Below are 107,927 nucleotides of genomic sequence, written 5' to 3'. Positions count from 1 at the left end.
ACTATTAAAATTTCATGTTTACATTAACACAGTTTGTTATTAGATTTACTCTTCTTTTTTTAACATTTATTTAATATTTTATTTTATTTTGTTTTGTTTTTTTTTTAAGTAGGCTCAAGGCCCAGTGTGGGGCTTGAGTTCACGACCCCGAGATTAAGAGTCACATCTTCCAATGACTGAGCCAGCCAGGCATCCCAGCTTAGTTTTTTTAATGTCTGCATCTAGTACCTATCATTTTCAGTTGCCTATTATAAATATGCTCCTGTAAGCACGGCGGGTATTCTCACCATAAATAGGGGAGGAGATACTAAGAAAAATTAGGGAAGGAGCATTTTTAGAGGGAAAAAGGTAAATGTGGGAGAGTTAGAAGCCAGTTGATTCAGCAGAATTGGGTGCCTGCTCCTTGGACATTAATTGTGTATGTTTTAGCACATATGCAGTTGTGCTTGGGGGTATTTTTAATTTTCTTTTAAGTTGAAGATATTTTTAGTGCAGAAAAAAAAAACAAACCCACAGATGATAGGAAAACAATGTATCCAAAATTAAAGTTCATCATTTTTTTTAAATAAAGAAATACCCCTGAAAAGTTGAAGTCTCCTTTGGGTCCTCTGCAGTCACATAGGTAGGCTCTTAAGGACTCCAAGGAACAACAAGGTAACTTAGTTCAAGGCAGTTCACGTAAATGGTGATAAAGGAATGAGGAGTAGGTGTGATCTACGAAGGAAGATTTCAGTCTTTAATGCGCTGCTGTTTCTAACATATTTGCAACAATACTCTACATTTGCGCAATGCATTAGAGTTTGCAAAGTGCTTTTGTGGCCTATAGATTAGGGAGATGTGAGGTAAGCTTCAACGCAGGCTGCCCCACTCCCCAGGGGTGCTTATGGAATGAAGTAGCAGCAGCTACAGAGGGGGCTTCCTGAGCTGCACAGAAAGCAGTCTTCGGTCCAGTTAAGGAATATTTATCAGGTCACACTACTTCAGGCTCTCGTCCTATGAACATATGAACGTGATAAATGCCTTCTCCTTAGATCAGTGTGACTCAGGAACGGCTTTCAACAGGTCAAAGCTGAGAGCTCCAGCAAATCTACTGTTAACGGAAAATACTCTTGGAGCTATCAAGAGAGCAATGCAGGACATAGGGCTTCTCACAATAAAGACAGCAGCGCTTTCCAAAGTGCACACCTATCTGGAAGTTGCAGTGTCTGTGGAGGTGTGAAAGCAGGAACAGAGGCTGCATGCTAAGCCCACAATGCTGAGCTTCTCCAGGTGTTTCTTTTAATGTTGCCGAGTTACAGGCTGTTTGATGCTGACAACAAACATGGTGAAGAAAACACAGAAGAGACAACAAAGATGCAAGTTTTAGAAAGAAAGAGAAAGAAAGAGAGAAAGAGAAAGAAAGAGAAAGGAAGGAAGGAAGAAGGAAAGGAAGAAAGAAAGAAAGAAAGAAAGGAAAGAAAAGAAAGAAGAAAAGAAAGAAAGGAAAGAATGAAGGAAGGAAGAAAGGAAGAAAGAAAGTAGGTATTTTGGGGGATTAGTGTTAATAGGGGTACATGTACATATATATATGCATACTGACTCCAATTTCAACTTATTTAGAAGTTACCATTAGTATCTACAATGGAGAAGCATAGCTTCAAGCATATTTAAACACTTTTAACATAGGCTAGAGAAATAGAACCAAGTCATAAAAGAAAGCACAATATTTCTAATATATCTATGTACAAACACATGCATACATATCCATACAAACACACACATGTATATAATGCACACACAGACACACATATATATTTGTAAAATATAAATTTATGGATAAAGTGAAAAGATCATTAAGAAAAGATAAAAGAATTAGAACAGACCAGAAATGTCTGTAAGCTGTAATTTTTCTCGTTTTCACAAAAGTAACGGCTGGCTAGAACCAACACGGTGAACCTAATTAGTATCAGGACTACCCTTTGTGTGAGGTGTCCTGTTCCACCCTCATCCCTCCCCCATCACAGTTGGCTGCTCCCCTCTATGACCTAGAATACTTTCACTTTCAGTCTTTCTTAGTATCCGTCGCAATCATGATGTGTTGTCCTATGTGCTTCATTTGTCATCCTCCACTAGGCTTTGAAGTCCTTAGGACGAGGGCCGTGTTCCATTCATCTTCACATCTGTGGCAGCTAGTGCAGTATTTGGCCAGTAGACGTACCCTGTGTCCTCACGGAAACCTAGCCACTCTCTGTCTCCGACATCAGTTGTACTGTCAAAGCACCTTCTTCCTACCTTCCAGTCCAGTTCCCTCAGTGTGGTTCTCTTCTTTGTGCGGAGAATCAACATCTGTCCCATTACGTTCACAGGGGCTTGCTTTTACTTTCTTCTATAGAGGAAGAAAGGCCAAGTCTTTTCCACAAAGGCTGACACTAATTTTTCTTATGTGCTGTTTAAAAAGTAATAATAATAATAATAATAAGACTTTAGAGACCTAAGATTAAGTGCTGAAGTGGGAAAGCAGGGAACTTGATCTAGACAGGAGGCAGAGGTCTAGGAGCCCCTCATAGATGAGATTTAGGAAAGGAGAATGGGGGTAGGTCTTTTTTTTTTTTTTTTGTAAGATGTTATTTATTTATTTGAGAGAGTGAGAGAGAGAGAGAGAGAGAGAGCACGAGTGGGGTGAGGGGCAGAGAGAGAAGCCGACTCCTCGCTGAGCAGGGATCCCGAAGCAGGGCTTGATCCCAGAACTCCTAACTGACTAAGCCATCCAGGTGCCCCAGGGGGTAGGTTTTTTAAAGCCAAAACTCTTAAAACTTGTCTGTCCCATATTAACAAATTAAAAGGTTTGAGTCATGTTGTTTGGCTGGTGATATCTGCATTTGTTGTTGTGTACTTAGAGGGCTAATTAGGATGGTCTTCTTTGGAATACAGTATGCATTTGGGCTATTTTGGGATTATGGGATCCAGGTGCCTTGTGACCTGCGCAAGGGAGATTATGTCATCCACTTGGGTGTCAGCAGATGCCCTGGTTTCGGCAAGCTTGGTGGACTGGTCAGAGTTCAGCAGCACACACAATTACCCTGGGGTTTGAGGGTAGAGTTTCCACCTCTATTTCTGGCAGGGAGATCAAGCCCCAGCGCTTGTCACGTAAACTGTGTGTGACTCAGCACTTCAACAGTCCCTCTATGAGGTAAGGGAGAGGAATGAATATTCATTCAATGTCTATTATGTGGCAGGAACTGTAGTGCACTTAGAAACTTTATAAATGAGGGGCGCCTGGGTGGCTCAGTCGGTTAAGCGTCTGCCTTCAGCTCAGGTCATGATCCCGGGGTTCCGGGAGTCAAGCCCCACATTGGGCTCCCTGCTGGGTGGGGAGCCTGCTTCTCCCTCTCCCTCTGCCTCTGCGTGCCACTCCCCCTGCTTGTACTCCCTCTCTCCCTCTCTCTGTCAAATGAAAAATTAAAAAAATCTTAAAAAAAAGAAACTTTATAAATGGTAGCAAGTTGATATCACCACTTTATGTAGGATGCCATATAGCTATTGAGTGGTAAATCCAGGGTTCAAAGTCAGGTCTAGCCTGGCTTTAAAACTTTGGTTGATAGCCTCTGATGCCCTTTGACTACCTCAAATGGCCGCAGTGGCTCTCACAATACCAATGAAGTGCCGGGCAGTTGACTATAATATTAGGGGGCCAGATATCTATCCCATTGTGAACTTTTTCTAGGTTTTCTGGGTTTTGTGTTACTTTGCCAAGTGAAAGACTAGAAATTTAGAGCATCAACAGAACTGACCAGGGGCATAAGAACTCTCTAATCAGAAGGAAAGAAAAAGGCAAAACTGAGTGAAAACAAAGAAAGGTTGAGAGTATTTAGGGTATAAGAAACTAATGAATTAACCAGGTCTAGTGTTTTATTGTTTTTCTTTTTTAAGATTTTTTAATTTATTTGACAGAGAGACACAGCAAGAGAGGGAACACAAGCAGGGGGAGCGGGAGAGGGAGAAGCAGGCTTCCCACCGAGCAGGGAGCCCGATGTGGGGCTTGATCCCAGGACGCTGGGATCATGACCTGAGCTGAAGGCAGATGCTTAATGACTGAGCCACCCAGGCACCCCTGTTTTATTGGTTTTGATAGTGGAAAAGCAGTATGTAAAAACACATGATATGGAAAATGCCCTTTATGATAGAATTCACCAAAATTCAAATGAAGTCAGTCATCTGCAAGTGCTCTAAGAGCATAAAGCAACCCACAATTGTGAGAGATCCTTTGTGCAAGGAGAAACCTTTATTTATGTATTTTTTAAAGATTCTATTTATTTGAGAGAGAGGGCGTGCAAGCGCATGAGAGAACAAGCATGAGCGGGGTAAGGGGCAGAGGGAGAAGCAGGCTTCCCCTGAGCAGAGAGCCTGATGTGGGGCTCGATCCTAGGACTCAGGGATCATGATCAGAGCCAAAGGCAGACGCTTAAGCAACTGAGCCACCCAGGTGCCCCAAGGAGAAACCTTTATAGGAGAAACTTGAAACATCCTTATGTTTGCCTCTCCTTCAAGAACTAGAGCAGGTTTAACAGTTCCTCCTTGATGAAGAAACAACTCATGCTTCTTTTCTCAGTTTGGCAGGTAGAGAACGAAATTAACCTTGAGGAGAAGAAACTCTCTGGAACTATATGAGGTTCCATAACTGTATTCTGAACTGTGGTCAAGAAGGTTGGGTAGCACTTTTCAAACTATTTTTAGAAAAATACATAGTGAGAGTGATAAAGTTGTATAATCTAAATTAAACATTAATGGCATGCCTAGGGACTTTGTACCATGAAAATATTTTTTACTTAAAAAAATCAATTTTTATTTTATCTCTTATAAATATTCACTATCCTTCCACTAAATTTCTTCGTGCCCTGTCAAACCCTCCCCCCGCCAATTCTCATTCTTTTCCTCTCCAATCTTACATCTCTCACTGTACTTAGGAGAAATGTTTTTTTTTTGCTGTTCCTTCTCTGATTCTTTGAGGTGTCTGATCAAATACTTTTCTGAGTCTGAGTGCCCATTGTGCTTTCTTCCTTTTATTCTATGTGTCTCCTTGTTCCTTTATTCCTATCCCTACATCCTTAGAACTTCAAGTTCCCACTACAATTTCAAATATAGTATAGTTTTGCTGTTCCTTCTACAAGAGTTTAAATGCCTCTAATTACACTGTTTTCCCCATTCTTCCTCTCTTTTGCAATTTAGATGAAGCACAGCAGTACCATTTACTTGATTCTGCTCTCTGATTTGTCATGTCATGTTGATGGATTTCATTTTACATGAATCTTGCTTAAATGGTGTCCCAGCACCCCATCTGTATCTGAAAGAACTGCTTCACAGGCAAAGCAAAAGGGCCGCAGAGCTGTAGCCACAATGGGCTTTCCTATTCAATCAGTGCCAGGTTGCTATTCAACTCTTGGTTGGGAAATAAGTTTCAGTTCCATTTGCCTGAAAAGATCCCTTCTATTTAGTCAGATTGGCAAGGTCTTGTTTTCATCTGGACATGGTCACAAATGAAAATTACAATAACCATATTTCCATGGGTCTAGACTAGTATTCTCCAAATAAAGCGGGGTCTGTGCAACTTCCTTGGACAATTCTTGGACATCCTCATTCCTTCCTTCCTTCCTTCCTTTCTTCCTTCATTTATTTAGAGAGTGAGCCGAGGGGGAGGGGCAGAAGGCAAGGGAGAGAGAGAATCTTGAGTAGGCTCCATGCCCAGCACAGAGCCCAGTGCAGGGCTTGATCTCAGGACCCTGAGATCACAACCTGAGCCGAAATCAAGAGTTGGATGCTTAACCGACTGAGCCACCCAGGTGCTCCTTCTCCTTATGCGTGACAACCACCTGAGAAGTTGTGTTGAGAGAAGAGTAACACATGTATGTGGCAGGACAGTATTTTGAACATTAACTTACGTTTTCCTCTTTTCCCATCCATTCTTTCCATCTTTCCTGTTAGCCCTCTCCCTTCCCTGACACTCACCCTTTAGGCTACTAATTCTTTTTCTTTTTAAGATTATTTATTTATTTACTTGACAGAGACATAGAGAGAGAGCACAGATAGGCAGAGCGGCAGGCAGAGGGAGAGGGAGAAGCAGGCTTTCCGTGGAGCAGGGAGCCTGACGCAGGGCTCGATCCCAGCATCCTGGGATCCTGACCTGAGCTGAAGGCAGATGCTTAACGACTAAGCCACCCAGGTGACTCAGGCTACTAATTCTTTTGCCTTTATTGCCTCAAGAAAAGAATGGAAGCAAACACAGATTTTTGGGTTGTTTTTGTTTTTTGGTGTTTTTTTTTTAGTTAGAAAAATAGACTTTGAAACTCTAAGCAGGAAAGAGTTTAAGAGTCTGTGAAGGTAGAAGATTAAGCTTTTGAAATTTCAAGGCCAATGCCTTGAATGACTCAAGGCTTGGACTGTGTATATAATATGTCAGAGCCAGACTTTTCTGCCTTTTGAGACTAGCAAGGGTCTGGATCCAGGAGAGCCAGTGAGGAAGCCAGTGGTGGTTTCAGAGAAAGTGGTCTGTGATGTACACTTCCTGCCCGAGAGCAGAGGGAACATGAGCCTCCCAGGCTAAGGTAAAGGCAATGGGATCCCAGAGTTCCATCCCCCCGCCAATAAGGAGCAGAAAGCAGAAGGAATGACTGGGAGAGCCCCAGGGCCCCTGAGCCTGAGGCACCTCCCTAGCACAATTCTAGGGAGTGAGTGGGAAGTGGTGAGAGGAGACAATCCTGACTTAGCTGATGGCACATCTCTACCACTTGGTGGCATTTAAGGTCACATATAGGAAAAGAAAGTTAAACAGTTCTTGTATATTTATTTTCATGGCCTGCAATTCATACACACTACTCAGTGGGAACAGATCTCAGTTCAGGTCAGAAGTCTCTTGAAGCTGTGTGTGCCACTGGGCAGTTACTCGGCTTTTGGGAACCTTGGGTTCCTCATCATTAAAATGAGGATGTTCATATTAGTTGAATGTGAGCAACAGACATTTTTGTAGGTCAAAATTGTTAAAAATCAGCAATTTCCTGTGATTCAACCTAATACCTACTTCACAGGCATAAGAAAAAACTTAAATAGAATAATGATCTAGTACGATTGCTGGTGTTAAGTGCTTAACAAATATGTGATTTATAAAAAGAGATGTAAATAAAACCTTGTGATCTAATGGTCATAGCGTAATCTGAGCTTAAAATATCTGCTGCCTACTACACGGACTCTGAAATACCTATTAGTTCTCTTTGTTCTCCTTCGACCCTCCTGCCCTTCTTCCTCCCCTGCTCCCACTTCCCTGTTGCTTCTTCTCCTCCTTTTCCCCTTCCTTCTTCTAAAAGTCCAATTCTTATTCTCTTTCTTCTTTATACAGTTTAATTTTTTAAAGAGTTAATATGTCTTCATGGTTCAAACACCAGAAGAAATACAGTGAAACATCTCCCATCACATCACTGCCCTCCATCTATCTAGGGTATTATTTCTTGTATATTTTCCTGGTGGTAAACACATGTAAAGGTGAGCATTGTTGTGTGTATTAGAATTCTGAGATAGCTTTAAAAGTATCTGTATTTATATGTATAGGAACATATGTATGTATATATTGTATGCATGTTTTAGCTGTAGTCCAAGCCTATCATCTAATGAATAAGAAGCTGAGGCCCACAGAAATCCTGCCTTTTTGCCCAAAGTCACTCAGAGAATCAGTAGTAGGGCTCGAACATTAATTATACACCACTCTACAAGGTCTCACGTTACAAATATGAACCTTAAATGTAAATAACCTATTTTGTTAGACAAAGAGAGCCTTTTTTTTTTTTTTTCTTTTGACTTATGGGTCATGGAAGCCAGATTAAAGTACCTCACTATTCATGACTTCCATGTTTGGAAATTCTCCTACTCAATAAAAATTTTTTTGTAACCCCAAAATCAATACCCATGACACTTTCATGCTCATTCCCAGAAATGAACAGAGCGGCAAAATTTGAGTTGCTGACTGTGCATGTTCCCAGCTAAGGTCCAACAAGGGGATTCTTTGCCTTCTGATACTATAAATAAACATCCCTTTTGTGGTCTATCTACTGCTAATTTTTTGCATTTTTGTGCTTTTTGCGGATGATTTTGCTGCTTAAAATGGCCCCCAAGCAGAGTGCTGACGTGCTGCCTGCTGGTCCTAAGTGCAAGAAATCTGTGACGTGCTTGAAGGAGAAAACAGTTAGGCAAGCTTCATTCAGGCAGGAGTTACAGTGTTGCTGGCCATGAGTTTAATATTCATGAATCAGCAATGTATATTAAGGAATGTGCCTTTAAACAGAAGCACATATAAAATAAGATTATGTATTTGGTTGACAAAAATGTTGTGACCAGAGCCTCATAGGAACCTAACTCTGTATTTCCCTTAGGAGCAACGGCTCAGTACTTGCTAATTCCATGTTGGTGGAGACTATACAATATAGATCCTGTGAAAATTAAGAATCAGCTGCATATTAAAGCACAACACATAAAGCTTTCCTATCTTACTTTTTAGTTCTTAGTGTCAGTTTAAGTTTTTCTTAAATGTGATCAGTGTGCCATCATATCCCACATTTTTGAGCCTAAAAAAGATAAATTTTCCATCGCAGTACAAACATGGCTTTTAAATGCTAGAGGCAGAGGCATTATAGGAGCGCACCAACTTAAAAGAAAGCCACTGCTGCTTTGAGTGGTTCAAATATCTTGCCAATTTCATAGATCTTGTACCACTTATGAAATAAATAATGTGGCAGTAGCTGCCAAGTTTACAGTTCCTTCAGCAGTGTTTATGTTTTTTGTTAGTGTTAAAGAAGTTTACAGTAATCTTCAGTAAGAAATTATGAGGGCATATCATTCTCTCAACAACATGGAATCTAACCTTATTTTGCCAATAATAGAAAATGCTGTTCTTATACTAATTACAATGAAAACCAAGGGCTGCTTAGCAAGTTTTTACTTATAACCCCAAGCGTTGCTACCGTTCACATTACAGTGAAGCTGGGTATATCCTTGTGATTTGGTAAAAGGTACGTATTTCCAGAAGGGACAGCATATTAAACTTTATTGCTCTCTTATTGCTGCTTCATATCCTTTTGGACTGTTACACTTTATAAATAGACAAAGACAATTCTACTGAATTATACTTCAATGTGAATGAGTTTACCAAATGGGCTCCGGACCTAAATTCTACCAGAAGGCTGTGGTGGAAAGAAATGGGTAGGTGGGTGTGGGAAGAAAGTTTCAGCAAGAGACAATGAGCTAATCTGTGTAAATGACCAGTTAGAGGTTGAGCTGTGTTCCTCTCAACAAGATTTGCTGAAGTCTTAACCCCTAGTACCTCAGAATGTGACTTTTTTTATTTATAGGTAGGGTCTGTGCAGAGGTGATCGAGTTAAAATGAGATCATCAGGGTAAGCACTAATCCAAAATGACTGCTGTCCTGACAAGAGAGAAATTGGGGTAGAGACAGACACACACATGCAAGGAGAATGCTAGGAAGAGATCAGGATGATGCTTCTGAAAGCCAAGGAACATGGAAGATCGCCAGCAAACCACCAGAAGTGAGGAGAGAGACCTGGAACACATTCTTCCCCACAGCCCTCAGAAGGGAGCCACCCTGTCCACAGCTTGGTCTTGGACTTCCAGCCTCCAGAGCTGTGAGACAGGAAATTTCTGTTGTTTAAGTACATGTCCCCCTCCCCCTGGTTTGTGTACTTTGCTACAGCAGTCCCAGGAAACTAACACATGGCCCATCACTCCTTGGAGAATAAAACTAGTCCCTTATGGGGCTTCTAGTTTGGCTTCATCTCAACAAAACCAGAAACAGATTTGCTTGGGAGCTAGACCTGATGAACCAAATCCTGCTCAAGATCATGAAACCACTGCCTCAACCTTGCATGGAGCACAAAATCTGATTTCAAAACCTATCTCAAAGGATGGCTCACCCCCAGGCCCTTTAGGTCGCTGACAACTGTCTTAGACTCTCCTATCCAATGAAGCTTGACTGCCTTTGTGTCATGGGAAGTTCAAATTAATGCAGGGAAAGAGTGTCTGGGAAGAGCTGCAGGGGACTTTAGCAAGGTCTTCATTGTTATTTAACAGTAACGGTGTAAATGCATCTTGATTCCTACCCTGGGTGCTGATTACATCTTTCTTTCTTTTGTGCAAGCAACTCTATTTGGAACTATTTCAGGCTCAGCGTGGGCATGATTCTTTGTTCACTCTGCTCCATTCCCCACGGTTTCCCTATTGATGGGAGATTACTAATGAATGAAGATAAGAACTAAGTGAAAGTGGCTTTAAGAAAATTAAAGAACTGTTTCCATTGTGTTATATATTTTCAACAACACATTCATTAGTTATTTTATATCTCTGCTGGACATTTTGGGATGTGAGCCTTGCAGTACCTACATAAATTCTTCTGTGATGATAATTATTTTGTTCTTTGCCTAACCACTTTCCAGGTATTGTGACCTCAGGGTATGAGATGGGATCCAACCAGAAATCAGAGCCCAAGTGAGGTAGTTCAGTTGGGGGAATTTAACACCAAGAACTAGGTTCAAAGGTGTTGGAAGGATTGGAAAACCAAATTGGGGTAGGATGGGCACCCCAGCGAGTAGCCATAGCAGGAAGCCTCTCCTCTCCCTCCCTAGGGTCAACAGAGTCCTGGAGCCATTGATGCTGGCTGGACCTGGAATGGGAATCATAGAGAAGCAGCCACTGTGGGAGAAGCTCCCTGATTCAGAGAGGAGGAGAAATACCTTGGTTTCTCCTCTTCTTCTGCCAGTGCTCCTACTTTGTCTTTTTATCTTTCATTGTCCTAATTTCTTTGTGGCGTAGGCAAGTGAGCCGAGCAAATGGAGCTGGCAGGAACCAACTTCCTTCAATATAGCTAGAACAAGAGAAGAGCAAGGAACTAGCACACGCATATCGAAAATGCTAAGTTGAGAAGCATAAAACAATCTCCTGGAGATCAGGGGAAACAGGAAGTTACAGATTTTCACAATAATGAGGCTATATCAAGTACATTTATACACACTGGGAAATAACAAAGGGTTAATAGGCTTGGAGAGGTACAATTCAGTATGTAAAAATTTAGTACAAATACCCAGTTTGAAATGTAGGCATTAGAATCCAAAAAATACTTTTCTTTTCTTTTTTTTAAGATTTTATTTATTCATTTGAGAGAGAGAGAGAGAGACAGAGAGCACAAGCCATGGGAAGAAACAGAGAGAGAGGGAGAAGCAGACTCTCCGGCCAGCTGGGTACCCAACGTGGGGCTTGATCCCAGGACCTGGAGATCATGACCTGAGCTGAAGGCAGATGCCATCCAGGCCCCCCCCAAAAATACTTTTCTTAATTTTTGCTGATATTTTTGCTATTTTACATTTTTTGGTTATCTGAAGTTAATTCCCACATCTGCTTGGAAATTGCACTTTGAAATTGCTGATATTAACTTGCTTACTTGTCATTGCTTCTTCTCATGAGAGGAGATTATAAAGAAAAGTAACTATTTGAGTTTTCTGTCTATTTGAAACTCTGTAAGTAAGACGTTCCTGTCTAGGGGCGCCTGGGTGGCTCAGTCATTAAGCATCTGCCTTCGGCTCAAGTCATGATACCGGGGTCCTGGGGTCGAGCCCCACGTCCGGCTCCCTGCTCAGCAGGAAGCCTGCTTCTTCCTCTCCTACTCCCCCTGCTTCTGTTCCCTCTCTCGCTCTCTCTCTCTCTCTGTCAAAAGATAGATAAAATCTTTAAAAAAAAAAGATGTTCCTGTTTAGTACTCAGCGGGCACTTATCTGCAATAAGGAAGGCAAAAATAATAGGGAATAAACAAAAAAGGAATGATCTAATCAATGAACAGAATGAAAGCATATACTTTCAAGTTAGCCTTACATTTTCTGTCCTATTATTTATTTTGCATGGCAGTGACTCCTTGGGGTTTGAGCCTCTCTTATTTATTCCATGTAGCACTGTAAGAGAAAAAGACTGATACCTTAAAGTGATCTACTTCAAAATAATCTCTGTAGATCCATACGCACTTAAGTTGAATTGAAAATTACTCCGTCTTTAATTAATTAGCTTAAAAGTTTCAAAAAGTAATTTTTTTTATTAATCAAGCTCTTTTTGGTAGAATTTAAATATCTGTGGCAGATGCCTGGTTCACTAATTACACATGCATCTTGCAATAATTAATGTTTGGAAGAAAGCCCTGTATCTGGCATACTCTTATTCATCATAAAAATGTGCATTTTGGAAAGTAATAAAGGAAGCATGTAAAATTATAGAAACTTAAATTTATATAAACACACACACACACACACACACACACGAGGCCCTAAGACTATACAGATAAAATGAAGCTGCTGTAGCTGTAATTACCTAGGTAATTAATAAAATTCATTCACCTAGAAACATAAGCATCAAGTGGACACTAAGGTAGGCTCTGAGAACATATAGTCACATAATCCCTGGCTTCAGTTTATAAGTGAGAGAGAAAGCCTAAGTAGCTACTAGAGGGGCTGTGAGAAATGACTACTGGCAGGGATCCCACGTAGCATAAAGAAAGGAGGTATCCCTCAGTGAAGATCGTTAGCAAGTTTTCAAACTCAGATCCGAGGCTCTGGATCTTGGACAGCCCAGTCCCAAGCCTTGGCTTCCTGCCTGTGGCAAGCTCCAGCCTGGTCTCCCACCTTGAGCTAACATCACCCTGCTGTACACACAGTCACGCCTCCTGCTTGCCACTGACTTCCAGTTCTCAAGGGCACCCCTCATAAATTAGATTCCACCCCCATCCGCCCACACACACCACTTCCCACATCAAACAGATTGTTTAGTCCTGTGCATTACATTTCTCAGAAATATCTCTGAGTGTGTACCTCCTTTGCACCCCACGGCCTCGGCTGTAGTGTGGGTGCTAGCCATTTCTTGATTTGTTCTATCACAACGGTCTCCTATCAGGTGTCTCCATCTCCTGTTTTGACCTGCTGTACTGCAACTTTCCACTGGCAAGGGACTATCTTTCCAAAACATGTTGTTCTCTTTCCCAGTACCCTCTGGAGGATCCCCGTTGTCTACATACAGTAGTTCTGAAACTTGCGCTTATTCCAGAATCACACAGGGAACTTGCTTAAAACACAGATTCTTCCTTAACCCAAATTTCCAGAAGTGGTGCCTGGGCAATCTATCTCTTTAACAAGCTCTCCAGATGGCTCTTGGCTGTCAGCTGGGTCCTAGTTTGGGAACCAGGGTTTTGGAACTACAAGATCAAGTCCAAACTTAGCACACGAAATCATTCACATTGACTCTGACCCTGTATACAGCTTATACCACAAGCCGCAATTCTATCCCGTTTCTTAAACTCCCACAGTTCCTTTAAGCTTTTGTGTCACTGCACATGTCATTCTCTCCAGAATTGCCTGTCACCTGCTTTACCCTGGAAAGAATGCCCAACACCTTCTTTTTTGAAGCATTGCCTGGTCTCTCTGTGAGTTATGGGTCCTCCTCTGCTTCTAAAGTCCTGTACAAATCCCTTTTCACGGTGTCCTTTAACGTTTATTTGTCTGTTTCCCTACCTGCACTTTGACTTCTTCAAGGGGTGAGGCTGCGAATTACTCATCTCTTTAATCTTATGTCCAGCCCTGTTCCTGGTTCGTAACTGGCCCATAAGTAAATGAACGAATGGATAAATGAATGAGCAGAGTTCTGGTTACACTGTGATAAAAATTAACTATGTATGAGGCCATTACTCTTTATTAACTGAATAATTATATGCCTTCCACTGAAATACGATTAAGTGAAGTTAGCACAAGCTCATCAGCATTAGAGATGAAATGGAAACCAAAATAAACAAATGCTACTGCAAAAACATAATGATTGCTTTCCCAGTGCAGGATTGAGGGAATAATTAAGCATTTATTTATTTTATTTATTTTTTTTAAAGATTTTATTTATTTATTCGACAGATAGACAGCACAAGCAGGCAGAGTGGCAGGCAGAGGGAGAGGGAGAAGCAGGCTCTCCGCCGAGCAGGGAGCCGGACGTGGGGCTCAATCCCAGGCCCCTGGGATCATGACCTGAGCCGAAGGCAGCCACTTAACCGACTGAGCCACCCAGGCGCCCTATAATTAAACATTTAAATTAATATAATGTTTGGCACATGTCCGCCATCTTGATTTTTCATTTGCCTTTGTGTTCATTTGTAGACTGACAATATACACATATACATGCCATACTTTTTTTTTTTTTGCAAAATCAATATTTTTCAGTGTATTTACTTTTTTTTTTTCTGGTCTTTCAGTACCCTCTTCTAGAGGGCTGGTAGTATTTTTTTTTTTTTTTTTAATGAAAATACTATGAGCCCCCAATGACTAAGCAAGACATTAGCACTTAATCACATCAGTTTACAATTAAATTCAGTTACAAATTTAATAGACTTTGTTTTTGCTTGCCTTGTATTTATTACTTCTCTTTGGGTAATAAACACTTTTTCCCCTGTGTAACTACCCCTCCTCCACTTCCTATCCACGTGCTTCTTTTTGGTGGGGTTGGTAGGGAAGAGGTAAAGTATGTGACCCAGGCTTAGCCAACTAGTCACCAGGAAGGGGCCAGGAAGGACACCCAGTCCAAGCCAGCCAATGAGGGTTACTCCCCATTTCTTTGTTGGGGCCATTGAGAAAGATGTACTCTCTGTCCTGCTGTTGATAAACTGTTAGAACATAGGCCATTTTTGCCACTGTGTGAGTAAAGTTGCCTGAGAATGAAGCCAACACAGTGGCAGGCAAAGCCAAAATGAAGGAGAGGCAGATTCTGATATTTTTGAGCTTCGCATCCAGAGATGCCTGAACCCATATGCCTCTCAGAATTTACACTTATTTGAAATCCACTCATTCTAAAGAAAAAATTCCTTTTTATTTTTGAGCTGACTTGAGTTTGGCTTCTCTTATTTACTAAGTGTCTTGACCCACTGGAAATTATGCCAAGATTTTATAGCATTATTGAATTTGTTATATTTCACAAGAATTGTTTGGATTTTCTTTCTTTTTTTTTTAAGATTTTATTTATTTATTTGACAGAGAGAGAGAAAGCAGGGGGAGAGGGAGGAGCAGGCTCCCTGCTGAGCAGAGAGCCAGACATGGGGGCTCGATCTCAGGACCCTGGGATCAGAACCCGAGCCGAAGGCAGACACTTAACCAACTGAGCCACCCAGTCGCCCCGATTGTTTAGATTTTTCTATATAGCTTTTATCCTTTATGAATCTCTAAAGATATATTTAAGTAGAGGTACACTCTACTAGTTTGTTGTGAGATCTTAAATAAGTCACTTAATTCTGTGCTCCAGTTTCCTCATGTGCTAAACTGGGGAGGTATACCAAGGCTGTCATGTAAAATTATTATTCTATGAGAGAAACACCAACTCAGTGTTAGAGCAATTGACTACTATTTAAGGATCATAATTCCCTAGGCATAAATGCTGCAGTGGTACATGGTGTATGTCAAGGAGGGTTGGGGTTAGGGGGAGAAAGCACAAGGAGAAAGTTTGATAACTTCATTTTGGATAAACCCCAAACAGTTAAGTAATTTATTATTTTTCAGGTTGTCGCTATTAGGTTCTTCTATAATTAGTGGACTTGTTCCAGAAATGTGAGAACTGTCACAGGTTGTCAAATTTACCAAGGGATGAAAATAAATGTGTCTGAAAAAATGTATTCACAATTTAGTTTCTTCTCCTTAAACTGGAACCAAATGCGGTTTTAGATTGGAATAAGAAGCCCAGACATTTTTCACCCAAATATGTTTTCAAGAGCATTGCAATGACTGAGAGGCAAGCAGAAAAAAAAAAGCAATAAATATTTAAAAATCTGAGTTGCTCAAAAACTAGAACCAGTTTTAATAAAATAGCATAATATGTTAAGCTAAATGCAATGTACACATTGGCCACATTGTAATTTTAGAGAACTAAGAACGTACTTGTTTTTATCTTTCATTGAAAAAATAATCAAGGTACCATTTCCTGGAACATTTTCTTCTCTAATTGGCAAGCATACATATGTGACCTCCAGTTCATCTACACCTAACAAAAGTCACTGTAACCTACAACGTGTGTATGCTTTCCCTCTCAAATCTGTATTTTTTAGTTCTAGGTATTAATACTTAAATTAATGACTTGCTCCTAAGACAAATGGAACTTCCTCTGATTGGGTTATCCTAAAAGCTTTCTGTGATTATGTTGTGACATTTGCATTGGAGTTTCAGTCTGGCTAACTTCAGCGATTTTCCTCTTATCTTATTAGACCTTTTTAAATTACAAAATTAATGTGTATTCATTGTAACAAGACAGAAAATACAGAGTTAAAGGAAAAAGTTAATAACCTCCCCCTTCAATCTCATCCCTTTTTAGGTTTCCATTGTTTTCTATGCAACCTTCCATAACGTCTCTATGTTTATACCACATATAAGTATGTACAGTGGTCCCCCTCGATCCTTGGGTGATAAGTTCCAAGACTCCCAGTGGATTCCTGAAACCGTGGATAGTACTGATCCCTATATATGTTTGTCCTGTATGTACATGCCTACGATCAGGTTTAATTTATAAATTAGGCACAGTCAGAGGTTTACAATAACTAACAATAAAATAGAACAATTATAACAACATACTCTAATAAAAGTTATATGATTGTGGTCTCTCTTTTTCTCAAGATATCTTTTTTTTTAAGATTTTTTATTTATTTTTTGACAGAGAGAGACAGCAAGAAAGGGAACACAAGCAGGGGGAGTGGGAGAGGGAGAAGCAGGCCTCCCGCTGAGCAGGGAGCCTGATGTGGGGCTTGACCCCAGGACCCCGGGATCGTGATCTGAGCTGAAGGCAGACACCCAACGACTGAGCCACCCAGACGCCCCCCTCTCTCAAGATATCTCATTGCCCTTGTTGTGATGCTGTGAGGTTATAAAATGCTTACATAATGAGGTAAGTAGGGGAATGACACAGGTGTTTTGATGTAGTGTTAGGCTACGATTGACCTTTGAAGCTACCTCAGGTGCTTCATCTGCTTGCAGACCATGGCTGTCCCTGGGTACCTGAAACCATGGAAAGCAAGACGGAAAGGGGGGACTAACGTACATATACAGTAATGAGAGAAAAACTCTCTAAAGGCCTGTATATCAGGGAGGCCATTTTAGCTTTCATTCTAAGTCAACATGACTGTATATAAACTTCGTTCAAACCCAAAGCCTGATTTATGGCCCGCCATGCATGGATTGTACATCTGCTTTGTGAATGAGTAGCCCAATGGAAAACCCTCTTATCCTTGAGATGTCCATCAGTGCTCCCACTGCCTGCATTCCTTTACAACAAAATTCATGATTCCTCCCTGTATGTGAATCTATCATCTGTTGAGCTTTGACAAGATGTAAAACGTATTTAATTCTGGGGGCGCCTGGGTGTCTCAGATGGTTAAGCATCTGCCTTCAGCTCAGGTCATGATCCCAGGGTCCTGGGATTGAGCCCCAGATCGGGCTCCCTGCAGGGTGGGGAGCCTGCTTCTCCTTTTCTCTGCTACTCCTCCTGCTTGTGCTCTCATGTTCTGTCAAATGAATAAATAAAATCTTAAAAAAAAAAGTATTTAACTGTGTTAAAAACTGTTCATTCTCCGGAGCACTTTCTTCCTTGTGAACAGCGTGTTCCCCGGGCAGCTGTCCTAACTTGGGCTCATATTAAACTCTCCTTCTTACTTTTAGAGATTCTTAAAGGTTTGTTCATTTTGCATCAATAGGGCTTTCCTTCCTTTCTCCTTCTCTTATTCCCCTCCTTTTTGTATTTTTCCAAATATTAGATCACACTACAGATCAAAGGTCACAAACTGGTGGCCTACAGTCTAGATAGAGCAAAGAAAATGTTTTGTTTGCAAAATATTGGGGAAAATTTAATATGAAAAACTGGAAGATCTGGCTCCACATGCCTACATGGCAATGGTATTAGTGATGCTGCATGGGCTTTCCAATTTAACGTGGTCCTCTCCATTCCCTATTGCTCACCCACTAATCACCTGTAAGCATTTGAGTTTATATCCTTCTGAAATTAAGCCATACCAGTTGCTCAGTAACAACTTGCTTTTTGTATTTAGCATTGTATCATGGCATTATCAATCAGGATTAGATTCAGCTGCATATAAAAGAAATGCCAGATTATGGTGGCCTAACCACTAAGGGTTTATTTTTCTCTTACGTAAAATAAGTCTGAAGGTGGGTGGTCAAGGGCTAATATGGCACTTCAGGGCAATATGGGACCTGGGCTCCTTCCATTTTTTTCTGCTGCATTTTCCTTAGGACATGGCTTCTAGTCTCAAGGTCAGTTAATCATCCATAGCGGCTGAAGAGCTCCATGTACTTTATCCATGTTGTAGGCAGAAGAAAAGTGAAGGGAAAAAATTTGGTATTCTGAGTAAACCTTTCTTTTAAGTTATTTTCTAGAAACTCCACTCAACTACTTCTACTTATATCTCACTGGCCATAACTTGATTGCACTGCCACAACCAGCTGCAAATGAGATCGAGAAATGTCGCCTTTTGGCGGGCACACAGGCACCCGAGTAAAATCCAGGTATTGTTATTAAGGAGAAAACAAAAATATCAATCTCTGCTACATTTCCCTGCAGGTTATTACTGATATATGAAAGAGACTGTGAATGCCTCTTAAGACCCAAGCTCCCCTTCTTCTATGTTAAAAGAAACCTGAGATTTATCTGGTCAGAGAGGCACTTGAAGAATGTATTTCTAAATCTCCAAATATTAAAATAATTCTTTTTTTTTAGATTTTATTTATTTATTTGACAGAGACACAGCGAGAGAGGGAACACAAGCAGAGGGAGTGGGAGAGGGGGAAGCAGGCTTCCTGCGGAGCAGGGAGCCCGATGTGGGGCTTGAGCCCAGGACCCTGGGATCATGACCTGAGCCAAAGGCAGTCGCTTAACGACTGAACCACCCAGGCACCCCTAAAATAATTCTTCATGATCATAATCTTCTCTCTCTCCTGTTACAGTACTTTTATTTTTTTAGGGTTCACCAAAATGGGATTCCTAAGACTAATATATACTAATGCATAGAAATAAATGAACTGATATCGATAGCTAACTTTGTAGGAAGTAGGGCAATTCACATTCTCAGAAAACAGTGTACAGTGCATGTACATTTCTATACACTTATCAGCACTGGATATTTTTTCTCATTTTATTTTTTAAAAGGTTTTATTTATTTATATGAGAGAGAGACAGAGACAGAGAGCACTTGCACATGCACACAAGTGGGAGGGAAGGGGCAAAAGGAGAGGGAGAAGCAGACTTCCCGCTGAGCAGGGAGCCCGGGTTCAGGGTTCATCCCAGGACCCTGAGATCATGACCTGAGCCGAAGGCACCCGCCTAACTGAGTGAGCCACCCAGGTGCCCCTTTTATCTCATTTTAAATGTTGTGAATGATGGGTTAAAAAGGGTATCATTGTTTAATTTGTATTTCCCTTACTACCAGCAATGAAAAGCCTCTTTTTCTGTGTCAGTTGCCCATTTTAATTATCCTTCTCCTCTGTAGGGAGTTTGTGTTAATGGTCTTTGCCAATGTTTCTGTTGGATTATTTGCACTTTTTAAAATTCTTTTTAACTCTTAGAATATTAACTTTTATTATATTTAATATAAATATTTTTTTAATCTATAATTTCTAAAAAAACCTTAGTCAATGACAATCCAACTGTTTATGTAACCAAATCTTTCTTATTTATTTATTTTTCATTTTTTATTATTATGTTAATCACCAGACATTTTTTTTTAAGATTTTATTTATTTATTTGACAGAGAGAGAGACAGCGAGAGAGGGAACACAAGCAGGGGGAGTGGGAGAGGGAGAAGCAGGCTTCCCGCTGAGCAGGGAGCCCGATGCGGGGCTCGATCCCAGGACCCTGGGATCATGACTTGAGCCAAAGGCAGACGCTTAATGACTGAGCCACCCAGATGCCCCCCAAATCTTTCCATTAATGGCTATGGGTCTCTAATTAAGAAAGTCTCCCCCACTTTGAGATTATACAAGTATTTTCCTAAATTTTCTTCCAATATATTTAAAGTCTTAGTTTTGTTATTCAACTCATTCATTCAATTGATATTTATTGTGCACTTATTATGAGCCAGTTCCTTTTCAAATTTTAGAGGGCATGTTTTCTAGTTGGGAGAGATAGATAATAAGCAAATAAATCAATATATAAGTAAGGCATTTCACTAGCAAATTAAAACATGGTGACATGGGGGAGTGAGACAGTCTCCTTCAGAATGGGTGGTCAGGAAAGACTGTCCTGAGTAAGTAAGATTTAAATGGATTCTGCAATAACTAATGATTAGGGCAGAAGTCCAAGGAAAAGATGCAGGTAGAAATGGCCTCGGTGTGTGTGAAGAAGAGCAAGAAGGCTGATGTGGCTAACTCATGAGGGACAGGAGAAGTTGGAAAGGGAGGCAGGCACCAGAATACGACAGGCTTAGCAGACTACAATGAGGAATATGGATTTTACTCTATACTGAAGATTTGTAGTCCATCTGGAACTTGTGTTTATATGTAATATGATGTGTGTGGGTGGGTGGCAGTTGGGAGTCTAACCTGTATTTTCTTTCATATTGATTTACATGTTAAATATTCATTTTTTATAGCAGTGAGGGGAACTAGACAGTGATAGATCCCACAGCATCTCACCTCATTTCAAACACCGTACAGATATTATTACTATACGAAATATATTTTCAATTGAAATTAAGCATATAATGAGTATAACATTTTTTTATCCCAGGGATGTGGCCATTGAGTAAAATCATTCCAGAACTTCTTTTTAGAAGTCACGGGCAGCAGCAGCTGAAAAGTCACTTATGAAAACCAGTTTTATTACTTTATAGTCACACAAAGCTGTTGATCAAAAAACATAGCTCTTGTTAATCAGCCATTTTATTCACTGGACTTGGGCTCTGAAAAAAATGACTTTAGACCAATTCCAAAAATCAAATCTACCCACAAAAGGCCAAGATTTGCCACCAACAGAGACATTTAAGAGAATGTGCCATGGGCTCTGAAGGCAAGTCTGTAAGAGACCTCCTAAAAGTATTCTGCACAATGGTAGTATGAAAAGGGTAAACACATAGGCCCCAAGATAACTTCTGAGGAGGACACACTTCTGAATGTTTAAGTCTGTATGTTTAGGTATTAAGTAAAAGAGTCATTACTTTATAATTAAACCACAGTCCTCGATCTGTCCATAAGATCATTCTATAACTTATGCTTCCTTAAAACTCAAGCTTTACAACAACTCCATAGGTTAGCTATTTCTGCAAAACAGATGACAATAGATTAATTTAAAGAATTCACACTCAACACTCTTTTTTAAAGAGTTTATTTATTTATTTATTTGAGAGAGCGAGCGAGCGCATGAGCAGGAGGGTCAGAGGGAGAGGGAGAGAGAATCTCAAGCAGACTCCGTGTTGAGCGTTGAGCTGGACAAAGGCTTGATCTCATGACCCTGAGATCATGACCTGAGCCAAAACCAAGAGTCGTCTGACTCTTAACCAACTGAGCTACCCAGGCTCCCCCACCCTCAAGTCTCTTGATTCTAAGGTCAGTGCTGTCTCTACACACTAAGTTAGTTGACTAAGATCGCACAACTGGAGTAGGGAGAAGCCAAGGTTCACAGCCACTCCCTCTAACCACTAGACTGCATGGACAGCTTGACCATTTATCTATCTGCCCTTAATCAATACTCTCTGTGGAACTGATTGGTCTGCTAATTTGCAAATAGTCATTCCTATAGAAATTATGTTGATTTAAAAATAATAATAACATTTCCCATTTTAAAATAATGGAGATTGAGGGATATATGAATTTCTTGGACATTTAAAATCCAGAGACATTTGCTAAATTGGCCTTAAAGCACAAATAACCTAGGAAATCTCACAGTAACTGGTAACTAGCACAAATTAAACAATGCTGTGGCATTACAACTAAAAAGCCCTGAAAAGAGTTGGGCTTTGGTCTGGGTCCTGTTCCCTAGTTTCTCTAAGATACTGGGAATGTCACTCACATTCTCTGGGCTTCTATATCACTTAGTATTCTTAAATTTGATGTAAGTAATGAAAGCAGTTGGTAGTCAACTTAAGCAAAAGGGGCTTTCTTGGGAGGATATTACAAGACTCACAAATGCTTGAAATGTTGGGGACCAGGCTTAGAAAGTGACAAGCACCTAGTTGATCTGAACTAAAAGGAAATTGGGGTGCTATTAGGGAAGAATGGATATGGGGCAGTCAAGCAAACCCCACTCATCCACCACTGCTTTCCTTTTCATGTCTAACAAGATCATCTTTGTGAGCTCTTCTAGCTCTGACATCCTCTGCTTCTCTGTATTTGGAAGAGGAAGGGTACGTATGCAAACAGGGTGGTCAGACAAGCTCTGGCTAGATGTGCATCTGAAGGCTGCGTGCTCCTGAGGAAGGCTGAACCACAGCAGCACTACAGAGGTTCACCAATTTTGGCAGTAGGAAGTAGGAGGGGTCTTAAGCAAGCAAAGTGTTTGGGTAGACAAATTATGAGAAACAAGCACAAATGATTTTTCTGAGTGTTAGAAGCTTCCAAAGGTTTCTAACAGTCACATCCTTTATACAAAGGGCAGACTTGACTACATCAAAGAGACTATCCTATAAGTTTTCCTCATGCCAATGAAATATAGTATGTAGCACTGACCTGAGCTGCATATTTGAATGCAATATACATGTAAATGTTAAACAGCTTTCCAAATCAAAAGCTGAAAACTGGTAGCCCGCAGGTCAGATATAGCCTGCAGAGAATTAGTAACCAACAGATAAAAATACAGATTTTCAATTTTTCTGGAACAAAGGGAAGCTCTGGCAACACTGGGTCTACATCTCTGCATAGCAACAGTTTTGGCAAAGGCAAACAGCCTTTGCTGGGGATGTGGACTCTCCATATTGCCAAAACTCCTCAGGGTCCCCTTCAGTCATAATTGCACTTGCTTGGACCCTGGGAGCATTCCAGTTCTTGACCCTTGATGTAACTACTTCTGTGACAACCCACACAAGGCCTGTGTGTGAGCAGCCATCTTGAGGTTCCACCAGTGTGTGTTTCCCTGAGCGACCTGTTCAAGTTCCTAACCTCTGTTCTTGGGACCCCTTTGGTAAGATCCTTTCACTCCTGACTTACTACCGGGAATGCTGGAAACAACTATTTACCCGAACCAACCCGTATGTCCCTTTTCTGTCACAGCTGATCTTCAGGCATCTTTTCTCCCAAATGACCTTAAATATCTGATGTTGTAAAAGGCAGCAAAGAATCCCCATTTAGCATCTTCTAAAATGTAGGGAAAAAAACAACTATGCATCAGAACAGAGAACCACTTCTGCATGACTTCTTGTTAGACAGTCACTGAGAAAAGCCTCCCTGGAGGATTATTTATCTATTTTCTGTGAGTAGCTGTGGATGTGCTGGGCTCTAGTTGGTAATGGTGATTCCCCTAAGTTGTCTCTTCTGCACATATTTGATCCCATCTGTATGTTACTGCTCTCATAATTCTATCCCTGATTTATAGCACACGATGTATTATAAGACCATTCACTTTACTCTTTACTTTGTGGGGTCCATTCCCTACAAAGCAGTCGCATTTCCTTGCTTAAATCTTTGATGGCTTCCAGGCTGCTTTTAGGCTAAACTTTTAAGATTCGTGGAGAAGTATACAGATCCTTGCAGTTTGATTCTTCCTTATCTCCCTGGCTCCATCTCCTACTGCATCTTCCCCGGCTCACGTCACTTTGACCATTTGGGTCTTCTTTGAATTTGTGAAAGAAGCCAAGCTCTTTCCCACCTCAGGTCCTTGACTCTTGCTGTTCCCTGTTCTGGAGGGCTCCCCTTCCTCCTCACCCTTTCCTCTATCCCACTTCACCTTTAAAATGTCACTTTGTTAGAGAAAGTGACACCCTTCCTCCTCACCCTTTCCAACTTCTCCCACCCTTATTCCCCATTTCTCATAGCCCCCTGCTCTCTGCGACTGCTTTTAACACAATTTATGTTTTTCCACTAAACTGAGAACTCTTGAGAGCAAGGACCTTATCTATTTTGTGCCCAGTGACTATTCCGGGGCAGTACGGTCCCTGCCATAACTGAGTAGGTGAGCAATACTTATGTCAAATGAATGAAAAACCCACTTTCCATACCGCAGCCCAGTCTAACAACTTACAGTTATCTTCTGTTGTGAAAAAGACATCCTTTCTTAGGGAAAATATTTTTTATTTCAGCCATATAAGCAAATTGATGATTTATCAGATTAGCCCGGGGGAAAGCTGTTAAACTTCTAGGTTCCCTAGGTGGGGGTCTCACACCAACTCCTGAGAACTTGTTGGAAATGCAAATTACCAGGCCCTTCTCCGGACCACCTAAACAGAAAACACTGGGGATGTGGCCCAGCAATCTGTTTTAACAAGCTTCCAGGTAATTCCGATGCACATTTAAGTTTGAAAACCATTGTTCTAGGCTCTCCAGTTTTACCCTTTTTTTCCTAATTAATTTTTTTTGGTCCTTAATTCTTGGTATAATCCTGCTGGTAAAACAGATCTTAAACTACCGCAGACGGACTCTCTGTCATCATCCGAAAGCCTTGAATAACGGCCTATTTGTGTAGAGTACATTATGCAGAACGTACCCCCAGGAGGTTTGTTTTCCTCGTGGGTACAGGCCTGCCCCAGGGGGCCTACAATCTAGACAATGTTTTAACATTTGTTATGTGCAATGTTTTAACAATGCACAGGTGTAAATGACTAAAAACTCCGCACGAAGGCAGAACTACGGTGTAAGCCTTTGTTCGCCCATTCCTCCCGACTGCTCACCCTCGGTCTGATATCGCTCTTTTCCACCCAGAAAAGCAGACTCTCCAAGTTACAAGAGTGTTGTGTGCCGCTGAGAACGTTTTCTATTAGGCCAGTTTTCCCCGAGGCACTGGAGAAGATATTCACGGCTGCGGGAGGCAGTTCTATTCCTCTCTTAACCTAGCACAGAAGTAATTGAAACTAAAAAGCCCTACCAGCTTCCGGAGAACCGGAGGCTCAGGCCGATTTCCCCGCCCCTACCCTCTGGGAAAACCCGAAGTGGACTTCCTTAACGTCAGGACGCGCGCGGCGGCCGGCGGCAGCACGTCATTGCGCATGCTCTCTCGCCCCTCCCGCTCGGAGCCGGAAGGGGGAGCACTCGCGGCCTGGGCCTGGCCTGGCCGGGGCGGCGGCACCGGCGGCCATCTTGGCTTCCCGGGGCAAGGCGGCGTGGGGGGAAGAAGTTGTAGGGTGGGGGCAGGAGGGAGGAGGAGGAGGGGAGAGAGAGGGGGAGGAGGCCGCGGCGGGGCAGGGCGGGGACTGCCTGCCCGCCTGGGTTGCGGAAGTGGTAGCCGCTGACCGAGCCTGCTGCTTTCTCGCTACTGCTTCGGCTTCCCGGCTCCCCCCCGGACGGAGAGGGCGGCCCGGCTGTGGATGGTCAGATAGCTCCGATCTCCCGCCGTTAATCCCTGGCCCCAATCAGCACGGAGCAGACGGCGGCAGCGGCAGTAGCAGGCGAGGAGGAAGATGGCGGGACGGCTGCCGGCCTGTGTGGTGGACTGTGGCACGGGGTAAGGGGGCTGACGGGCGGGGGGGGGGTGGGGAAACTGAGGCGGGGGGGTGGGGAAACTGAGGCGGAGGTGGGAAAATGGCGGGGGAGGGTGGAGGTCGGGAGATGTGTGCTGCGGCAAGGTGTTGCAGCCGGCCGTGTCAGTCTTAGCCGCGCTGTGTTGCCAGGGGTGGGGCCCGGAGCCAGGGCCTCCCTTGTTGCCTCGCTTCACCCGCTGGGACCGGGGCGGAGGCGCGGGGCCGAGAAACCCCCTGGGAGCGGCTTGCTCCGCGCAACCCCTCCCGGCCCTTCCCCCATCGCGGTGGGCAGCGCCGCCCAAGGAGACGTGAGGCCGGTCGCCCCACCGGGGCCCGCGGTGCGGTCGCGGTGGTCGCCGACCCGGCGCACCCGGTTCTCCTTTTCCTCCACGTCCCTTCCTGCGCGTGGATTTGGGGACCGAGCGGATCGAGCGCTGAGACAGCCTGGCAGAGGAGCGAGAACAGAGAAGCGCTCCTTGTAGGTTTTGCAAGATTGCTGTGACAACACTCTGTCCAGGGTGTGGGTGGGGAAAGGGAAGAATCGGACTCTGAAAATGGGAACCTGGTCGGGGCTTTTATTTGACCACCCACCTCCTCTTCGTTTCCGACTCCGGGTCTTTTCCATCTCCTACTGCGCTTTTACCGGTGAACCAAGTCACATTTTAATTTGAGGGAGAAAGATGTCATGTGTTACTTCTCTTGCCTCAAAAAAGTCCCCCAGTGAGCAAGCGCGCTGCAACTTCCTTAGTTTTGTCAAAGCCGCTTCCTGCTTTCAGCCTTTTATACCCTTATAAGGTAGTTTTTCGTTTCCAACCTGAACACATCTTATTAGAACTTTAAAAATTAAGCATATTTCAAATAGATTGAATTACTGGTGCTAGTTATCAATTTATGTGAACTTAAAAATATATGTATTAGTGTTTCGCGGGGAAGGAGGAAGGGAAGCACCCAGGAGAATAATTTGTGTGTGTTCATTCTGTGAAGGTATCTCAGATCGAGAAGGAAGGTACAGAGCTATAAAGAGAGGTGGTTGCTTTTCAAGGAGTTACCAGATCTGTAGGGTAGCCTTTTAAAATGTAGACTGGGGTTAAAATGTATCAATAGGCATTTTAGAGTTGGGCACACTTTGTATTTTCGTAGAAAATACTGTCTATATTTTAATGTGGAATGACTTCTTTATGTTACAGTGTTAGGTGTGTGTGTGTGTATGTGTGTCCTGTGCTTATATATTTTTACATTTCTAATTCCCAACATAATCCAATAGGGGGGTGGGTTATGAGAGGTAGAGTATCAGCCTATTTTACTTCCTTTTATCATTCAGCAAACTTTTGTTGCCTAAAGGATTGTGTATGCTCCTCATTCCATTATGCTCTCTGTAAAACAGCTCTAATCTTCATGCTCAGAACTTCTGTCATTGTGACAGTTTCTAAAATCCCAGCCATGCCTGTGGAAACAACTGATTTATTAACATTTTCCTTTGGGAAACACCAGCCTACTTTGGCCTTAGAACTTCTAAATGTATTGTTTTGATGGACAGCTTATTAAAGTTATTATTTTTTTATCCTGTCTAATTTCCTTGAGCCAGTATTTTTTTCCCTCTCTCTCAGTCTAATTGGTGAATAGTTTCATGCTTAGGGTCAGTAAAATTAGATTTGGTCCCAGTGAGAAGAAATTTTCAAGTGCATTTTGTTAAAGTGAAAAATACTGCTACATACTTAATATTTTATGCTTTAGAAATTATTGGGTTGTTAATAAAATTAGTGTAGATAATTGTAATCCTAATAAGTAACATGGTAACAAGTAGGATGTTACTTTTTCCTCATTCTATTTTTCCTCTTTTGAAATCAGTTCTGGTTATTTTTGAGTTAGTATACTAGGTATTTCATTGAGGTTAACTGTCCTTAAGTGACCTTCTTCTGGCAACCCTGAATTTGAAACACATGCTGAAGTAACCAGGAGGTGTGGGAGGGGTTCAATCTATACTTAGGATTATTTTTGTTTTAATATTTTCAGTTATTACTACATTATTACATTTTACTTTATTGCATTAGTTTTACCTCACAAAGGTGAGGTAGTACCTGGACACTCATGATTTAAATGGAACTGATTAGGATTCCCCATTGCCTCTCACCTTTTTTTACCATCTGTCAGAGCTCCATTTATTTTGGTCTTCAAAAGTTTTTTGGTCTTTTGTGTTGCCTATTAATGCAACTCCTGGAAAGTCACACCTGCAGCTTTATTAGCACATAGAAGATAGCTCATTGAGATTGGGCCTGCAATAAGCATATTTAAGGAAGGCCTTCATAGGGAGTTTTATGTTCCAGAGTCCTGTGATCCCCAGATGCAAATTGTGCGCCTATAATTTGTGTTTCTTTGTGCTTTAGAGAATGCATTCATCTGTTTGGTCTATAATTACAATTACCCACTTAATATAAGTGGAAAGCTATAACCTGAACCTGGTTGCTCATTCCATTATATAAGTTAGGAAAAAGATGACTGAAAAAAGTGGCCATCTAGGAAACTTGGTGTTCTCCGATAAGAAAAGCTGTAGGAGTTAGGAAACATGCGGCTTAATCCCCAGACTCAAAGTTAGAGATCCTCCAGCAAGGATCTTTATCTCAACATAAGATAAGGAATCACCTAAGCTCAGGTCATAAAGAAAATAACTCCTTTTGAAAAGAATTTAGAAAGAACTGTTTCTTTAATATTGATTGATATATCTACACACTTTTGGTTTGCATTGGAATAGTACCGTAGAAAAAAAATTTGGGTAGAGATTTTCATTGATAGAACTGGTTGCTTAAGAACTAAATTAAGGAACTCAAATCGGCTACCAGTGGTGAGGGAAACTTTTTTTTCAAAAGCTATTTTATAACATTGTTACACTTGCAAATTTTAAGAGGATCCTAAATTATTTTTTGCATATTTCACTCATTTCTTCAGTGTTCAGGCCAGATAAAGGAACTCCTTATATACATTTTATGCTATAGCTTGATTACAGAACTTTGCATTGTTAAATTTCCTCTTCCCCTTTATGTCTTTCTTTTTTACCTGATCAATACAGCTTTGGCAAATTATTTCCATTATGATAGCAGAGGTTAATATGGCCTTATTGTAGAGCTATATATTGGTATCTAGATATCTTCAGATTTAGAATGAATTCAGGAATTTCTGTAATTGACTTAGGCTTCCTAGCATAATTTTAAAATGTTATCATAAATATTTTGTTGGAGTCAGTGGATGGGGAGCTTATATAATTTATACTGTGGCCACATTCTAGCACTTAGTATAGATAGGATGATCTTCTTTAAGAACCAATGGGGAAGGGCTGAGTGGGTTGGGGAAAACAAATGGGAAGTTCATGTTTCCTATGTGAATTCTGAACATAATATTTAATAGTAACACTATTTCTCCAGCCATCTCCAAGGGCAGAAACATTTATAGTATCTTGTTACCAAAAAACACTGAAATTCTTATTCCTTTAGGGGTCATGTTTTGCATGCCCTTTGAAGTAAGTGTAACAGGTTCCTTCCTGTCAAGAAGTCACTTTTTTTTAGCATCTTTTTTTTTAAGTTTAAATTTAATTAGCCAAGGTACAGTACACCATTAATTTTTTATATTATGTTCAGTTATTCATTAGTTTAATATAACACCGAGTGAGGGTTGCAGAAAGGGAGGTGGGTCGGGGGATGGCATATTTGGGTGATGGGAATTAAAGTCACTTTCTTACTTAGACTTACCTAAAATCTTTCTGCTTTCCTTTCCCACCAGTCTCTTTCCCTGCATGCACATTTTGTGTTGAAATAATTGACTTTGGGTTGTGTATATATATGTAAGCTAATGAACTTTACCGCCTAATTGTAAAACACAGTTCAGAAATTTATTTTTAAGCACAGAATGGGAAGCTCCACTAGTGGGGGACCGCTGGTCAGGATTTTTATTTATCTTATTTAGTTTTGTGACTGTCATTTTTACCCCATTTTACAAGTGAGCAAACAGGATTAGAGAAATTTAAATTACCTTTTTAGTGCCATGTAGTTAGCAGGTGGTAAGAGTTGCTGTTTGGACTTAAGCTTTTCTGTTTTGAAGCCCTGTGTTCTTTCTATTACACTGTGGGCATTCCTGAGCCCCTTATCAGAACTATGCACGTTCCTTTGTTTTTGTTAGTAAGGTTAATTCTCTTCTTGTTTAAAATATTATTATAAATCCTAGCCTTATGCATTTGATTTAATGAAATAGAGAAACCATTCTTGCGGAAATCTTTCAGATTTGAGATACATACATACATACGTATATCTATATATGTATATATGTGTATATATACATATATGTGTGTTTATGTATATAGACACACATATATAAAGTGGATATGTGAATTCCTAGCTTATTTCCTTGTCACTTTGCTTAAATTGAAATTCTGAAAAAAATTTACTCTCTACATTTTGTTTAATCAGGAAATACTAACAGCTGATATTTATTAAGAATTACATGTCAGACCCAGTGCTAAATGCTTTATTATCTTATTTACTTTTCACATCAACCTGAGAATTATTTCTGTTTTAAAGAAAAATTTAGGGTTTAGAAGAAGTTAAACTATTTGCCCAAGGTATTGTAGCAAATAAATGTGGTACAGCCTGTACTCTATATAATAGTCTCCTTACATAGAGGATGAGCCTTTGACACTTTTTAATTTAGATATTTTTTTGAGAGAATTCATTTATGATGTTTTAAAGGGAGAAAGCAGTGTTAGTAATTTAAGAATTACTTGCACACATAGAAAAAGTGGTATTACCAAATCAAGGCTAACTGTATACTTGGCGGCCGGTCAGACAGTCTTGGAATTAAAATGAAAATGTATAATACAGTCTGCTCTCAACAATCTTAATGAGATAAGAGCTAAAAATTATTTTAAAAAATTAGGATGATAAAAGACTGAACATTATCAAATGTTAAGATATTTACTTTTGTTATAGTAATAGCTGCTCTGTAGGTTGTAAGAAAGGTTATTGTGGTCAGGAAGAGTCAAGGAAGTTTCAGGGAAGGTAGGGTATGCGCTCTCCTTTTAAGGATTTGGATATATACAGGAGAAGGGAAAGCATACACAGCAGAAGGAGGAGAGTAGCTGCTTCTTGTGTTTAGCCCTGTTAGCATACATTGCACCACCCCCTTCCATTCGAATTGAGGACCATGTAATAATGCACATCTAGATTATGTGATGTGAAGGGGAACTAACATTTATTGAGCACTTACAGCAGAAATTTGATTCAAAATATTTTTTACTTGATAGGAAATAAAAATCCTTTACAAGAGGAGTTAAATGTTGTAAATAGGGCTTTTAGAATATTTGCAAAATGGAATGCAGTTGGATCGGATGTAGAGGAGGTATTTGGGATGAAGTTATGGAACTTGACACATAATATGAACTCACATCTTTGTTGAATGAGCAAGCAAATGAATGACGGAACAAGAATTAGGGGTATGGTTTAAAAAAAACTGCCTGGGAAACACCCCATGCCCAGTGACTCAGAATCTCAAGGGTTGGGCCTAGGAGTATAAATTTAGATGATCTTCCTAGATGATTTTTAAGCAGCCCTCTCAGCACCAGCTTTGCAGAAATTCCGAAATAGGATATTGGCAGTGGGAATAGAGCAGAAAAGATAAATTTGGGAAAGGTTGCTTCTTTTTTGTTTGTACTTCTGCAATTGTTTTGTATTACGGTTAGCAAGGACTTTGTAGTCATAGCTGTTTTTGAGTTCATGCTTTTCTAGTTGTATGACTTTATACACTTTAAACTCTGCAGGTCACATTTTTTCCACGTGTAATTTGGAGATCATTTTATCTACCTTGTGGGTGGGGTTTTTTGGTTTGTGTCTTGTTTTTTGAGATAATGCATGAAAATGGTTAGTCACAGTGCTTGACACATAGTAAAAACTTGATACATCGTAATTATTACAGTTATCAGTTCTCTTTTATTGAATTGACATTTTTTAAGGAAAGGAACTCGGTGTCTTATGCTTATTTATTTTTCTTCTACAGTGCTTGGCTTAACACAGTGCACAGTCAGAATGTTTTTGCTGATTTGAGAGATGGAGGTATTGCTAGGGCTTGGCAGTTGATTTTGGTGGATTGTAGTCATCAATGAAGATTTCAGAATTTTTGAGTTTGAGTGGGACAATTAAGGGAGTTGGTTTTAAGAAGCTGAGTAAAATTGTTATTTGAATTTGTTACTGAATTTGGATGATGATCATAATGGGAAATATTCTAGAGGAAGTTAAAAATACAGGAACTTCAAGAATGAAGATGGAGATGTGGCAATCATCATTACAATTTATAAATTGAAGCTAATAAAATGATAAGAGAAAACAAAAAGATTGGATATTTTAATGTTCCTTTTAAAAATCTTGGATATGTAATCTGGCTTCTTGAGCATCACAATGAGAAGAATGAGGGAGCACACATGGCTTGGAAGTGATGAGTGATCAGCTGCGCTGACAGCCAGTCTTCTGTTTCATCCCACTTTTTAAGAGGCAGAATCCATAGGAGGAGATTTTAGCTCAGCATAGGGCTAAATTTCCACAGTGTTCCTCCTTGTCCAGTGTGCTTCCCCACCAACAGGTGAAAACAGCTGAATGATTGGAGTAGGGGCAGGAGTGTGGAGTGGTTAAAATGTAGCTTCAAGCAGTCTGTTTTCTGAAACCAAATTCCCCTGTAATAAAGGCATTTGAATGCTTGTCTGTAATTCTGTTGGAACTTGCAGGCTCTTTAATGACATTACTGATCTATAATAGCCACTGGCATAAAGAGGCAAGAGCAAAGCAGTTAAGTAATAATAACACTACATTAACACGCTTTATAGTTTATCAAGCACTTATAAATTCATGTATTATTAAGTAGTAGCACAAGATAAGGTGATGTTATTGGATTAATGTTTAAATTTGGTTCTCCAAAATAGGATAGTGACTAATACTACTTTGTGTGCTGGTGGTTTTATATCTTTATATGGACCTTTATATCATACAAGAAATATATAAAAGATACCTCCATAATTGATTAATACCAGAACCAAAAAAAACCAAATAATATCTTAATTTTTCCAGAGGACCATTCGTGTAATTTTATTTTCTTTCAAGATGTTTTTCAAAACCTTTCAAAACTGTTGACTTAAACTCAAGTCATTCTTACATACTCCTTTTAACCAGGAAAGGAACAGCCTTGAATTTGTGTGGTCTGATATATTTTCCTTTCTAACTCCTCTCTACCCCTAACACATACTTCACAAAAATATTTTCTTCATCTGTTCTCATGCTGAACATTACATCTTTAAATATTCTCTAAGTCGTCTTGCCCATTGTGGAGATGCAATTCTCTTGGTAAGTGTGTCTTTAAGACTTTTTTTTTTTAAAGATTTTATTTATTTGACAGAGACAGTGAGAGAGGGAACACAAACAGGGGGAGTGGGAGAAGGAGAAGCAGGCTGCCTGCTGAGCAGGGAGCCCAATGTGGGGCTTGATCCCAGGACCCTGGGATCCTGACCTGAGCTGAAGGCAGATGCTTAACGACTGAGCCACCCAGGTGCCCTTGTCTTTAAGACTTTTTAGTTACAGTAGTTAGTGTGAATGAGGGGTTGCTACAAGGAGATTGAAAATCTTAAGATGAGGAATTAGGGTGCAGAATGCCTTATAGTTCAGGGTTGGTTTTGGAACTGTGTAAAATTACAAACTATGTCTTTAGTATTGATCTATGATAAAACTATTGTTTGCTTGCTTAAAGTCTTAGAGCTTAGTATAATTAAATATGATGCGTTTTTTCTTTAAGCATTTTTAACTTCAGTTATTTCAGGACCACAAAAATAGCATTTAATGTGTATTTGTGAAACTTACTTTAGTGAATTAAGGGAAGTGCCTAATGACTTACATAGAATTATGGAGATGAAAAAGACAGAAATAATTTAACCCTCTTTATTTATAAATGAGACAGAGGTCCAGAGTTGAGAAATGTTTTTCAGGATTGCTCCTACTTATCAGTTGATAGCATTGTTGAATTCTCTTAAATTTTCTTAGGAGTTCACATTTATGAGTTATAGTAGTTGGAGTTTCTTTTTGCCAGTTGAAATAACAATATATGTTTTTTATAGTTAAAGTAGTTTGGTTGAGGCCTGGTTCAATACATGCTTCAGAAATCTTTAAGTGTTTTTGTTGTAATACAAATACAAATGCATACTAGATGGAACAGATGCAAAACTAATTTTGTTTCCCATTCATACCATATTTTTTTTTTAAAGATTTTATTTGACAGAGAGACAGCTAGAGAGGGAACACAAGCAGGGGGAGTGAGAGAGGGAGAAGCAGGCTTCCTGCTGAGCAAGCAGAGAGCCTGACTTGGGGCTTGGTCTCAGGACCCTGGGATCATGACCTGAGCCAAAGGCAGACGCTTAACTATCTGAGCCACCCAGGTGCCCCCCCATCATAACATTTTAACACAAATTCAGAAACTATTTTCATAAAATGAATGCCTTTTTAAAGGAAATATGCTTTTTTATTGTTTCAGGCATTTGAATTTTAGAAGTACTTAATTTAGTTTTTGGATTTCAGTTATTTAAAATGTTATGTGGGATGTGTACAAAGCAGCCTTTCAGAGAGCCCTTTAGGAGTTATGTTTTTGAGATAATTATAACCTTTTCAGAAACCCTATGAAGTGTAGGTACTGTGATACAATTATCTTAAAGGTGAGGAAACTGAGGTATAGAGAACTTAAGTAACTTGCTCAAGTAAATGTAGCTACAGTTAAGTAGTAGATCTAGCATTGAGCCCTCAGGCAGTCTGGTTCCAGAGCCCACTGTTAATACTGCCTTCATTTGGGGTATAGTCAGTATCTGGTTAAATTGTTAACCTAGTCTTTGAAGGGTATTACAATTTAAACATACGTTTTTTAAAAAAATATATTTTTAGAACTGTTAATTTTTAGTACAAAAATGAGATATATAGGGAAGTCTTAGTGACTAATTCATTGATTTGATTAACCCAAAACACAAGCAAGTTTTTCGACATAGAATTATTTCTTAACTGCAGGGACAGGCATTATATGAAACATGATAAAGCTGACAATTGCTGGTTAATTCAAGACAGCTTAATTAAGGAAGTGATCTTTAATTACACCCATATAACTTCAGAATAAAGGTATACATATTTCTGAAGCTGCAGCTTGAATAATTGATGCCATACAAAAGTTATTTCTCTCATTAATGCCTTCATTAAAAAAACAAATGAAATAGTCGAACTTAAGAATATAGGATTATAAAAAAGAAACTTTTTATTAGACTCAGAGTACTTAATGTTTGGTATTTGAATCTGAAAATAGTGAATATATAGATTAAGAGATACACATGGGTTACCAGAAAGTAACTTTTTTTTCCCCCAAAATAGAATTAAAGAGATTGTTACCTTCTGGAGTTTGGGATGAATTTTGATGCATTTTATCTAAAAACTACACAGTTTTAGTAGAAGCTTATGTTTCCTGTTTGAAAGTATTTACTTTAAAATTTTGCTTCATATTAATCAAAATGGTGGAGGTAATAGAGCAAAGGAAAGAGGCCTTTTTGGGCCTTTTTTCTTTTCTTGATTAATCTGTTATTCAGATAATAGACTAGCTGAGCATTTTATTGCTTCCAAAATGCATTTCGAAGGGGCCTGCTTTACTTGTTTCAGGTTGCCTTGTTGTCAGGAAAGTTATTTTAAAAGTAAAACAAAACTTTTTTTTTTTTTAGTAGTGAAACAGGATTTAAATTGATAGGAAGATTCTGAGAAGTAGAAATGAGAGAAATATAACGTGGTTATATCAGTGAGAAATCTTGGTTGCAAACAACAAAATAACTAGTTAATGTAAGCCAAAAAAGTAATTATTGTGAAAGGGTATGGTGTAGTTCACAAAATTGATGGTAAGGCTGGAGAACCCGCTCAGAAAAGCAGAAAAAAGGGGAGACCAGGCAACGAGAGTCTGCTGTCAAAGTCATGTTGCAGGAATTTGGCAGGATGCTGCAACTGGATACTAGCAATATAAATTAGAAAACATCGCTTCATCTTGTAGTTATTTGGTCAAGATTCAAAGTTCTGACCTGAGCTCAGATTGGTTAGATATCGATTATGTGATGTGTAGTAGGTGGCAGGAGTGGAATGTATCAGTATCGGGTCCGTCATTCTATAAAGGGATGTGACGTTTTGTGACCTGCAAAGCCTTAATCTTTGGTGGATTCATCAGAATAGGAGTGGGGATTTGAATCTGGCAGAAAAAGTAAGTGTCTACTATTGGGAGAAAGATGAGGATGGGGAAGTTTGTTGTCCATTTTTCTTTATGTTGCCTTAAATTCCTCATTTCATTTTGATAACTGCATGATCCTTTTTAATAATTAGCAGTTTGAATTAACACATTCTTTTCCAAAAGTGCAAAAACCGTGTGAGTTTCACACTGTTCATTCTAAATTTGTGAATCAAGAACAGTTTTTTAAAGAAATAATTAGTGATGGTGTGAATAATATGGGATTTTTCATTAGAACAGAGGTGTAACAGTCTAGTAATTTGGGGATTAAGGGATATTTTGGAAAGTAGGACCAATTTGATAAATGCATGATATGATAGGCCATTTATTTAAGTCCTTTTTTTAAATAGTAAACCTGAATTACAATTAAGAGAATTTGAATTGCACTATTTTTTTCTTTTTCAGAGATAATGGGCCGTATATATTTATTTATATACAACAAAAAAACTAGGAAGGAGAAAATAGCTTTTGCATCTATTTTGTTGACAGTTGGAAGAATTGCTTTTCAGTAATGCTAGTGAGCATCTGTGCAAATGCATACTTTTGCAGTACTTGTGTTGTAGGGAATATAAAGATAATTAGGAAATGATGCTTGCCTTTAGGAAGCTTACATGTACATAATAACAATATGGTAAATGCTCTGCCAGGTATAAATGAAACTTTTTTGGAATCGTAGGTGAAGGAAATTATACTTTTTCCAGGGAAGATGTAAAAAGGCTTCCTGGTAGAGATAATAACTGAAGTAGGCCTTTAAGGATGAATAAAATACCAATAGGCAGAAATAAGACTAGTGTACAAGGTAAGAGAACAGTGGTAGGAAACAAAGTGAGGTGGAAAAGTATAGGTTGAATTTGGATATGTTAGGTTTGGTATGGTACAAGGAAATAGTGATGTTTAATATGGTACAGGGAAGTAGTGAAATACTTGATATGGTACAGGAAAGTAGTGAAAGTGTCTAATGTATGATAGGTGCTCAGTAAGTGCTTCTTGAGTTGAATTAAAAAGGTGTGTTGGAGCTGGATTATGGAGGTCTGAAAGTCCTTGAATTCTGCACTGCTTTGGTATTTATATTGTAGGTAGTATGAAGCCATAATCTATCATAAACCAAGTTTATGAGAATAGGTGGTATATTTGGTGACTTCATTATGATTTATAGTGATAAAAATAATAACAGTTATATAGTGTATACTGTGTGTTCTAATTGCTTTATATGTATTAATTCATTTGCTACCTAATCCTATAAGGTAGGTAGTTATTCTCTTTTAAAGATGAAACTGACACAGAAAGAGTAAGTGGGAAAGATCCCGTAGTTAGCATGACAAACTATACTGTTAGTTCTTTCTCTGGTTTTATTTTGGAAGTAACCACTCATATTTAAAGGAGACCGTACAAAAGACATTGACTTTGGGAACTGATAGATATTTGAGTTCATTTCTAGCTTTAATATATATATTTTTAAGATTTTTTATTTATTTATTTGACAGAGAGAGAGCGCGCGAGAGCAGGAACACAGCAGGGGGAGTGGGAGAGGGAAAAGCAGGCTTCCCACAGAGCAGGGAGCCCAATGTGGGGCTCAATCCCAGGACCCTGGGACCATGACCTGAGCTGAAGGCAGATGCTTAACTGCTGAGCCACCCAGGCGCCCCTAGCTTTAGTATTTCTTTGCAGTGGTTTCTTCTTCTGTGAGGTGCAGTTTCCCCAGTATGGAAACAAATCCATTTTGCATGGTTTTGATAGCGATTAGGGATACTATAAAGCACATAGCAAAATAATTGACATACAGTAACAACGGCAGCTATAGTTAAAATTGCTATAAAAAGGTATTGCAAATCAGTGAGATCATACGATAATTGTCTGTCTCTGATTTATTTCGCTTAGCATAATACCCTCTAGTTCCATTCATGTCATTGCAAATAGCAAGATTTCATTTTTTTTGATGGCTGGGTAATATTTCATTTTGTGTATATATATATATACCACATTGATAGGCGGAATTTAAGAAACGAGACTGAGGATCATAGGGGAAGAGAGGAAAAAATGAAACAAGATGAAACCAGAGAGGGAGACAAACCATAAGAGACTCCTAATCTTAGGAAACAAACTGAGGGTTGCGGGTGGGGGGGAGGTGGGGACGGGGCGGCTGGGTGATGGGTATGGGGAGGGTATGTGCAATGGTGAGTGCTGGGTGTTGTGTAAGACTGACGAATCACACACCTGCTCGCCTGAACCAAATCATACATTATGTGTTAATTAAAAAAACAAAACAACAACAAAACCCCAAATAAAGTCATTAGAAGGCTTAAAAACAACAACATAAAAAAGCAAAAAAAAACACCTAGAAACAATCTAGATGTCCTTTAACTTGTTTAACAAACTGGTACATACACCATGGAATAATACTCAGCAATAAAAAGGAATGAACTATTGATATATGTGGGGGAAAAAAGGTATTGCAAGTAATCAACTACTTATTTCACCACTGAAATTCTCAGTTCTATGCTGAATACTAAGGTACATACAGAAAGCCATGGTATGATTTTATTCTTTAGGCTTACAGTTTAGTTCCAGAGATGAAACTAATGTATGTGAAATAACTAAAGATGGTATATTAGTAGTTAATTGGGGAGATTAACGAAGGCTGTAGTTTTTGGGAGGATGGTTTATGAAGGAGCTGAACTTGCTCAAATTCTTGGAAGAGACTAAGTAGGTTATGACAGATGGAAGGGAAGGAAAGCTTTGTTATTGGAAGCTAAATTGGAAGTTTTATGATGGTAGGATGCCTTTTTTGTTCACTCTCTCCAAGTTATGGCCTCGTGCATAGTATTTAATAATGCTCAGTAAATATTTTATTGATGAAGGCAAGTCAGGCAGGAGTTTCAAAATATTTGAGGGAGGGATCAGTTAGGAGATTGCCCTACTTGGAGTTGGCCCTGTTTGGAGCTGTGGGACAGCAGGTAGTTAATTTTATTTATTTATATCTTGCCTTATTCAGAAGGATTTTAAATGGGAAACAGTGGTTTAGAATTGATTTGATTGGCAGTAGATTGTGTAGATCATTAAGCAGAAGATTGATAAAAGTTAACGCAGTGTCAGTCTGAGTCTCGTATTCTATTTTAATAGCTATATTGAGATATGATTCACGTATGTAAAATTTACTTTTTTAAAGTGTATAATTGAGTTATTCACAAGTTTGTGTAACCATCTCCACAGTCAACTTTAGAATGTTTTCATCACCCCAAAAAGTACCTCATACGCATTAACAGTCAAACTCTCCATTCTCCTTTCCTTCAGCCCTTGGGAGTTACTAATTGATTTCCTGTCTTTATGGATTTGCCTGTCGTGGTCATTTCATATAAGTGGAAATCTACATCTTTAAGTGGTGGATAGTTGGACTGGTGCACTAGCAAAGAGGTTGGGAAAACATTGCTAAATCTTTGAAAGAATAATTATAGAGATGGGTAGAGAAATAAAAGGCTCATGGATAAAGGAAAATGATCTGGGGTGGGGAGAATTTACTGAATATTTAGTGCCATCTACTGTTATCTTTTTTAATCCTCATGGCAGTCTTGTGAATTCAGTTTTATTCCTTGTGAATTAGGAATAAAGTCTATGATCATAGGATAGTAAATGGTGGAACAAACATTTCACTCATGACTTTTTGATTCTAAGGTCCATATTCTTTCTTCCCCACTAGTGAAAAGGAGTTAGATTTTAAATTTTAGATCTAAAAGGACTGGGAGAATGTCATTTCTGTTAAACACAAAGGAATCCACTCACTTCCACTCAACAGTTTTATCAGTTTTTTTTGTGTGTCATGTTAAACATTGACTTTAATGTAATGAGAAGAACATTGGAGGGCATTGGAAATGCTTTTCAAATAATTGCTAATTATCTTTATAGCCAGTATTCCCTGTGAATTAGCCACTGCATTCTTGTCCTAAAAGTTCCTAACACTAGAAGTACAAAGAAGACTATAGCTAAGACGAGAATTGAGGTATTACAGAAGTTAAGCAGTGGGTTTCATTTGTAGACCTATATTTTCTTTTAAAATTTGATATTTATCCTTAGTATATACTTTATTTTTATGATACAGTGAAGGTGGAAGCTGGTCATATTGAGATAGAATTCTTTCAACTTTAAATTAGTGGTTAATACCCAGAAATTTTGGAAAATGGGTTGCACTATATCATTAACGTTCTTTCTATCCTAAAGTTTGAGGGTCTTATATTCATTTTGTTATATGGTTTAAGATTGTGGAAACATGGGAAGTTAAAATTCTAGTGCTCTTTCTCCGTTACATAGGCTGTAGATTATTAACTGGATTTAGTGTGATAACCTCAATACATGTTTGTTCTTTTCTGGAATGATTTTTTATTGTAGCTTTTTATTCTAGTTCATTTTGAACTGTATTTTTCTTTTTTTAAGATTTTGTTCCCGTTTAGTGGTTCAGTATCAGTAACATTTTGGAATCTTCAAATAGCTTTTTGCTGTGAGATAATTTTCAAAGCAAAAAGAAATATGAACCATTGTATTAAGTTAAAGTACTCTTTGTCAACCATATGCTTTTAATAAATACATTTTGAATTTGCAGAATTAAAAATAATATCTAACAATTAAAAATAATATCCATGCTAATGTTTTTTTAACAAGCATAACTGGTTTTACTACTTGAAAATATTTTTCTTGAATGAATTCTTTTCTTTTAGAAAAGTACAGTGAATAATAGGACAGATACTCCTGTTTATCAGAATTATTGCCTGCTAGCATTTTATCATACTTGTTTCATTTCTTTTTAAGAGTGAGAGTGCATTACTGATGACTATTCCCATTCCCAAATCTACTTTCCCCTACCCCAGAGGCAGTTAGGACCATGATAGACCAACCATTTCTTACATAAAACTCATTTGTTTTTTGCCATTCATTACTCCCAGTGCAGGTCGTCCCTCTTTTGTAACTTTGTTACATTTCCACTACTGTTCTTCTAGTCACTGAGTCTTTGATAACTTCAAAAGTACTTTTTGAATTCTCTACTCTGTTTCCTGCTCTAAGCCATTTCCAATTTCTTTTCCCTCCTTGCTGGCCCAAATCAGCATTGGAGATTTTTTTCATTGTTGTATAGTTCAGGGAGAGTTTTTGTAAATTTAACTTGCTGCCTTGGGTCACAAAGGATAATTTTGGTTTAGTTTTCCAAAATACTATATTGTGCTAGCTTTGCCTTTTTCATTTTATGATCCTTCTTTAAAAACCATTTAGAAAATGACACTTTCTTTTTAAATACAGGAGAGTGTAGAGAAGTAAAGTAGATTCATAATTTGACTGCCCAGATAACCCAGTGATGGGTTTTAAATCAAAGTAATACATATGCAAGTTCATGCATGAATTATTTCTGGGATACGTAAGTGATTTACTCTTGGGATGGCAACTAGGTGGCTAGGGGATATAGGCATGGTTGGAAACTTAACATTAATATTTTGTCAGTATTATTAAAATTTTAATGATGGGCAAATGTTATCAGTTTAAAAGTTCTTTTACTTAAAAAAAGTAATGTATGTGTATGGTTAGATCATTTAAGACAGAATAGTGTAAATTTAGAAAACAAAATTCTCCCTTCTCTCTATCCTGCTGTCTGGAGACAATCACAATTTATGGTTTCTTTAGTAGAGTTCCAGAAGAAAAAAAATGTATGCATATTCTAGCATTCTATAATAGAATTGTAATTGTATTTTTACTCTGCATGTAAATGTAAATTTCTCTTTACAATTGACATCAAAAAGAGATCCCACATGAAAGTATCTTTGAGATTTCAGGGTATTCACGAAATGTAATTTCCCTGTTTAGAATTGACATTAAAAAGGACTAGGTTTGAAAGTATTCTTAAGATAGTGCAAGGTAACAAGTGCAAGGTAACAGTGTACTTTAAGCAGTAATAAAAGTACACACACATGAACACACATAAGTACACACCATTTATTAAAGAATGGCAAGTTGGAAGGCATTAAGACTCTACTAATTTTGCTTAGGAATCATACTATGAAAATTGAATGTATCCAAAAGGAATGATGAAAATGGAAGATTTGAAAAGGGCCTGCGAGGAAATGAAGGATTGGGGTGAAATAAAACAAAAACAACAGTGGAAAGAAGGATGAGCATTTATTTTATGTAAGTGCTAGGATTTATGTGTTCTGTTCGTAACTATAATTATCAACATTTATAAGAGTAATTCTGTCTACTTTAGATATAACAGTGTGTTTTGCAGGGGTTGAGGAATATGAAAGTCAAGTGGGTATTTAGAGGAGTCTGGGAAGGTAAGTAGGCATCAGACCATATCATGTTGAGGAGTGGTCTTCAAACTAGTGAAATTAATTGAGATGTTCTGAAAAAGCAGGGGCTTGATTTTTCAACTGTTAAACCAAGCTTGGATTCTTGGGCTAAGGCTCACTTAGTTATGGTATATATATACCCTTTTTGCATATTGTATTTCTTTTGTTAAGGATTTTTGCATCTGTATTCATGATGGATATTGGCCTGTCATTTTCTTTATTTGAAATGTCTGTCTCTGATTTTGGTATTAGAATTATGCTATCCTCATGAAAGGGTTTGGGATGAGTTTTTTCCTTAGTTTCGAAAGAGCTTATGTAAAATGATTTCTTCCTTAAATGAGTGATAGAATTTACCAGTGAAACCTGGGCCTGCAGTTTCCTTTTTGGAAAGGTTACTGATAATTTCTTTAATAACTATGGGTTTATTCAAATAGATTTTTTGTTTGATCTTGTGTTGATTTTGGTAAATTGTATCTTTGAAGGAATTTGTTCATTACATCTTGAGTTTATTATGATGGCATGGTTGTTATAATATATATATTTTTTATCATTTTCATGTCTATATGATCTGTAGTGTTAACGAGCTTTCCACTCCTTTTGTTGGCAATTTCCATATTATTTTTTCTTGATCTGCCTGTCTTTTCATGGTACCATCTTTTTCTTGTTAATTTTCTCTATTTCTTTCCTATTAACTTGATTTGTGCTATCCTGTTTATTGTTTATTTCTATTTATTTCGGGTTTACTTTGCTTTCCTTTTTCTAACTTTTTAAGGTGGAATCTTAGGTCACTGATTTTAGACCTTTCAATTTTTTCCACCATAAGCACTGAAACTTGGAATTTTCCTTTTAAGCACTGTTTCAGCTGCATCCCACACATTTTGATGTTAAAATTTTTATTTTCACTGTTAATCAGCTTGAAATAATTTCCCTTGCGGTTTTTTCTTTGAGTCATGGATTATAGTTAGAAGTGTTTAATTTTCAAATGTTTGGGGTTTATTTAGGTATCTTTTTATTTTTGGTTTCTAACTTAATTCCTTTTTAGTCAGAGAACATTGTATTTATGATTTTAATCTTTTACATTTATTGAGATTTGTTTTATGGCTTAGCATATGGTCTAGGTCAGAGATTGGCAGACTTCTCTGTAAAAGACCAAATAGTAAGTATTCTAGGCTTTGTAGGCCACATATGGTCTTTGTTTTATGCTAGTGGGCCAGGCAGGGTCTCTGCTGCTGCTTTCCTCTCCTCTCTTTTGTCTTCACTTCTCTTCCTTCACACACACACACACACACACACACACACACACACCCATTTTAAATTCACTAGTGATATACCAAAACAGAGGCTTTTTATTTTATTTTTGGGCCATAATTTGCCCATCCATGGTCCAAATGAAGGTACCATGTGTACTTAGTAAGAATTCGTGTTCTGCATTTCTTGAGTATATTCTGTAAGTATTGGTTAGATCAAAATGGTTATTAACATTGATCCTCTATGCTTTTACTGATTTTCGGTGTGTGTATTTATCATTTTATCCATTAACTGAGATACTGTAAGAGTTGAATTATCTCAGCATTTAATTATGATACATTTGAAGTATGTTGAAACTTATGTTAATAGGCACATACACATTTAAGACTGTTATGTCTTGATGAATTTTTCCTTTTATTATTATAAAGTTACTCTATCTCTGGTATTTACCCTTTTTCTTACAGAGTAGTTTTATTTGATATTAATATAGCCACTCCAGCATTCTTAGGCTTGCTTTTTGCTATCCATCCATCCATTTTTCATTCTCCATCTTTATATTTAAAATGCATATCATGCAGACAACATACAGTTGGGGCTTGGTTTATTATTATTATTTTTAAATCAATGCTTCCTTTGAATTGGAGAGTTTTGTCTCTTTTAATGTAATAATGGCTATGGTTGGACTTACGTGTACTATTTTGTTTATTTTAAAACAATTGTCCATGTTTGTTGTTCTTTCCTCTTTCCTTCCTTCTTTCGAATTATTTGAATATTTTTTGGAATTCCCTTTTAATTTACCTTTGGCTTTTTAACCATACCTCTTGGCATTTTTTAGTGATTGCTTTAGGGACTATAATACACATCTTTAAGAAAAGTTGCTACTCATGGTTTCTTTAGAGTTAATTTAAAACTTCATGCAAAGAGTAGAGACCTTGCATCTCAGGAAGTCTGTTAACTCCCCTGCCTGCTGCTTCCCATGCCAGGGCTTCCCACTGTCCTTTTATGTTGTAGTTGTCATAGATATTACTTCTACATACAGTACAACCCCACAAGATAATATGATTTTTGCTTTAGTTGTTGAGTATGTTCAAAAAACTAAATGTAAAAAAAGTCTTTTTAAATTTATGTGTTGACTGTCTCTGATGTTCTTTATTAATGCCTCACTGCCCCACTGGTATCATTTTCCCCTCAGCGTGAAGAACTTTAGTCCAGGTTTGATGGCAGTGAGTTTCTTTTGTTTGAAAATGTCTTTATTTCACTTTCATTTTTGAAGGATATTTTGGTTCATATAGATTTTTGGGGTCACTGTTGTCCTACCCTCTTCAGACTTTAACAATGTTTTTCCACTGTCTTCTGGGCTTCGTAGTTTCTCATAAGGTGGTAGTAATTTGAATTTTTGTTTCCTGTTATGGACCTTTTTCCTCCGGCTGCTTTCAGTACTTTTTCTTTATCTTTGATTTTTAGTTTGACTACGATGTGCCTAAGTATGGTTTCTTTGTATTTATACTGCTCTGGGTTTTTTTTTTTTAAGCCTTTTAGATCTATAAATTGCTGTCTTTCACTAAATTGGTAAAGTTTTTTGTCATTTATTCCTTCAAAAAGTGTTAACTACCCTGTGTCTTCTCTTTCTGTGACTTCAGTATATCACCTTTTTCATATTGTCTCCCAAGTTTCTGAGGCTCTATTCTTTTTTCTTCATGTTTCTTCTTTTCACCCCCTCCCCCCACCTTTTTCAGATTAGAAATTTCTGCTGATCTGCCTTCAGGTTCACTGATTATTTCCTCTGTTATCTGTGTTCTCTTGTTCAGATCATCTGGTGATTTTGTCTATCTGGTATTGCATTGTTCAGTTCTAGAATTCCATTCGTTCTTTATATAGTTTTAGAGTTTCTGGTGATGTTTACTATGTTATTAGTCATTACAAGTACACTTTATTTCATTGTCATAGTTATAGCTTCTTTCCAGTCTTTATCTGATAATTCCAGCATTTGGGTCATTTTATCTTCTGTTGAATACTTTTCCTTGGAGAATGGGTTACAGTTTTAAATTCTTCATGTGTGGAGTAATTTTGGTTTATACGAAGAAATCACCCTTGTTTGTCTATTTTCCTGTTGATGAACATGTTTTGCTTACACTTTTGGGCCATTATGAATAATGCTGTTTTGAACAAATGTGTACACATTTTTGTGTGGACATTTGTTTTTATTTTGGGGGGGTATGTACTAGAAGTAGAATTGCTGGGTCATATGGTAAGTGGATGTTCAAGTGTTTTCCAAAATAACCATATCATTTTGCATTCCAACTATTAATGTATGAATGTTACCTCAGTGTACTTTTAATCTGCATTTTTTTAACCCCAAGGAGTTGAGCCCCTTTTCATTTATAGCCATTTCTACTTCTTTTTCTTCAAATGGATACTGTCTTTTGCTTTTCTTCCTTCCTTCCCTCCTTTCCTCTTTATTTCGTTCTCTCCCTTGTCATCACCTTTTGGGTATCCTGTATATTAAGGAGATTAATTCTTTGTCTTTGAGTACAATTTTTCTCTGTTGGTTATTTTTCTTTTGGCTACTTTTGGTATGTTTTGTGAAGAAGTTTTTAATTTTTTGTGTAGTTGAAATATCAATCTTTTTTAGTGTCTGGATTTTAAATTATAGTTAGAAAGCCTCTTCTGCTCCAGGGTTACAAAGAACATCCTATATTTTAAAACTTATGGTTTAATTTTTCTTCCCTTTTAATTTTTGATGCATTTAGATTTATATTACTTCAGCATGTGTGGTATAGTATGTACCCAATTTAATTTTTTTCCAGGTAGCTACAAAGTATAGGTTTTTTTTTTAAATTGTGGTAAAATATACACAACATCAGAACATTGTTAAGTGTATAGTTTAGTGGCATTGAATATATTCACATTGTTGTGCATCTCTCACCTCCATCTTAAGAACTTTTTCATCTTCTCAAACTGGAACTTCCAAACTGACTGGTATGTCCTACTTACTGTCTAAAAATTTGAGTACTCTAGGTACCTCATATAAGTGGAATTATACAATATTTGATCTTTTGTGATTGGCTTATTTCACTTAGCATGATGTTCTCAAGGTTCATCCATATTGTAGCCTGTGTCAGAATTTCCTTCCTTTTTAAGGCTAATACTCTATGTATTTACCACATTTTGTTTATCCTTTCACCTGACAATGGACACTTAAGTTGCTTCCTCCTTTTGGCTTATATGCATAATATTGCTGTGAACATTGGTCTTCAAGCCCCTGCTTTTTCTTTTGGGTATATACCCAGAAATGGCATTGTTGGATCCCATGGTAATTCTGTGAAGAATTGTCATGTTGTTTTCCACAGCAACTGTACCATTTACCTTATTACTACCAGGAATGTGCAAGGGTTCCAGTGTCTCCAACATTTGTCCTTTTCTTTTTCTTTCCTTTCCTTAATAGCCAATCAAATGGGTATGGACTGGCATTTAATTTGGTTTTGATTTATATTTCCTTATTAATGATGTTGAGCATCTTTTCATGTGTGTATTGGCTTTTTGTATATCTCTTTTTTGGGGAAGTGTCTATTCACGTGCTTTGCTCATTTTTTAATTGTATTTGTTTATTTTGTGGTTGAGTTGTAGGAGTACTTTATATATTCTGGATATTAACTCTTTATCAGATAAAGATCTTCACTTAAAAATGAGTTCGCATCTGGATAAACCCATTGTAAGTTGGAAATACCCTGTGTCAAAATGTATTTAATACATCTAATCTAGCAAACATCATAGCTTAGCCTAGCTTACTTTAAATATGTTCACAAAACCTTACATTAGTCTACATTTGGACAAAAGCATCTAACAGAAAGTCTATTTTATAATAAGGTAATATGTAATTTATTGACTACTTGTACTGCTAGTAAAAAACAGAATGGTTGTATGGGTACAGAGTGATTGTAAATGTATTGGTTATTTATTATGATCACGTGGCTGACTGGGAGCTGAGGCTCCCTGCTGTTGCCCAGCATCACCAGATGTGTTATAGTGCGTATCCCTAGCCCAGGAAAAGATCAAAATTAAAAATTCATAGTACAGTTTCTCCTGAGTGCATATCACTTTTGCACCATTCTAAAGTCAAAACTTTTTGAGGTGAATCATTCTAAGTTGGCAACTGTGTGTATATGATTTGCAGATGTTTTCTTACATTCCATGGGTGCCTTTGCCCTCTGCTGATGGTGTCCTGTCGTGCAGATTTTGATGGTGTCTAATTTATTTTTTTGTTATTGCCTGTGCTTTTAGCATCACATTCAAGAAATCATTGCTAAATCCTGTGTCATGAAGTTATTTGTCTATGGTGTTATAAATGTAGTAAAAATGATTAAATGTTTCCATATAGTTGATATGCTATAGGTAGCTATTTTTATCTTTTTGGGAAAAGCACATTTATTTTGATTATGTATTGACCGTTCTGTATTATGCTCATTAGATTCTTTTTTGGTGTTTGTTCTGAAAGTAATTTATTGCTGAATGTGGTCAGCCTAGGGAATTTGATTTTGACCAGGGATGGAATATTGATTAATTTGGTGAACTTGATAAATGAAGGTTTCCTTAAGGGAATTTCTTCTGTAATATGGTTTCTACTTCAAATATCTTACTGCCGTACTTGGGAGATGGTATTTACGCACATGTAAATAATATAGGCTTGTATAGTGAGTGGTTGTTGAAATAGAGTTTATTGAATGACTAATAGTTAAAATGATCAGGAAGGACTTCATGGAGGAGTCCTAAGTTGTGGTGGGAGCATTTTGAGAGGGTGCAGTGTAAGCACAGGTAACATGTGTTGGGAAATTGCGAGTCATGTAGGGGAAAATGAGTAACAAGTGTAGTGTGTTTTGAGCTGAGTTCATGGAAGCAAATGATGGGAGACACTTAAAAACTTTAATTGTGGCTTATTGTGAAGTACTGTAATATTCAGCTGAAGGAATCAATCATGTAATTTTTTTTTTTTATCTGAAAGGGACTTTAGGAATTACAATGAATGAATCATTTTATAGAAATGGGAACAAGTTTGTACTTAATTTTGTGGGCAGTACAGCTTCATTTGAAGATTTTTGAATTAGGCAATGATTTTTAGGGAGATTATTTCTATTCTTTGTAGGGGTCATAGAATTGGAAGTAAGGTATTCTGTTAGGGCATTGCATATAATGACTTGAACTGCTTGGTGACTAATGGCAAAAAAAGTGGAGGGATTAGATGAAGGAATAATTAGGTATTAATCCTTTCACTAAGTGTTAAGAGAGTAGACTTTTAGGGTGTTGTGGCTCAGACAGTTTTAGACGGTCTTGTTTTGTGTCTTTATTGTAGTAAGACATAAGTCAGTTCCATTTGTCTCCTGTAGGGGCAAAGTATACTGTTGGAAGGATAGAAAAGTTTTCATATAGAGGTAGTGATACTTACCTTGAATTTTGTAGGATGGGTAAGAGTTTAGCAGCTGTATTCAGTGTTGAAAGGGGAGCATCTCCTGTAGTTGGAACAGTGTTAATAGTGGTTCCGTGGCATGAAATGAGTTGGTCTGTCCAGAAACTGTTAGCCGTTTTATGGCTAGGGAGACTGGTGTAGTGTGTCAGGGCTGCTGGGAAAGGTGGTCAAGAGCCAAATATTAAAGGAGCTCTTTTCTATACCTTGCAAACAAGTTTTGTTTGTTGGTTTTTTTAAACCCAGACAGTGGGGAATCTTGGAAGAGGTTTAGTCAGAGCATACCCGATTTGGATCAGTTAATGTTTTCTACTTATTTTTAGTGATTTAGCATGTTTGGCTCTCTAAGTTCTTGAACTTAGTTTTGGGACTAAAATATCCCCCAAAGAGAGCTTTTTTTTCCCCTCCTCCTTATATTAGGGAAAAAAAAAAGTTCTGCAGATATTATTAGAATCCAAGAATTTCACAGCAATTTACCTGTCTGCTCTTGAGCAGTGAGTTTGAATATGGAATAATATAAAATGTTACTTTCTCTTTAAAGCCTGGGCATAGTTAATAGATTTTCATGCATAGCCACAGAAAAAGTCCAGCTATCTCCTGTGTAGCCCACAACATGCTGCTCCTCAAAGCTCAGTTTTTATAGTTCCTAATCATTGTTAACATTATTTTCCCATTTTAAGATTATAGGCTGAATCCACTGTGGCAAAACATTTAAAAATTACAGTTATTTTTAATAGTAATGCATTCAAATGGTATGAGAAATATTTAATAAAAAATCTCCTTATCACTCCTGCCTGTCACCTACCGAGTTCATTCCCTGGAGACAAGCAAAATTAGTGTTGCTTTATATTCTTCCAGAGATATTCTGTGCCTGTACAATCAAATACATTTCATATGTTCTTACCCCTCTTCCTTACTTTTGTACAAATATAGCATACTTAAAACATTGTTCTGTCTCTTGCTTTGTTCGATTAACAAAACATTTTGGAGATTGTTCCATATTAGTCCATAAAAAGCTTCTTCAACCTTTTTTAATAGCTGCATAACACAGATTAGCATATTTAACTAGTTTCTCATTTCATGTTTTATTTTCAGTCTCTTGCTGTTATAAGCAAGATTGTAGCAAATGGTCTTGTTACATGTTCTTTCAGGTATGTATGAGTATCCCTGTAGGATCAGTTTGTAGAAGTAGAATTTCTTGTTAAAAGCTGTGGGTATAATTTTGGTATACCTTTAGAAAGTAGGGATGTTTAAATGCATTGAACCTATAGAATTTTGTATATTTACTCACAGTGGAATCTCACTTCATAACAAATGGAAATCTGAGAAATAAATTCATAATCGCTAAGATGTTAGTGAATTCCTTATAATTTTCCTTTTCGTTTTGCAGGTATACAAAACTAGGATATGCTGGAAACACAGAACCACAGTTTATCATTCCTTCCTGTAAGTATTCTTTTAAGTCACAAATAAGCTGATTTAAAGAAGTTTTTTTGTAATAAAGTAAAAGATAATTGTTTCTGACACTGTATAAGATTTAGTCCTTTAGAAACATGGTTTGCTGAGTGTGACCTCATTTCCACATCTCTCACCATTCATGTTAGCTCTTTAGTTCTCTGTTTACCAGATCTACCAAATGTCTCTTTTTAAAGCAAAAATAAATGAGCCGATAAGTAAACAGTTTTTTGCTTTGAGGATATTGGTGTTAACAGTGCATGGATGTAAATATTAAGTAGTGCATCCTCCATCACATACATATGAAGACTATTCTTTGGTATGTGGACATGATTACAGTTTGCCAGGCTTGGGGCTTATTGACATCCCTGATGAGAGTCCATGTTTCAAAAGAGGGATGGCATCTCATTTTTAGAGATGTTGACTTTAGCTGTTTTTTAATATCTTATAACCATACTTAAGTTGTTTTTGTTCTGTCCTATTGTTAACTTCACTGTGGCCTGGCCATTGACTTTCAGTAGTTTGTCAGTAGTTTTTAGAAATACTCTCACACTTGGTTTGTTAGTGTTCTCATTTGTTAGCATGGATTATGTATCTGGTTCTTGATGGACATACTTTTGTACTTTTGACTTTCAAACAGTTTACCTTTTATACATCATATAGTAATGCCTCTGATCTACTTCTCCTACTGCCATATGAAGACTTGAATATATCAGATGAAAAACGTTTGGAGCCATTGCTTGGTGATGCTGACTCCTAGAGTGTCACCAGTTTTACACAGGAGTTTATGTGACTGAATATTTTTGTGTATTGTATTATTCTTAATTTATGAAAATAAGGAAATGGAAAAATGAACATATAGGATAGTAGTGAAAGAAGCTTAGGTTTCATATCAGTGAAGTTGAGAGCAAGGTAGAAATTATTGGGCTTGTCAAAAACTGCATATCTTTAGTTTCAAATGGGCACTCATTGGACATGAATAGGTCAGTGGTTTTGTAATGAATATAGCAAGGACAAAATTAAACGTGAAATATGGGAAATGCATTGTCAAAATTGTATTTAAAAGGGGAGCTTATACACACACACACGTATACACATAATGTATATGTATTTTATTTTTTTAAATTTTAACTCTGTAGTAACAAACCTGTTTGGACTTTGTACTTGTGATATACTTTTAGATACTTAACTACGAATTGGTTATGTAAGAACTTAGGCTACTACCAAGTGGTACAAACTTCCAGTTATAAAATAAGTAAGTCATGGAGATGAAAAGTGTACAGCTAGAGAATATAGTCAATAATACTGTAATAGCAATGTATGGTGACAGATGGTAACTACACTTATCATGGTGAGTGTTGAGTAATGAATAGAATTGTTGAATGAGAATGTTATATACCTGAAACTAGTATAACATTTTATGCTGATTATACTTCAATTAAAACAAAACAAAACAAAAGAATTAAGGCTACTACCTAAATCTAATTCTTTAATACATAGAATGGATTTTAGGTGACGCTGATGAAATAGCTCATTCACATGACTATGGTGGTCTTAGTTTAGTGGTACTCTTGTATTTTCCTTGTTTTACTTATGCATGTTTGTTGTCTACTTTGAAAGACAGGTTTGTGTGTGTGTTTTTTTTTTTTTTAACTTTTCCTCCACATTTATGTATCAATATATTGATTGTCATTTATTTTAAGAATTTGATGACAAATACTAGCTTTTTTTTTGACTAATATGAATACTTTTGTGGACCTGTACTTGACTTTGGTTATATTTGAGTTTAGTGTTAGAATCTTAGGTATGTTTATATTAATTTCCTAAGGCCGCCATAACAAAGTACCAAAAACTGGGTGGCTTAAAACATTAGAAACTTACAGTTCTGGAGGCTAGAAGTCCAAAATCAGGGTGTCACCAGGGCCATAATCTTGCTGACAGTTCTAGGGGAGAAACCCTCCTTGCCTCTTTAGCTTCCCATGTTTGCTGACAGTGCTCGGTGTTACCTTGTGTATGCATCACTCCAGTCACATGACTGTCTTCTCCCTGTCTTCACATTGTCTTTTCTGTGTGGCTGAGTCCAAATTTCCTTTTTTGTAAGGACAGCAGTCATAATGGATTAGGGCCCACCCTAAAAATCTCATTTTAACTCAAAAGACCCTATTTCCAAATAAGGTCACATTCTGAGGTACTGGGAGTTTGGACTTCAGCATACCTTTTGGGAAGACAATTCAACCCATAAAATGCCAATTTTGTTATTTCATAATTTATAATCTTTTATAAGGTGTTATGTTGTGATTAAACATTTATTTCATGAGATTACTGATGTTTTATGTTCTTAAGTGGCTGTGTTGTCTTTGTTGGAGACCCATATAATCTTGATCTTTTGAACCTTAGGATCTTATCACCATTGTATCCAGTCTCTATTTTCATCTCTTTGCCAAAATGTGCAATTTTAGTTTTCATTGTCTTTCTTATGACAAGTTGCAGCATGTTAAAAATCCATTTTCCTGCTGAAAGTAGATTTTTGATTTTGGAGTTTTTTCCACCAATTTTAATGCTGCAAGTCCAGTGTTTAACCAGCAGATACATACAGTTGATTGCTACTGATGAGCATGAATATTTGATCTGGAAAGCCTGTTTATATGGTTCAAGGTTATTTGCATACATCTTTGTTTTTCAGGAAACTTATAGTGAGCCATCTGGATGTCTGTGTACATTATAAATAAATTACTAGAGAAGCTTTCTAAAATTTTGAAGGAGTAGACTGGATTTAGAATGTCATTCATTCAGTATTTTCTACCCATCTTGTTAGGGATATAATTGTTACTAAATGGAAGTGTAGTATTTAAGTGCATACAGATAATTATTTTGAATGAATGATTGCTTAACTTGACGGATTCAGAAATGTATAATTTAATTAAAAAATATATAACAAGTTTTAGGTCAAGAACTGTGTGCTGGATTTCTGAAATTATTTGAGGGGAGTATTGTGATTTTTACCTAAATGATTTGAAATTTCCATTTGTATATGTGATTAAAGTTTAACAGAACCCTATGCCAGTGTTATTTTTAAATTACCAGTCCATAATAGTGCAAATAGGAAGAAAGCTTTTTTAAAAAAAATTCTCCTTGCAGTTTCCCCATTTTCATTTGTTAGTGTTTCCAGTTTTTTCTTTCTGATTGTCCATCAAGCATATGTTGGCTTGGTGGGATTATAATTTTACTCAAATCGAAATAGATCTTACATAGTTTTAAAAAAATACAACTGAGACATTCCCACAGCAGTACTCTTTTTTGGCCTTTTACACTTGAGGCCTTGTCTGTGGATGGAAGTTGAGATTTCATTGTGTTAAATGAATTTTGTCATCAATTTCTTAAATGACCTCTGTGCTTTAACAGTTTAAGTGTGTTAGATCATGTTTTGTTTAGTAATACTTTATAACGGAAGAAATAGAAGTTAAAATTCTGTCTCATTTGAAAAAAGCAAACTTTGACATGTATAAATAACTTTTATTTTTGAGGTATTGCTATTAAGGAGTCTGCAAAAGTGGGTGATCAAGCTCAAAGGAGGGTGATGAAAGGTGTCGATGACCTAGACTTCTTTATTGGTGATGAAGCAATAGAAAAACCTACGTATGCAACAAAGGTATATTTTTATGATTTGTAAAAATAATATTTTCTTTTAAAAATTAGTTTGGGATGTCTGGGTGGCTCAGTCAGTTAAACATTTGCCTTCGGCTCAGGTCATGATCTCAGGGTTCTGGGACTGAGTCTCACATCGGGCTCCTTGCTGGGCGGGGAGCCTGCTTCTTCCTCTGCCTGCTTCTCTCCATGCTTATGCTCACACTCTCTCTCTCTCACAAATGAATAAATAAAATCTTTTAAATTATTTCAGTGATTGTGGCATCTGGAATTTTACTGTGTTACAGGCCTAATATCCTCAGCCTCTTCACCAGAGAAATTTCTTTTTCCCTGTAGCTTTTCCCAGTCTTGCTTTAACTTTTTTTTTTTTAATCCTGAGAGGAAAATTTTCACTCACATGAGCAGTATTTACTTTTCCATACTCACTAGATCTCAGAGCTGTCAATGTGAGTGGCTTTCTTTTACCTCCACATTGCCATATCTAGAGACATGTTTAGTTTTGAATGTTATGTTTGAGGTACCTGAGAGACATCTTATACATTGTTAGGCAGTCAAATAATGTGGCTCTTGGAGCTCCGAAACAGGATAGCTGGAGACAAATATTTGGAAGGTATCAATAAACCTCTAGAAAGGATGAGATTAGTTAGGGGAATGTACTTGGGAAGAGGCCCAAGATGGGGCCTGTTCAATGTACCAATTAGGTTTGGATAGAAAAGGAAAAACCTACAAAGGAGACTGAGAAGCCGTGGTTAGAGAGCCTGGGCTAGACAGAAGGAATGTAAATAGTGTGGAATCTATCAAGTAAGCTAGAGCCCATACATTACTATCTTTAGCTGTAAGGATGTCATTTGTAACCTTAATAAGAATAGTTTTAGAAGAGTGAGAACCCAGTGAGGCTGGGTTCAGGTAGGTTGGATTGTGAATGTTAGGCCAGGAAAAAATGACAGTAATATTCAGTGAGGTTTGACTGCAATTGGGAGGCAGAGATAGTTGAATAGACAAGTTGTGGGGTTAAGATGGAAGAGATGTTTAAATGCTAATGTGAAAGAGCCATTAGATTTAAGTAACAGGAAAGATGGAGTCCAATCCAGGTCTCTGAGAAAGCTAGAGGAATGGGGTCCAGAGCACAGATGATCTAATTGATATGTGGAGGGTCTCTTACATTATAAAGAAGTGAAACGGGTAAGTATGGAATCAGTTTTATAGATTTGGTGGAGGGAGGTTGGATTCCTGACTTTTGGCCTCTCCTTTCTCTGTGAAATACTTGGTGACATCATCTCTGCTGCCCAAGGATTCGGGGGAGAAGGTGAAATATGAGTGATAGGACATTTAAAATTATCATTGTGAAGAGTGAAGATGAACAGAGTAGGGAAACGGAAGACTTGCCACACAAAGTTAGGTTCATTCGAGAATAGCAATTATGAAATCTTAAGTTTTATCCACCTAGTTATGTATGTGCCTTCAGTGTGATTAGCATTCTGGGTATAGGCATATTTAGTGAAGTGTCATGCTAGGTTGGGTTTTGATAGGTGGAATGACAGAAGGAAATATGAATACTCAAAGTGATGGAGCATAAAATCTAAACTCTGTGTGTTTGTGTGTGTGTGTGTGTGTGTGTGTGTTTGGGCAGGTTTGATGGCTAGGGAATAAATAAATAAAAGCCAGTGGACTGTAAGTCTAATTGTGATCAGGAGTATAGTGGGGTGCTACAGTATGGTAGGAGAAGAGGTTGTAATCAGAGAGGGTTGTATTTGGATTTTAGGAATTTAGAGATGTAATAGTGGTACTAAGATCTATACTGTAGCCAAAATGGAAAAGAAATTTTTGAAGGTGATGAAGTCAGTGAGCTAAGAGGCCAGAGTTTTTCTTCACTTATTCTGTTCTTTTAAACACATTTTTAAGTCTTCCAAATGCTACAAACAAACCAAACAGTAAAACTTCTCTCAATCTTTATGTGTACTCTTTTTCCTCAGCCTTTTAGCTGTTGTTTTTCTCTTTCTTTTAAAACCAAACTTCTTGGGGTACCTGGGTGGCTCAGTCGGTTAAGTGTCCACTCTTTATTTCTGCTTAGTTCATGATCTCAGGATCCGGAGGTTGGGTTCAGTGGGGAGTCTGCTTGAAATTCTCTTCTCCCTCTCCCACTCCCCCTGCTCACTTGAGTACTCTCTCTCCCTCTCTCTCAAATAAATAAATAAAATCTTAAAAAAAAAAACCCACCAAACTTATTTAGTTTCAGATTCTTTGAGTGCAGATTATTACTAAGCTCTTTGTTAAATCCCATTGTGTATAATAATCTTCATCCTTCTTGATTTGTCTATCACAGGATTGCTCTGATGGTTCTCTTCCTAATATTTACATTATGTATTTTAATTGAACCATCTGAAAATCTGTTGTGGGAATAATTTCATTGATCTCTGAATAGTAAAGTATGCGTCTCCTAAGGATGATCTACAGTATCATTAAATCACACCTGAAAAATGCTTTCCTGATTTAATTCTCTCCGTTTTTGGTAGTTTTATTTACTTTTGACATTAATAAGATTTCATTTGTGTTTTGTTTTAATAGTGGCCAATTCGCCATGGTATAGTTGAAGATTGGGACTTGATGGAAAGGTTTATGGAACAAGTGATCTTTAAATATTTAAGGGCAGAACCAGAAGACCATTATTTTCTTTTGGTAAGTACAAATTATAATTTCACCGAGGACATTTTTGAAGAAACAATGAGAACGTTTTCATCACATCTGTACTCACTAGGGCATACTTTGTTGTTTATTATCCTGTGTCTAAAAGACTTTGTTACCATGCTGTATTGTCTTTAAGATCATCCAGTTCTGGGTTTTAGTAGAGTTGTAATATGTTGAAGCAACAAGGTTTAGGCACTTAGAAAGTTCTTTTCATAATTAATATGTGATCTTTATGATAGGAACAGTAAGGTTCAAAAACGTTGGAAATACGGCACTTCGCTTTTTTTATTGAACTGGTGTGATCATTATTTCACTAGTAATTCTTGGCAAGAAAAATACAATGTAATTTTTAAACTTTTCTTATTTTTATCAAAGCAATGAATGTTTACAGCTTACAAAAATCAAATGCTGTAAGATTTAAAATAAAAAAAAAATAGCACTCTCCTTCTTCATCTTTCCCAGCCTTTGATTCATGTTATCTAGAGACAAACACTTTAAATTTTTAAAGAGCTTTTTGTGATAGTTATCTCACAAATTTAAACATCTTCTCTATTTCTTGTTTGTTCATTTAAATATTAGACATTACCTACTGACTTCCTAAAGTAGGAAAAATGAGGCTTTTGTTTCTTTTACCCTCCTTCTCAACACAGAATCCTTATCTTCTCCCCCTCTCTACAGTATAGTTATATGAAATCTACATTCTGTATTTTATTGTTATTTGTGAATATTGTTTATGGGTAGACCACATAAAGTTGAAAGAACTTTACAGTAAACACCCACATGTACACAACCTAGACTCAAGTATTAACTTTATTATAATTGCATAAGATATCTATCAGGTTATCCATCACTTCATCTTATATTTTTAATTACTGCAGAATGAGTTGCAGATGGAGTAGTTTCACCCCTAAATACATTAGCATGTGTATCATCAACTAGAGATCATTATTTGTTTATAGTTCTTTTATGTATGTAAAATTCATATGCTATAAAATGTATAAATCTTAACTCTACCATTCTGTGGGTATTGACCAGGCATTTGCATACTTTCTCTGAAGGTCCAGATAGCAAATATTTTTGGCTTTGAGCGCCATCTGGTCTCTGCAGCTACTCAGCTCTGCTTTTGTAGCAGGAAAGCAACCTTAGGTGATACCTGAATGTGTTCCAGTAAAATTGTATTTACAGAAACAAGTGGTGATCTGGATTTGTCTTATAGGATGCATGATACAATTTGCCCGTCTCCTGGTTTTAACAGATGCGTACATCTGTGTAACCTAAACCCTTATCAAGATATAGAACATTACTATCAGCTTGGAAAGTTTTCTGATGCCCTTTCCTGATTAATTCCTGCCCCTGTACCTAGAGGCAACCACTGTTCTGATTTTTTCCAGCACAGATTGGTTTTGCCTATATTTGAGGTTTATATAAATGGAATTATACAAGATATGATCTTTAAGACTTCAGCATAATTTTTGAGACTCATCCACATTGTTGCATATACCGGTAATTTGTTGCTAGATCATATTCTGTTGTATGAATATGCCTCACTATCCATTTTCTTGTTGATGATTACCTGGGCTGTTTCTGGTTTTTGACTGTTAACGAATATTTTGGTTATTGTGAACATTCTTATACAAGTGTTTTTGTGGACATGTTTTCATTTGTCTTACATAAATACCTAGATATCTAATAGCTGTGTCATAGGGTAGGTGCTTTCAGGACTTTTTCCAAGGGGTTGTACCTTTTTGCACACCCACCAACAATGTGTTAGCAATCTGGTTGCTCTACATTCTATCCAACGTTTGGTGTGTCAGTCTTTTTAATTTTAGCCATTCTGGTGGGTGTGTAAGATTTCTCATTTTGGTTTTAATTCGTACTTTCCTGATAACTAATGATGTTTTATTAGCACTTTTTTATGTGTTATTATCTATTAGTATATTTTCTTTGGGAGGCCTTTCTGATTATATTTTATTTTATATAGAACTTTTGTTTTTCTTAGAGTTTATAATTTAACTGCCTTAGATTTTTCAGTTTGCTTAATTTTATATGTATCTATCACTAAGTTATCTTCAAAGCCTTGAACATAGTTCCAAAACTCTTTCAAATAAGTTTAAAACACATCAGGTAGTTTAGCTATTAAAGATTTTACATAGGCACAAAGTCTACTCTTAGTTGACCATTTTCTTTAAAAACCTTATAGTATTTTAATGCAAAAAAAAACACCTTATAGTATTTTTTTAAATTAACAAAAAGATTTAATTTGCAGTGAATTCAAGTTTTATCCATGTTTCTCTGTAATTTGTGCTCTTGAAATTTAAGGAATCATTCTTACCAATCATTCTTACATCATTCTTCTGTTTTTATGAAATTTGGTTTTGCCTTTTGTTTTAAATATCTGAGATAACAAAAAGGATTGTCAAATCAGACTTGTAAGAATCAGAGGTCTTAACCCAGTTTCAAGCTTTAATAATTTAAATGATTTAAGTAATCACGAGGTATAGGGGAAACGAAGTTCAGGATTGCAAGTACTGTTTCCTCAGTCCTCTCTCACCTCATTAGAATGTGTTCTGGCCCAGACTTAATCTGCAGGTTTCTAAATGATATATGTGGTCATATAAACTGAAGAGAACTGTGTAAATATCTCCAATAGTACTCTTAACAGTTATATAACTTAAATAACAGTTTCCAAGAAGCATGGCATAAATATGTAGAATCTTGGCTTATTTACTGTAGTTATAAACAGACCCAGTTCATCCTGCTGAAAACATTACAATATATAGGTGAGAACTCTGCTACTAGAAACACCATTGGTATGTCTCCCTGAGGATCTGTCATTACCCTTTTATAAGATGATTTGACTAGGTCTCCTTTCTCTCTCTCTCTCATTCCTTTTATCAGTGTTTAATGATGTAATGTAGGAATTTGGTTTCTTTTTTTGTGTGAATAACTATACTGTTTTCATATATGCATAGATCTGTTCGAGTTCTTTATATAGTTTTTCTTTGGTCTATTTGTCTATCTTTGTATCTCTAAGATTTTTAAATAAAATTTTGACATAAATTATTTCTTACTTAAAAATTGCCTAAAAGTTGTCAAAATAATCTGATCTTGTCAATTTAAAATGTTATTCAATTTAATAGACTGAACCTCCACTGAATACTCCAGAAAACAGGGAATATACTGCTGAAATAATGTTTGAGTCCTTCAATGTTCCAGGCTTGTACATTGCTGTGCAGGTAAGAAAGTTCACAAGTCAGGATAAGCTTGACTCTTGAATTTTTATCTGGTTTAATTCACTCTTAAAAATATTTTTTTTTATGACCTCAAAGCATGTCTTAGTTCTCTCCTGAATCAGTAATTTAGAAATCATAGGAAATTGAGTTAGCAAAAGAAATGTTAAAGGAAGTAAGTTAATGATCTTTAGATAATTCAGAGCTTTTCATGGGACAGAAATAAGGGTATTAATATTTATTGAATGTTTATTCCAGGTCAAGAACTTTATATACATATTCATTTATCCTTGAAACATTTGGTGTGTCCTTTTTTCATAGTTTTGATTGACTGACTGCTAAGTGTATTTGACCACCTTCTCCTTTGTGCCCCTCTGTATTCTGTGTATCATAAATCCCTGTAATATTTTATTGAACTTACTTTGTAAATGTATTTTCATGGAATGGCTTCTCTCCCACCTCTCAGGATCATAGCTCACCTCTTGTTTTTTAAGCTTGTAGTGAATGTGATGTCTAGCATATCACAATGCTTAATAAGTATGTAAACTATTGTATAGTTCTCTTAGGTAACAATGATTATGATGTATGATCCTGTGTTAAAATAGGTGGATGGCCTAGATAACTTTCTAGGTCCCTTTCAGCTATTACATTGCAAGTAGGTAAAAGTTTAGCTCTGTTTTCAATTATTGGCCATGTATCTTGTGGAGGCTTGGATTCAGTTTTTAAAAAATGAGTTAGCTGTGTTAATTCTTAATTTGTAAACTTAAAAAAAAGAATTGTATTTTATTGCCTATGCCAGTGTTTTTCATAGAAAAATGTAATTTCATCAACTTTGTTTCCTATTAAATCATATTTAGAAGTGAATAATGGCTTTTTCTGTGGTTAAATAACTTGTTATATATTCCTAAATGCATGTTGCACTTAGAAAATTTGGAGCTAATCTTATGGTAGAGATACTTGTTTGTCGGCATCTATGTATGGAATAACTGGTGATTGGGTGTTTGTGTATTTCTTTACTTACACTCTGTGGTTTGTATACAGGTTAGCCCATATAAACATAATTTTAAGGCCTGGCAGTCTTAGTACTGTGATACTTCATGTTAGTCTTCCCCATTTTGACCCTTGTAAAAACATGGAATATTTATAAATATGCCCCTAAAAGTAAATATAAGCCTGTAAGTTTGTCTTAAAATGTAGGATGTGAATAATTTTACTGAATAATGTAAATGAATTTTGTGTATTGTCTTGCCAGAGGTGACTATAGTTGACCCTTGAACAACACAGGTTTGAACTGCATAAGTCTACTTTATATACAGATTTTTTTCGATAGAGTACTGTAAATGTTTGGCTTCCTTAAGATTTTCTTAACATTTTTTTCCCTATAACTTATTTTACTGTGAGAATACAGTATATGATGTAACATACAAAATGTGTTAATTGACTGTTTATGTGTTCTGGTCAACAGTAGACTATTGGTAGTTCAGTTTTTGGAGAGTCAGAAGTTATATTTGGATTTTCAGCTGCTTGTGTTGGAGGGATCAGTGCCCCTAACCCTGGTGTTGTTCCAGAGTCAACTGTACATTTAAAATTGAAGTACTCTGTGAAATATTTTTTTCTATTAACTCTTTGTGCTTGTTTTTATTTTCTTGCCTGTCACATTTCTTTTTGTCTAAGGCTGTTCTTGCCTTAGCTGCATCTTGGACCTCAAGACAAGTAGGAGAACGGACATTGACCGGTACAGTAATAGACAGTGGAGATGGTGTCACCCATGTCATTCCTGTGGTAAGGATATTTTAAAATTACCAAATAGTCCTATCAGATAACAAATCTGGCAGAGTTAAATGATATGAATTAATACTACTTTTAAAAAAAATTTAAAAACTTGAAAAATTTGCTCTGATTTGGCCATTTGTTCAGCTAGGGCTGTATTTTGTTCATATTAATATTAAAATTCTTGCTGTCTCTCTCTCTGTCAAATAAATAAAATCTAAAAAAAATATTAAAATTCTATAAACAAATTCCAAAATCTTTCTTTTGCTATATAGGTTGGTACTGTAATTAGAATATGATTTAAAAGTATTAGAAATTGTTTGTAATTCATAATTAGAAAATGTTGGAGTAACCAGAATGGAAATATATTATGCCTTTTTTTTTTTTTTTTAAGATTTTATTTATTAGAGCATGAGCGAGAGCATGAGTAGTGGTCAGAGGGGAAGAGGCAGAGGGAGAGGGACAAGCAGACTCCTTGCTGAGCAGGGAGCCCGATGTGGGGGCAAGATCCCAGGATTCTGGGATCAGGACCTGAGCCGAAGGAAGACGCTTAACTGACCGAGCCACCCAGGTGCCCCTATGCCTTTCTTTACATTTATGTATGTATGTATGTATGTATGTATGTATGTATGTCTTAAAACAATTTTTTTTGGGCGCCGGTGTGGCTCAGTTGGTTAAGTGACTGCCTTCGGCTCAGGTCATGATCCTGGAGTCCCGGGATCGAGTCCCACATCGGGCTCCCTGCTCAGCAGGGAGTCTGCTTCTCCCTCTGACCCTCTTCCCTCTCGTGCTCGCTCTCTCAAATAAATAAATAAAAAAATCTTAAAAAAAATTTTTTTTCTTTTTTCTTTTTTTTTAACTAACATATAATGTATTATTTGTTGCAAGGGTACAGGTCTATGATTCATCAGTCTTGCCTTAAACATGAATTGTCTTCTGGTTTGGCTGTGTCTGTGTTGTATGGGTTAGCCAGTTGATAATCTCTCTTATCCTTAATAGATTTCAGTTTGGTGCATAGGTTAACTAACAGTTTGTTATAAGCACATAGCCATTATTAATGACTTTTGGGAATTATTTTTATTTATTTTATTTTATTTTAATTAAGCTGTGTGCCCAGTGTGGGGCTTGAACTCATAACCCTGAGATCAAGAGTCACATCCTCTAATGACTGAGCCAGCCAGGTGCCCCTGGAAATTATTTTTTTGAATAAAAAACTCAAGTTATGATCGTACTTTATGGTTTGGATTTAGTAAAGCCTATTAAGAAAAATGCACCAGATGGATTATTTGTTAGAGATAGCATTTTTTCTGCCAAGGTCCTTGTGCTTCCAATTCTTAATGACAAATTAGGGTTTTTATTGTGCCTAAATACACTAAAAATGACTACTTGGAATCATACTGATAGTATTAGATATATAGAAAGGTTTATCTTTTAAAATTTTTATATTATATTGACTATCTTTTAAGAAATGAAATTATTTTGAACTTTTATTTCTTTATTACTAGTCATTCCTATTTTTAATGCATCAGGCAACCTCTTTTGAGAATTACATCCTCAGGGTGACTACTTTTAGATTAGATGTCATAATCTACCCTCCCAATGTCACAATAGTTTTAGTAATAATTGCCCCTTTTTTAGTAACAGCTTTCTTGCGATATAATTTACACACCATATAGTTCACCCCTGTAGAGTGTATACTTAAGTGTTTTTTTTTGTATATTCACAGAGTGCATCCATTACAACACAGTCAATTTTAGAACATTTTTATCACTCTAAAAAGAAACCCTGTATCTGTTAGCAGTCAGTCTCCCCATGATAACCTTAGCCCCTGGCAACCACTCATACACTTTCTGCCTTTTCTGGACATTTCATGTAAATGGAAATCATATACTTTGTGGTTTTCTTTTGTGACTGGCTTCTTTCATGAAGCCTAAAGTTTTCAAGATTATCCAAGGTGTAGAATGTATAGTACTTCATTTCTTATTCCCAAATAATATTTCATTCTATGGCTATATCAGATTTTAATTTGCCATTGGGGGGTATTTTAATATCTTGGAAATTGGGATGTGTCCAATATTTCATGTTTTTTTTATAGTTTTTCTTTATTAGGTACATAGAGATTCTTAAGATTTTCCTTTAAACCTCAGAATCTATAATGTAGGTTATATTGAACACCTCAGTTTATCCATTAAAAATGCAAATAAATGAATTGCTTTAGATCACCAAATAGTAGGTTTTGGAGCTAGGATTCAAACTGGTTATGTCTGACCCGTCTTTTTTTTTTTTTTTTGAAGATTTTATTTATTAATTTGACAGAGAGAGCGAGAGCAGGAACACAAGCAGGGGGAGTAGAAGAGGGAGAGGGAGAAGCAGGCCTCCTGCCGAGCAGGGACCCCGATGTGGGATTCGATCCCAGGACCCTGGGATCATGACCTGAGCCGAAGGCAGATGCTTAACGACTGAGCCACCCAGGTGCCCTGTCTGACCCCAGTCTTAATATCTGCACAACTAATCAGTAATATCAGTATCTTGATAATATTCAAATAGGTAATTTTCAAATATAAGTTATCAACATGAAAAAGAATGAATTTTTGTAAGGATATTAAGAATTGGATATTCCTGTGTTTTGTTCTCTTTTCCTTTTGCTTTCTTTTGAATTAATGGAGTATTCTTTTATAGTTCCATTTTATCTTTATTGACTTATTAGCTATGTTCTACTTATTGTCATTTGCTTATTTTTTGGTGGTTGCTCTAGGGTTTATAATAAACATCTTTAATTTATAATCTAACTACAAACAATCTATTTCATAAATAGGAAGTGTACAACAATGTACTTCCCTTTTGCACTATAATCACTCGTTTTATTTCTACATCTTACAAACTTATAGTGCATTATTAATTTGTTTCATTGTAAGTAGTATATTAGTTTTGTTAGGGCTGCTATAACAAAGTACCACAGACTGAGTGGCTCAAACAATAGAAAATTAATTTTTTTCACAGATGGAGGCAATAAAGTCAGAGATCAAGATGTTGGCAGGGTTGATTTTTTTCTGAGGCTTCTCTGTGTCTTCTCTCTAGGTGGCTTAATTTTCTCCATTTGTCTGCACATGGTCTCCTTGTGTGTCTGTATCCTAATCTCTTCTTTTAAGAACATAAATCATACCAGATTAGGATCCACTCTAATCACCTCATTTTAACTTAATTACCTCTTCAAAGTATGTACTATGGTGAGTGCTGTGAATTTTGTAAGACTGATGAATCACAGACCTGTACCCCTGAAACAAATAATACTTTATATGTTAATAAAAAAAAAAAGTTCCCATCTCCAAATACAATCACATTGTGAGGTATTGGGAGATAGTACTTCAACATAAGAATTTGGGGAGGGGTAGGATATGTCAGCTGAGAACAAATCTCCTCTTTAAAAGAGATTTTGAAAAAAGATAAATTTCTTTTATATTTACGCACTTAGCATTTCCAGTGCTTGTTTCTTGGTGAAGGTCCACATTTCCATCTAGCATCATTTTCTCTCTGCCAGAATGATGGCCTTCAACATTGCCTTTTATTTTTTTTAAGATTTTATTTGTTTATTTTAGAGAGCATGTGTGCATGTGGGGGTAGGGAGAGGAAGGGGCTTAGGGGGAGGAAGAGGGAGAGGGACAAGCACACTCACACTGAGCGGGGAGCCCTATGGGACCAGTCCCACAACGCTGAGAACATGACCTGAGCTGAAATCAAGAGTTGAATGCTCAACCAACTGAGCCACCCAGGCACCCCTGCCTTTAAAATGTCTTATTGTGCTGGTCTACTGACTCTGAACTCCTTCAACTTATGTACATCCTTTGAAAAAGCATTTTGCCTGCATTTTTGAAAGATTTTTTACTTGGTGTAGAATTTCAGGTTGATAGTTTTTTCCCTTCAGTATTTTAAAGATGTAGTTCTAATATCTTTTGGCTTAAATCGTTTCTGAAAATAAGTCTGCTGTCATTTTTATGCTTGTTTCTTTGTGATATTTCTTACTTGTCTGGCTCCCTTCAAGATTGTGATGTACCTAAATATGTTTGTGTGTGTGTTTTTTTTTTTTTTTTCTTCCCTTTCCCATTTCTTCTTGGGGTTTGGGTTTGTTGAGCTTCTTGAATCTATAGATTTGTAGTTTTGTTTTTTGTTTTTTTTTTTTATCATACCTGAAAAAGACTATCTGACTCTGCTTGGGTTCTCCCTCCCATTATTGCTGCCTGGGAATGCTTCCTAGGCAGTGAGATGGGATGTTTATAGCACTCATATTGTTTGTTTTCCCTTATCATTGGGAACACTGCCCTACTCTGCCTGTTGAGTGTCTGAAAATGTTTATTTCATTTAATTTGTCCTGTTTTTTTTTCTTTAAGGTGAGAGGATAAATCCAATCCGTAATACTCTGTCATGGCCAGATGATATTCTTGGATAATGAAATTTAATTTTTTTTTTAAAGATTTTATTTATTTGACAGAAAGACACAGTGAGAGAGGGAACACAAGCAGGGGGAGTGGGAGAGGGAGAAGCAGGCTTTCCCGCTGAGCTGGGAGCCCGATGCGGGGCTCGATCCCAGGAGCCCCTGGAATCATGACCTGAGCCGAAGGCAGATGCTTAACGACTGAGCCACCCAGGCACCCCAATGAAATTTAATTTTGTTACATTGTTTTTTGTACTTCCGACTCATATCAGTAAATTTATGAATTCATTGTGTAGAATTTAATTATTTGGCATTATTGATATGCATAGAATGCCTCAGCCTTATGAAATTGGTACCTACTTCATTAGGAAAAATGAGTTTGTGGATTAATGATCAAATTTCTTACAATGCTATCTAAATTGTTTACTGAAATTATAAAAGATTTTAAAATAATTTCCTATCTGGTCTGCTATCAGAACATTTAAAACTTCTGAAATTTTTAATTTCTGTGTTGTTCAGTCATTGCAGTCTTGGTTATAAACTCTTACCAGTAAAAGAATAATCTAAGTTGCTGGCCATTCTTGTTCATAATATCTATACAGTATTATAAATTATATAATGTAGTATTGTGAGGAATACAGTTGAAGAATAAAGACTAGAAGAATTCTCCTAGGATTAAGCAATATTTGGGAATATAAACACATTAATTTGAGAAATTAATCTTTGATGGTTATTTAGGTTATATTAATTTTGAAATCATTGGAAGTAAATTTGCCACTTTTTTTCATCTAGGCTGAAGGGTATGTGATTGGCAGCTGTATTAAGCACATTCCAATCGCAGGACGAGATATAACATATTTTATTCAGCAGTTGCTGAGAGACCGAGAAGTAGGAATCCCTCCAGAGCAATCCTTGGAAACTGCTAAGGCAGTAAAGGTAAAAAAGTAATGATGAGAGTGTGATTCAGCTAGAAATTAAAATCAAATTTACAATATTAACATGAGAAACTATCAGGTGAAGAACAGTACTTAGAAAAACCTTTTGTTTAACAAGTTGTAAATTATTACTCTTAATTATATATATGTTTTCTCTGTATTTCTTGTAAGGAAATTTTGCAGGATTATCAACTCTGTGCCTGTTGTCTCCACATTTCACGTTTGAGTCAAGAACATTGTACCAACTGACGTTAGCATACATTTTTGTGATTAGTCCCTGTAGTAAAAATAATTAGTTCACTTCAGAGTCCTTGTATCTCAGTTTCTTCACTGGATTCTTTATTTTAATCCTAACAATTTTCTATTAAAAAAAATTTTTTTTATGTAATTGTTTCATTTCACTATAGAATAGAGGTGGTGTTTGGCTCAAGTGATAATGGCAAACAAGAAAAATGTGAAGACTTTAAGGTGTTTTAATAATTAGTATGTTATGTAAGTCTTTGTTAGATTAGTGCTTCATGTAAACTGTCAAAATACTTAGCATTGCTTTTTAAATTTATCATTTGCCAACATACCTACAAAAATTTCAGTGGGTTTCTCATATGTTTTCAGTATGTGAAAGCAAAACTGCCCCAGCAAAAATATCTTTATTTGCCTATCTTTGCCTGATTATAGGGTTTCTTTCACTCTTTAAAGGTTAGGAATGAAAAAGAATTTACTACTTCCTAGTAGTAAAGGAATTATGAAATGGCTGCCAGAACTCACCCAAAGAGTGGCATCAAAATTAAATATATAAAAAATTAACATGAATACTGCTTCAGCATCTTTGGGAAGCCTGTGGAGTTTAAAAAAACAACAAAAGCACCAAGGATTCAAATCTGATGGAGAGAATACTGATGCTCAGTCTGAATGTCTTTTAAGAATTATCATTTCCATGTAATTCCTACTTCCAACATTTGGAGAAAGAAGAGCTACAACAACATAATCAAATTGTCCTTTGTTTTCCATATTTCCTTTTATGTCTTTCAATTATTAGTAATAATATTTGCATCTATCATGGAGTAGAATTCTTGATGTACAAAAATATGTGAAGTGTGTGTTTTTCTTTTAAAAAAAAATGAGACTTGGATTCAGGAGTCCATAAATTACAAATAGAATGTTATAACCCATAACATTTTTTAATTGAGTTTTTGATGAAAACTTTTACTTTTAGTACTTATAACCAGATATTCAGCAATTTAGCACTGCAGGTGATAAAGTAAAAAAGAATAGTTTTTATTTTCAGCCTTTTTTCTTTTGCTCATTTACTTAGACCATATTCAGTTTTGTTGCAGGAAGGTATTAAGGATTAAGGGTCTATATTATATTGTGGGTTATATCAACTATTACTTATTCTCCAGTTCTGTATTTATTTTATGTTTTCTCCTCTTCATAATGCAAACTCCATTAATTACTGGAACTGTATAAAATGTTGAATGACATTAATGAATGTTTTCATGAGATAGTAGAGGTTCTGTTTTTAGTTGGTCAAATCTTATTCACTTTATATATGAAGCCAGGAATTATGTGTAGGAGATGAGAGATGAGTTGTTTGTACTAAACATAAACTAATGTCCTAACATAAAATTTTCTTCAGCTTAATTTCTTAATTTTATTTTCTGAAGATATTTGTGCATTTGATTCTGGTTTGCTAAAACTATGTCATCCTTTTCTACTGTTCCTAAAATGAAGAAATAATTACTCATTTCTTTGTTTTCTTAGGAGCGCTATAGTTATGTCTGCCCAGATTTAGTAAAAGAATTTAACAAGTATGACACAGATGGATCAAAGTGGATTAAGCAATATACTGGAATCAATGCTATCTCAAAGAAAGAATTTTCTATTGATGTTGGTTATGAGAGATTCTTGGGACCTGAAATCTTTTTTCATCCAGAGGTAAGTTTTTTTTTTTTTTTTTGATGGAATTGTTTTGAAATATTCAGCAGAAATTATCAGTCAGCCATAAGAAATTCAGAAAGTTCATCTCAGGAACTTTTTTTTGTATACTAAAATGCTATAGTGAGTTACTTTCAAGAGGAAAAATTGCCTATGTGAAATAGGCTAAACAAATTACTATTTTTCACGTATTTAGAAAACTAAAACATGTCTTTTTTAATAGTTGTGGCTTATGTGGGGTCATGGAAAGAGGGGAGCCCTTAAAATTTATGACCATTTAAATGAAATATTTTTGGAAAAGTTCTAGAACTACCACTGGCCCCATATAAAATAACCATTAAACCAAGAACCATTAGTTGACTATCATAACAAAATATCAGCAAAATAGTTTTCTGTGTCTAGGAAATGTTAGCAACATGCAGGTTTTATTAAGTTAATGAAATGTGTGCTTTAAATGAAAAATTCTTCTAGTAACTTAGTATAAGAAATTTATTAATAAAGTTACATTAAATGCCTACTGTGCTTATTCGGCATTAAAAATGGTTATTTTTAAATATTGCTTATTCACTTAGCAAATAGTGAATATAATTTTCATGGTCTCAGTTTAAGTATGGAATATTTAAAGATGAAAAATTATTTTATGTTGCTCTTACTGAGCTCAGAGAATAAGGGAGATGAATATCTAAACAGGTATAGTTGCTTTAATATGCATGGATTTGGGGAGGGCATAGGAACAAAGAGCATCTTAAGTCTGCTTGGGGGAACTAGGGAAACTTCTTAGAGGAGGTGACAGTTGAGGGTGAATACATATTTGTCAGGCAGGTATGTCAGGGGAGTATCTTTCTGGCAGAGGAGATAGGCTGGGTAGAAGTCTGGGATAGGAGAGAGCTAGATAATAAAATTATAAAGGAAGGGATTGGTAAGAGATGGGTCCAGATGGGTGTTCATGAGGGATTAATATGCTATAGAAAGGAGTTTACTGGATTCTGTAGTTGTGCAGAAATCTTTAGTGCAAATGACACAGATTCATGTATGGTATTAGAAAGGTCACTCTGCACTGGGTTGGACGGATTGAAACAGAGGAGTGAATTGTGTTGGAAACAGGTAATGATGAGAGTGTGATTCAGTTAGAAATTAAAATCAAATTTACAGTATTAACATGAAAAACTGGAAACAGGTGATTTTATTGCAGTTTTCTGGATGAAGGCTTCCATCTATTCCCCCTCTTCTGACATTTAGGGATCCCATCTGCCCCTGCTGTCAGGCCAAGTGGTTTGGGTGGGTCTTGGGAGGGATGTCCCTGGATCCAGCCAGTCTGAGCAGGACATTCCCCCAGCCATGGTGATTGGTTCAGAGGTAGGCATGTGCCCTGAGCCCATCCAGTCAGAGCAAATCCCAGGGCTTCTCTAGGTGCTCTTAGAGCTCTCCTAGTGGATTTGAATCTGAGGAAGAGAGTGGAGCCTTAGAATGAAGCCAACACACAGGAGAAAGTAAGGTCAATAAGAATGAGAAAGAGGTAAGAGAAAAGCAATAGAATCAACATTGACTTACTGATTACTTAGATGTGAGGGGAGTAAGAATATGAAGAATCTGTGATGATTCCCATATGTGTAACTTGAACAACTGGATGTGAAGAATATGAGCAGGGATTGGAGATCATGATGAATTGGCATATAGCTGTAAGTTGGGAGCAAAGGAGTGAGCACCTGGGATAAGGCATTGTGGTCAGACAGGTATAGGGGTGTTTTAAGGCTTAGATAGCACATTTTCTTTGCAGTCTTTAAAATAAAAATTCATAAGAGGATATATGTACATAGTTTTAAAAGTCACATAACACTGACAGGCTTAAACAAAAACAGCAGCTCCTCAACCTCCACCCCTACTCTCACTCTTTTTGTGTTCTGCAGAGCATTCACTAGCTCTCACTTAGCCAGCACTCTTGGTAATTACCTGCACATTTCCAGATATTTGTCCTATTTCTTGACATAGCAATGTAAGTAATTTATCTACCAACTTCCTTTTAGGTTAGTTGATATTTCCTTAGACCCTCTTCCCTCAGCCTGTATGTATGTTATGTTATAGTTATTAGCTAAATCAGTAGTTTTACAGTATATGAATAGTATTATACTGTTAATGTTTTTTGCTTTTGAGGCAAAATTATAATATTGTAAATTTTTTCTCTTAAAATTGAGCTTTTCCTAAATTTTTGCTTCATTTCTTCATTTGTGTCATTTTCTCTTTGTTCATTTATTTCATTTATTCATTGAGGTTGTAATTAACTTTTTACAGGATCTGGAAGGGATCCTGGGAGTCTCACTATTTCTATATAGAGAAATTTAACAGTTTTTTTAAAACCTTGTTTTACTTTTTCTTGTGGTTTCTTATCATTTCAATTTTGGGGACTTCAAGGTTCTACAGGGTGAATGGATTGACTTCTTAGCAGTATGCCCTTCTGGAAGCACTTAGGATGTAACATTCCTTTTTTGTCTTCCAAACACAATTGAAGTATTTTATTCATTGTTTACTCACCTCCTCTTTTCATCCTTGGGCATTAATCCTTTCTTGTAATTTTCTTTTGTCATTTTAGTAGTGATTTAGGAGGATAGATAACCATGTAGCTGGCAGTCAGGTCCCATTTTCCTCTGGGGTCATGTGTATGTGAATTGCTGAAGTCAAATGAATTAAAGGTTATGGGTTAAGGAACATCAGTTGAAGTTGAAATACTGGAGAGAGGTACTAAACCTCCAAGTGGAGGACAGGAATTAGAGAATTGCAGAAGATCCAGAACCAAAGTCCTAGGTGAATAGGATCATTACCACAAGATAGGTAATAGCGTGGGAGGTAAGAGATATCTTGGATTTTAAAGGAGGAAGCATTTGAGTGCAATACTCTTGACAGATGTCCTCAGCTAAGGTCCTGACAGTCTTAAAAAACCTTTGACATGTTAGATACGTAAATAAACTGTTGTTTTGGTTGTGCCGTGTTGCTTAGGAAAGGGATAATTGTCTGGATGTCAGTTTACCTTGTTGCTAATGTTTCATATATAATTTTTTTTCTATTTAATCTTTATCATTTGATATACACCAAGTTTTCTTCATTAAGTTTTTTAAAACTGCAACACCTTTTACTCTGTAGCATTTTTTTCTTTGTAAATAATTTCTTCTGTGAGAAATCCATGTTTTTCTTCATAGTTTTTTAAAATCAGTTATGTATATGCACATTGTTCAAAAGTCCTAGTTATTGAAATTCTCACAAAAACTAGGAGTGTCCTGCATACTTCTCTCCCTAATTTTTTTCCTGGAGGTAAGCACTTCAGCCTTTTTTAGTTGATTCTTTTGGTGATTGCCTCATAGCTACAGATTGCTTTGGTTGCATTGCGACTTCAAGTTTTTTCAGTCTTAGGCATTTTCTGTCAGTTTCCAGCTATGGAGGAAGAGGATTGCCTTTTCTCCCTTTTTTTGCCATGATAAACAGTACCTTTCCATACCTTTTTGTCCCAATAATTACATTATAATTTCAGTTAGGTAAAAATTCAATGCTTACATTTTTGTGAACACAAATTTTAATCAGATCTGTGAACACAAATTCTAATTAGATCTGAGTCATACAGTTTACAATGAAATATTTTCCTGTCCTATATTTTGTTTTCCATGGGAAACAATAACTTGTTTGCTTAGTTTTAAAATAATGATCCTTAATTCACCTCTAAACTCTATCCACCAGTTTTATAACTGTCTTCTCAGGATATTCAGACGCAAAGGGCTTTATAATCAATTTAATTTTCCAGAGCATGTGTTATGTCCCAATCTGAACCTGTTTCCTTCTGCACCTGGTACAGAGTTGTCATATTCCTTCACCATCATTGTGGGGATTCCTGTTGCCTCTCGCTTAAATCCCTCTTGCCTCCATCCCATACCTTTCCCTTTCTTTATTTTGGTGGAAATCATTTCCCATTGGGGTTCCTGATAAAAAGGGCACATGAGGCATGAAAATTTCAAGACCTTGCATGTCTGAAGATGTATTCATTTTATCTTCATACTTGTCTGATAATTTGGGTATAGAATTCTAGATTGTAAATCATTTTTCTTCAGCATTTTGAAGCCTTAGCTCAGTTGCTTCCCATTATAACTTGAAGTAAAAAACTGTTCTGATTTCTAAACCTTGTACAGGGCCTTTTTTTCTTTCCAGATACTTGTAGGTTATCCCTTTGTTCCCCTGACATTCTCATGTGCTCTCTCTGTTTTCTCTTCTAGTTGTATTTTTTCTTTTTGTTCCACTCTCTAGGTGATTTCTTCAGTTTACCTTCTGAACCTTCTGTTGAATTTCTTTCTGGTAACATACCTAATTTTCAAGGGTTTCCCCTACATCTGCTCTTGAATATTCCTTTTTTATGCTGCTCTGTTCTTGCTTCATGGTTGCATATCTTCTGGCTCTCTGAGGATGTTAGTCTAGGTTTTTTGAAGTTTTCTTCTTTCTGCATAGTCTCTTTCTTCCAGGTTGCTTTTTCTCTCTGTTTTGATTCCTATATTTTTCATGCTAGGGGTTTTTGGGGGCCACTCATTTAAGAAGGGGACACTAAAACCCTGATTGGATATCTGAGCTTTGTGGGTAGGGCTTTTGACTATGGTCTTTTCTTTGGAGGAATGCCCTATATGTGTTTCCTTAGATCATTTCAGATAGTTCGGTTCCCAAAAAGATTACTGCCTGGAGGGTAGAGGTTGGCAGCCAAATGGAAAGAGGGTCAGCATTTGTGTGTTGGAGTGGGCTGCATATCTTCACTTAAAAGCCCCCAGCTTTCATTCGTTTCAGCCGTGTATAAGAGTCTTGGGGCTCTCTAATTTATTCCCTTTAGAGAATAGATAAGCCACCTTTCTCCTTGGATGAGGAAGAGGTATTTCATAGACTTCTGTAGCTGGGATCTGTGACTTTAGTTGCTTTTCACAGAGGCTGTCAACCAGTGTTCCTTCCTGTCCTTCTTCTACCTCACTTTCAATGCTGGTAGGTACAGCCAGTTCTTTTTGGGGTGGTGGTGGTGGTGGTGGTGGTGATAGAAAACAGCCTTATTCTTGGCTTTCCCTACTGATGACTTACTAAGTGTTTTGGAGGGAGTGCGTAGTCTTGTCCATCTGCTTTCCACATTGCAGTTGCCAAGTTTTGTTGCTGTTTCTTACCTTTCTGTTCTCTCCATACATTTGGAATTATTCCTTTTTTTTTTTTTTTTAATTTCTTTGGGGCGCCTGGGTGGCTCAGTCATTGGGTGTCAGCCTTCGGCTTGGGTCATGGTCCCGGAGTCCTGGGGTTGGGCCCCGCGTCCGGCTCCCTGCTTGGCGGGGGGCCTGCTTCTCCCTCTCCCACTCCCTCTGCTTGTGTTCCCTCTCTCGCTATGTCTCTCTCTGTCAGATAAATACATAAAATCTTTTAAAAAAATTTCTTTATTGGTGCTTTTAGTAGGGAGAACAAGTTGAGATATGTGTGCTTAGTTCACCATGTTTTTCCAGAATAGACTTTTTTTTTTTTTTTTTTTTTTTGGTATACTATGAACTGTGTCACTTCCCAAGTGAATTTTAAGATTCTGTCTTCTGTAGTTCTAGATATCCTCTGTCATTTGGAAGATTCACTCTGTTTTTTGTTTTGGCTAGATGAAAGTGTAGGTATCTAAACTTGGACACTAAACATAAACTATATGAGAGTAAGGGTATTTATTTTTTGAATTGCTAAATTCATCACAAATGCTTGAAAGAACTGTTTTTAGATGGAATGGGCTTGGCACTCTGATTTTTTTTTTTTAAGGGAAATTTAAATTTTTTTGACAAAGCTATTTGGACTGCTTTGTTTACTTGGGTGTATTCTCTAAATTTTTCAGAAGAGGGGATAGATATTCCTCCCTTGATAGCCACTTGCAGTAGTATTAAGACCTGATCAGAGAGCATTCAGAGACAGGACTAATCCTTTTGCTGAGAGTGAAAACAAAAGGCCTAAAAATAAACTTAGTGAGGACCCTAGGTTGAGCATAGTCGAGTATTGAGTAACCTATGACAATTTATTGTTAATTCTTACTCTTTCCTTTTATTTATTAAGTATCCATTGTTTGCTGCTTTACTACAATATTATTCTACTCATTCTCACCTGGGATTCTATACAGCACAATGGTCCATAAGCTTTTTGTGAAGATGTATTCAAATCAGACTTCATTTCTTTCTTTCCAAATCAGAGTATCTGTGGGTAGATTCTTGAGTATGGGAATATATAAAGCTCGTATAAATTCTTTTGTATGTTCTTGATTAAAAATTGCTGTGAGAAGGGCATAGCACAGGAATGAATGACCCTGTTCCTGCCTTTTACTCGCTCATGTTATAGCAGATAAACTGTCTTAAAGGTTAAGGAAAGAATTATGGGAGGGTTAATCTGTTGAGCACACGCGCTCCTCTGTGTGTGTGTGTGTGTTTAGGTAAATACTGAAGGAATATGGTTAACAAAGACGGTGTAGAGAACTTGTAAGTTCTGTATTAATAAGTTGATAAGATATTAAGATATTGTAGAACATATTTTCTATCATTAGTATTTTCTCTTGTTAATGTTCTTTGTCCACATTTTGGGGATTAAATCTCATGACAGGGTCTCAGGTTGAAGTATCATCATGGGATCATAAAAGCATGTTTTGAGAACTTAAGTTTCCTTAGAAATTTCACAGTCTAAAACCTAGAGAATTTCTATAGATCACAAAATACAATTTTCAGGATTCCAATTCTTTTGCTCATTCTAGTTAATTGTGGACTGAGCCATTCTCTGCCTCTCAACCAAGCTTGTGTATACATGGCATACAGAGCCAGCCAAGTTGAGTTATATTCTCCCATTTTCCCACAGAATACAATATGGACTACTTCTGACAGATAGAACAAATAGTCTATAGGTTGGGTTCTCAAGGTTCAGTATGAGCCACATTTCCATACCCACTCTTAGGTATTCATTATCTGAAGGAATTCTATATCTCTCTTAAGGTTTCTTATGTACACTCATCAGCATGCTTCAAAAAGATAGATGTTGGCTGCCATTTTTTTCCTCTTACTATAATAACAGAAGTCAGTAGAATCTTTGTTAGGGATATCTTCATCTAAATTAAAATATCCGGTATCATTATGCTTCATCACTTAAATAACATTAAATCTCTTTTCATTGTATGCCCAGACTCTAAATAACTTCAAACTAATTTTAAAAACTGGAAAAAATTGACACATCTAATAGTTACCAGTCAAGTTACAGAATCCCTTTAATGAACAAAGGAATGTTGTTTCTCCCATTAGACAAGCTAATGGGAAAAATGAGAGGCCAAGAGAGGTGGTTGGCAACTCATTTTCTAGACAGTTATTTTAAATTTTATTCATTTGAATAAAATAGACTTGTTTAGTTTGACAAATTAGAGCTAAATTTTGACCTTAATACCTAGGAAAAATCCCATGTAGCATTTCCTTTCCAATTTTAAAGAGTAATACATGGCCACTTACATATATTTTTGAAAATTAGCTCTTTGTTTCAGAATACAAGCTTAATTCTGAGATCTAACATTTCCAAATTATTTATATATATATATGTGTGTGTGTGTGTATATGTATGTATATGTTTTTATAGTTCCTCTCAGGAAATACACAGTATGATTTTGGAGGATCATAGGCATGCATATAAAAATATATGATGTGGAAGAAAGGAAGCCTTCCTTAATCTTACTCTCCTTGTATAAGACCTGATGTATATAAAATTTTTAAAAAAATTTTTAACCTCATTCTGTTTCCATAATAATTGAAGTTGTGAAACTGCTTTACATCTCAAAGCTACCTATCCAGGCTGTTAAAGAATTCTGAAAAGTTTTGTGTAATATGTGTACCTTCCATTCCAAATAAATACATAGTAATATTTTAATATTTATCATATTGAAATCTTATTTTAAGAAGTAAAATATTACAAAAAGAGTATCTTACCTTCCTCAGACCTTTTCCTTTCTCTGTTTGGTTTCCATCCTTTCTTTTTCCTCCTGAGGGCATAAATTTAGTGTATATCCAGTTCTTATGTTTAACTGTGCATGTGTTTACAAAAACATATATTTTTAAAGGGCTTACATATATGGAATAACTCAAGTTTTTCTGAAGTTATCTTTTTAAAAAATGAGTTTTGCTTTTGAGTGTCAGCTATTTGGAAATAGTTTAACTATGGTATATCATCATGTGAGTATACAGTTTGTTCTCATTATTCACAGTAGATACTCTAAAGTTGCTGTGAACGCTGAATTAGTGAATACTGAACCATTGCTCATAGGGGGAAACAGGGTTCGGTTCTGTGAGCCTTAGATTACAACACTTTTGTCAGCTGAACATGAAACCTTGTTTTATTTGTGTTTCTGTTTAAAGACACACTGTTTAATATATATCGTTGATTTATTAGCATTAATATCATGGCCAGCAGCAAAACTGTGACTCATGCCTGAATGCACCTTATCCAAAACTGTATTTTCTTCATGACATATATCACAACCTTGAGCTTAGGAACAGTAGATGGCACTTTGGCACTACTGTGGTTGGGGACCCTTTTATTGTATTGTATTGTATTGTATTGTATTGTATTGTATTGTATTGTATTTATTTGAGAGGGAAAGAGCAAGCGAGAGCACAATAGCACTGGGAGGGAGAAAGCAGACTCCTGGCTGAGCAGGGAGCTTGACGCAGGGCTTGATCCCAGGAACCTGGGATCATGACCTGAGCTGGAGGTAGATACCCAACCGACTGAGCCACCCAGGTGCCCCGGGGACCCTTTTAAATAGCAAAATCACCTGCAAAAATGTGGAAACTGTGGCACTAAATAGATCATGAAAAGGACACTTACTTACAGTATAAAAGCTAAAATGAAAAGACTGAGCATTTCTGTGTTTGACCTCAACACAAATGCGTCGGTCAACTCATTTTCAGAGCTCTGCTCATGTGCATGCCTACAGATTTTTACCAGCTCATGGTATATGTGTGGTTTTACATTTTTGCTATTCTGATAGTTATGAAATGGTATAGATCATCATTACTGTAATTTGATTTCTTCTGAAATCTCTGATTTCTGTGTCTTTAATTTTGAATTGGAGACCAGAATTTATGTTTGTAAAAAGTACTTTTATTTTTAAACTGGAAACTTTCTTATTTTTTATTGTGATATATGTTAGTGGTGATCTAATCTCTATCATATACCTGCCTTTATTTACTTTTCAGTTTGCTAATCCAGACTTTACTCAACCTATCTCAGAAGTTGTAGATGAAGTAATTCAGAATTGCCCTATTGATGTCAGACGTCCTCTCTACAAGGTCAGTATTTACAGCAAAATTGTTCAAGGTCTTCTTTTAAAACTTTATATTTCTGTCCATTGTTGAATATTAAATTTAAAAATCCTCTCTTCAAAAGCCTATGATAGGATTTTAATACTATTTCTTATGTCTTTAAAAATTTTCTCTTTCTCAATAAAAGTCATACTTACTTATTTATTTTTCTCCACTAATACAGAATATTGTCCTCTCTGGAGGTTCAACCATGTTCAGGGACTTTGGACGTCGCTTGCAAAGAGATTTGAAAAGAACTGTAGATGCCAGGCTGAAATTAAGTGAGGAATTGAGTGGTGGCAGATTGAAGGTTGGTTTTCTGTTATTAGTGGGAGGGTTGAGGGTGCTTTGATTATTGTAATAGGGTTGGGAAATGTCAGCCAACTTTTGCTTTTATTTAGGAAAATAAGAGGATTTCTATCAGGCTTTCTAATGGAAAGTGGTTAATCATATTGAGATCTTATTTTAAGAAATAAAATACTAACAACAAGAGTACCTTACCTTCCTCAGACCTTTTCCTTTCTCTCTTTGGTTTCTATTCTTTTTCCTCCTGAGGGTAGTTGCTGTCTTGAATTTAGGTATATCCAGTTCATGTTTTTAACTGTGCATGTATTCAGAAAAACATATATTTTTAAAGGATTTACATATATGGAATCATTCAAGAATATCATGTTTATGATATTCTTGGTCATTTGATTCCTCTAGGATATTATCAACATTTCTGGAAAATATTCTTAGTCTTTTGTAAGTGACATTATTTCATATGTCTCTCACAGATAACGTATATAGAGAAGAATTCCTTGCATACTCTAGGGATAATATTCCTTAAGGATCCACACAGTTTTAATAGTACTATAGCAGTACAACAAAGCCGAGTTGAGAGAGAAGCTGATGTTGTGGGGTCAAGCTGGCTTGCACAGACGCATTCTAGCGTCCCCCACAGCAGCCTCATAGTGTGAAGTCGAATTAGTGGTTTAGCAGAAATAACTTTTCTTTTACATGTCCTGGACTTTGGTTTTGCTGTCAAAATCAAAATTAATTTTAAATTCTTAGATGTTTGCTTTCTATATTTATGAGACAGTTTTTCAGTAAATGTTATGTTTCATCCTTGTTCAATGTAGAATATTGAAGCAAAACATTGATTTAGAGGATACATTGCTTGATAAAAACATGTTTTATTCAGCTTGGAAAATTATCAAGAATTAGGGCTTCATCTGAGACTACTAGTCATTCAAAATTACTTAAAAGTAAAATACAGCAGGGTTTGCTGCTTCTTTAGAAATTGCATGACAGCTGACTGTTTTCAGCCCCTAAATTTTGATTATCTTAAATTTATCCTTGGGGTGCAGTAAAAAAGTATGTTTAAGTAGTTGTTTAGTTTGTGGATGGACACATTATAGATATATGAAATGAAACAAGTGCTGTTTTTGAGTGTAATATTTTTTTTTTAAAGATCTTATTTATTTATTTGAGAGAGAGAGAAAGAGAGATAGAGAGCATGAGAGGGAAGAGGGTCAGAGGGAGAAGCAGACTCCCCGCTGAGCAGGGAGCCCGACGTGGGACTCGATCCTGGGACTCCAGGATCATGACCCGAGCCGAAGGCAGTCGCTTAACCAACTGAGCCACCCAGGCGCCCCGAGTGTAATATTTTAATAAAGTAAAAATTAGCATTTTTAGGCTTCTTGTACATTTAAAAAATAAGAAACAAATTTTTTTTTCTCTCAGTGATACCAGCACCGTACTGACATTAATGATACAGGAGAAATCCAGTTTACTGGAGGACTCTGCATCCCTTTTTATTTTACTTGATATTCTTACTGATTTTCATATCATTTTAATATATCTATCTAAATCTGGCTTTATTGCCTTTCAATCTGTAATTTTTAATGGCAACTAAATAGCTTTTTTTAACAAAAAATAAGCCATTTTTTGTGACGTGTATATATTTTTAAACTTTTTATTTTGAAATAATTTCATACTTACAGAAAAGTTACAAAACAAAGGAATTCCTGTATATCGTTCACCTAGATTTTCCAAGTGTTAGCATTTTATATTTGCTTTATTCTCTATCTATAAAGATATGTGCATATGCAAATATACACACATGCAAATATTTTTTTCTGAACTATTTGAGAGTGAGTTGGAAATATAATGTCCCATCACCCCTAAATATTTTAGTGTGTATGTCCCAGAACAGGACATTGCCGTTGTCAAAATCACAGAACTAACCTTGATACAATAAAAAATCTAGTTATAGACCTGATTCAGGTTTCACCACTTCCATTACTGTCCTTCATAGCAAAAGGGAGAAAACAATTACTGGTCTAGAATCCAGTCTAGGACCACATGTTTGAATTAGTTACTAGGTCCCTTTAATCTGGAGCAAGTACTCAGTCTTTTTTTTTGTATTTCTTTTTTTTTTTTTTTTTTTAAAGAATTTATTCATTTTGGAGAGAGTGAGCAAGAGAGCGCACGCAAGTGCTCTTGAGTGGAGAGAGGGGGGAGGGAGAGGGAGAAAGAATCTGAAGCAGACTTCACACTGAGCCACCCAGGTGCCCCTTTTTTGTCATTCTTATTTAACCTTACTGCTTTTGAAGAATACAAACCCTTTATTTTACAGAATGTTTCTCAGTTTGGGATTGTCTGATGTTTCCTCATGATTAGTTAGGTTCAGATTATGTACTTTTGGCAGTAATACCACAGAAATAATGTTGTATCCTTTTTTAGTGCATTGTATCACTAGACACGTGGTATAATTTGTCCCAGATGTTAATTTTGATCAGTTGGTTAAAGTTGTGTCTGCTGGGTGTCTCTATAAAGTTATTATTTTTTCTTTATGTTAATAATCCTATGGGAAGATACTTTCAGACTGTCCTGTTTCTTATCAAACTTTCACCTGCTGGTTTTAACATCCATTTTTCTTTCCTAAAATCGTTACCACTGTGTGGTAGTTGCCAGCTGGTATTTTGCAAATTCCATCATTCCTTCTATGGTTTTTAGTCTCATTTTACTGTAAGGAAGAGTTTTCCTTTCTCATTCATTCAGTAATACCTCTATAAAAACCTGATTTTTCATATTATTCTTTAGACTATATCATTAGTATCATTGTGATAACAGTAACACTATTAATATCTTTAATTTTGATGCTCAAATTTTTTTCAGATTTGGCCAGTGGGAGCCATTAAAGGTGGCTTTTTGTCCTTTTGATGTGGCCCTAGTATTCTTTAGGCTCTTTGCTACTCTTTGACACAGCAAAATAATTCAGATTTATCTTGTACTTTCTGTTCTTCAATATTAGAATCAGTCTTTTTTTTTTTTTTTTTTTTTCCTGAGACACCCTTGTTCCTTTTAGTGGAAAATGCTATTAAGGAATCAAATTCTGGGGAGGGGTGGCTCAGTTAGTTAAGTGTCTGCCTTTGGCTCAGGTCATGATCCTCGGGGTCCTGGGCTCAAGTCTTGCATCAGGCTCCTTGCTTAGTAGGGAGCCTGCTTCTCCCTCTGCCTGCCGCTCCCCGTGCTTGTGCGTGCTCTCTCTCTCTCTCTCTGACAAATAAATAAGATCTTTAAGAAAAAAAAAAAGGAACCAAATTTTGGATACTAGGTATATTCATTGTTTCTGAGGGTCACTGCCTCGGGCCTTCTTGGGAGTCAGAACTAGGATGTGCTTGTGTGCATGCATATACACACACATCTGTATCCAGTTTTGTATTTATATAAATTAAGAACTTTAATTCATAGTGATACTACGAGCTCCAGAATACCAGAAGTTCATTGTAGCCTTCCACTTTTTCATATTTGTAATGCAGTTCTCTTACAGTGAGAAACTTGGCTTCCATTATCTACAATGTATTGATGTTTTTGCTCGAACTGGAATACTTAGTATAGTGCTTTCAGAATTGTTAATCCATACCACAGTGAGAAATATACTAACTGGAGTTCAATATTTACTTAGTTTTTATCTTTTTTAGAAAAGTTAGGGAGAGGGAGGAAGAGTCCTAAGCAGTCTCTTGACCCTGAGATCATGACCTGAGCTGAAACCCAAGAGTCAGAGGCTTAACCCACTGCGCCACCCAGGCACCCCTACTTAGTTTTTATCTTAAAGACAGAGGTCTAGTCATAATACTGTGTTCATAAGTTACTTGGGTTAGTCCCTTTCCCCACTTCAGTGTGGTTGTTACTGTTTTTTGTTTTTTTTTAAATAAAATTAGCTTAATTTCTTTCTGTTGTATTCTGTTTTGCTCTATGTGCATCCTGCCTCTTTTAAAGTTTTATTTACTTTTGTATATATGGTTTTGTGTATATACATTAAAAATTAAATGATACAGAAATTGTTATTTGAATTTACTGTTGAACTGCTCTTACTATGTCATTTTTAGCCAAAACCTATTGATGTACAAGTCATTACACACCACATGCAGCGATATGCAGTTTGGTTTGGAGGATCCATGCTGGCTTCCACGGTGAGATAAAGCTTACATTTGAAATTTGATTTTTTTTTTTTCCAGATAGAAGAAATTGCAGTACATATACAATATAGAATAACAAGGGAAATTTCTTTAAATTTATCTGCAATATATCTGTATATTACATGAGAAAGTTTTAAAATTGGTTACATATATATGTACATACTATTTTAAAAAGTAGAAGTTTCTTGGATTTTATTTATTTTTTGCTTGTTTTTTAGAGTCAAAATTTAGTTTTAAAATTCATCTGTAGGGAAAGTTCTTTTAATCTTGTGATGATACAGGTATCAGAAGGTCATTGTTTTTTCTGTGCAAATATTTAAAAACATTAAGATCACTGCATAGGAAGTATGATGTTCAAAAGTTAGTAGAGGGAATTATTCTAAGGGCCCTTTCCCCAAACCAAAACATCTTAAAACCTCTTTAAAAGATAATTTAGCATCATTAGCCTATTAAATATCAGTGCTTTATCCTGTAGTACAGAATATTAAATAAAATGAAGCTTTTATCTGAATTATTGAAAATTACATAAACTTGGACTTTAAAAAACCATTTGAAAATAAGAGGTAAAAGTTATTTTCTTCCTTAATTTTAGTTATCTTCTGTTTGTGGCATATAACCTGGTGAATTTGTAAGTTTGCTCTTTGAAGAAGTTAACAGAGAGAGAGCCTCTGTCTATACCAGACCTTTAGTGAACTGGAAAGCAAGTTAATCTGGAAGTTTTTGTATATGACTAAGAGGAGTTTATATTTTATTTTATTTTAAAAATTTTATTTATTTTAGAGGGTGAGAAAGAGAGTGAGTGTTGGGGGTGGGGGAGCAGAGGGAGAGGGAGAGAGAATCTGAAGCAGACTCCCCAGCGCTCAGCAGGGAGCCCAACGAGGGCTTGATCCCATGACCCTGAGATCATTGACCTGAGCTTAAAGAGTCGGACACTTAACCGACTGCACTGCTCAGGTGCCCCTTATTTATATTTCAGATTAATGCTGCTTTTTTAGAGTACTGATTTATTGTACAATGTGGGGAAATCTCATCAGAATAGTCTGAGCTTTTGAGAATCAGTCTTCAGTCCTCAGAATTTCAGAATTATGCTGAGGTAGGGGGATGTGTGTTAGGACATGTGTTAAATCCTACTTTTCATTTCTGATAAAGATTTATAGCTGATTTAAGTCACGGTTTCTAGAATTTTTAAGCTTCATTCAAATATCGAAATGGACTAATAATAAACATTTTAGATTTAACAAATCTATTTTAAAGCATATTGAGAGGGTGGTACATTTTTGACCTTTGTAAAAATACATGTTTTTATTTTCAGCCCGAGTTCTACCAAGTATGCCACACCAAAAAAGATTATGAAGAAATTGGACCTAGCATTTGTCGTCACAATCCAGTGTTTGGAGTCATGTCGTAAAATTGATTTCATAATTATTGGGGTTAGGGAGGTGGGGAAGAAATAATCTTTCTGATTACCTGTTTTGTCTGGATGGTTGGTTTTGGGGTTTTAAACCTGACTTGAAGTAAGAAGACCAAACATAATTATACAGGAATATTTTAATAAGTATATCAACATGAGAATGTAGAGGAGAGCCAAAATGATTAAGTGTTTTTCTTTAGACTGGATATTTGAATCTTACGTGTAACAAAAAGAAGTGGGTTTTAGTTCTTTCTGTGCCCTGATATTTTGTATATTATTGAATTATCCAAGATTTGAAGGGATTTATCGGTATGTAGATAGCTCTATAATGCTTGAGTTGTACACTTCTAAGTGTGCAATGCAAGAGCTTGTTTATATTTCATACTTTTTATACTTTGAGGAAAAAAGTCAAAGAAAAACTAGTATTTGAGGAAAAACAAGTGACCAAGCAAAGGATAAATTAAAAAAAAAAAAAAAGCCTCATGAGACTTGGCGTACACACACACTCATGGGATTCCAGTTATTACAAATGGCTTCCACCCCCTTGTACCCCACAGTGGTTTTCTTTGCAAGTGCTTTTGGAACTAAGAAGCTAGTATCTTGGATTAACTGATGCCCGCTAGTGCTTTCTGATTACTCGAATCCTGTTTCTTGCTTTAAAGAAAAAGTAAAGACAAGACTGTTGGACCAGTACTGCAGTTCTGTAGTGTCATTTCTTATTAAAAATAAATAATTTGATTACCAAAATTGGTATACTTAAAGCCTAACACCATTCTAATAAAGGCACAAATTTCTTTTTAATACTTGTTTCAAGCTCTTTAATCTCTTTATAAGTTAACTAATCTATTTTCTTCAAACCTCTGCAATAGTTCTTTAAAATCACAACAGTTGGTTAGCAAGCTGACTTTTTTATGTGCTCTAAACAAATAATTGTGAAATTTTAATACGTTGAGTGCTTTCATTTTGATAACTGGATCTCCATTTGATATTTTCATTTGTATAACTCATTTGCAGTCTGAAAATTTTTTTAGTGCCAGTCCCTGACATATCATGGAAAGTTAATTTTCTTTGCATTTTAAAATATCTGGACCATGAAGAAAAAAGTGATGAAAATAAATTAAAACTGAATTACCTTTTCTAATGTTTTTTTTTTAGAAGCAGTGTCATTCTACTTTGTGTTTATGTATTTTATATGATTTCTGTTTCTGTTGGAATAGTGGAATTCATTGAAATGAATATGAATTCTGTAATGTGTATGGTAGAAAATATCTGTGAACTTGAAATTTTACCAGTTATATTTATAGAAGAATAAAAATAGAAGACGTTTTTTAGGTTTTTTAGAACTTCAGCATTAATGCCAGTGAACACTTGAACTTCATTATCCATGAAAATGCACATAGAATTAGTATATGTCTATCTAAAAGTTAAAGAACAATGAAAGGGTCTTTGTTGTTTGTATTTAATATAAAGATAGAATTGAGGAGTAAACTTTAAATTTCATTTAGAATGAAGCAGGATACTTAAAATTATATTAATCATTTCTGTGAAAGTTTGAGTATGGGAGTAAAGAACAAAGTGTATGTCCTCTGGTAGTGGTAGTATCAGAATCAAAGATCTTTTTTTTTTCTTTCCTAACTTAAAAAAGTAGTTCATGAACATGTTAAAAAAAAAAAAATTCAAACAGTACCAAAGAGTAGTGAAAGTAGGTTTCTTTTTCACTCTATCTTGTCTTATTTTCCCATTACCCAGTTGGAAATGTCTTTGGGTCCTTGTAATTTTCTGTGAATATAGAAAGAAGTATAGCTCCCTTATTTTAACACAAATTGGAGTTTGCTACATATACTGTTCTTCATTCTGCTTTTTCAGAGATCTTTTGATACAGAACTAAATGGATAAGCATTAAAGATTTCATCCTCTTGGTCCAATAAAATATTATTAGCATTGCCTTAAATATATCTTTTCCACCTAGTGTTATTGAATAGTAAATGAGTAAGCTCAAAAGACATGTTTACAGAGCCGCAGATTACAATCTCATGCATACTTTATAAAGATGTTAACTGATATAAAAATGTGAAGGTCAGAAATTTTCCTTTAAACTTACATGTATTTAGGGAAACAAGAAGACTCAAACCCTTCCTATATATTTCTTGATAACCCTTTTCCTCTGCATTTATAGGACTTAGCTATAATATAGAAACAGTGCTCTTATTTCTTCACATCTTTACTATCACTGTATATCATTTTTCAACTTACAGCACCTTTGGTTGTATATGAATAGATGCTGGCCAAGATGAATTCAGATCTGCAACACTGATTCGATGTCAGTCTACATGAGCGTGGTATATTGGAAAAACACCAAACTGAGACCAGTGATTGAAATTTTTATTCTGGTTCTACAAATTGATGTTAGAACTCCTTCAACTTTAATTTTGTTGTTGTTAAAACATGGAAGATAAATTTGTATAATCTTAGACAAATTCTTTGAACTTTCTGGACCTTAATTTAGTTTACATAGAAGGTGGTGTTATATGGATTGTATGGATTAACAATGCAGTTTTTATGATTTGTGAGAATTGATTCATTTGTGATAGTAAAGGTGTTTTCTGATGTCTCCATTTTAATAGGCAGGGCTTTGATCAATTGGGAAATATTAATGGACAGAAATAAAGTAGATGATGTTTCTCTAACCTGGCTACTCTTCAGTAAGCCGGTTTTCACAACTTAATCTTTACCCCTTAGTAAATGGCATATACCTTCTTCTGCTCTGCCTTCCTTTTTGATAAAAGATACAGCAGTTATCTGTTCAGGTCCACTAGTATAATTTTTTGGTTTGCTTTCAAAGCTACTTGAACAAGTTGAAATAACTGTTCCTGCAGTTATTTGTAGAAATATCTTTAGAAATAATAATATGAAGTATAGGGATAATAGGCTATTATTTATTTATTTACTTCCAGAGAAGTCCTAGAGAATATATCTACAGAAATAGAAACTTTCTTCATTCAGATAACCATAATGGTGGTACCAGGGTACTTTCTAACATTGTTGATGAAATTATTTATAGTGTCAAAGGGTATTTGTGCTATTGTAAAGAGTGTTGTTGTTCCTCTAAATACTGGACTAATCAGTCTGTCATAAAGTCCAGTGTATTTCTGCTTTTCTTACCAGCTCAGCTTTGACTCCTGTGACCTTCTCCTCCTTTATCTGGTTCATATCACCATGCCTGAGTACCTCCAATAGCCTTCTGCAGTCTCTGTAGCTGTTAGCACCTAGATTCCCAACTTAGGTTAATGTCACTCAATATATTACCTAAAGTACACAGAAACCAACATACTTAAAACTCTCAGTGAAACCTCCTACTCTGTGCCCTAGAGCATATTTCAGTGTAATAGCATGTAGCCTATACTCTTGGCCGTGGGCAGATTTGTCAGAAAGAAGTTATGGGGAACTTATACAGCAAATCCTAAAAATAAGTACTTGTTTTTTGTAATTAGGCCCATATCACATCTAAGCTGACCTTGAGAATTTTTAGATCTGTAGGAGGGTCTGGAGACTTGAAAGGATTTCTGCTACTCTTTGTTGATGATTCCTCAATACTGTTCATTCCTCTTCCATAGTATTTGTTTATCAGCATACCAGCACTTTCATTATAATGTGCTCGGTCTTAATAGAATCTTACCAAAAATAAATTAAAATCTGGTTTTCTCTGGTACTTTCTATGCCATAACCCAGTTTAACTGATGGCACTTGGAACTTGGGAGCTGAATTAAATAGCACCTATTCGCTTTCAGAATTGTATTAATCTTGCTCCAAGTGAATGCAGCAGCAGTAAAAAAAAGGGTACAAAAATACAAATGAATGATTTAGCAAAAATGGCAACTGAAAGAAAAAACTGAGAAAATTAAAAATTAGAAAAAAATTGTGTTATTTTGATTTAACATATGATCTTTACTGTTTTTCAGCATTCTATCACTTTTGGTGACTTTTATACATTACATTAAAACTAAGGTGCTGAATGAAAATGGTTTCACATTTATTCAAACACTACAACTCATTTATACTACCTATGGTACTGCATCAGGTTTTGGGCCTCCAGTCCCAGAGGCATTTCTTAACCACATACTGTGTTCCAGTCACTGTGTCTGATGATGAATAAAACTTTCTGTCCTGAGCTCAGAGGCTAGCGTAGTGGTAAATACACAGAGGAGTGAGATTTCAGAGATGTCTTAATAAGCCTAGGATTTTTCTTCATAAAGATGATGGTGGTTGTGGTGGTGGTTTTGAGGGAAAAAAACTCGGCTAAGTACGATAAAAGTTACAATGTGTGGCTATGGTTTAAAATTAGTCTTTTATGTGTTCCTGACATTCTTACTTAAAACAGTGAGAAATGTTAAATCCAATGATAGTTGGAGAAAATAATTACACAGTAGGGATCATTCTTACTCATTTGGTATTTCTAGTGCCTTACATATTACCTGGCACATAGTAGTGGTTCAGTAAATGTGTTTGATAGATGAATGGATGAGTGAATAAAATCCATCTTTCATTTTGAAATTAAAACTTCGAGTAATTTGTGTATACAGTTTTTGGTCTTTTAAAAACCCATATTTATCAAGAAAGTAAAACTGAATTACTACATTTTTCTGTTTCTCTAGTTGTTATCTTAAATAAAACAGTGATACTCCATATAAAACAGTGAAGGATTATTAAGTGATCATAAATTTTCTGAAGTGGGCCTTCAGTAGTTCTTTAACTAGGTTTTGGTAATTTTTAAGTCTTTGTAATATAAATGATTGTGCACTCTAAAGCTGAGCATTGTACAATGCCAACCGAATTGCTTTGAAATATTTGGTACCATTCAACAACAATAGTAGAAACTCTACTAATTTCTAGCTTTGCTTTTTTGTTGACCAGTTTTGATTGTCTCTTATCCAAATCCCATTTTGAGATAATTTAGAGATAATGACTTAAATCAAAACTTCCACCATTTTCTTTTCTTTTTTCTTTATTTGAGAGAGCATGAGAAGGGGAAGGGGCAAAGGGAGAGGGAGAAGCAGGCTCCCCACTGAGCAGGGAACCCGATGTGGGGTTCTGTCCCAGGATCCCGAGATCATGACCTGAGCCGAAAGCAGACGCTTAACCAACTGAGCCACCCAGGTGCCCCCAAATTTCCTCCATTTTCAATGAATGAGAATCATTGGTATGGTAGATTGTTCCTCTTTCTTGGAGGCTTATTAGAAAGTTGATATTGGAATTGAGAGTACATTCTTTCTCTTACTAGGAGTACACAGTATCTTCTGCAACCAATTAAGAATCTACTGTTCAGGGCACCTGGGTGGCTCAGATGGTTAAGTGTCTGCCTTCGGCTCAGGTCATGATCCCAGGGTCCTGGGATCGAGTCCCACATCAGGCTCCCTGCTCCTTGGGAACCTGCTTCTCCCTCTCCTTCTCTCTCTTTCTCTTCTCCCTCTCTCTCTCCGTCTCTCATGAATAAATAAATAAAATCTTTAAAAAAAAAAAAGAACCTACTGTTCAGAGGATTGTGCAGTAAGAAAATATATGACTTGTGCTTTGGTGCAGTAATGCTTAGTTGGGATCTCTTGTACCTTTTTGAGATGACCAAAGTACTTTACAGAGTAGTTCTGTTAGAATAGACTGATTTCTCTTTCCCAAGATGTTGAACGGTGAGTAAGAATTTGGTAGGTGGAGAGTAGGTAGAGAAGATATTTTAGGTATGGAAGAAGCAGCCTGAGTAACAGTTAGTGACTGTGGGCAGGAGTGAGTGTGTTATGACTGTAAGCAAGTTGGAAATAGTGGCGGGTCGCACTGGGGATGTCTGCTGTCCTCACGCATGGACTGAAAAACTTAAAAATGGATGCAGTTAAGGTTGAGACCACTCATGCAAACATCTGACATCAGTAATATGGAATTTTCAGAGTTTGGTCTAGTCCTAATCACATTTTACAGATGAGGGAACACACCGATATTATAAGTGACTTGGCAAAGGCCATATAAGTAGTTAGGGGCAGAATAAGACTCGTTGGTAATTTTTTTTTTTTTATGTTTTATTTATATTGAATAGCATATGGCTTATTAAATGGTTTTCTTAAAATTTATTTGGCAATGACCCATTGAGTTGGGAGAGCGGATACCATTATTGTGGTAGATGCTGCTGATGAGAGGGAGGTATTAAATGACCTTCAATATGTCTACCAAATCATGCATGATGCCCATAGTTAACAGGCTAAAGTGCTGAGCTAATACCAAGAGCCTAAAACTCAGCAAGTCTATTGGAGACTGAGTTGGATGTTATGAAGAAATGATCTCTTTAAAAAAAGAGAAAGAAAAAATAGACTGCTCTGTATACAGAACAGCCTTTGAAACATTGAACTGTTGTGATCTAGGCCAAGTAGTATATTTGAGCTCTTGCACATTTTGGCCATGTATCTCCAAATTAGCTAGATTTATGTACCTATTAGCAGGTCTCCTACTGAAAGTTAAACTTGTCAGTGACATAACTGGATTTTTATGAATTAGAAAGTATCTGAACTGGCTTTAAAGACTGGGAAAGCATCTTTAGGCTACAGATAAAAGTAAACTTTGTGATAATGTTATGAAATACAATTCTTGACATGTGGCAAGTGCTCAAATATTGAATAAAGTTCTGGATTAAAAAACACTTGTGAAAATGGTGTTTCTGATCCTATCACTGTTTTGATAGTAATTAAGAATACTTACGATATAGGTAGGGTGATAATCCATTTTTAAAATAGATCCCATGTTTGGGGCACCTGGGTGGCTTAGTTGGTTGAACATCTGACTCTTGATTTTGGCTTGGGTTATGATCTCAGGGTTGTGGGATGGAGCCCCGCATCAGGCTCCACACTGGGCAGAGGAGCCTGCTTGGGATTCTCTCTCCCTCTCTAAAAAAAAAAAAAAAATCACGTTTGGTACAAATTACAATTCTATTTACATATCCATTTATAGCTATCTTTTAAAAATTCATCCCTTTCAAGATGGTCCATGGAAAAAGTGTTTCAACCCTTATACGAACGTATGGTTTAATAAACTCAAGATGAATGATCTGCTAATGAACTCATATTTGGATTACATTTGAATTGTATGTCTGTGGATTCACCTGCCTCTAATATATCTCAAAAGAAATAGGGTTGTTTGAGCAGTACTGAATTTTTCTACCTATTTTTTTTCTTCACTTTCATAAAACAGAAAGTTGCAACTTTGTGGGCATTATTCTTTAGGGCACTTGAAGCATGAATGATGGCTTTAAGTATCTGCCCCCCCCCCCCCAAGGAAGTGACTTCTTAAACTCCCAGGTGAAGGATTTTCATTCAGGCATTAGCATTCTAGTAGTAGTCTTGAAATTGAAGTAACTACTTGTCTTTGACCTCTTTCACAAAGAAGACTGATTTTTTTCAGAGACATTTAGCAAGAGAAGAAAGGAGAGGCAGATGTGGCTCTTGAGTTTTGCATCTTTCAGTCCATCTACTAGATGTCTCTTTTTCTCCCCTCATCTGTGAATGAATATATTCCAATTAAATTTGCTGCTCTCAAAAGCAAGTTGGATCTAAGTTATGGAAATAACACATTTCATGTTCCCATTTAAAGTGTGCCATTTTCAGCAACATACCCATGATTTCAGTAAAAACAAAGATGTTCCTTAGGCTGTGACAGTAATTCAGTGGAATTTATTCAGCAAGATCAGTTTGGAACCTTTTATATGCTCAACACTGTTCAAGGTGTGTGGGGATATAATAGGCAAAACAGACATCTTTTTACCTCCTGGAACTTTAAAAGAATGTTCGGGCCACAGCAAAATATATTAAAACTTCAATATGAGAACCATCATTTATATTCTCGTGTTAAGGAAAGCCAGAAAAGGTAAGGGATTGGGTAACATTTTAAGCTTTTTTTTTCATGCTTAAAGTTCAGTTTTTAATAGTACTTCCTAGTGTTCTCCACGTTTCTTTAAGGTTAGACTTGGTACAATTTCTCTTTAGTGATATGGATCATTGAAAAATGTAAAGTTTGATTGCAGAGTCAACAAAGAAATGCAAGACAGATTTCCTTTCCTAACTATTAAGGTACATGGACATGATAAATTGCCTTTAATTCGCCATGCAGGTATCAGGCAACCATCCGCCTAATGTCCCACATTTTCCTATTAATATATGTAGTGTAAATGAAGGTTCTTTTCTGGAAACAAAGTTTCAAAAACTATTATTGTTTTGCAACATGTGATGTAGAACTCCATGAGTGGTTTGTTTTACATGATCGGTTTATCCAGTTCTAGAACTAACCATAGGCAGCCTGGTCCTGAGATACTTGAACTTTGGGATGGGAGAGGATTGTGGTTTTGGTGTTAAATTCCAGAATATATTAAGTCCGGATATTCCTTCCTCTGTTCTATAGTCTAATAATTTATTGGTTAATGATTTCGCATAGAAAATCTCAACTTTTTTTTTCTAACTGATGAACATCTTAACAGTTGTAACAAAAACTGAGAATTTATGGTGTTCTGAGACCTAATAATTGTATCGTCTGGGTTGCTTGTATTCTTGGCTAGATAATGGCCCATTCCCAAGAAGCTTTCCTGCTTGGGCCCATTATGGTCTCAAAAGTGAGCAACATAACAATAGCAGAAGGAAGTGATTAAAGGTTAAGTGGATGTGGGGCATTTTAGCATAAGTAGTAAATAAACTGGTTCTACTTTATCAAACAAGCATTTTTCTCTTCTCTATGTGCTATTGTGTTCTTCTAGAGCATCCTCATAAACCTCAAAATGAACTCAGCACAAGCCAAAGCTAACTCTTCAAAGAATCTCCCCCCACCTCTGTCCCATGGCTATTTTGAGTTTGGGGGATGGTGATTCAGATTGAGATCTAAGCTCCCTGAAGCTAAATACAAATGTTTTGAAAAATGAAATAAATGTCCCATGTATTGTTTTGACTTCATAAGTTAAATTTTAGGTGGCCTTAAGTTACTTTGCAGTGAATGAACTTTGAGATTACAGCAGGCGGGAGACCCCTGGCTCGAAGACACAGCTATAGTAGTAACATGTCATGTTGCTCCTTACCTCCCAAGGGGGCCCCACATGTTGAATGAAAACAAAGCAGTGTTTTTTAGGGAGAGGCATTGCTGACATTTGTCATCACTGCTGCCTCTGAAACATGTGTCTTATGTGCCCTGAGATGAATGCCCGTTGTCCCAGATGTGGCTGATCGTCAGGACGTGGAAGAACGCTTGGTAAGGAATGTTCTTTAAGAATGGTTTTCATTTAGTAATCTCAGTGTTGATGTGAACTCTTGCTTGCAGTTTGGTGCAAAGCAGAACTGCATTATGAGATGGGAATTCTGGCATTCACAAAATCCTTGTAAGTTTACCCTAGAGTTATTCAATGCATAGAAAGAGTCTAGTGTCATTTCTTTAGGTCTTGTGAACAACAGCTTTTTGTACTGGTTGCTCTCTGGTTTTCACCCACCAGGCCAATTTACAAACAACTTGAAGTGTGTTAACATTTCATGATGAGAGGAAGTGGAAAGTGTTCCTATGACACAAAAGCCCTTTACTTAAGGGGTACTTCGGGGTTAAGAACAGTTTTCCACTCCAAATGGTTTCATTATGTTCTCTATAATGGGTGTGATTGTTTAATGATGACATTATTTGAAGTGAGATGATCGAACAGACATTACTTGAACAAATAACTTGACAGGCTATGCCTTTTTAAGCAATTATGTATGCCTAGGGCAGGATAAGGTAGAAAATGCTGATTACTATCACCATTCATAAGAGCAAAATCTGAATGATGCAGATTGGAAAGTATACTGCTCTTGTAGCAGAAGGCTAACCCGTGTGCTTAGCTGCTTACTTCTTCTGCAAGTTCCCTTTGTAGGTGCAACTTTGCTGGATGGATTCCTGTTGAAATCCTGTTAAATGTTTCTTCCAGCTGAGGAAGAATGGCCTGCCTTCAGTTTTGCAAGTGCGAGGTCTTTCTGTTGCTATAGAAGAGCTTCCTAACCTGCCACTTGATGTCGCCTGATCTTAGTTTTGCTTGGGCCTGATGTGCCGTCATTGATGAAGTTGAAATACTGCTATTTCTTGGTAATCAAGTTAAATCCAGAGGATATTTATGAGCACCCACCACATCGGAGACAACTGCTAGATCTTGATGGGGACACAGCACTTTGTATTTGTAGTCTAGCTTGGAGACAGCTCTGAACATTACTAACCAAAATGCAGGGCATTGTGTGTTTTGAGTTGTCATGAGGTGAGAAGGTAAAAATTAGCTCAGACTAAGAAAATACAAATCTGCCTTGCCCTGCATCAGATACAGATAACACCAGCTGCAGTTAACAGGAAAAAATATTTTTCCCAAGGACATGCTGCAGCTGTAACCTGCCATAACAACTCCCTTCCAGTGTCTACTGCTTTCTCACTCAGAGGAACTTTGTTCTCTAAAATCAAACTATCAGAAATTTTGCTATTTGAAATGACATGGGTAAGAATGAAACATCCCACTTTTACATAATTTACTTTGATCCAGAGAAGTTGCCTCGGTTTCCAAACAAGGTGCAGAGCTTCAGATAAGGGGTTTTGGGACACAGCATTCCACATCTAAACTTTAGTTTTCAAGGATACGGGCCCCTCGTTCCACTTTGCAGTCCAGATCTGATGTCCAGCCCTGCTTTGCTCTGAGCATATCGCCATGCTAATTTATTTAAATTTTTGTTTAAATGCCTGACCCCAAATCTTATAATTTCCAACTTTCCTCCATGTGCTGTGTCCTTCATAGTAATGGGTCAGTAAACGACTTTGTCAGACTATTGATTTGCTCCTGAGGTCTTAGGCTGATGGGCTAGGACAGAAGTGCATTAAAAGTGCAAAGCATAGTAGGATACAGAAACTGCTTTTGACTGAGTGTTCAAGAAGGCAGTTGCCTTAATGATTTATTAGGTGTCACTCTTTAACAGTTTATTACAGATTTGAGACCATATAAACTTTCTCCTTTTTGACAATTCCATTTTTTGATTTTTTTTCATTTTGACAATTCTCAATCTAGCATTAAATATATGTGTATGTGTAATGTATTTACATAAGATCTACATTACATACAGTCCTGTGTCGAGTTTTTTTCACTTTTATGATTTTATATGTAGATTACTTTACTTCCACAAAAGTAGCATCTCTTCCTGGACGGTGGAGTCTGGCTGCTTAAAATTTCACCTGAGTTTTTTTCAGTGTCTTGCCTGGTGTGCATACAGTAGATGTTCAATAAATCCTTTCCACATTGAATCAAGGAAGCTTTGTGTCTTAGCTATTTCTTTGATACTTTCCCTAAGTTTGAAACCAGCAGATTGTGGTATCTTTATCACAATTCCACCTCTACCTTATAATGTACAAATTACCCTTAGGCAATGAGGCACTGAGCAATTGAAGCTTTTTATAGCTCCGTTTGTCTGCAGTCACCTAAATGTCAATGGTTAGATGTGTTTGTCATAATGTGCGGTAAGTGCAAATAGGCCCCCTGTTAGCAGTATCATTAGAGATAAAATAGATGCACAGGAACTCAAAGAGGTGATCAGCTGTCAGATTCCACTCTAAGGAAATAACAGAATGTCATTTGCAGTTGAAAATGTGCAGAAAGAAGTAAATGCACAATTCCTCACCTCAACCTGATTGTTTTTCAAACCTTTGCGTATTTACTCTTGTTCATCCACCACTTCAGTTGAAGAAGAGTGAACTAAACCATCAATTAAAAATAGCCCAGGAAAATCACTGAAGACACTAATAGATTGGAATGTAGCAGCATTGAAAGCACAGTCTCAATTTACTGAAGTGCCTTGACCCTGGGCCTTGCCCTTTATGTAGGGGACTGGTGAAGAAATGGAAATCTCTGCCTCTCAGAGCCTGGAAGGGGGTCTGTGTCATTGATCTACCGATACTGATACCTGTACCCCTAGCATTTCCCCCCATCTTTCTGCTGTACCCTTCTTGGTGGAGAGGCTCTGTCTCAGGGTGTCTCCTCCTGTGGTTGACAGATGATGTTGCTGTTTCAGGCTATACATCCAGACATAATCAAATCTAGCAGCAGAAGAGACTCTCTTCCTGGGTGGTCATTTAATTTTAAGAGAGGAAGATTTCCTGCAAGCTTCTCAGAAGAGCTCTCCTTATGTCTCAGTGAACAGAATTGCCATGTATGTCTGTCCTAAGTGGGATGGATTTCAATGACTGGCTTAGTGGGAGACCGAGTGGAGGAATGTGACTTACTGAAACAAACCTGGCAGTTTGGAAGGGGTGTATGTGCCCACGTGCTTGTTAGATACATGTGCAACCATGTCTGATACACTCAGAGCAGAGCAGGTATTCAAGCCCAGTCTGTCTCAGCCCGAAGCCCGGGTTTGTCTCACTCCCCAAGCTCACATGTGGATGAGGGTTTCCTGCATGTGGCTCTTGTGAAAAACATGACTGGAACAAATCCCAGTTTTTGAGAGATTTGCACTTGTAATTATATTTGGGTTACATAAGTACTAAGATGTGTTCACTGGCTCTGAATGTTAGCCAAGTGGTGCGTGGAACAACTGTAGTCTTGAGGGTGCCCCCCCAGCAAGAGGACAGCAGCATGAAACAATTCTGACTGGTGTGTGTGTTTATAGTGTCCCTCTTGCTCTCTCCTTAGAAGTGCTGGCTACTGAGTTTGGGAAGGTAGACAGATTAAGGAGTCCCTTGAATTTCAGGCTAAGGGATATAGACTTTTTTCCCTTCCTGCTCCAAGTAATATAGAGTTATTGAAGATTTTAGCCAGAGGAAGACATGATCCTGATTGCGATTTAGGGAGACTAAACTGTCAGAGTGGATAAGAATTGAGAGATTTATTAGAGGTTTTTACATTTGCAGGAGGTCTCTCAGTCCACTGAGTCTTATGTGCTAGAAATGCCCATTTTTTCATTTTCTTCACGTTTAGTTTTCAGTTTCATTCTGCTGGGCTGATAGGAAATTCAGTATCAGCCATTCTTTGGCACTCCTGCCTTCCCAAGAATGCTCTGGAATCTGGAAAGATTACCAAATGCCCGGTAGGCCTGGGAAGGACCCCTGACCTTCATTCCATCATGGTCGCACCGACATCCATGAAGGCAGGTGGCCTCTTATGGCTTAGAGTGTGTGAAGCTTTGTGAATTCTGGGACCCTTGTAGCCCAAGGTCCAGGTTCTTTAAAGACACCAGACGGCAGTCTCTGGTGTTTCCTTCTCAGGGTGCTGCCATCAGTACCGCTGCCATCAGTACCGCTCCCATCACTGTCCCCTAATCTCCGACCTCTTTTTAAACTTTGAATTCAGTGAAATTTATAGAACTTCTGTGTTGAGTTGGAAGCATTTGGATAAATGGAATACCCATATAACCACATCCCATTGAAGGTACAGGACATTTCTCTCACTCCAGAAAGTTCCTTCCTGCCCCTTTCCAAGCAGTCCTCTTCCTACCCTGAGGTAGCTACTCTTCGGAGTTCTATCCCCACAGATGAGTGTGCCTGTTCTAGAATTTCATATAAATAGAATCATCCTCCAGCTTCTTTCCCTCAACATTTTATCTGTGAGACTCATCATATTGTTGTGTATGACAAATCATTCTTTTTTTGTTGCCTAGTATTTTTTTATTGTGGAATACTATTTCACTTTTTTTTCTAAAGTCTTTCCCTTCTCTCTTCCTCTTTCCATAAAAGCGTCTCCTCCTTCCCCTTGTTGCTCTCAGAGGCATTAAGTATGTTTTCTCCATTAAAAGCCAGAAAGGACTTTGCTAGAGGCAAGGATGCACAAAGTATTCCGTGTCTTCATGGAACAGAGGAGGGAAAGGCAACATGAAAACACACAAATTGATAGCTCAACAAATTAGCCTGCCCCACGGTCATCCTGGGAAGAGGTGATGAGGGCCTGAGTTAGAGTGGAACATGGAAACAGGGTAGAGAAAGCTGGTGCAGGGTGGCACCCATGGAGGTTGGTACCTCACCAGGCCTGGAAGGACAAGGCTGAGCAGTTTAGCCTGGGTGGTGCCTGACATGATCAGGTTGGGAGTAAGGATGAGTGTTGGTGCCAATAGCAGAACTAGCAGTAGACCAGGTCTAGGATGGAAGATGAGTTAGTTGGTACCTGTTGATTTTGAGGGGGGTATGGAAGGTAACACTGGAAATGCCCACTGGGTAGGTGAAAGTAGAGATCTCCAGCTCAGTAGCATCTTCAGAACTGAGGGTGAGGTCAAGAGTTATGCACATAGGAGGCGAATGTTGAAATCATGAAAAAGGAAAGTTAAAGGAGATAAATAGGCAAGGACAGAGCTTTGAAGAATGCTATGCAGAGGGCTCAAGGAAGAGGAGTCAAAGGGGGAAGGGGTGGCAACAGTCTCGGGATGAGAATAGCAGGGTAGAGAGTGTCTTGGGAACTAGGAGAGCAAAGGATAGGGAAGTAGCTGGCAGAAATGCCAAAGCTGCAGGGAGTTGACCCAGAAGAAGACAGAATGGCAGGTCATTAAATTTCCCAACTGGAAGCTCACTGCTGGCTTTTGAGGGATCAACTACAGAAGGGAAATGGGAGTTGAAGCAGGTTGCATGGAGCTGAGGAGTAAAAGAGGGTACCGAGACACAGCCAGTAACTGTAAATAGCTTTTTTCAAGAAATGTGCACTTAGAGGAGTAAAAGAAGGGCTCAGGGGCAGCAGGAGAATGGGAGGAAAGGCTGGAGGACAGGTGGCAAGGTTTGTGTCCTTGGGAAGCATTGAGCAAATGGCCTGGGCAAAGGAGGCAGGAGAGAGTGGTTTTTTTTTTTTTTTTCCTTTATTATGTTAGTTAATCACCATACATTACATCATTAGTTTTTGATGTAGTGATCTATGATTCATTGTTTGCGTATAACACCCAGTGCTCCATGCAGAGCGTGCCCTCTTTAATACCCATCACCAGGCTAACCCATCCCCCCACCCCCCTCCCCTCTAGAACCCTCAGTTTGTTTCTCAGAGTCCATAGTCTCTCATGGTTCCCCTCCCCCTCCGATTTCCCCCCTCATTTTTTTTTTTTTTTTAACATATAATGTATTTGTTTCAGAGGTACAGGTCTGTGATTCAATGGGGAAGCTGGCTGCAAAGACGGAGCCGAGGAGCGGGCGCTCAGCTCGGGGTTGCCATAAACTGTGATCTGGGGCACAGTCGGGCCACTGCTCTTCCAGCAGGGACCCAACAAGCATCAGATCCAGGGAGACTCCCCTTCCTCCCCCGGGAGGAGTGGCGCGGGAGCGCACTGCAGGAATCTGCTGGGTTTGGAGACCCCAAACAGGGTCCTGTGCCAGAGGTAGAAACGCTCCGTCACAGGCTGGGTGAGCAGGGGGTGCAGCCGGAAACTGGGGAGACGGGAGTGATTGACTGCTTTTCTCTGGGGGCGCAATGAGGAGAGAGTGTTTCTGATTCAGTTTTCCAGAAGAGTTGTAAGAGACAGTGGGATGGAAAGTGCCAAGGGATGAGTGAATTAGAGGAGTCCGTCTTCTACTAAAGCAGTGGAGGAGATGATGGGTCAGCCCTTCCTGGGTGAGGATGGAACATTCCAGCTGCAGTTGCTTGTTGTCAGCATGACATGCTCCTTAAGAGATTTTTCTGTTCTATTTACTCTGAATATAAACTCTGAAGTTTATAAAATGACCCCTTTAGGGTTCAGGAGGTTGGATTTCAAAGCAATGTATATAGGGGAGGCCTTTTCCAACTGCTCAGGCTAGATGGTAGAGATCACTCTCCCAGGAGACAATCGGTAATGTCTATCATATTGTGGCAGATGGCAGCAAGCCCTAGGTTAGGAACCCAACTACAATGTATTAGCAAGAGATACTGGCCACGTGTCCTTCCATCAGATTAATCAGGGACGGAACTACCGCATAAACAGGTGAGATTAGCATTGGCTGAGAGGCTGGCAAGGCAAACCTGGGACATACTTGACTTTGAATTCAGAAGCACTGCTTATTTGCATTCATTTTCAGAATTATATCTGCAGCACAAAAGGAGCTCCCAGAAGATTGGATGGGCTTCACAATGAATATGATGCTTGTGAGCATGCGGTTCTGTAACTCCTTGAGTGCACGCCAGTGTACAGCAAGACAGAGACACTGTGGCTTTTTACTTGATCGCCAGGATCCTGGTTGTGTTCTGGAGGGTTGAAATTGCCAGAAATCTAGCTACCTCTTAAAAAGGATGTTATATTTTTTGAAACCTCTAGCAAGTATTCTCAGTATGGCTACTGTAAAAGGTCCAAATATACACAGGCTGAAACATATGCAAATATATTTATTGACCTTCTAGGTGGAGGACACTGGTCCAAGGCTGCTGCACTCATTCATGTTGTGGTGGCTTCTTCATCTGATATCACAGATTTATCACTGACCCCTCGAGAAATAAAGGGCACCTCCCACCTCCCTTCTCACACCTGTGGATCTTGAGATGTTTTGTCAGTTCCTTCTCTTACCATGGCCTCACCTCAAACTACTTATGGTTGATGCTATACACGGCAACATACAAAAGAATAAACGGTGTGTGTAGGAGGCCATCTTTCTGGAAGATTCCTTTATTCAAGGACACTCGTTTTTCTAAATGTTTAGAAATCATTTCCTAAATTCTAACAATGCGCCCTGAGTGAGGGTAGTTCAGGAAGTGGAGGCCATAACCGTATGCTGCCTTCCAGCTCCCACCTTCCTTCTTCCCTCCCACCACCATCCTGGGCTTCTTGCATGTAAACTCGCTCTGCTTGGAGTTGGTTGCGGCACAGCACTAATTCCCTGGAAGATGTGCTCTGGGCCTCTGGGAACACATACTCTATGACAGATGGTGGCAAACTAAACCAGCAATTGAAAAAGGACCTCTGTTAGAGGAGCCATTCCAGAGGGGGAGAGGCAGGGAAGACAAATCGCTGGAAAGTGGCCAGAACCATTTGGTGCTCAACATCAATCTGATCAATAAACACTTCCTGAACACCTAGATAGAAGAAGCTATTCCAGATTCCATAGGCACACACAAAGATCAGAGAGGCCAACATTCTGTCCTGTGTTTAGGAAGACGGACAGCACACGGAGAGGTGCATGGACAATTCTAGGCTGGCAGAAGTCTGAAGAAAGGCTTATGTAAGGTTGAGCTGAAAATTATAGCCACCACACAATAATATGATAATGCATGTTGATGGCTATGTCCTGGATGATATGCAGACAGTGGGAGAAACAAAATTCTGGGGTTTTGGAAGGGATACCAGGCAGTGCCCTCAATTTAGAGATGAGGAAACTGAAGCCCCTTCTCCACGACTTGAAGTGGTTTGTTCAAGATCAAGGTCACTCAGTTGTTGGGAACCCTATGATTAATAGTACTACGACTAGGAGTACCAATAATAGTACTAATGATAGTACTAACTGCTGTTATTGGCTAAGATTATAGAGCACTTATGTGTGCCAGCCACTATCCTAAGTGCTTTAAGTGTATTAACTAATTTAATACAGCAGGTTATGTTATTTTCACCCCTGAAATGGTATTCTCACACATGGGAAAACTGAGGCAGAAGAGTACCAGTACCTTGCCCAAAGTTCAGCCAGTAAGTGGTAGAACTGAGACGCACATGCCACAGTTGGGCTCCAGAGCTTGTGCTCTTAATTTCTCATGGCCCCTCAGGCCTCTGACTCCTGGTCCAGTGCTCCTTGTCCTTGGACTGGGCATTGTCAGTGAGGTGAGGTGGCACTGAATGAGGGAGTGACATGACAAAAGTGATATTGAAGATTACTGGTATGGCTTCAGTAGTCTACAGTCTACATACTGTAGACTAGAGAAGAAATGGAGAAGGAACAGCAGAGAGAGGAGTGTCTAAATATACTTGTGATGAGTGTTTGGACCACAGCAGGAATAGAGAAGATTACATTGGACAGGAATGGTTGGTTAGCAGTCATTCACTCCGTAGTATGAATCAGTCTGTCCTGTTGCTTATCCTTCTAGAAATCAGAACTCTATGACTGTAGAAGGAAGGAATGGAGAGAGGGTACAGCAAAGGGAAAGGGCAAAGGAACAAGAGTAGAAATGGGACAGATACTCATGACTTCCCCATATTCCTCACAGAGGTCCTGATCTTTTGGGGGTGGTTCAGCGTACTTTAGGTAAATGTCCATTGCTCATTAAGTGAGGTAAAGAAGGAAGAGAACAAAAAACAAAACAGACAACAAGAAAGATGCCATCTCTTAGTGGGAAGGAGACCTTAGCTAGTGGGTAAAGATCACATTAAGAGCCCAGCATGGTTTTGCAGGTTGGAGTCTCCCTCAGGGAAAGACCCATCTCACTGTCCTGGCAGACAGCCTTCAGCTGTAGAGAGCCTCCTTGTCCAAGGTCCTGGCCTTCCCCACGTGCCCCACATCCAATGACTGCCTGATGCAAGGGCATAAAGGCCAGGACAGAGGTTCAGCAAAAGGGGCCATGGTAGGCCGGGGAGAGGACCCCACAAAGGATCACTGGCTGTGCGAACATGTTCATGGAACGAGGTGTGACTAGATTTCTCAAGATAAAACTCTCATCAGTAAGTTTCTTTGATAAAGAGAAGCAAGAACTGTACTTTGAGAGGAAGAGAACAGTGAATAGCTGTTTGAATTCATGGTAAACCGGACAGAGGAGGCCAGAAAACAGAGACTCTTCTGGATGCTTCTGATTGGTTCTAAGAATAAGTGCCTGCGCGTGGAGTCCAGCATTTAAGGGGCTCAGCCCATATTTGAATGCAGAGCTCTCCTTCCGTCTCAGAGTAGCATTTCCATTGGCATGCTGCTGCATAGGCTCAAATGCAGGACGTGAGCAGTTTCCCAACTATCCACCAGATGGTACCTTCCTACCAGAAATTAGGTTTCAGGTTGTGGAACTCCACAGTGTTTTTCTAGCCCGCAGACCGGCTACAGAATCAGACTCCTGCCCTGGCTACTGTGAAAGGAAAGGAAGCTGATGAGAACACATTCAGGTTGGGAGCGCTGAAGGGCCGGGTGGGGGCGACTACAGTGTTTTTATTTTCACGAATATGGGACTGAAGCCGAAGTGTCCTCTTTGTGATGGGGAGAGCCACGTGCAGATATGTGGAATCGAGTCCTGCAGAAGTCTCCCAGGGAGGACAGGACTGTGAGTTCAGCTCCCGATAGGCCTGGTCGTAAAAGTCCTCGGTGCCGCCTTGGTGGTGGTCCTCCAGAGTCTGCTCCGTGCTGCTGAGTGCTCTGAAATGTAGCCAGTTGTCCCATAAAAGAAAGCCTCTGTTGGAGACACTTGCTCATTGTTGAACAGTTTGGGTTCTGAGGCCTGAGCAGCAGCCTCCCCGGGTTGCTTAGTGTCCTTGGAATGGGAAGGCAACCGGTCTTTACTGCAGGGTGACAACCGTGTCCAGGTTTGTCTGGTACTTTGCTCCTCCTGGCACCGGGGTGGTTGGTCATCCTGCCTGCCTGGAACAGTACACACCAGGGACTGGGCTAGACCTTCACACACACGCAGTGAGCTGGGGGATTTGGGGCGGCGCAATAATATTTTCAAATTATGAATCATTTCGTCGCTGTTGTTTTCCTACCAGATTCCTGTGTCCCCTTTCGCCAGCGAGACTTACGTCAGGGAAGGCAACATTCTGGAGGAAAGGGGTCTTCTCTTGGTTTCTGAGTTTCAGAAGTTTAGGCCGTAGCTGATAGATTTGGGAGAAGATGTGGTAAATAAATGCAATTTCCTCAGGTTGGGGAGAGAGGAGAGACTGGCTGGGGTGATGAGAGATCAGGCCTCTGAGCAGGGAGACACGTTGACTCTCATCTGCTTTCTGCCAACTGCCCTGGCAAGGATGGGTATGTGCGCTCTCAGGGTGAGGGCCCTGAGCCCCCTTGGCTGGGGCGGGGGGGGGAGCAGAGGAGGGGTGTACAGACCTCAGAGAGGGGAGGATTGTGTTCTCACCCTGGAGCAGAGGGCCAGAGAGCTCCGGGGGCCTCGGAGAGGCGCAGAGACAGCAGGGGAAATCTGTAGTCTTGCAGGCACCTCTCAGAGAGTGGACTGCAGCATAGTGCCCCTCCAGACTTGTGTCCACCTGGGGCTTCACCACACGGCCGGATTTGGTAAAGATATCGTCAAGTTAAGATGACGTCGTCCGGGATTAGGGTGGGCCCTGATGCGATGCTTTAATGTCCTTATAAGAAAAGGGAAATGTGGACCCAGAGCTGCACACACAGAGGGAAGGTGCCCTGTGAAGATGGTAGCGGGGCCTAGGAACGCCCAGGACCGCCAGGAGTGACAAAGAGGCCAGGAAGGATCCTGTCCCAGAGCCTTTGGAAGGAGCCCGGCCCTGCTGACACCTCGATTTCAGACTTCCAGCCTCCACAACTGTGGGAGGATAAGTAAGTGTCTTGTTATTTTAAGCCAGCCAGGTTGTAGTGCTTTGTTCTGGCAGCCCTGGCCAACGATCCTGACAGGAGTGAGGATGATGGAGAGGCACTTAGCATGGTCACAGCTGACGAGCAGGGAGGTGGGCAGGCCAGCACAGAGACCAGCACTGAGCACCGGATGGGCCCACCGTGGCATGGGACACCTACAGTGGGAGCCCGGACTATGGGCAGTGACATCTCCGATGTCAGGAAGAACGAGACCTAACACAGAAAGTGCATAAGAAAAGTAATGATTACTATTAAACTTGTTTTATTGCTTGGGTTTGTGGGCTAAGATTTGCTGCTCCAGGAGCTGAGGCTTAGGGCGTCGACCAGCGAGTCAACCATGGCCACCGAGCAGTCCACTGTGACAGTGGGATTCAGGCCTGCCTCTGCTGGCTTGCCAAGCCCTCCTGTCCTTTGTTATCATCTCCGGTCTTCCCTGCTACCTGCCTGACATTATGGCCAAATGGGACTGGGCCCTGTACTCCAAGCACAAGCCTGTACTTCCTACGCCAGCCCTTAGATCAGCTGTACCTTCTCTGTGTCCTGTCTACATCCTCCCTGTTATGCCAGGCCTGGCACAGGAGGGCTTTCCGAGTCTCCCAAACACATGGTCATCTCCTTTTCGACTCTGACAATTGTTTTGGAGTATTTTTGGTGGCAGCCCCCACTGTGTCTCATGCTGCTTTGTATCCCCCCATAACACTAGCATGGGGTATAATCATTGCCAAAAATGCTACTGTATTCCACAACGCACTGTGGACCGTACGTCTTGGTTTGTGACTAAAGCAGGCCCTTTATGAGTTGGGGCATGGCCTCTTGCCTGGGCTGCACTGGTTCAACAGACAGAAGACTGTCATCAGGACTGAAATATCATAAGCACTTACGGGTGTGATTTATGATTTTCCAAAAAGGTGAAGGAAGAATAAACATTTGGGGCCACTATGTCTGAGGAACTGGTCCACATGCATTGGGGGCGGCTCTTGTAGCCTCCCTAATAAAGCAGAGTAGGATCTGTAAGTCCCTTGGGTGGCCTGATTTTATCACCTCACTGACTGCCTTTCACTCTCGTATCTTCCTCTGCAGATGCCTGAAGTCCCCTGAACTGGCCACACACATCTGCATTCTGGAATCAGAGATAAGACATGAGAGGCAAGATTTCTGGAAGGGAAAGGGAACGATTTACATTCTCACCGAGGTCTGAGTGGCTGCTAGCAGATTCTTTCCCAAGAACAGGTTTCAACTTGGAGGAGGAGGTTGGGCAGGGAGAGAGCAGGGGTACCCTGAGCTGGATCGCTGGCCAGGGTAGGGGTGAGCAGAAAAAAAGGAGCAATGGGTGGCAGAAACAGGGCCTGAGGACCCAAAGGTGAAGTTCATCTACTTCCTTTTTTTTTTTGTTATGGGCCCTGTCTGATTCTGACATTCAACACTAAGGAATCTCCCAACTGTTGATTTCACAAACCTAAAAAACCATTTACTGAAAGCATTCTGGAACACCGGAAAGGTTGCCACTACTATTTGGTTAAATAAGGATGTAAAAAATAAACAAAACAAAAACGCTATCACATAAAAGAAAGGATGTTTTAACGGTAAAAAATTGGGAAAGAAAATCTCAGAATAAAGGACAGTCCTTTTAAATTGGATGAATATAGCTTTAAAGGAATAGAAAAAATGACTATCTCCCTCTTCTGTGGGTCCAGGAAAATGTTGGCAGAGACCAGTATCCCAGTAACCAACTGGTTTATAAGAATCACATCCACCCTGATTCTGAAGGCCCCACCAGTTTATAGTTCAAGACACTATGCTGCCCCCTGGTGGCCAAAAGGAGTTGCTGTAGCGGCTAAAGCGGGGCGGGGGTCTCAAAATACACTTAGGGCCTCCTCCCAGCAATTACTTGTATGTTCATTTAACACCCACCATGTGCCAAGCGGGGGCCATGTGGGGTGAGGACACATGGAAATGAGAGAACCAGGCTCTCGCTCTCAAGGAGCTTTCCTGTAACACTGATGTGCCAAACAAAAGTTGACAACAATGTTTGGCTTTGGATGTTGAAATGTCGGCTCCCCAGCACCATCCCCCTGCTTGCCAGAGGCTGCATCATGGAACCCAGTCAGCCCCTCAGCGTCAGAGCAGGCCTGTCACTAAGGTCCAGGTGGCCACCTAGAGCTTTATCTCCAGCCCTGCCCCGAAGCCAGGGCCCGCATGCGCTGATGAAGCTGGAAGGTGGCTGGTCCCCCACAGGGCGTTTCTGCTCTCAGCTAGCTCTTCAGCAGTCTCACTCCTACCTATTAGGCCACCCCTGGGGCAGGCAAGCCTACATTTTCCATGAAGTCCTTCCATGCCTACTCCAAACCCACGAGGACCTCTATGACCTCAAGATTCCTCTCTACCATCGTTTCCTCTTAGTTTTATTTTTCAAGTAGACAAAAAAGTCCCTAATGGTTGAGGCTCTGTTTTAACAGTTTTCTAGCCATCTCCCCTTCCCAGAGTACATCCTGAAGCTCTCAGTTTTCTCCTTTAATATGCAGAGAAGCTCCCTACCTCCTTTCACATATTAGGGCTACACTTACGCCTCATCAAAATATTTTTGTATCAAAAATGGGAAATAGTTAAGTCAGTTTAGGCTAAGTTGTTTGGCTGTGACAGACAATCCCCAAATCTCTACAGCTTAAAATAACAAAGGTTTATTTCTTCTTAATGCTACATGGCCCATGTGGATCATTTGGGGATAAGGTTGCCAGAATTAGCAAGGAAAAATACAGGACACCTCAAATAATTAGTAATTTTTTTTTGGAATAAGTATGTCCCCCAAAACGCACACTAACAATTATTATCATTTTCTGAACTTCAAATTTAACTGGAAATCCTCTAATTTATCTGGCAATGCTACTTGGGGGCTCTGCTGCTTGTCCCCATTCTGGACCCAGGCTAACAGTGCCTCTGCTATTTAACATCACAGAAAGAAAGGGGATGTGGCCATTTGCACACTGGCTCTTGAAGTTTTCTTCTGGAATATATAGCATTTCCAATCATACCTTTTTTTTGTTTTGTTTTGTTTTGTTTTGGTCAAAGTGGGTCATTTGGTCATTCCTAACCTCAAAGGGGTTCTGCCATGTGCTCAGAATGAGAGAACACCGGGCTATTTGTGAAAAGCCCAAATCT

General features: G+C 37.9%; 1 protein-coding gene across 2 annotated transcripts; it reads left to right on the top strand.

The window, feature by feature from the left end:
- Window positions 1–25,362: 25,362 nt before the first annotated feature.
- On the top strand, window positions 25,363–85,465 carry ACTR3 (actin related protein 3). Of its 2 annotated transcripts, none has more exons than XM_027588700.2 (12): window positions 25,363–25,671; window positions 50,415–50,470; window positions 54,004–54,128; window positions 56,690–56,800; window positions 59,950–60,045; window positions 61,714–61,821; window positions 67,031–67,174; window positions 68,935–69,108; window positions 78,351–78,443; window positions 78,640–78,765; window positions 82,832–82,915; window positions 84,234–85,465. In XM_027588700.2, the coding sequence occupies exons 1-12, from the start codon at window positions 25,628–25,630 to the stop codon at window positions 84,327–84,329; spliced, it is 1,257 nt and encodes a 418-aa protein (XP_027444501.1). In that variant the 5' UTR covers window positions 25,363–25,627; the 3' UTR covers window positions 84,330–85,465. The 2 variants fall into 2 exon arrangements, with proteins under 2 accessions (XP_027444501.1, XP_027444502.1); XM_027588701.2 differs by lacking the exon at window positions 25,363–25,671 and adding an exon at window positions 42,064–42,157.
- Window positions 85,466–107,927: the final 22,462 nt, after the last annotated feature.

This window comes from Zalophus californianus, chromosome 3 (assembly GCF_009762305.2).
Source record: "Zalophus californianus isolate mZalCal1 chromosome 3, mZalCal1.pri.v2, whole genome shotgun sequence".
Classification (NCBI taxonomy): domain Eukaryota; kingdom Metazoa; phylum Chordata; class Mammalia; order Carnivora; family Otariidae; genus Zalophus; species Zalophus californianus.
This window is presented reverse-complemented; position numbering and strand designations above follow the sequence as displayed.

Bases quoted from the DNA above. Each gene is read 5' to 3' on its own strand.
- ACTR3 (XM_027588700.2), top strand. From the start codon at position 25,628: ATGGCGGGACGGCTGCCGGCCTGTGTGGTGGACTGTGGCACGGG. The intron at 78,444-78,639 runs GTCAGTATTTAC...CCACTAATACAG, and splicing joins TCAGACGTCCTCTCTACAAG to AATATTGTCCTCTCTGGAGG. The intron at 82,916-84,233 runs GTGAGATAAAGC...TTTTATTTTCAG, and splicing joins GATCCATGCTGGCTTCCACG to CCCGAGTTCTACCAAGTATG.